The sequence below is a fragment of the Pungitius pungitius genome, chromosome 18, assembly GCF_949316345.1.
Source record: "Pungitius pungitius chromosome 18, fPunPun2.1, whole genome shotgun sequence".
NCBI classification, from domain to species: domain Eukaryota; kingdom Metazoa; phylum Chordata; class Actinopteri; order Perciformes; family Gasterosteidae; genus Pungitius; species Pungitius pungitius.
Genome location: NC_084917.1, coordinates 10,368,360 through 10,512,538, shown reverse-complemented (window position 1 = coordinate 10,512,538; position 144,179 = coordinate 10,368,360). Strand labels below are relative to the sequence as shown.

Sequence of the window (144,179 nt, the reverse complement as noted above, 5' to 3'; positions counted from 1 at the left end):
TTGACTTAAAATTCACAGTATGTTTTTTTCGAAAATAGGAACCAATGAGTGGAGGTCAAGGGAAAGTTAACAGTGACAGACAATTGAGGCCGCCTCTGTACTGGGACGAGAGATACACTCCTCCACTTATCCTTCCGTTCCTTCTCATCCATCCGTCACCGAGTCTTCCAGGGCGATTCCATCTCATCCAGGCAGAAATCAATACCTGGCCCCTGAGACAGGCCCTCAATAAACAGGGGAGGGAGAAACATGGGCCAGCCTCCAGAGGCAAAGCTGCCCCCTCACCTTCCGCTCTGCACAACACAAAGTAAATGAACTCACTACTTTTCCTCGAACTTGATCCAACCAACAGCAGAGACCTCGATCCAATGTTTCATCCCTCGAGGTCGCAGCGACGTTTCAATCCCGACTATGATTCACTCAGACGCACCTTCCCACTCGCGTGTGAGAGTTTGCAGCCTGACAGGTGAAGGTATGAATGTGTGCGCGTGCACGGATCCAAGCATGGGATCGATGCGCGCGTGTGTGGCAAAGCCTCCAAAAGCCATACATGTTCTGAGGCTTTTTTCATCTCTATTCTTGCTCCAAACAAGAAGAGAAAAACACACAAAAAAAGACCAGATTTATAGATGCTGGACAAATTGCTCAGTTTGAATGATTAGTTGATCAGCAGAACTGAAAAGTGCTGGTTCAACGCGGTTGAGCTTAAGTCAACAGAAGTAATCATGTTTAAAACATCTGAGGTAACCGACCACCTGCAAGCTCAGCTCTGTAACAAGGAATATGCCCTTTTACTGTGGTGCTGGACATGTTTCCCAATGTTATTTCTTTAAATCAAGAACCGATCACAACACACATCAGAAGGTAAGGGAAAATCATCATCATCATCATCATCATCGGGTGACAATCACAGCCATCATCAATCGACAACATTAAAGACGCTGTTTGTGAATTGTTGATGTGTTTCTGGGCAGAAGGGAGCTGCTCAAAGCCATTTACACCACATTGGCAATAGTGTTGTTCAGATAAAGTAAACCTTGAGGACTAATACATCTGCCTACTGTTCACAGCTGATTCACCCTACATGGACTCAAGTAGAAAGCTGCTCTCAAGATATGACACTCGTTTCCAATCACTCCACCACCGCTTCACCAATACTTTTTTATTATTGACCCCTTCGTCTTTGGGACCGCACAAGACTTAAATGCCTTTGTCTTGAATATGACTGCTGTACGTGTCCCAATCCACTAATACAATGTGATCAGGGTAAAGAAACTGCTTTGTTTTGCAGAATAAAAAAAGTTCCTGAGGCGCACGCCAAGGATTATTATTATTATATTATAACAGCTTGGCTGTATGTGTGTTTCCTCTCTTTCTTCCCCGATGGTCTGTTCACCTACAAATTACCGTATATTGTTTGTTTGATCACTGCCTTCCTCCTTACCCTTCCCCTGTAGGTGAGAGTGGGAGCGGAAAAGGAAAAGACAGCAGTGGGTGGGACGGACGGACGGACGGACGGATGGACAGAGAGACAGAGAGAGAGAGAGCTGAGGCTCGTGCACGCTGAGTCGCCGTGATGCAATTTCACTGACGCGTTGCCACTTTCAGCCCCATTCATCCCTCCCTGCTGAGCCCCATTAGGGGAGACGGGCAGGTGAACAAGTGCACATGGAAAACAAGTTCCTCTAGGCGTTACGGAAGCACCAGACAACCCCCCCCAAACCCTTCGCCTCCGCACACACACTCACACACACACACACACAGAGTCCTCCTTAGCCAGATGTAGATTGGAACAGACATCAATAAATAATTTAGAGGTCTTGAGACTTTTAAGTAGAAATCTATGCAGTGTGAAACGCTGTTTAATCGAGTAACTTCTGATGCCGTATCAATCAAAGCGGGTCAAAAGCTGCTAACGTCTGCAGAAGCAGGGGAAGAGGGATTCTTTTTGTTTTATCTCATCACTTCTCTCACTCTCCTGACCACTTTTTTGTCTACATGATGGTGACATTTGTATTCATCAATTGACCCAGATCCGCTGGGTCGACAGAGAGGGATAGGCGCGCTACAGAGACAGAGAGAGGTAGGCACTCTGGTGCAATGCAGCTCATGCTAATGCAGCAGAAAAAAAACACACTGATGGAGAGTCGCGGTATTTGGGGGGAAAGGCATTTGAAGATTGGTTTCAAATGAGCCACTCGATTTAACTTACCAGATGAAGGAAGAAAGACGATTTCACAACTAATTCTCCCAGGTGCAAGGATGTGCTGATATGATCAGATACAAAAGAGGCCTGTATGCAAAATGGGCAAAGACGGAGTGATTTGAGGCAATATGTCCACCACTTCATGTCGCACCTTACATATTGGCTGTTCATTTTGTCAATTCACATATTCAAATGTTTTACATTTTGATAGCAATAACTCCCATGATAGATCAATCCTGGCTCCTCAAAGATAAAAGAAAAAAAGAAACGCAAATAAAATTGTTTGCCGTATACGTTATGTTTATTTCTCTTTATTTCAGTTGTTTTACCACAGATGAGCAATTTGTCAGCAAAGGCATAGTTGTCAAGTTAAAATATGATTCTGTCTCAGCAGGACTAGATGGTATTGATGCATACGCAGGCATGAAAGAATGGAAAAAAAGAGTGTGTCTGGCATCAAACACACACACAGCTCAATTCTCTGGTGTCATCAGCAGATGTGTACATACCCTCATCTCAATACGATACAGATGAGCTAATAGCCTCAGAGGCTCCCAGCCTACCTCTGATCTCCATAATATCCTTACGCACACATACAGGGAGAGGGAGGGGGAGGAAGAGAGAGAGGTGAGTGCACCTGCACAAATCCCATAATATCTCAATACGTGTCAGTCAGATAGTCCTGATTTAGATTCAGCAACATTCAGGGGACAAATATGATCATTTAGAGAGATATTCAAAGTGTAATGGGCGAGTGCACATATATACACATTTAGGCGCATGCAGGAATCCTTATCCACATACACATGTACATGCACGCAGATGTGATATCAATGATATTCACCCATTATAGATTTGTTGCAGGTATAAAAGCTCATGTGCAGAAACACACATTCAATATATTAACACATACTGCGGTGAACTGTGTTATGCGACTGTGAGATATCGCTGCTCTGGATTTGAATGGGTTTCAAGGAGGAGATTTAATGCTCAGAGCAGGGATGTTCAACCAGATGTGCATACGTTTTATTATATAGGAAACTAATCCAACCAAATGCATACACACACATTAAAAAACATCTCAGTCTTCAGTACTGTCGAGGCGCACTGAGGTCTTTTACTCAACTACGTTCTACAATTACAGATAAATGACACAGGATAATAGGCTTCCCAACACACTGGTACGCTGAACTCGGCCTATTTACCACAATTCAGTTGGTATCTGCAGTTAATGCCATTCAAGCTACTAAATGTTGCTGCTTTAGCACGTGAAAAGCTACCTTCATGAAACCACTATACGGAGGCACACGACCTATAAAAAGTATGAGTCTATTTTTTATAATTTTGGCATTTAGCCCATTCTATGTAGCATATATTGAATTTCCCAACTGAAATAGTGTAGTTCGCGCTAGAAAACACTTGCTTTTGAAAAGTCAAATGATCTAATCATATTAATAAGCTTGTTTTGATTAAACTTTATTTGTAATACTACGGCAGGAAAAGGAATATCTTTTTTTTTTCTTGATGCATGTACATGTGTCCTGTAAGACCGTGTTTGTTAGGTCTCTTTATACGGCGGTTGTCAGATCTTCTATAGCCAGTAAATAAAAAGCAAAGTGAATTCCACTTCAGTCAGAGGCTTCCAGAGGATCTGGGGGGGATCTGATAATCACCACAGGGATTTGTGTGAGCGTCTGTGTGTATGCTGTTTGGTATCCAGAGGTGAGAAGGAGCACCACAGGGACACTTCAGTCAGAGGAGCTCAATAACACCTAATTTCACATACTACAGAAATTATTGGAGGCATGCAAGCATGCGTGCCAACACGCATAGACAGACCATCAATGACAACCAACCGCTAGGGTTCATTCGCCCAGTAATAACTGTGTAATATGCTGGTAACATGAAGATGCAAATTTTTAAAATCTAACAGGGAATGTGAAACTTACATTACCGCGTAGCACCAAGGACAATTTATCAAGGTAGAAATATAACTGGGACAAAGTAATGACACACACACACACATTAAATCAATGGTATCCAATCTAAACTGTGGACAAAAGCAAATAAGATGACACTTGATTAAGGATAAATCACAATTCATTTACATTTATTGAATCTGCAAAACTTTACTCAAAACTGTTCTCTGGCTCAATGAATATTGAGACGCCACAAATAACAAAACATATAACTAACTAATAACTAATTTAATTCACTGCAGAAGCCAAAAAATCTATTATATATGAAAGACAAATATGAAAGACAAAAAATAACTTCGGCAGTATATAAAGAACAATAAAAGAATAAATATAAGAGGAGACAGCTGACAATCATGACTGAAACAATCAATACATAGTTTCTTTACTTCCCTCTGGCTGCTGTGTAAGCGCCAACATCTGTCAATTAACTAACCCACACACACACACACTTATACACACAAATTCTGTACACAGACACACAGACACACACATCAGTCAAAGGGCAATAACCTCCTATGAAGCGTTGTGGTTTGGATCAGCAGTATTGACAGCTTTTCACATTAGACCTATTGAAATGCATTGTTGCCGTCGAGACGACACACACACACACACACACACACACACACACAGACAGATACTGCGGGTGTCTGGCATGCAACAACAATCAATCTAACACCACAATCACGTTCTTTCCACCTGCTTAAATGGATAAAAAGAGGCGGGCGGGTCTCCCGACTTCTCAGTGTGACCGAGGTGACCCGTAGCCTTGACCTCTGACCTTTAAAGGTTGTGGTCAAGGGTTCAACGGAGGGGAAGGGATGAGAGAAAGGGTGAGGACGAGAGACATGTGGGGAATCGATAGTTATGTTCCGATAGTCACGCCTGCACCATGAGAATAAAAGGCATTATAGATCAATTAGGTCCGCCATCCATTTAGTTACATATCTATTTGTTTCCTTTTAGGCAACACAAGGACTGCCAGCTACAAAAACAATATGCCTGGATCTAGTCTCTGGGAAAAGTAAAGAGCGTATGAATGTAAAGGAGAAGGGAGGGAGGCCGAGTAAGTGTGAGAGTGGAATTTAAATTTAAAGGCAGCCAACAAAAGCACACAGGGGTAAAAAATGTCTCACAAATTCATTTTGGTGTTTTGAGTGTCTTTTCCTAAAGCCCATTAGTGAACAGGTGTTTTTAAAACTACCATTTAAATCTAATGGGCTCTTAGATTTTATGGATTCATCTTGTATTGCATTTCCAATAAATACGCACATTAGCTATCAATTGTTTTAAAATCCAACTGATATCCGTAATCCCCTTTGCCTTCCTCATTCCTTCCTGTTGTTCTTCACAAACTGTTACCGTTTGCGTCAATAATTTTGAGAACAATCGGAAAACGTGGCCGGGATGAACTCCATTCATCGGACGCTGCAGCCCCTCCTCCCCCCTTGAGGCATTGTGTTAACCATCCTAAGACTCATTAGCATAACACCGCCCCTGTAACACACGCAAGTAACATTGTTGAGAAGGAAGAACAAGTTTCATCCGTGAGTTAGCCTCCGCGCCACATTAGTTCCCCACAAGTCACGCTAAAGATTTAAAGATTAAAGATTTTTTGGGCCTCCTTTTCCTAACCTTTTGTTTCCACAAACACAAACTGATGAATGAGCTCCACTTTGTCTGTGCTCCATCCTTTTAACAGCATTCACACATCACATCAGCCAGACACACACACACACACATACACACACACACACATCGATGCGAGGTATCTCACACCAGAATAAAACCACCTCTCCTTCTCTCCTCCGTCTCTTTTATTGTATTGTATTATATCCAATTCCCAGAGGACCGTGGGGTAGCATCCCTCTCCCTCACCATGTCGTTGTGTGCGCGTGGGGGTCTGTGTGTGTCCGCGTGTGTGTGTGCCGTTGTGCTGTCAGAGGGGTAAACGGGGAGTTAAACAGATATATCCAAGCGTAAAATCTAAAAAGGCTCCCCAGCGGGCGCCGGAGGGGGCTGTTGGAAATCAAGCACATATCAATTGAGAAGGAGAGAGAGACAGAGCTCTGCTGAGGAGAGGAGGGTGAAAGGAAGCGTCTCTGCTGTACGGTAAAATAGAAATGAAGCCCTTTGCCACTGTCCTCGGCTCCATAAAATACTAATAAACAATCAATGACGACTATAGTTTTTAAAAAGGTGCAAATTGTAAAATGAATTTGTTTCTCTCCCATCCATCAGTCAGACAGTTTATATTTGATTGTTGTATCTAAGAGTGTTAAAAAGAGACTGAATAAGTAACAGATGAAAAAAACAAGAATAAAAGCAGCACAATTAACACAAAAAGATATTCTATATAAAACTACATTTACATTACATATATATAGAAAACTATAAATGGCCTTTTCGTTATTTTTATTCTTCTGTACTGGAGCCTGAGTTTGTTTGTATCGCGTAAACTCTTATGCTTACACTCACACAAAAACACAACATACTGGAACACACATACACACACACCAAGCCCTGCAGTGTGGGGTGTAATGCTCAACTTGATTATCTCATTGTTGTCTGTAAGTACAAGACCAGATTGAATCAGCCTGTACTCCATTGTCTCTCTGCAGCTCCTGTGTGTGTGTGTGTGTGTGTGTGTGTGTGTGTGTGTGTAGGGCTGGTAATGAATGGCCAATCTAGTCTATCTAGAGAAAAGATTCTCATCGCAGCGCTCCCATAATTACTCGCTCTCTGTGAAAACTACGCACTGCTTTATTACTTTACAATGCGGTGGAGTCAGGGTTTGGGACTGAAGAGATGAGATAAACACACAAAGTGTTCATTTTATATTTGAGTCATTTACTGCAGCTGGTGTTTGCCACCAGTGTGAGCTGAGTGATTTACAGGCGGCAAACACACACGCACACACACGCACGCACACACACACTAAACTAGGCATATACACTCAATGGTTCCATAGGCAAGTGCATTATTGTTTTAAAACATTTCAAGAAATTTCTAATTCCTTCCTGTTATACTAAGGGTAAAAATGAAAGAGGTGAAGTATTTTCACATTTTCAGAATAAGCTTTAATCTCACGTATGATTATGTATACATGGATTTGACTCGTTACATGTGATCACAGTATATATAATAAGAAGGAATATACAAAATAAAATGTTATTTATAATTTCATGCACAAATCCTTTTCATGTTTAATGAGAAATAATTTGTATATTTTATTATCTGAGGATAAAAAACAAATGAACATTGAACATAAAGCACTTTATCCAAAGCAGTCCTGTGACTACAGCATCCTATTATGCTGCATTCTGTGTGTTCCCAGGACTCCTGCATCCTGAGTCCTCCCCTCCTGCTGGGAGCCATCAGACCAATGGATCAGCCCAAGGCGTCTAGGAAACAGAAAAGGAGAGGCTGAAAAAGGAGGAAGACGAGGAGACGGAGTGATGAGTGGAAGGTGGACGCAAAGAAAAAGAAGGTGAATAAGAGATGGAAAGATTGTGAAAGGGAGACTGAAAATAGAAAAAAAGGCAAAAGGAGAGGAAAAGACATCCTTGAGGTTTCTCAGTACAGATGTATTTTGAGTCGTCTCATTGAGATAAAAATGCCAGAGATTTTTCAGATCTTCAAACCAGAATCTCACTTTTTGTCTGCACTTATAACCTATAGGCTGAAAATAAGAAAGCTGCCAAAACTGAGTGGTGGGATTTAATAATGTGACTTACCACGAAATACTGCAATTTTAAGGCTGAAAGAGTAAAATAAATACAATTTTAAACTCATGGACACCTTATTCTCACAAGCTAAAATTGAAAGTAATGCTAGAAAACGAATCATCAAAATGTACTCAATGAATTTATCAATTAAAAAAGGTATGTATTATCCACTAAAGTTAAAACCTGATTTGAGACGAAACCCTTTTATTTCTATTCAACTATGTGGGGAAAGCCCTGGGTTCTTTTTAAATTGATGAGTCTTAGCAACATACTATCCAGGACGAGTCCATTAGGGGCTTCTTAGGCGTACTGATATGGTTGTAATAGTAGTGATTAGCACAAACCTAGCCGGCCATGGAGGATGACAAATGACAAATGAGACACAGCATGATTACAAGCGTTTCTATTGGGCACAGACAGTATCAGCAGCACAGAGTATGATGGATGACGCCCTGGCCGCAGTCAGATCTGCCTCATAATTAGACCTTGATGGTATTAGCTGCATTTCCTATGTATGTCAAAATAAATGTGCAAGACTTGGTGAAAGGGACACCTTGACATTTTGTGTCAGTGGTTTTCACTCCGCGGGCTGACTGAATATTTAGTGAAGTGACATAAAGGCTTGTTAGAGCTATGAATGATTAGTGCAAAAAGCAAAAAAAAAGGAAGAGAACAACTATTACTTTATAGGGAAATCACCTATTTTTTTGTACATCGATGTCGCTTGCTTCCCCTTGGAGAAATTTGACCAGGGGAGTCTTGAATATACAGCTGCACAGGTAATCGTCATTGGAGCTCTCAATGTGTCTGTGGAAGCTGAGGTAATTATTAAGAAAGGTTACACTGTGTGAAGGTAAGGTAACAGAGTGGAAAGTAATAGTGTGTACCTGAGGCGGATCAGGTGATGGGTCTTCTGGTGTGTGTTTCACCTGTCTGCCCATACAGTCGAGAAGCCAGTGAAAGTCAGACGTGTGTGTGAATGTGTGTGTGTGTGTAATTTGTTTTCATGTTGTAACACACACTAAGATGACATCTAATATAAGATGAATCCAATTAAAAGAAGAGCATTACAAAAAACTAATTGTTGAGTCACTGAGACCACTGAATACTGGTTAAAAATGTAGTTGACTGTTTTATTTATTTGTATCCCTGTTTTAACAATGTACTCCTCTACCTCTCGCTGCCATGGACAAATCAAGGCAATTAATGTTTTGCTCCGGTTCTTCGTCACACACAGTCTTATCTGAGCATGACAAACTGTAGGAAACTACCTCAATAATAATTGTTTAGTCTTCATTTGGTCCAATAATCTTAAAACAAGTGCGACAATACCTAAACACAAATCGACTTGTTTTATTACGGAGTGTCTGGCTTATTCTGTGTGGTTTGGTAGCTTGACTTCCACTCTTGTTTAAGTAAAATGAGACATTTATGAGTAAGAATATATGCAGTGATACTTAAAACATGGCCTTTGTACGTTTCTGTCTGGAGTTGTAACGGCAGTAGTGGGATTCAGTCAAAGAAATACCAGTAAACGTTTTAGTAGCACATGTAGCAGTGGTATTAGTATAAGTATAAGTAATGGTACTTGTAGTATTTCGAAGAGGTTGCGCAGCAGTCATTGTCAAAAAACACAAGTAATGCGGTAGAACGACAGCAGAAGATGTATTGTGCTTGTATTAGTGAGTTTTATTTGATTGTGTTGTGGTTTACACTTCGGTCTCATTAGCGTCCGTCAAACTCTCCCCTGTATCCACATTTACTCTGTTTCTCCCAATGATGTCGCACGAATCTCTCCCTCTGCCCACATTTTCCCACACTATGAGAGCACATCAAACAACCCACAATAGGGAAGTGAATTGCCATGTTCCCATCTAACTTTACATTGCTAACTAGAGACACACACACACACACACACACACACACACACACACACACACAGAGAGGAAGCAGCCCATCCAGCCGCGTGTGTCTGGCTCCTGAATAAGTCACAGAGCTCAGCCACGGTCACGCTGCGATCGTGTTGCCAGTGCAGCCGTAACACGGTCAGGTCAGACAGGTCAAATACCTGTTCAGATAACACACTGTGACCTGTTACCGTTATCGTACCTCAGCTTAGCGACAAAGGTAACACTCACCTCACACTGCCTGCTGGATAACTTATGGGTCTGCATTTTATTTCAGGATATCACACTCCAGAATGGCTGCAGTTGCATAGATCAATACATGTGAAAGTTGAAATGATCAGCCGCCTTGAAATCATCATATTGGTGTTTGTGTTGCTCAAATTACAGAAAAAAGGAGTGTGTCCGAAGCCCCTCTGTGATCTTTTCGCTGATACTGACGTGATCTGAATTTCCCTTGTGTACCTTCTTTTGTGTCTTAAAACTTCTTGATCTTGATTAACCAATTTGTGTTTCATGTTTTTCATACATTTTTACTCAATTATATGTTCAATATTGTTTTAATTAATCCAATTTCAGTTCACCAACAGAAATATAAAAAATAAAAAAAGTGCATTGCAATCCGATTTGTATCATCCTGCTACAAATACATGATTGCATTGCTGTCCGGCTTCAATCTGATCATCTAATAAGTAACATCTGGTGATGTCCCGACCGACAGTTCAGAGAGGCTTTTGCCTCAAGATTTATTTTGGCTCAGTGAGGTCAAACACACAACTCATTCAATCGCAGAATCATTTGCACACACACACACACACACACATGGATGTATATCACAAAAAAACAGGCACACGTTGCTTTGAGAAGATTTGATCGTTAACATGATTTTAGAATCTGATCTTTTGCATTAGAACCGGAGCTCAAATCGGAGTTTAACGCTTATAAAAACAACTTGTAAGATCAATGGGTTTGGATGAATGTTTGAGTAATTGTTTTCTTGGTAAAGAGGCTTTCTGTCTCATACTATACTATAATAAAATGACAAAGAGGATGCAGTATGTTTCTCTGATTATTTTTTACTTCAACCCAGTCACTCAGAGAAATGGTATGTTGTTATACAATTTTCACTGCTGATTAACTTAAGCCCTTTTCTATCATTTTCTGTCAACATTTACTGCTGTTAAAGAGAAATAATAGACAGACGCCTTAGGCCAGCTGCCCGGTACATTTTTGTTAATTTGTCAGTGTAAAATATTATAATGTTGAACAGAAAAAAACTGATTGGTCATCCTGGAAGTGAAGGACACGAAAACAAAAAAGACAAAGAGACCAAGTCAGTTGTCCCTTAGTGTACACCTGATGTGTGTGTGTGTGTGTGTGTGTGTGTGTGTGTGTGTGTGTGTGTGTGTAACCGCTCAAGCTCAATGACAAACACACACAGTCACACGCACGTGGTAATTAATTTGGTGTCTTGTGATTGCCAGAGTTGCTTACTGGTTGAAGAAGCCAGATCAGGGGTGTCACCTACCAGATTGACTCTGCGAGGTTCTCACACACACACACACACACACACACACACACAAACCCAGGAACCTTCAGTCCCAACCTCTGATGGAGAAAAGTGTGAGTAAAAAAATGTAGAGAGAGATGGGGGCACACAGACAGAAGGAGAGTTAAATGGACAGAAAAGGCCACACTGCCCACTCGGTTCCTCCCTCTCACACACTTACACACACACACACATAGAGATGCAGGGTGAGTGACAGGGCCTCATTGCAGGTGTAAATTGAGGCTGCGAGGTGTGTGTGTGTGTTGTTCATTAAAGCAGAGTGAATCTCTATTGGTTTTCATTAAGGGGCCTGACCGCACAGACTACATGGTTAATCTAGACAGCTCCGCTCTCCCCCGTCTCCCATTTCGCTATCCCTCGCAAACGCACACAAATGAACACACGCCTAAAACTTCTCCTCCCAGAACCAGATTCTTATTTATTAAGTAGAGGGGACAAGTACTGAATAAGTTGTTTTCTGGCACAGCTTGTCAAGGAATGTTTATGAGTTTGTTAGTGCAAGTCACAATGTGTGCTTCGGTTTACAGGATGTGTACATCCACGTTTGTTTGTGTTCCACTGTCGACCCATATCCATTTATGTAGTGAATTTTCTCCATATAAATGTGCCTGCGACACTGCAAATGTGTGTATGTGTTGGAGGACAATTGGCGTCTGTGGTTATGAGTTAGGCCTAATTTCCCGGAGGCCTGTCCTGGCTAAACAGAGCTGACACAGTGCTGCTCTGACCAGTTATCTGTCACTGGGAATTAGACACTAACACACAGCCTGAGAGATGAGCTGGGGCACGGGCACACACACACACACACACTTCTTTTTTTTCTCTCAGCCTCATTTGCCCAAACAAAGATGTTGACCACATGGGTGCCAAAACACTGCACCAATATTTAAGATATCAAACAGTCTCTTTACAAATCCATAGGACTGAATATGCTGCTATAAATCTCAAGTCCCTCTGGACAATATTGAGATTATTTTGAAGAATATTTATATTTATTTTGAGAACATGTGGGAATATGCACATCAGTGATGCCGGACGATCTGGCTGTGTACCAATTCATCATAAAAGTTGTTGGATGGGCTTGAGTTCAGGGATCTGTGCAGAACAGTTTGATCTGCAACACCAAACTGAGCAAAACATGTATTGATGCACTTCGCTGTAGGCACGGGAGCATTTCTTGTCTGAAAGGGATTTCCCAGAACTCTTAACGCTTCAGTTGAAATCACACCTTCAGTCTTAAATATAATTCTATGCTTTAGTAGAAGTGAAAACGATCTTGACTGGAACGATGGGACTGAACCAAAACCAGGAATAACAGCACAGAGGTGAGCAGTGTCCTGAGCTAAGCCTTTATGAATTAAAAAGAAGACTGTAAAATGACTAACTTGAGCTGTTGGACATCAACTTAAAGGGAACAGGGACTTAACCCAAGAGGGGTTATTTGCATAAAGATGGCAATGAAAATGTCGGACTGGAGACACCATGAGATTTGGGAAATGGCAGTCATTTTAGAAATTGACAGATGGGAACACACTCTTACCAAATTATGAACGGGGTAATGATGATGCATTATGGCGTTTACTCGCCTCGTTACAAGGATCATTTGCATTGAATGCGTTGTTGCTCCACTCTGTTATTCATTCTGTAACTTCTTGCACAGATGTTAGAATTATTAAATAAAATAATTATCCCTTGCTTATTAATAAAGTAGCTATCCATTTAATCCCAGGTTAGAGGATGTTGTACAGATTGTAAAGCTCTCTGACTGACTGGTTTTGAGCTGTACAAAGAATTTCAACACATACTGGAACACATCCCATCATATTTATCACAGACAGGGCCCAACAGTTGGAGTCAGTGTCTTAGTGCAGACAGTCTACGTCAGGGGTCAGGTCACCACGCATGCGCGTCGACTGCCGGAGCTGACGGGAAACTTGGTAATGCTAATTAGCGACCCTTGCTTTATTAACGTACTTATTTGATATCATTCAAAAACAACCCTGGCTGACTCCAATGAGTGCAAGACATCCAGGTAATGACCAAGGGCACGGAATGGTTATGACCTTCCCTCGCTTCTGACAGATGAGAGGGTTGTTTTTTATATTTATTTATTTATATTCAATTCATTTTGTGCTCACAGAATGTAGCGTTGTTACTTCTCGTTATTATTATTAATATGTATTTATTTTCCTGGCGAACGGAGCGCTTGGCGATTGAAAAGTAGCCTGTGAGCCGAAAAAGTACGGGCACCCCTGGTCCACATGTTACCCTACATGCACCTTGGTACAGAACACACAGTCGCATGGACACGCTGGATGCGTGAGGGAGAATTTGTTGGAACTGTGGAGTGTTTACAAGTGTCTAGTAACACAGTTGTGGACCAGGAAATACAGCTTGTCTCATCTTTTCATCTCATTATTCCCTCTCCTCCGTTCTCTCCCTCACACAGGGGACCTTTTTATAAAAAGTATGTAAGAAAGATGGTTTATGGAGTGTTCAGAAGTGTCTGGCAGATGGGATCGTGGTAATATATCGTCTGATCTTGCAGTCTCATTATTCCTGTTCATACACTTGGCCTCCTCAAGTGGTCTTGCCGCATTTTTAGCCAAGCCTCAATCCAATCATCTCAATCTATTGTGTGCCCTGAGGGGCCATCCTGTCACTCTCTCTCTCAGGCTTTGAACACGTGCAGCACTATTCACATGCAGCTCAACAATGGTGGTCAATATAAAATAACATCTACAGAAGTCTCTGCAGTGTGCCCTGGGCCCCCTCTGTCAGGTAAGAGAGGGAAATTGAAGAGTTTCTGAATTCAAATAAAAAATATCCAATGTTTTCCACCAAGCAAAGCAAAAACATGAGAGCGAGTAAAAGTGGCACAGCATGCCGAACAATATCCTCTTGTTGCCTACAGGATGTCCTTTAGAGAGACATCTTTTAATCAATGATCCTGTGTAACCTTGTACTTTAGTGGATATTTCTTGATGGAAAAAAAACAGTTAAACTGAAGGTGGAAGCTTTGATCTTTTTTCTCTTTTTTACAATACAATCAATTAAATGGAGTTTGAAAGGCAAACTCAAAACTTAGCTCTCATATTGTTTGACGAACACGTGAATGTAGCCTCCTTACCTTACAGAAATATAGTGTGGATCATCAAGTGTCTGTACTTCAATGGACCTCTATATTATTAGGATGTGACAATTTAAAGACACGGGATCGCTCAATTGTGTTTGTGTCTAGCTCACTCATTATGTAAAAGTAGAATTGACCAATATGATCAAGTATATGCACACAAACCACTCTTTGATCCCCCCCCCCCAAAAAAAATCAGTTTAAGTGCTCCAATAGAGCATGTGAATCAGCAGCTGAGTACATTACACTCTGCAGTGCACACGTGCAAAATAAACCGGTACACAGATGTAACAGTATACACACACAGCTCAAAATTGATCCTTTTAAAGTTTGAAAATAATGATGACGTGATATTTTGCATCTTTGTATCTTTGTTAATAAATAGGGCTTTAGGTTTCTTAGGGGGATTCTTATATGCTGTGGGACGTCATAAAAATTATAAAAGAGATGACAGGACAGGAGGGGGCAAAGAAACCGGGAAGGAGATGCAACAAGGATCTTGGTCTAAGTCAAATCACAAGGGTTGCCCATCGAGGTTGGCCCGTTAACCCACAGAGACACACCATTACAAAACAAGTCTACTTGAAGTTGATCATTTAATTACTGACCTGCCCAAAGGTCACAGTCGATAAACATTCAAGCCCAACATTGTTTTGTAATTTGCTGGCTTACTTCAAACTTCCAAGTTCTACCATAAAAATTGACAAGACTTTGCACCTTTAACCCTTCAAGGCACAGGGTACGCACACCTAAGAGTAGTAGAGACTGTCTGGTAATGATGGATTGATTATGTTATTAATACCTAACAGAAACACTTAATATCTCTCTTTCTCTCTCTCAAACACACTCTCTCACAAAGACAAACACAAAGGTCTAAAATGCAGAACGTCTACAAGACCTATCTATTGCAAAGATTATGCACTGATTATGCTGTAAAGCATTTTCACTCCAAAATACTGCCTTTGTTTTCCGAATCAAAGTAACACATTAGAGAGATTGTTTTGGGCTGTGGCTACTCTGCAAGAGGGATTTAGAAGTGTGTGTGTGTGTGTGTGTGTGTGTGTGTGTGTGTGTGTATTCCCAGGGCCTGGACAGGCTATCAAGCATCTATCCACCCTTTGTAACAATCAATATTTATAAAACCCGGAGGACGTGTGGTATGAAGCATATAAACAAGCAATGGAGCAGAGTAGGACAGACCACCAACCACAAGCACGCATTCACAAAATAAAAGCAGTAACATTATTATTACCATTTATTTCATTATATATTTTTTATTAAAGATGTATGGATATGGAACGGATTTGTGCTTGTTTTACTTATTAGGAGAAAATGCATGTGGGCTTGAAAGTGTGTTGTGACCACATGTGCAACCAGGAGAAGGAAGGATGAATGAAAATAAGTATTACAAAATCAGTAATACTACTAAAGAGGTATATTTAACAGAAAGATGAGGTCAAATAAATAAATTACAACAACAATCGTCAGGTTGGAATAAGTAAGTAAATTATCTTATTCAATCATTTCTGCAAATGCAAATCAAGCAGAGAAAAGGCTCAGCATATCGGTCAGAAGTCTTCATAATCACATAAAGAATATTTATTGTCACGTAACAAAGACCTGAACATGTGTGACTGCAAATATAAATAATGTTCTCTCGATTAACTAAATAAAAGTAGGGCTGCATCTTAAAAAATAAAATGTAAACTTTTCTGCATGTTGAAAGAAAGCGCTTCAATTCAGAAAAATTAAAACAATGGGAAGATAAGCTTGAATTTCTCCTTTTCTGCTTCACATTTGGACTCAACAGTCTCAGGCAATTATAAATAATAAATCTAAATACATTTTAACAATTGAACAGTTTAATAGAGTTTAATATAGCTTTTGGTCCGGGTCCTGATGGGGACCGCCAGCTGGTGACCTCTGATCTAAAGAGATGTTTGCGAATGATTTCCTGTGTTTTGTGTTTTCTTATTTTTATTTATTTATAGAAATGTTTACAGTTTAATCTTTGGTTAATAACAATTCATCTGACTGGCAGAAGGGCTGCTATTATTAACTTACACTTCTTTCCCCTTTTACTTCACAAAGGTTCATAATTTAAACAAAACAATTTAGACAACATCTACTGAATAATTCATTATAATGTAAGGACACTAAAGTAATTTGTGGCTTGTAAACATGCATTTTTGAATGAAAATGAAGGTCTGTGGCCTAAAATCTTTTTGGTTTTAGATCCAATAATGTAAAAAAGCAAAACCATATGTACATGATGTGTTAGTAACATCTAAGTCTACAGATGCAGTTAACAAAGCTTCAAAATGCTTTTCCTTCATACTGTAGATGTACGGATTGCTGGGAGAAAGCAGACAACTACAATTATTGTGTAAGTACAACATTTTCAATCGCACACTTCCTCTTAAACGTGAAAATGATCAATCATACAAAAGTGTATTAAAATGTTTCCTGTGGTGCATCCGTGTATCGTGGCTCATATGTCAGAGGTGTCAGTTGCCTGCAGGTAAACATGCAGTTACATTGATGCGGTTAACCCCGACTATCCACCGCAAATACTGCGAAATCTCTGACATCTGAGTGAGTGCTGGTTGTCTGCAGCTTTGCAAGCATTAAAAAAAAACACAAACACAAGGACACACACCAGATTCAAAACGTCCCGTACTCATGCCACGTGCACCCTTTCTGCTCATGTTGCATGAGTACGGGACGTTGTGCAATGCGCAGTAATGTCAACCACACACAGGCGTACAGTACACCTTCTAAAAAAGGTGCGTGTTGTGTCATCGGAGCAGAAGGAAACACGGCGTGTAATTAACATGACATAATCAATGTGGGGGAGTTTGACACCTTGTAATCACTGTGTGGAGATAAGCAGCCATAGCCCCAGGACACTCACACCCACACACACATAGACATAGACATTGGAAGAAAGAGATTTACAAACATCCCCACACACACACACACACACACACACACACACACACACACACACACACACACAAACACACACTCGCAGGCCTGCACCTGGCTGCTCAGCTGCCCGAGCTTGCATAAACACCAGAAACGCACACATAGCACACACAGAGGACCTGTTTAATATCATTTACATAATGAGACAGCAGACACAGTAATAGCTTTTTCCTTTCTCTTATTATCATAATTTCACCCTGGGCGTCAAAGGACAGAAAAGAGAGAGAGAAACACAGCAGCCGTGTCTCGTCCTTGTTACCCTGAACAACTCTTCCTCAAAGTCAAGGCCAACTACCCCTCAGTCTCTCTCTAAACCCCCCTCAGGTTGTCAAGTCAATCTATGATGTGTGCATTGGAAACATAACTAAAAAGATATCTTGGGGGTATTGTGGATTTAGGATGTATGTTGAAATCTGTATCACTGACGAGTTATTCTCATGAAGTAAAGAATTTAATGTTCCAATCGAGGAGTTGCATTTTCGCTTTCACGTGAAACAACGTCCACAATTCTTCATGTCATTCCAAGCAAATTTTAATTAATACCCAGATTTGGACATGAGTCTTTGATATCATTATTATCTTTAGCAAAAAAATAACATGATGAATTATATTGTTTAGGAAAAACCTTGTCATGTCTTGCCCTATACTACATGAAATGTCTTCTAAAATGTCTAACAAATGGACTTTTTCCACCTTAATTAATAGCAGTTCAGTGATTAATAATCCTTGATATAATATCCAACATGCATTACACTAGTATCTTATTATCTAGTATCTTCATTTGGAAACACTGTTCAGGCTCTGAATAAAAACTGTTATTAAATGGTTGCATTCCTGCGTCTTATCTTGAATAACTAATTGATTTTGATTGAAGGGTCCAAAATATTAATTTCCCGCCCCTTGGCTTCAGACTTTTTCCATCTTGGTGTCTTACGTAACTGTAAACCACAAAACCGCACGTAGCACAACCTCAACAGGCAGGTAAGTTTTTTTTTAAATCAATGTGTGAATGTCTGAACTCCTCCAAAGCCCCAGGAGGAGCGCGGGGTCATATTCTACTGAAATATAAAGAGTAAAAGACGTATCAGAGTCCCTTGCCTGTGTGTGTCTGCAGAATGTCATTGATTTAGGACAGGAATAAGATAAAAAAGACCACATTTCATCCATAAGAGGGATCAAGTGTTTGAACATTGAACAGAAAAGAAAACAGGGGTTGGAGGAAGAGGAGGTGAGCGAAGGATACATCGCCACTGCTCCTCTTCTCCTTTTTGTTGTCTTTCCACTCTCATTCCTGTCTTTGGTCTTGTTTTCTAACCTTTCAAGTCTCAGTTTGTTCATATTTGCAATCTATGCTATGCATCCATCCTTCCATCCATCCCCTCCAGGTTCTCCTTTCTTCCTCTTTCTCTCCCACCTAACATTTCCTCTTCTACTTTATTTTTCTATTAGTATTAGATTTTTACATATTACATTTATTTTTCTCTAGATCATATTTTTCCTTTTACGTCCCTTTCTTCCCTTCCTAACTATTGCTCAATCCTGACCTTCTTCTCTCCCACTTCCCACTCTTAATCTCCTCTCTTTCACTCCTTACTACACGCATTCCCATCCTTTCCTTTGCTCCCCTCCATCCACTCTCTTCGTTCCGCTGTCATGTCTCCTCGCTACGTTTGATCCTTCCTCCAATCCTTTCCCTCCTTGTGTCCTCCGTATCGACAGAGGAGTCATGCATTTTGCTAAAACATTGGCTGATGAATCATTGATGTTGCTGTTGAGGTTTCAGTGGCGCGGGGGCAGCCGGATGTAAATAAGTGAGGACTAGGTATGGGTATAGCTAGCTCATATTCGGCCCTCCCTCTAAAACATTGATGAGCTATACTTGTGTGTGTATGTGTGTATATGTGTGTGTGTGTGCATGCACACGCTGGCCAAACTGTGAATGCTATTTAAGAAGGAAAGATATGACAGTTGTTTACAACTCGGCCCGACACTGTAGAACTTAAAAGAAAGAAGGGAGGGCTGAGGAGGGAAGACAGGAGCAAAAGAAGGGGAGGGAAAAGGAGCAGAAAGAGAGTTTTAGATAGTGTTACTCGTCTAGGGGACAAACACAATGACATGAAGCAGACAGAGATGTCAGGATATAGCGGACACAGGTATATAAACACATAAACCTACTGTATATAGCACAGGCACACACAATACACGTGCTTTTGCTTTCGTTGGCGTGTTCCCAAAGCAACATTCACCTAAGATTCAGTCACATATCCATGTAAGATGGGAGAAATGGATTTGTTAAGCTGTACAAGAAATTGTTATAATCAGATGCATGTGAAAAGTAGACTTAGTCCCCATGACAAATTATTGCATACGCCATCTTGTTTTCAGGAATGAGGAAACGTTTATTGCCATTATATATCAGACATACATGGAATTTGACTTGGCGGTTTGTGCATGACGGAAGACGGTACAATAATGGACAACAGACAACGTAGTGCAGCAATAAGATCAAAATAAAATAAAAATATAATAAAATATATGCTATGGGTTAGTACGCTAAAGCTATTGGTTAGTAAGTTGAGAAATGAGGATAAAATTAAAAATAAAAATAAAGATAAAGTGCACCAGCTAAACAGAAAGTGACAAGTGACAAAGTGAATGTACATGGGAGTGAGAGTCACTCAGGGGGGGCCCGGCTCTGTTGATGAGCCCAATTGCCGAAGGGAAGAATCTGTTAGTGTGACGGGAGGTCTTAGTCCTGATGGACCTCAGCCTCCTGCCGGATGGAAGGGACACAAACAGTTCATGTCCAGGGTGAGAGGCCTGCTTCTGCAACGATCTACTTACTACAAGTTAAAAACACATTTTTTGTGCAACTAAAAGACGCCGTGAAGGGGTTAAACACATCACGGACTCCATCGCCTATTCATGATGTCAAAACCTGTCAATCACAATGTAGCCACGCCCTAAAGCTCTATGTGACTCCAAATGGACCATCATTTAATGAACGTGCGGTATTGAAGAACACTTGAAACCATAAACTCGTGTTTACTGAGGCCGTGAATCTAGTGAGAAGTGAAGTCATTTTCTCACTGACTTCTATACAATTGGACAAAGTTGACCTTTATTGTAAGACAAATGGTTGGCTGAGCGCTGACAGCTTCACATTCTAAAGTCTTATCACTCACAAAATCAAACTCACTATAGCTTTTATTTGAACTACATCTCCCTCCCCATTAGTGTTAGTGTCAATATTCACTTCTCGCTCTGGTTTCCGACTAACACCATGCCATGTGATGGATGCGGCTTTAAAACTGTCATACACCCATCCTCAACTGCATCACGATAAAAAAATATCATACAATTTAAGACTTAATTGGACTTTAGGTTCAGTTTTTTCTTAAAAGAGAATTTAGAAATCTGTGAAATGTCCTCACTTGCGATGGATTGCCTGATCCTTTCATACGTTTGGTTCTTACAAGCACAGACATTCGAATACTCTTTCAGATATACACAAACACACACACACACACACACACACACTTACACTCACTGCCACACTCACTGCCCCACACCTTCATTTAAAGCACTTTTCAAGCCTCTTAGTGCCTCCCTTCCTCCCAGCATTGAGCACCATTAATACAGTCATTTAGTCCACTAATACATCAGTGTGGTCAGGGCTGTTACATTATGTATCAGTTGGGGTCAGTGCAAAATGAACTGTACTGGTCTGGACTCTAACCACACATTGTAAAAGACATTATCCATTTCCCACAGAAAACAACACCAACGCAACGTTGAGTGATTTAAGAAGACATATTCATCGACGGGTCAGAATTCACCCCGTCTACACACACAGCTGTGTAAAGAGTACATATCTTATGCAGGATGTAGCATTCTCATTGATAAAATAACACATTTGATATACGGTGTACCTACTGTATATACCAACAAAGTTATATAAGTACAACATACACTTACAACACTATATATATATATATAACAACACTTGGAGAATTGGCATTATATGTCTTTAAAGGACATTTAAAACTGAATGCAATGCATTACATTAGCCAACATTAGTCTTTAACCCTGTACATTGAGTTGTACTTCTTGAGATTGGGAAAGGCAAATGGGAGCAGATCAAATTCAATGTCCAACCATAAATCACAAAAACACACTATATTCCCTGTTCAAGACAAAACAGGAGGCTTATGAACTCGTCTCAATCTTACTATTTGCAGGTATTTAGTGAAAAGCGTAAGAGATTGATTCAGTCTGCTTGCTTGGTAAATCCTAATTTCAGTAAAAAAAGCTTCATGGCATAACAACCAACCAACCGGATTTCATTTCATAGAATCTCACACAAATACATTGTCTGCATATATTTGTCTGCAACTCTACATGAGCAACTACAGAACCAGTCAAAAGGTTTGAATACATTTTTTCATTTAATTCTATGAAGTGTCCTAACTTTAGACTGGTACCGTATATTTCAAATTAAATTAATATTGGCAGTACGTGTAGACATGCACACCGACACAGACAGAGCTGTAAACCACACAGTGAAACTCCTTACATATTAACCACAGAAAACAACACCGCCTTAAAGTAAAATAAATAAATAAATAAACTCTCTGAAGCCCATTAGTTATTCAACGCAGAGCTGAGCACTTTAGACCAGTGTTTTACACTTAACCAGTGTTTCTAAAGCACATTACTGACCGCGGCTGTGTGTGTACTCAAATATGTGTGTCTCCTGTACAGTAGGAGTCTCTGGCTCAATTCTTGACAGTATGTGTGTGTGTGTGAGAGTGCATTTAAACATTGTGTGGGTTACAGAGTGTGATTGTGTGTTACCGTTTCCTGGCTGTGTGTGTACACATGTAACGTGACACTTTAATGAAAGGAAAAGAGAGACTAGGGTGAAACAGACGGATGCAAAAGAGAGAGAGAGAGAGACGACAGAGGAGAACAATATTGAGCGACGGAAGAGGGGAGAGACATTCAGAGCAGAAAGACACACGGACACACGTGGACATCAATACGTCAAACCAGAAAGTCACATCAGACACACGAGACAACCCCTGGACTCTGTGACAGTGATTGACTGAAAAAACAGCCAAGAATGAAAAATGCAGAGAAATAGAGAAAGATACGAGATAGAATCAAAGAAGTCACAGGCAAGGAAACCCAAGACAAAATGAAGACGCAACGAGAGGAGGGGTCCGTGTGATAAAAAATACAGACAAGAATAATGTTATTTTCTATTTAGCGTTCATACTTTTATCTCATATTTTCTCCTGCATTTCTCATGCTAGTAGTGTTTCATTAGAGCATTGCATTTTTCTATGCTCTCATTCAAATATTGACGCATTATTTACTTACAAAAGTCCATCGAAAGGTGAAAAGAAGGAGAGAAAAGAAGAAAACAAGAGTTAAATTTGGAGACAAGAGACACTTAAAGAGGGAGACAAAGACAGAGAAAGGGACGGAGCGAGAGAGAGAGAGAGAGACAGCGATAGAAGTGATGGAGGAACGAGTTAACAGTGAATTTCCAGGGCAAACTGTGACGAGGCGGCAGCAGTACATCTTGATCAACAGATGACGGATCATATCAGCGCCGGCCATCTTTCACCAGCAGCCGTTTGACGACACAACGTGACCTCCGTAGCCACACACAGACATACACAAGCGCACTCCCATACACACGCACACATCCATTTCCCCCGACAAACCCCCGAGGCGGGAGCATCAATAACGTATGGCCTGGCCAGGGGCCTCCGTTCACACAGACACACACACATTCATTCATTCACACAAATGCGCACAAACATGTGCACAAATACACCACCATATGGGAGTTTCTTTCACATATTCATGCATTCAGTCGAACAAACGCGCATCCACAAAAACGTGGTTGGGCTGGAGGAGAGTAACAGAGGAACAAGATGGACACACATATGCGCGCACACACACACACACACACACACACACACACAATGAGCCCGCGTTATGACTCCGTGCCCTCGGGCCTGAGATCTTACCCCCACCCCTGGACCCCATGTCTTCCTATTGCCCTGCCGAGTTCAGTGACAGCCACTACGAGTAGTTAAGATGTGAATTACTCAGAAATGTAGTTTCTTCTATAAAGTGCTGAAATGGAGAGAAGGTGAGAGGAAGAAACAGACCCACAACACAAAGTGTCCTTGAGAACGTTGAAGTTAAATTAAACAATATTTCTTAATCTCTTCAAGTGATTACTGTTAATTAGCTTTAACTTAATAACCATGTGTCATTCTTTCCTCAGTCGGCAGAGTGAAATTTAACGATTTGAGTTGCTACCAGCAGCTCTACAGCTTCTATATTTCTGTTCGTAACTATACGAATAAGAAATCAGTGAGATTTCAAAAAGTGAAATATTCTCCCCTTATAAATTGGTTAAAAAGTATAAATCTTGATAACTTATAGTGAACATTAAGAATAGAAGCGCTGTGCTGAAGAAGGGGGATACGGTCAGAAACTCAGTAGAAGCTTAAAGGGGATTAAAAAAAGAAAGAAAAAGACAAGGGGAGATAATGGAGGAGCATGAAATGAGACGGGCATAGGGGCGGTCAGGAGGTGGGAGCATGGTGGCTCTGTACCTCAAGCCTTGTGTCTGGAGTGTAATGGGAGTGTACTTCAACACCTGAGTCCACCACATGCAAGCAGGCACATGTTCACAGGAGCTCTTTTCACTGGTCATTCGCTCTCTTTTATCTTTTAGTTATATTGTTGTCTTTCCGTCTCTTTCCTTTGTATTCTCCTTCTTCCCTATTCCTTTGACATTATTAAACAAACACAGCTGGTGTATATGTTACTTGAAGTGTGCAGATGGATTACGTGCACTATATCACTTCTTCACTGCACACATTCGGCGTTCTTCTTACCTCGGTGAAGGTCTCTTTGTTCGCTCTGGTCTCCGTGTCGTCTTCGTTCACACTGTAGTTACTAATGTTGTCCATGGTGATGTGCAGTAAAAGGAATCTAGGATAAGAATCAAAAAGGATGAGGTCCAACTCTTCATTTCGCAAACACACAATGTAATATGCATTCTATGCAAATCAATTACAGTCAATTGAAGAGAACCCTTTTGCAAAGAAATCAGTTATGTTAATTTCCCATAAAGTGTGGGTATTGTTATCTAGTGAGTACAAGCTAAAACATCAAGTGTCAGTTCTGTGAAAAATGGAATATCAGTGAAAGATAAGCCTCGAGCTGACATCTACACTGCAGGCACACACTTTTTATTTGCAGAATAGGGTTCACACAAGTGGCTTGGTATGAATCCTGGTAGATCCCCGACCTCTCCTTTGAGAGCTGATTCCTAACAACAGGAGACTAAACAAACCCCCTGAAAAGAAACTTGCCAATAATAAAATGTTTGCAATGACCACTGTGCTGATTTTACTTTTAAACTGATGAACCATTATGGAGTCAAACATCTGAGATTTAATTTCTTATTTCTGAATCTCCTTAACTATTAACGGACAGATAGAATTATGTAGATACATTCGGACACTGAAAAACTGAAAGCCCTCAAAATATATAGTATTTCAACATTTTATTTTATTTAATTTCAATTATTATTTATGCCTGTTCTCTATCAAAAAGTCGAAAATATGACAGAAATAACAGAAAAAAAGAACATGAAAATGGGATTTGGCTAAACAGATATTGCAACAACAAAACTAAAGAAACGATCTGTGAAGGAACTCATACTCATCAGAACCTGTAAATCTGCCAGAATAAGTGGTCAGTCGTGAGTGGACGTCGACACTGAACGTCTCAGAAGAATGTGCATGTAACCATTTTTTATCACTAATAGTGAAACAAATTAAACTGATCCTCTGCTTAGCACGGCCTACCAGTGAATATTTAATCATAGAAACAAATGTGCAGCACGTAAATCACTCCCTGCTTCTTAATTGGACTCTTTAGTTATTCTTGTTAATGTTAAATACTGGCAGAGAGGGTTTAAAGACTCATTAACACACAACCACACACACAGAGACCCACACACCTTAAGGTTGGATGGCTGGGCAAACTATGCACACACAGACGCACACACACAACTCACGTAGGTGAGATGCCACACACACACAGGGGATAATTATTACCGTCGAATGCAAACGCCTGCAGTGCCCGCTTAGCAGCCTGACTTTTTTTTCAAAGTGTGTACTTTTCTTATATAATTAATTAAAACAATCGTCAATGAACTTTAAATTAGTCCAGCATAAAATAATAATTCCCACTCTCTCTGTGTGTGTTCTGGAGGCGAATGTGTGGTGTGTGTGTGCTTGTGAGTGTGTGTTAATAATTAGCAGGCAGTAAAGCGACTGTGTTAATTGCATTTAGGATCCTGCCTGGGGAGAGAGGGAGAGGGAGAGCGGAGCGAGGAACAGAGAATAAGAGCGAGAGAGAGAGAGAAAAGGAGAGAGTGAGAATCGCTCATCTCTTGTTCCTGAAATAGAGAATTCCCATGTATTCTCAGATATAAAATGGAGCTCGGAGCCCCCAGGAACAAGAGAACACACACAAACCCACTCTGATGCTCACAGACACCTTTTTTACACACATATGCACACAAACAGCCCCTGGGAGAATGGAGCTAACCTTAATTAGCCTAACACTGTGGTAAAATTGATTGAAATGCAGAACATCAATTATTAAGCCTAACTGTTTTCATAACCCCACACACACCCCGCCATGTAGCACATGTAGGGAGGAGGAGGGGCGGGATAATAGCGGGTGGAGGTGTTTGATGATAAGAAAGGAAAGGTGTTAATATGTCTGTGTGTGTGTGTGTGTCTGTGTGTGCGCCTCTATGTGTGTGTTTGTGCAGCGCTGCTAAGGACAGTAAGATAAGACGTAAAAACACACCTCAGTTTTTATAAAATGAAAAACAAAAGACAGCAGAAACACATGGAGACAATTATACAATATTTGCAAGTGACTTCATTCTCGCAATAAGTTGCAAACATGTTGTATTAGCTTTTGTAACTCAGGGAGAAGAATGTGTGTAAAAAGGTTTGAATGGAGACTGCTCCAAATGCAGGAGACACGTTGACAAGTATCAGGACTAAAGTCTAGGAAACAATGTGCAATGGCAGAATCCAATGAGAATATTTCAGTTATGCGAGTCATTTGTGAATTAAATACATTTCTGAACACCGAACAGGACCTCCATCCCTTGAGCAGCGCCACCAGCATGGCCAAAAGAAATATGAACAATGGCTTATGGCCAGTAATACATAGAAATAGCCTGACCATTACAATACAATAACTAGACTTACAGGTGAAACTCAAAAAAATTAGAATATTGTGCAAAAGCTCATTACTTTCAGTAATTCAACTTAAAAGGTGAAACTAATATATTAGTATATATATACAGTATATAGCCATAATCATCAAAATTATATCAATTAAAGGCTTGAAACATCTCACTTTGCATGTAATGAGTCTATATGATATATTAGTCTCACCTTTTAAGTTGAATTACTGAAAGTAATGAGCTTTTGATATTCAAATTTTTCGAGTTTCACCTGTAATTAGTAAGTGCTTAACACCCTTTTCACAATGGATTTCTTGACACTTCATAGTAAGGATAAGCACAGGTATCATTTATAACAATAAGTGCAATCCACGGGAGTGTCCCAGTTGCATGGTCCTGCTGCAATGTTTTCCAAGTTAAAATAAAGAAGAGCCGTCAATTATTTATCACAGCGGTGCTTTTCCTGCTGCCACAGAAGAATGTGTGTGTGTGTGTGTGTGTGTGTGTGTGTGTGTGTGTGATTATAGTGGAGGAACAATAATGGAAGTAATATACAGAGTAAATTAGAATTTTGTGAAGAAAAAATTTGATAGACGTCATAAATGACAAACTTACTATAAACTTAATAGAGTATAAGCTTACTCTATTGCTCATCTCAACAACAACCACCTACTGTTATTCAGTGACCTCATAAACCTGACCTGAGTGCAGGTCACCAATGGGTCGAGTTGAGGTCACTTTGACCACGACGCTTCTGCTGGCTGCTCATAATGGCTCGTGATTGGTTGATAATGCAGAGCTCACAGCTGACCGATGAGAAGAAAGAAACGTGTTTGAACTCAACATGCCGAATTGATTTGTGGCGAATTGATTGTTTAAAAAACAACAACAATAAAACCAGAACAGTTTGGCCATTAGTGACACTGGATAGTCGGTTAGTGAGGAGTCTGACTGGTTTTGGTTCCTCCATATGGGACCAAAGAAGCGCTAAAAGGTACTGAAGTGGACTTGTAGTGGTTTACTTAATGGCTTTAGCAGTAACACTTGCAGGCCAAAGGCATTCTGTGATGAGTCTCAAGAGCATAAAATGCAGCTACAGACAAAGACTGGATTTTTTTGTGACAGGCAGATCTATTTTAGAGTGTCCACTGCATTAAAAAGTCATAATTAAAAGAACGGCAAGCTATCAGCACCGTCCATTCTACAAAAAGGTATTTTTAGCCACCAAACAAATGTGCTGTTAATGAGGGGAAAAAAGCCCATTCCCGGCAACATTTTGCGATTCATAAATGTCAGTATAAGAATAAGCTGGTTCGTGATGAAATGATGGCAAATGTCACCTTGACATTTTTAACCTAATACCATTTATAACCGCTCTTTGTTATTAGCAAACACAGCAGTGATCAGCTAATGAGACACATTTTTACCACAGCGGGAACACACACACACACACACACACACACACACACACACACACAGATACCCAACTACCTACAACTGCAGGGGCTCCAGCCTCTGCTCCAGTGTTCATCCAACAAAGTCTACAAATATTCTGAAGAGCTACACACGTTATTCCACATGTTTGAAGGAAGTAAAAGACTCCACAAAGTACAAAAGCACATGATACTGGTAACACAAGTTTGGAGTGTCAGTCAGCCTGATCTGAAAATCTTATGGAAAGCCTTTAATGCATAATGTAGTCTTCTAGAAAGCACTGGGAGTCGAACAAAGACTGTGACATTTCAAAATGTATACAATGAAATAAGGCCTATTTTGAATTTTGGGAAGCTTCTATCTGATGGAGCTCCACAAAGTGAACCTGGCAAGAGATGTGTGTTACAGTCAAAAAGACTCTTGTGCTAAAAGCACCGACGGTAAGACCACAGAAGCTTCTCTGAAGACCCTCGAGACCAGAGAATAGCTACAGTCCCAACATTGCTTACTGCGCCCCCTCTCTTCATTTGACTACAGCACTCCCCGGCTCCCTGACTCCATGACTCCCTGACCTCCAGTCTATCTTTGTCCCAGTGCTGCATGGCTACGACCCATTGAGTCAGTGGAAAACTCATTTAGGCCTAATTACATGGGCTAGGCTCCTGATTCCCTTACTTTCTTTCACGGAAGAGTCACTCTCTTTCTTTCTGTCACCCCTTCTTTTTTCTCCTTCACTCCCCCACTGTCCTTTTCTCCTTGCTCTCTCGTTTCTTCTCTCCTTGTGCTCCAGTTACCAGATCACGGTAGCACTGCGTTACCAGCCAGAGCGCGCACACACACACACACACACACAAATACACAAGACATCCAACCCTCCGGTGTGGCTGAGAGGCCACAGGTACAAAGCCTTTTAGATGATGCATTGTTATTTCCTCAGGGTCAGCCATAGGTTAGGGCCCAGTCTTAATTAGCCAACATAACTTATACATGATTACCCTTCTACAGGTCCTATGGCCCCCAAAAACACAGCCAAGAACTAAAGAGAGTTTGTTCTCCAAAGCACACCAACAGAGTACACACACAAGCACACAGGTATCATGTCTAAAGTGAAGGTCAGCTAGGTGAAATGTGAGGAACCTTACCACAGGACAACAGACGGCAAGAAAACAAAGTTAGAAACAAAATTCCTATTAATGATGGATGACAGTCTGGGGTCAGCGCACAGGTTGTATGTCAGAAACTACAAGGTCATGTCACCAGGAATCAAAGAATCAAAGACACAGGTAGGATTTCTACCTTCGCTATATAGACATTAACATTAAGTTGGATCCAAGGAAACAAGTAAACGGTAATATTTAAGAAGCCAACACATTACAAATCAATTCGAAACCTGTCTTTGGTCAAATGTGTGATTTAACATGAGCATTTACACTTTTATGTGCAAAATTAGGTTAGAACGTTGTAATTTAACGGTTAAAAAATGGAAAATACAGGGTTATATCCTTGGCACAGCCCACACTTACACTCTTTATTATCTACTCTAATTAAAAAGTGATATTGACTGAATATTCTCTCTTCAGCAGCAGATGCTTACCAGCAAAGAAATTGGAAACGGCCATCACTCTCCCGGAGCAGCCGACCTCATGTTCGTATGAAATCCATAACACACTGTAGACTAACAGGCTGGTGGAAGCTCGCTGTTGCAATATGTACAGTATGCTGCTGGCTGTAATTTACCAACCTGAATTACTCTCATAGTTATTGGAAAGCATTTTGCATTTGCGGCCGCTGCACGAGACAGTAAGGTTACAGCCCGTCCGATCAATATCTGGCCCATAAAGCGGACGCCACACTCACAGGAATTAACCTCCTTGTGTCTATAAACCATTCAGAAACATAAACATAAACTGAAATCCGCTCTGCAACCGCTGCCACCATTACTAGGCTGCATTGCTCCCCCAGAATGTTTAGGTACGCTCAGGATACGGTATTAATTTGTTTGGGAAATGCTGCTTACTGCTCTGCGCTGCAATGGGGCTCGGGGGGAAAGGATGAGATCCAAAGCATAAGGAAGGAGGGTGAGCCTCAGCAATAACAGCTTAATGATGCTCTGGTAATGGAAGGAAGACGGGTCACTTAGAAGGAGTACGCACCCAGTACACGGGCAGACACGCATACTTTGCACACGTGGCACACTGTGGACCAAAGATGTACCGGGAAAGAAAGTGTACCTGGGTGCCAAGCAGTTGCGCGTGCATGTGCGAACAAAACCTTACAAAAGCGCCTAAGCGCGTGAGCACATGCAGGCGGGGACGAGTAGGTTGACACACATCGATCGATCAGGGGACCTGAGACAAAAACTATGCCATTTTGCTAAATTTGGTACAATTACGTGTTAATGAAGTCTACTAACAGGAAGTCAATAGACGCACCTACCGTGTGTGCACACACCCTCAAAGACTGTTCACTCCCAGTCCACCAAACCTCTCATCTGCAATGGGTTTTAAATGTGTTTTAATGTCTCCGAGATGTTTAACTGTGCCAAGTAGCCGCCTGCACTGTGCACAGAAGGGAGGGGTAAAGGGTTTTATCCGCTGACAGTAAACAAATCTAAATGATTTAAACAGGGAGAAATTAGCATATTATTGGTTTTTCATCAAATTTCCATTTAAGGGTTTTGATCAGATGTCTTTGCACGTGTCAAGGAAAATGGAAATATAATTTTAATATTATATTTCCATTTTCAAATTGAAATTTTCCCGACATTATAAGACGTGTATATGCTGAATTTACTTTGAAAGGTAATTTCTTATTCTTACCAAAAAAAGACAACTTTACAATACAGATTCCAGGTTGTAACTGACCAAACCTTCAAAACAAAAAAGACCAAAAGTCTCAAATATATCAGCATCAAATCGAAATGTTTTGATTCAAAAGCAAATCACATTCAATTAAAAGATGGAAATGACATATATTGATAGAACAGGATCACAGTTTTTGTAGAAATATTACAAAATGAACAACATTAGTGACTTGATGAGGACACAGATTCTCTTCTTTCATTAGTGTGCTTTGAGCGCCCTCTACTGGCTGTCAAGAGGAATCGCATATGACACCGTTACAAACCACAATCATATAACTTAGCAACAACTACATTTTAGGGTGATTTGTGACGTGGATATATAAATGACATTGCATTGTGTATCTTGGATATTATTTTTTGGTGTAGAGAAAAATGTCTTAATTGAGTGAGTGTCTTTATCCATTTAAGGAGAGCAAGGCACACACATGGTTAGTTTATACGAATGTTAATCACGTTGCCTTCCCTAATGCCGTTTAAAATATGACTTTAAATGAACCCTGACAAGTTTCTGCTGTGTGACATTACAATTAATGAAGAGTCAGGCTTTTATTTGTGCCTCTCATGCAACAATTTAGGAGCAAACCGAGGCAAATGAGCCTTTACGAAGAGGGATGAATTAATACGGGCAAGTGAATACAACATTCTATAATAACATAATACATTATCTCAGTAAAATAGAGCAACTTCCCAGTGTACTTGTCTGTTGTGTTCATGCCATCGACATTAAAGTATGTCTTAACCATTTAAATCAGAGTCACACATCAGAATGAAATCCAGCCTTGTGGGGGCCATCTTTGATTATCAACTTTGTTTCGCTTATCAGTCCTGGGATGATTGATTAAAGGCGTTTTGGGCGGTGCTGTAGACGCGGGGATGTTTCGGGCTTACCTCAAACGTTAAACTACGTCAGTGGGTTTCCAGGAGCAGAACAGGAGGTCGGGTCGCCCAAACCGTGCGCTCCTTCACGTTTGAGAGCGCGGCGGTCTCGCGGGGAGGCGGCTCCAGCCTCCTCCTCGCCGCACCTGGTTCCTGCAGACTCAATTAGTTGATGCGCCACGCGCCCTACATGCACGCGCGTAACAGATGCACGAGGAGAAAAGTAAACCCCAGTGTATGTGTTTACAGTTTTTCTCAATTGATAACACACAAATACTGGTACTTGACACACAATGACCACAACATGTAACTCATGCACCAACCCCCTGAACCAATTCAGCTAAACTACAAGCACAATTCCGGCTTTACACTTTAATTGCAGTTCTAAAACACACTTTTTTCCAAACACAACACAAAATTCTCTGCACTCTCTGCACAATTTTCATGAAGAAAATCTTGTTTTTTCTAAATTCTAAAGTCAATTTCCCTACTATGCACACTGACTCATCACATGGGCAAAAACATGTCACACAGTGTTACAATTAGGAATCAGAGCTTTTGCATAAAAGGGCAAAAGGTGAGCTCTTCTGTTTTGGAGCAATGGATGACAACATTAGAAACAGAGCCAGAGGAGTGAGAGTAAGAGGACGAGGAGGACGAGGACGAGGACGAGGACGGCCAAGGACCGTAAACTCTGATGAGATCTGAGCCACTTTGGTTGACCCAAGCTGGAGATGGAAAGTGTGTGACCGAAATCCACAGACGCATATCCCCCTTCTCTAAGCTATGGAAGACGCATGTGGAGATAAAGCAGGTGATGCTTTTCATGGCTGGATTGGACATGCTGAGCGATATTTCCCCCGCTGCTTGGCCAGGGAAAACATTGCTTGTGATGTGGATGAGGTGCTGTGGAACAGAAGAGAGGATGCAGCATAGATTTTTTTACTGTAACTGTATACAGTAAATTTCTGTTGTTTTGTATGTAGACCACTGCATGTGCAACTTTGTGTTGGTTGGGATGTACACTGTGTGCATTTTCGTGGGGAAAATAAAATATATTTGTTACCGTGTATTTGTGTGTTCTGAGTATGAAAACAATATTCTAAAATATTTTACAACACGTATGTATGTACTGTCTGTAGTAAGTGTAAAAAAAAGGTCAAAGTCATTGTGATGAATGGAGAAGTGTTTTCCATTCATCATAGTGTTTTACATTGAGCACATCAGTGTTCAACTGGTTCTTATAAAAGTCTATTCATATGATGGTTTGTGTGTGTCATTTGAAAACAAAATAAGATTTTGAGAAGAAATAACATTGTTTTGAATGTAGTTTCATTTTGCAGGAGTATTGAGGGGTTTTACCCATTATGTGTGTGTTTTTTTGATTTGTGTGTAGAGTTGAGAGTATGAGGCATGCTTTAGGAAAATGTGTGTAAACAATCGAGATTTTTATTTTTATTTTACCATTATATATATTACATTTTTCAACTCAAGGGAAATATTCAAGATCAAAATTGAGTAAACAAATATAATACTGAATATATGTGTGTGTGTATATATATATATATATATATATATATGTGTGTGTGTGTGTGTGGATTCATCTCATTAAAATCATGACTAGGTTACAATTCAATTAAAAGGCATAGTATAGTAAAAAGTCTATAAATGTATATATGGAGATGGGTTATATGATTCTATTTGTTAATAGCACCACTTCAGACAACACACAAGATAATGTTCAGTTGAATTGAAACAGCTTTATTAGTGTACACTGTACGAAGTCGTTTGTATATGAAGACTAGTCTGAAAGCCTGTAAGATTGTCATCAATGTTTGAAGAAGACAGAAACACTAACATCTTGTCTAATGGAATACACTCCGTTGATAGCAAGAAAAAAAAGTAACAGCATGTACTGTAAAATAAAAGTACAACTATACACATAACATCACCAGTGACATGTAGGAACTTCACGTTATCCAACAAGCAACCTTCTCTAAAGTTAATCAGAAAGAGGCTTGTTTGGGGATACACAATTGTCATCACAATAAGAAATAAATGGCATCTGTAAAAAAAGTGACGTGAACCCTCAAAATGTGTCGATGTGGCCTACATCAAACCTAACTTGGTCTCATCTTCTGTCCTCAAAACAGAATTCTAAGAAAGTTAAAAACATCTGGTTGATTAATATTGGGTGGCACTCGCATAAAAAAGGAACAGAAAATAAAAATACATTGATACAAAGGCTTTTGTTGGACCCTGGCAATATGCATAAAACAGCAAAGCTAACAATCAGAAAATGGGTTTGAACACATGGCCCGAACAATTGATGCCACTGCATAGAACAAACATGTGGGTGAGCAGTGATACAAAAAAACCTTAAAGGAAACGCTATATTTTAATTTCATATGCAATTCCTGGCAAGGTCAAGTCAACTTTTTCCCCTAATAAACCAAAAGACAATACGGTAAGAAGACAGGGCAGACAGGTACACATGATCAGCCTGCTTACAAGTGGTACACATTGGACCCAGGTGAATGTTCTATGAACGAAGAAAAACAGGCTTCCCAAAAAGCAGTTTACTTGATGATTTGCTGTGTTAAAACCCTCGCTGTCACGGAGCGTTTGTGTTGATCCTTCAGCTCGCTCCTGGTGCTACAAAGCCCATCCTGTGTTGGCGGAGGGGCCGGGGGGGGGGGGGGGGGGTGTCATCCATAAAGTGGCTATCTAAAGATGGATCTTGACGATCTTGTTACGTTTCTGCAGGACGCGTATAACACCTATGATCAAACACCTGGATTTATTTTCTCATCCGCTGTATGATGGAGTCAACCTTTGAGAAGGCCTGAAGACACCCCGCCCCCACACCCACGGTGCAGTGGTGAGTGATCAAACAGACAATGTTAATGTGTTAACAAGCACACCGGCATGACTGAGCACCGAGTTAAGAACAAGAGAGGGAGGCGAGGTTACTCTCACTGTGCATATTTAGAGCCAACGGAAGACGCTTAAAGAGGCCTTGAATGGAAAATCATGTGTGCATATGAACACGCTTGATGCAATTAAAACGTGCGGAAACCTACATAAGTAATCAAAATAATATAACAAAACACAGGGTTTCATTTGGCAGCAACTTTTACGCTGCATGTTGGAGCGTCCTCCTGCAAGGACACGATTCCACAAGTTCACCTTCTGAAGTCAGAGCTTTTTAAATAAATACCAACTGCTTTGATAATGGGAAATACTGCAGCCCAACTGCTGGATTACATCCGAATAGCTCTAAAAAGTCTGAATGGAAGTTTGTATGTGTTTTACACAGATCTTCATTGTAATCTAATAATTAGTAACCAATGAAACCCCACAATGAAAGTAGGGGAGTTTAAACTTCTTAAAAGGAAACTCAACTGGAAAAGTAACTGGTAGGTTTTCATCAGCAATCATGTTTGTGACGTGTGGATCTGCATGAATTCAGTCTTTGGGACAGCACTATAATAATAATGAGGATATATCCCATGAAGCTGAAAAAGAAAACCAACCAAGCAAGAAACAACCCTTTTTCACCAAATACAATAGATGCATTTCAAAATTCACTGGCTTTCATGTTTACAGCTGTAGGAGCCAAATCAGGTTTAGAAGAAAATGTTGAAAAATGATAGGATGGTTTCCGACATACATTTGGAAAGTGGGGAATTCACCAATCCTTGGTACAAACTTCATATCATCATCAAACTGTGTTCACTTCCAATGGAGGGCATATTCTAAAAAAATATTGAATTCTAATAAAAAGGGAAGAAATGTTTAAAGATCTTAAATACATTCATATATAAAAAATACATGAGAATAGAAAACTGTGGCTTAAACAATGTGTAAAGGAAATAGTCGCTGTGTGGTACAACTAGATTGTGAAAAACTTAAAGCTTAAATTCTAACAATTTTGATATAGCTACCATCTGGCTTTTAGATGGGAAAATCAAATGAATGCTCTTTAATAAGCCAATTCAGACAAGGTACGGGAGAAAAACTCTTTATAGTGAACATTTAAAATTATGGAAGATATCTTTTGTCTTGATTTCAATTGGGCTTTTAAACATTTCCATCTGTACATTTCAAAGCATATCTTGCTGTATTTTACATCAAAGGCAACATCAAGTGTGCATAATTTGGGGCAGTGCAAGTACAGCGCAGAAGCCATTTTGAGTCCCTGCTGGACTTTTCTTCCTATCAACAAAGTGTAAATAACGGCGGAACCGTGCTTCATATCAAGCATATAATCAATGCCGTGTCTGCGTCGGTCTGAATCGCAAGTGACGTGTATTTATATTTATATATATATATATATTTTCTGGACAGCAGGGGGCGACATAAAGATTAGTTAACTGCATTCATGCCAAGTCCTAAAAGTACAGCTCCAAGCCCAACATACAATTCACCTTCACCAGTAAGATATAATAGCAAAAAGTGAATGAAGAGAATCAAAGAGAGTATAAGAACAAGCAGGTGGGAGGGGGGGCAGACAGAATCAGGGCATCATTTCTGTGGCCCAAAAAGCAGGAGGGGCGATCTGTTGAAAGTGGCTAATGTTGAACGCCTTTATTACAGTCGGACAACAAGTGGAATGGTTGCTTGAAGATCCAACAGAGGGGCACGTCCTGTGGAAATGACTAATTCCACCTATCTGTGGTGGCCATCAAACCTTCTCCGCCCAAACCAACCGCTGAACGACACCAACCGACTCAACAGAGGAAAAAATGGCAACGTTTAGTGGCGCAAGAAGTGCACCGAGCTGTCTGTGTTTAACTGTGCATGTGGAGACGGGGTCTGTAGTAGTAGTGTGGTCACACCCCTTCCAGAGAGGAGAAGCGCCTGCTCTAGCCTAGTCACGTCTGCAACGCATCACGGTACAGATTAGGAGAAATGCAGAAGAAGTGGGTATTGGTCACCAAAAAACAAACAAAGAAAGCGGTCCGGGCACGGAGCGGCAGTCCTATCGTTGGTCAACCTTGTGTAAACAGAAATCTTGATGCTGAATCAACGTTGTGCTGTGGTAGATAGGTAGTGAAGCAGTAAAGGGAGGGGGTGTGGGTGACAAGTGGTCGGAGTGACTCGAAGGCCACGCGCTCAATCCCCGAAACCGCCGGAGTCACAAAACTGAGAGGGACACTTTGCGGCCCAGAGCCATGTGTATAATACCAAAAACATTAAATACGGTCCATGACGACGTCACTCTGGTCAGTTTGATATTGCAGGGTGGTTTCAATTATTAGGTGCATGATTACTAGAATGTCCTCCTAATTTTAATCCAACGGAGTCAACAGGTGATCGTGTGACTTTGCTGTCAACGTTCCACCATTGTCCATCTGCGATGCCATTCTCCAATCCTCCAGGTCCATCTATGGAAATCCTTTTTTTTCTACCCCTCATCATGATAATATCGCTGCTGCGTCAGATCGAGACCGAACAGAGGTCTTCCTTTGGCGAAATACTGCTTGAATGTCGTGAAGTGTCAGATTGGCCCTGCGCCGTTGGCAGCAGGAACCCGTTTAGGACATACTGGAGCAGCGCACTGATGGTGAACCCATCTGGGTCAGCACCTTATCCAGCCACTGGAGGGGGCCATTGAGGTGCAGCTCAATCCAACAGGGAGTGCTGGTTACTGTCTGACGCCTGAAGGTATTAAAAAGAAATAAAAATGGAGCATGAAAAAGTTAGTCAAAATGGGATGGTTTATGATGTTATGGGCATATAGGGATTAGAATGCTAATCACAACCCTAGTAGCACATGTAGATACTCATAATCCACCATATACCCTGTTAGTATATCACTGAACTGATAGAAATGGGACATGTGATTTTTAATAATGGGGGTCGGGTTTTAACGCATCATATTTCATCTGTGCACACGAACCTGTGATTTAAGACCTAGGGGTGAAAACTAAACTGCTTATTGGGACCATGTTGAGGTCTAAGGGTTTTTGCTGGATTTAGAGTCTTCCATCACTTCAAAACTCATTGCAATAAAATTGACTGCTTTTTGTATTATTTAAAAAAAATGCTGCTACAAAATTTGTAATGTTTCTTAAGTTCCATCCCCTAAGATAAGGACTCGCCGCCTACAAATGTATTATTTCAATAACAGTTTATTCCAATAAGAGCAAAGTCACACCGTACAAATCTAATTGTAGATCTAAGAGCCTTGGTACCCAAAAGTTAAGCGTTAATCCAACATGTCATTATTACAACATTGTAATTGTGAATGAGTGAGTGAGTTATGTGCGTAAAGTACCTGTACTCTGCTCCCCAGCCCTTGACGAAGCTCATTCTGATGGTGCACATCCTGGTTAGTTGGTAGACTGCCTCAAATCCCTGATTGACTGACTGGGCCAGCAGTGCAGCAAACTCCTGGTTGTTGAATATTTTAAGATTACAGCCTGAAAGAATAATAGAAGGGGTGAGAACAAAAACAAACAATGGAAATATTTCCTAGATATTTTGTTACATCCCTAATAATATTGAATGAATTCATTGGATGTTTGATACAAATTAGACAGCGTGCTTTTCAAAAGCAGGTGATTTTACTTTGCTAATTCAATGAAGATCATTTGAAAGCAGATCATTGTTGAGGTGTGGGTGTACTGCACGTTGGTGATTATTCTTCCCTGGTCCCACCCCTGAACGTGTTCAGGATCCTGCCTTACTAATGACACTGTTCACACTGCTCATTTGGCCAGGAATTAAATGTGCAAAGATGAGTCAGTGCGTGTGGGTGAGACTCTGAGAAGAACGGTCACATTGTGGAGGGCATTGGGTGGTATGACAAGTAGCTTCGACGGCTACGCACTCGGCGATGATATGTAAAAATTAATTCTGCTTCCTGCCCCGAAAGAGCAGAGGGTTATGGTCTGTAAAAAAAAAACTCATACCGGAAGGAAATCTGATACTTCTGAGCCCAACTTTCAGCCCTAAATTCTTAAACACTTTAATCAAGATCAATATCAGGTGGAGAAAAAAGGTACGTGATGAGTGCACATGAACCTGGCGGTATCTTGCAGACTGTAGCAGGGTGCCAGCCGTATCGCTGGTTGCAGTTGGGACTCTGGACAAAAATGGCACTGTCGCTGAGGCACTCTGCGAACACCTCCCCTCCAATGTAATACAACCGTACACCGCGACCTGCAGAGCGGGAGGCAGAAACAACAGCAAGATCAAAACCAAGAAGGAATTCTGAATCCAAAACTATTAGGCAGCCCATTTACCTGCCAGTGTTTCCCATACCATTACATTGGTAACCAAAGTAGGGCGCATGCTCACCTATGTGTCTCCTCGTCATTTCAACGGTGGCGTTCCTGTTTACGTTGCTGAGAAGGCCGAGGCAGAAGCGCTCAGAGTTGGAGGGGTCGGTGAAGCCGTCGACTGTGAGCGACGGCTGTGAGGCGTGGAACGTCTCCCCGACCCGCTGGTTCAGCTCGTAGTAGGCTATGGAGCACCAGAAAGCTGGTTCGCTGTAGGTCACTGGCTGCAGGTCTGGAAATAAATATATAAAGGGGGGGGTTTCTGGTTTGCATTTGATTAAGTTTAAGTTTGATTTGCTTTTCCAGTTATTCATTTGTGAACAAAATGTTATGTTGGACAACTGACAATACACCATGGCTCTATAATAAATCATACCCATTCTCATAGTTCCCATCGAAGAGCGTTATCAAACAGCAATAACATTGAAGAACAGACAATGAGCAGTCTTACCCAGGCTGTTATTGACAGGTGACAAAGCACCAGGTGACATTTCTGCAGGTGAGCCTGGAAGAAAAAAAGAAAATGAGTCCTTTGAGTACAATTTGAGGTTGTCAAAACTGGCTTTGTGACCCAATTAGTCCGACTTCCAACGGTTGAGCCAGACGGCAGCACAAAACTCTACCTGATTCCATACTCTGATTCATCTGCTGGTCGCTGTTTTCTCCATCTTCACTGATGTATCCAGGCGGCGGAGTCTCTGTACAAACACAGAATCACCGAAAACAAGCAATGAGAACATTTCATGTCTGATCAGAAATACTAGAATCGCTGTAAACTCTTGCAGGTCAACATCAAGGTTATGCGCGCAATAAGTCTTGTACATCAGAAACAAAAGTACTAGCTTTCTATTGAATAAAAATGAAGTAGGGCAGCGGAGGTAAGAAGTGAATGAATCAATGAAGGTTTCTGCTTTTCTCCCTGCATACAGACCTGGAATGTAGTTATTAGGAGGGTCGATGCCGACCGGGAAGTTGGTGTTTTCAGGGATGGAGTTAGTAAAGTCGTCTAGAGGAGGAAGCTCGGTGAGAATCTCTGTGTGGCGTGGCACCAACACTGGAGGCAGCACTGGCGAGAGAAAGGAAGAGTCACTGACGAAGGCAAATGGCTGTACAAGATCAAAAATAGCATATTTAAAAGTACAACATTTATCTCCTTATTTAAACACCAGTAACAGAAAGACACATATTCAGAGTGGGCTTCTCTGCAAACACTCCAAACCATCACAGTCGCATTTAAAGAGTTATTAGAGGGCACCTTGCAGATCTCCAGCAGTGCTAGGAAGATAAGAACCATGTCACAAAGGCACAAACACACAGGTCTCGAAGATCATTACCAGGCGTCTCCACTCTCTGGTAATGGTAGGGGTTGACGCACACTTCATCCTTTTTGAGGTTGAAGGCGAACTGGCACGAGTCGATGGCCCTCAGCTCGTGGTGGCTGTGGAGGTCGGGCCATCTCCACAGGCGGCAGTAGATGACGTGAGGCAGGCCCTTGCGGTGGGACACTTGAAGGCGGCCGTCCAGTGACCTAAGGAGGCCGGGACAGCGGATAGAACAAAGCTTCCTGATGTGTCGGCAGACTATAGACTGATGTACTAATAGTTCTTTGCTTTGCTAAAACAAGAAAGCCCACTAACTCTCCAACCAGTGGAAATAAGGTGTTATTTATTTGTATATGTAAACCATATTTTCTGAGACTCAGTAAGAGCCACTTAAAATTCAAGGCTTTAATTAACTTAATGTTTCATAGATTTTGTTGCAATTCAAATGAAGTTCATGCATCTATAAAGCATTATCACAGAGGAGGTTAAGGGAAGGTCGTCAAAAGGTTGAATCATGGGTGGCAATTACGTATCAGATCATCTCTGTGATCTTAATAAACAGAAACGACGACCCCCCCCCCCCCACACACACAAACACACAGCTTGCAGTGACAGACGGATAAACAGTCAATGAATGAATGATGTGAGGCGATTGTTGAGTCATTGTGTGTATGCATGCGTGTATTCACCTGCTGTGGTCATGGTATCCGAACATGCCTGTGGAGTTCCATTGCTCTATTGTGTGGCCTGAGCCTAGACCCCATAGATCTGAGCAATTACTGCAGACATACACACACAGACAAACACAAAGGATATGCACACACATGAACAAACACACACGTACAGACACACAAGTGAAAAAAAAGATGGTAAACATGAGACGTTTCATTCCAAACCAGTAGGATGAAATCACAAACATGTAGTCTGTCTCTCTTTCATCCACCAAGGAAGGACATGACAAAGATCCAACCCGGGGTTATACAAAAAGAGACACCAACTGGATGACAGGTGATCATGGGACTAATCCAAACGGGACAGACAGTGATGTGGTGCGATCAGGTGATGCGGAGTAGTAGGGATTATGACCGCGTGTTTGAAAACGAGAATTTCATCCTCGGTTTGCTTTTTTTCTGCTTCCTCCTGAAGTAGTAACTTTCCACATTGCCTGATTGCACAACATATCAGGTTTGCGCAGATTACTCTAATTATCCGTAAGACAACATGTGAATGAGGAAATAAAAAGATGTTGAACAGATTGTACAAGATGTGTAAAGACATGAAAACGGACAAAACCCTGCGTACACCAATATAGAGTGTGTGAAGGCCTGCAGAAAGCACAAATCCAGACCGATGCCCACTTGGGTCCAAAGGCTCTCAGCAGCTTCCTCAATGTGACGATACGGAGGAGATGAGGCCGTCGGGTTAGAGCAAGGTGATTGCCTGGCCTACAAACACCGTGAATCCTCATCCTAAATACCCGAGCTCATTAGTATTATTTAGTCGACCGCCACCCAGTGTACAAAAAGGGGAACACAGTTCCGACGTCACGCCCATATTTGGCTCTTACTATTGTTATAACTATGACTCCATCTCAATACATGCGAGACAAGTAGCTCCGACCACTGCCCCGTGTGAAAAATTCATACCGTAAGAAAAATTTCTTACTGGAATACCAGTTCAACCAGTATACCGCCCATCCCTACTGCAAAGCCTTCTTTACAAACACCTCCCAGCCCACTCGCAGAGTCCTGCAGCTACAAGTCCTGCGTGGACTGTCTCCGAAATGCAGATAAAACCCTGTCTTCCTGCTTTGTCACCAGCACGCTCCCCACATTGTCTGTCTGTGAAAAGGCCCGCTCCTGAGCCGGGTGCTCACCGATAAGTCACCATGAAACAAAGCCTTGACTTGAAGGAGTTTGGCGAAAAACACGACTAATCTGTGTGCGGTTTAAAATGAAAAAAAATAAAATTTGGCATCACTAATTCCAGGGGTTACGGTGATGTGACTCATAAGACTGGAAGGAACAGTATAAAACAATACCTAATTAACCCTCAGAAGAATATATTTATTTAAAGACTCCAATGGTCTTAAATGCCTAAGAGGAACCAGCATCACCTTATCAGCACCACTTCTTAAGCTGCTATCAGGCCTACATTCCTCAGAGTAAAGAGCCACAAGAGTTCCGGCGTCGCACACTTTAGCCTCACATGCTTCTACTTCTGCACCCCCCCCCTTTTTAATCCATACATCCACAAATTGAGACCACTATCCAGCAGCTCATTGCACATATTTTGCCATATATGCTGCAGTCATCTTGCTCAACTTTTTTTGTAACAACTATCACCTTATCGCAGCTCTCCCATGCGTAATGCTTCAGTTCAGACTTTCTACAACATTAATATTCAGACATATAAGGTAATACATCTATGCAATGTGTAAAAACATGCATTGTGCATTAATACTTAGGAGGGTGTAATTAGTTCAGTACATTGTTGAAAAACTATCCACCCACCAGGAACATCCCACTGTGATATCACTGTAGTCGAAGAGCATGAACCCCTTAACTGTAAAAACCAAAAGTAAACACACACTGCATTTGCTCTGATAACCCCTGCGGCTGCCATGTTTGTTCTCCTTGTCACCTCTGCAGCCTCTCAGCCGTGTCACAAAACGCGGGGGAGGGAGGGGGGGATACACGATCGGATTGCAGTCTGACCAAACACCAGATTTACCTGGTTTTCATCGTACTAGTTTCTATTACGGACTTTGTCTGCTGAGGAGGCGGCATTATACATAGTAAGAGGTTCAAGACACTCCATGAGCTCCAGGTGGGCTGATCTGTGACCAACATGCGTGTGCAAAGAGTCACGGGAAAACCGCCTCTGCAGAGATAAATACTATTATTGAGACAGAGGCTAGAAAAGAAATGAGCAGATTTGAGAGACAATGCGAAAGGGGACGATCATACAAATCTCCACAGAGCCCTGTGGTTTTTTCCTGTCTCTAGTAATGTTTGGAGGGATTCATTGACGTGAATCACAAGCTCCCGGCGGGGTGCCTATCGCCTCCGCCACCTTTGTCGCAATGAGGTTTCACCCGTTCTAGGGAATTGGCTCATGTCACTCGTCGTGGCATGGGATAAATCTACACCGACATATGCAAAAAGTCAGGGTAGGTATTTACAGTATCAGCAGGTTTTAGATATTTACGCAAACCTTCGAAAGTCAAAATTACTTCAAATCGGGAAAAGGACACAAGGCTTAAGTTCTATTTCCACAGTGTGTTGAGATGTACAGATATAAAAAGGGAGAAAAAACTCAAAATTACGGCCATGCAGGGAATTGAATAAAGTGTTCCATGATTCTTTGTCAGCTTTGTATTAGTTCTTAAACTTCAACATTTATAAAAGGAAATTTGTGGGTGTGTGTCCCGGTGTCCGTACATGAACAGTACGTCTACCTGATAAAATTGCCAACCTTTCAGTTCGTTGCCGTATATACTAGTTGTGCTGCGTTAGTTTTTTTTTTTTCAGAGCCGCTTCAAGCACCGCATACTTTTAAAACCTTAGCGAGAGCAATGTCGAGCACTGATCCAACCACGCTACTCAAATGCAGGTAAGACCCTCTGGAGTCCACCACAAGCTTATACATCAGTTTAGTCAACCAGGAAAAAATGTATAATCCTACACGTTGTCAGGCAATGAATCCCAACAATGTTCCATAAGCTGACTTGTCAACACGTGTCGGACATCTGCTTCCTCCAATCAGGTTTCACTTCCTCTGCCTCGCTAACCTATGGCATAACGGACTGAGGAAGTGGACCGGCTGTTGCACAATGAAACTTTTTCTTTCCGCAAGAATGCCTCCCGCTTTGATGTGTGTGTGGGCACACCTCACCTTACTGATCTGCATCGGCGGCATTATGGTTCACCAGTGCAACAGAACTGCGGATGTGTGTGTGTAAATGGGCGGCCAGCTTGCAGCGTGTTAGGGCAAAAACAAAATATTTGTGATCAGGAATTGATTATGGGAACGTAACAAACAAAAATAGGGCAAAAAAGTTTGCTGAAGCCACGTTCATGACAAATTAAAGCCGCCCTTCTCCTATATTTCCTGTGTGTGTGTGTGTGTACACCATCTCCATGTACAAGTGTGTCTTTTACCGAATATCTTGAAACACAAAGGTACATTCCTCTGCAAAAATGCCGCGTTGTGTGTCCTCGTCTCACCTGGGTATGGTCACACACTTGGTGTTGCTGTTCTGCGTGCTGATGGCCTTCTCCAGCTCGTCCAGCTGCCCAGTCTTCTTCAGCTTCTTCACCAAGCTCTTCACAGCTTTCTCACACCACTTGTCCTCTTGTCCTCCACCGTTCTGCTCCCCTACTCCTCCGACGCCTCCTCCGGCTCCTCCCGTCCCGGTCGAGGTCTTCTTCCATCCCAACAGGCGCTTGACAACCGGGGGAGTGAAGGGAAGGATGGACGACATGGTGGCTTGTGTAGGGATGTATGGACGTGTGTGTGTGTGTGTTAAGCAGGTTTTCTCTTTCTGCTTTAAAGAGATACGAGAAGCGGAGAAGCAGGGGGCTACAGTGTGAAGGGTTGTTGTTGTTGTTTCCAGCAGGGAATTTTCTGTATATATATAGTATTTTTGTATTTTATATCTATGCAGAACTAAAACATGGGACTTGAGATCTCTGGGGAAACGCCATATCATGAGCACAAAACGATGGGAGCCAAAGGAGCAAGTCCAAAGAAGCCTAGAAGAAACAGATGGGACACAAAGAGAGGAATGACACATCAACTCGTTGCATAACACTTTCTCTCAACAATAACATCAATTATTTCCAAACATGACTCATGAACTGGAGCCATTAGCCCCCTGCTGCTAGCTCTCCCAGTGTACATACTGTACGGACCGACTGGCATTCTTTGCACTACACAGGTCTGAAGCAGCTTTATTTCTAATGTTCAGCCAGTTTCCTCCCCCTTAACCGCTTAATCTACAGCCGATGCACACGTTGCTGTGCCCTTGTGCAATACTGCTTGACCATTAGAACAACAATGGTAAGCTCGTCACTTTGCAAAAACACCAACTCATTCACATTAGGCGTTAGTGACTAGGAAATAACTGCTTACATGCTGCGTGTGCTAACAGTACTATACATACATGCGCTATATTAGTATGACTTTGGTGGTGATATTGATAAACAATTTGGCAGTGTAATATGTCTAATTGTGACATTTATAGATAGTGTGGAAGAGAAACTTCCACTGTGGGACACTTTCAAAAACAACAACTCGTTTTTGGCAACAGGGTGACATCTATCACACTTCATCCAGCAGCATTTCACCACATATACCTGGGTCACAGCTCCAGTGACATATGTCTGTAGTAGCTGCACACAAGACTCAAAAACATTCAGTATTTCAATAATTAGAAATTTTGCTCCAAATGAAAGAGGTATGGAGGATCATGTGTCACGTGCTGAGGTTACATTTGATTTTTTTGATTGACAGATGACAATTTCTGATCTAATCCTTCTCTCATACTTGTGAACTCATCTTTGTATTGAAACCAACCAAAAGTGAGCAGCGTCACACGGTATAAAACCCTGGTGAGCAGTTGACTGATTTAGATCCTGATCATACAGCTCTTGTTTTATTACTTAAATCCAGTTTTCGGTGTATGGAGAAAACACACAGAGGAAAGCCACAGAGTACCTACAGAGAATATTCTAATTTAGTGGTTAAAACAAATGAGAATGAGTCTACTTTTGTCAGTTTTTACAGACACAATTCATTCCAAGCAGAAACCTGAGCGTTGTCCTTAGATGTGTGCAGATTCCTGATCAATTACATTAAAAATGGAGATTTCTCCACTGAGCTGTCGCTTGGGGAGGGAATAACCATCCTTACCATGAAATCCCAAGCTCCTTCTGAGAATGCATTTCACAGGCTTAACCCTTGAACCGCTTACAATTAGTGCAAGAGTATGAATGGCTTTTCAGAACGAGTCAGACCATTCCTGCGGATAACTCACTCCAACCTCAGGGGCTGCAGTGGCTCGACGTGGTCTAAACATTGAAGCATGCATTAGGGACCTCAAAGTTAAATAACTGCTTCGGGGAGAATGCTTTGATGCCAGAATTAAAGCAGTTTTGGGGGGGGGGGGGACACTGCGTTTGACTAAAATGCTGTAAGGAGTTGTCACCTTGATTGGGGTCAATGGACAAAAATAAATAAATATTGGATCACAAACAACAAGACTATTCGTGGATAACAAAGGGGTGAATGCTAAACTCCCTTATCTGACGGGGTATCCCGGGGACAGAACCTTGCCTTGTGTGGGAACCTTTTTTTCCTTTTCTTTTTTTTTAAAGCACAAAACGTGCCGTCGTGGCCACGATGTATACAGCGGTAACGTCAACTCGAAATGCTGACCACGGCTATAGGGGGGGGGGGTGCAAAATAAGCAACGTTATTTTGTCTGCATCGTCCCGTAACGTTTTGGTATGCGTGTGCGTGCGTCCGTGTGAAAGAAACGGAGTCTATCTTAACTAAACCTTATCAGAAACCAAACACATAACAAACAGGCACAATACACGCATGCGCGCGCACACACGCGCGCGCACACACACACACTCACACGGTTGGGAGAATAAGCTAACGCTACTAACGGCAATACACCGTAAACTGCCAGCGCGCGTGGACTTTGACAAGCTACAACGAACGAGTTCCCCTCCCGGGTGTCATTTAGCTGCGAGCTAGTTACGCGCACAGTGAAAATATTCGGGTTTCTTTGTCTCGACATGACTGGAAGCGCGCCCCCCCCCACCTCCAAAAGAAAAGAAGAAGAAAACAACCCGCTAGCAGGCGTGCTACTTTGAGACGAATAACACAGAACAGGTCTGCTCTGTGTTTTTTGTGTCGCAAATCAAATCCGCCACATTGTTAAAAACACACTTACCCAACGCGGAGATGAAAGGGCGGCGAACAGTTATTCGGGTTCCTGTCGGAAAAGCCTCATTCTTCATTTTAAATGCACCCAGAGATACTTTAAACTGTATTTTCCACCTCTAAGCCACCGGGATGATGGCCCCTCATTCAAAGCTCAACCGAACATGTATCGCCTCACACGGTACAACATGAGCGGAAGCGAGGGGACAACAAAGCCCGCCTCCTTTCCTTCCTATTGGCTGATTCCCTGGGTTCAGCCGATAACCTGTTGCCAGACGTATGTCCTATTGGTTGGGAGTTCCCTCCGTCAAATGTATTTTACGTACGAAGGTATGTCGGTGATGTTGTTCAGTCGATACCTTGATTGTCCTCTTTGCAGTTGCGTAATACTGTAGTTCGTCAATGGAATCTAATTAATGAAATAAACAGATAACTAATAGCGTATGTGCTTATCTTTGCAATGCTTCCCTTTTCATAACTACCATTTGGTCGAACACTCCTCCACCTCAACGCTCACACACATGCAAATGACACGTTGACAGTGAATGCATAACGCAATTAAAAAAGAACCATAACAATAATATTAGTGACAAAAAAGGTAATGTACAAGCACTAGTGACGCCGTTTATTTTGTATATGATATACGATTTGCAGGCAACAGCACAGTCAATGGTAACTAAACGGATTAGTATGAACCTCAACTTTATACCTCTTCAATTTCTTTACCCATCATTTTCTAAAGTTGTTTTTAAATGCTTTCCACCTTTAGCAATTTCACTTCTAAACTTCATGGACATATATAACACATGGTCCCGTGCTATAATGCATGGAGACCTGCTTGTTCGTGTTTGTATAAGTGGCACATACATAGTGAAATGTTTAACCACTAACAATGTGATTATGACTGATCGTTTCACGGGTCACACGACCAACTCATGCAAATACGCAGGCAAAGATCATCAAGCACCTGCATGCAAATCAAACCTCTGTGGAAAACATCATATCCAGATAAAGCCGGATCCCGCGTTTGAATCGACCCTCCGTCGCCGTAGGTTGCGAGCTCGTGATGATGCTGTGATTAGTTTCCACATCACACGCCGTGGTGACGAGGTGCCAACGAGGCGCATGCTCGGTGCGCGCACCTACCCGGGGACCTGTTGCTCAGCTGCGGCGACACTGCGGTGAGGGTCAGACCTGGAGGATGCCGTTCGTTATCGTTCATCGTTGCGGACGTAAATAATGCGCCACGGGCCTTGGTCGAGATTATAATCGAGCCGGATCAAAAAGACGGACCCCACGAGTCACCGTGTCTTCTTACAGCGATCCGAAGCAGTTCACACACCTGTGAGTATTATGATTACTTTGTCTTTCTCAGAAAGGGGTTGTGCAAATATACGGGACATTGTCAGTGGAATCCACGTTCACATTTACGTGGGAAAGGCTAAAGAGAAACATTGTGTTGGAGACTTTTTTTTATATAAGACAATGTTATACATGTAGGGGGATTAGATCGTTTAGTAAATGTACAGTGGCTAAATATTCCCCTGAAACAAAGTCTAATATTAGGACTTGGTACATTCTTAATGTTCCACACCGTGTCTTCAGGGGCTGTGTGTCCATCAGCAAGTAGGCAGGGGGTGATGCTCTGAGTGTGTAGACTGAGGATTTAATAACTCTCAGTGGAGCATCACCAAGGAGACAGCTCTAGTGGGTTAGCTGCCATGTTAGCTCTAAACACCTCTCAGGTGCACCCATGCCACTCAGGGGTTCAGTCAGTAAAGAGTTCCATTTAAAAATGTGTTTTCTGATTGTGATTTTATTACAATAATGCGTTCTTTTTGAAACATTTGTACAACTAAGGCGATGGGCAAATGCTGCAAATGCAAGGGGAGACTGCTCTGCATGTGCCTGCTTCCCTGCATGATGACCGGCCACCTTCTCATCTACATCACGGTGTCCATATTCGTCACCATCTCCTACGCGCCGCCGAAAGTAAACGTGCACTACGTCGCGTCTGGGTTTTCTGGTCACTCCTCTGCCACGGCCTCTCACCCACTTGGCCCTTTCTGGAACCTTCGTCTGGAGGACAGTGCACTGTGGAACCAGTTGCAGCATGCGTGGGACCGTCAGCACAACCCAATACTGCAGGGGAACACAACGGGGGAGGCGAAATTTAGGCTTTTCTCAGAAATCGAAGATGAATGCTATTCCTCCTGCATGTCACACAAGTGTTCGCTGCCGCGTATACAGGACTTTAACAGCCTCTCTGAGCAAATGAGGGCATTCATAATGGCAATGCACTGCAGGGAGTACCCCCTCCTTATCAATCAACCTGATACATGCAGAGGGAACAGTGGTAGCTTTGGTGTGGATTCTCCCATGCTCCTCATGGCCATCAAATCCCAACCGAGGAACTTCGAAAACAGGCAGGCCATCCGTGAAACGTGGGGACGCAGTGGTCTGGTGGAGGGGGAGTCAAACAAGAAGGGCAGATTGGTGCGCACAGTGTTTCTCCTCGGAAGGCAGGACTCAAGTTCAGGTCCTAACCCGGAACTCGAAAACCTCCTGGAGATCGAGAACCAGAAACACGGGGATATCCTGCAGTGGGATTTTAAAGACACGTTCTTCAACTTGACCCTGAAGGACCTGCTGTTCTGGGAGTGGCTGAGGCAGTACTGCCCCAGCGCCATCTTCGTGTTCAAAGGGGACGATGATGTCTTTGTTCGAACAGGTGCCCTCCTCGATTACCTGAACACGCAGTGGGAAGAGCACAACTTGTGGAAAGCGTATACAAATAAAACCGACCTGGATTTGTTTGTGGGGGATGTCATCTACAACGCAAGCCCAATCCGTGAGCCGTCCGCCAAATATTACATCCCAGAACGTTTCTACAAAGGCACGTACCCACCCTACGCTGGCGGGGGAGGGGTGGTGTATTCGGGCTCACTTGCACTGCGATTGAAAGACGTGTCCGACAAGGTGCGCCTTTTCCCGATAGACGACGTGTATCTCGGCATGTGCATGAACAGACTGGGTCTCTCCCCGAGCCATCACCCGGGCTTTTTAACATTCGATCTCCCAGCTTCGGACAGGCGCAATCCGTGCGCCTACAAATCTGTTCTTCTCGTGCACAGAAGGAGTCCCAAAGAGATGCTGACCCTCTGGAAGCAGCTGCAGAGTCCGCCGCCTCGATGCTGAGGGTCATTTGACTACCAAATATGATTCATTGAGTACAGAAAGACACATTCACTCAGAAACACACACACACCCAGACTGCACGTTCCTGTCAAGCGGGCAGAAACCTGTGAGCTTTAAAATGTAATTTTCGCTTCCCGCGTGGATTCGGACTGAGGAGGACACTCATCTACCTCTGAGTGAACTTTTATTATGAGGGCATTACGCAATCAGAGTCCGTAGATACTACTTTTTAAGATCCATACAGGTATATATTTGTATCCTTTCAACGTCAAACGTTTTATTATACGACACAATAAAGGTCATGTAATACCTTGCATGTTATTTCATAATGTCTGGAGAGAATAATGTGTAAGATATTAACTAGAGGAAGTGAATTAATGTCTGTTTTCTCTTGTTTGTTTGCTAATGTTTGGAGATCCAACTCGCCTCTGATTTTCAAAATGTCTAACACCCTTTTTATTTAAAACCCACTGATTCTTTACAATTATTTTGTTACAATGCTTGTCTTTAAGAGTTGTTACCTTTTGTCCAGGGAGTATACAATGTGTAGAACAATTGAGTTAGTACATTTATTTTACTAAAATACTTTACTCCACAACAGTTTTTAGGTTTTAAAAAGGTTGCATTATTTTGTTGCATGTCTTATTATGACCATGATTAATTATTTATTATTAACTTTTCAGTCACTAAACAGTAAAATTACTGGTTTTCCAATTGATTGGGAATAGTTTTATTTCCGTCCTTGAATCGGAAAGGAAGGAGTTGTCATTTAAAATGAACACAAACAACCACAATGCTAATTGTTTGCTCTCCACAAGGAGTCCAATAAAGCAATGTATGACATTCAAGGTCAAATAAATGTGTCTCTCTAAAGCTTCAACTTTATAGGAGAGGCTTGCTTATTGATTTTGTTTATGGTGTAATAATGGGATTACATTTAGGTGGCAATTGTCTTAATGCATGTCTTTAAGAAGGAAGACAGACTGAGAATGAAGACAAAGCATTAAGCATCATTGAAACAACACCTAAACACAGTGATAAAATGTAACTTTTTACTAATCGACCGTTGTGTAGCATTAATAAAACTATTGGAGTGTTTGATTGTTTGATGCTCAACTCTATTCTTGATTTCTTACTCTGCCTTGCTTGTTTGTTTGGTGGTTTTGGTTTCTACACGACACACAGGAGGCGGAACAATACTTGGTAAGGCTTTTGTGACCACGACTGAAGCTAACATGAACAGAAATATAAGGCTTAATTTTACCAGCTATGAATGGAAACTATATTAATCATAATTTAATAGTAAAATACAACTAACCGAACTACAAAACCATGTTCCTTTACTTCCCTTGCTAGATAGAGAGGAGATATGAAACAGAAAAGATGCTGAGTGTGATTGGGTCCTCGCTGAGTTGTACGGCAGCAAGTCTCTTCTCTTTTCTTTATTGTATTACAGCATAATCTTGTCTGGTGTCTATCATTGATTTTGTTACTAATAGGCAGACAGTGGCTTCAGTTTAATGTGTTTAAAGTGGAAGATTAGTCTGTCGAAAGTCAACCGGAGGTAGAAGAGTACTAAGCTGCTGAACCCTAATGAGGAAATGGAGGCAAAGTGAACTATATGTTAATGCATTTACAATTTAATTTATCTAAAACTACATCAAAAGCTGCTCAGCTCTGTTAAAATAAATACTGCTGCTACTACGATGATTATTGTTTGTACAATACAGATATAGCAAAGACTATTATCTGTGTGAAACAATTTGAGATAAGGACAGTAAATAACCTTTACAATTTGGGTAAATCAAACATGAGTTTGAGTGACATCTGGTGTTGAACATGAAGTTCCTGAAAGCACACGAATGATCCAGTGACTTCTGCACTCCTGAGAAACAGCTCCCCCAGCGGAGAGCTCCGGTAGTGACAGGAAAATTCCCGAAGCCTCTGGACCTCCTCCAGGTAGGGTATAAAAGCTGGGACAGTCTCACTGCAGAGACAGAAGACAACACAGAAGAGACGACATTTTAACTAGAAGACTGAACACTAAAGACTCACTGAAGATGCTTTGCTCTCATGGATTCCAGTCCGCCCTCAGTCCATTCACGGGCCTCCACTGGCCTGCACGCAGGCTGTGGCCAGATGTCAAACCTCTGCTCCACCAGCAGGATCTACTACAGAGAAACCTACAGGACCTCCGCAGCAGTCTGGAGCTGATGGACAAACTTCATCAGGAGTTCCTGGAGGAAACGGAGCCTTTCCAAAGCAGCGGGGCCCTGCAAGCGGTCTCCCACCACCTGGACACAGAGGGGGAGAACTTTGACCTGACCCTGGACACTCAAGGGTTTCTCCCAGAGGAGCTGTCTGTCAGGCAGGTGGGCCGCAAGCTGAGACTCAGCGGGAAGGCAGAGAGGAAGCAGGAGGACGGGGAAGGCTCCTACTCTTACAGCCGCCAGGAGTTCAGACAGGAGTTTGATCTGCCTGAAGGGCCGGACCCCGAGGCCCTCACCTGCTACCTGGCTCCAGACGGGAAGCTCCACATCCAGGCAGCCAGAGCTCCACAAGGGCACCACAAGGAGAGAGAGCTGACTATCCAGAGGAGCTTGGAGGAGAAGACACAGCCGAGTGTGTGTGCACAGACGCAAGGAGCAGCCTGAGAAGCTGGAGTCCTCTGCTGGGTGTTCAAGTCGTGACTTTTCAACGAGCCGTGTAGCTTTTGTCATTTGTGTGATCAATAAACATATTCGAATGTAAAGCTCTCTCAATTCATTTTGTTAGACAAAATAATATTTTATTTACACATTTCAGTCTTGTTGGGAAGAAAGAAATGAAGAACAAACATAAAGGTTAGAAAGGATAGTATTTCACTTCTATATTAGGAGAATTTCAATCACAATGTCTTCCTAAAAAACTAGCTCACAAGTTTTCTCATGACATGTATTTTGCGTCCCTGATTAATCACTAAAAATGTATTCATATTAATATTTCATTCACTGAAATATGTTACTTAATATTTCCTGTTTTGCTTGGTAACATACAAAGCAGGAATTCTAAGCAAAACACTCTGAATTAAAGGCATGACCCATGATTCCAAGCGCATTAATGTGGTTTTTATCTGATTAAAATGTAATTTCATTGATTACTTTCTCAGTCAGACAAAGGCCATAATTTTCTATCAACTGGCCAAAAATAATCTGGAATCTGTTATGGAATTAGTTATGTGTCATTGATAAAGAATTAACAAACCATAATTGCAATACATAGCATGATGAGTCCCAGGACATGGATCTGCTGTTAAACTGAAAAGTCACTTTTGTAAATGTTCTCTCCATTTTGTTCACCTGCATTCTCAGCACATTGTTTGCATCAAACCTCATGAGACATGAACTTTATGAACAGGATCAATCGGTGACTCATGAGTAGCCGCTTATTTTTCGCTCGAATACATCTTCGTGGTTGGATTGCCTTCCTTGTTGGTATTTGTGAGATTTGATTTATGTTACCTCTTCCACTGGGGTTAGCCAGCTAGTCGGGTTAATTGTTCAGGGGATGAAATTATAAATGTGACAGCAAATAACCTATATTATTATATATTATATATAATGTTTGGCGCCTAACGTAGCTTTTGGATTAAAGACGCAAACCTATGCTCAGTAGAAATTTAACCCAGACTGCTAATATTGATATTAGATGTCTGTATGAATTATACATATATCTTTAATGCCCATTTTTACAATATACATAGATAGATAATATATAAATGGGTAAAACTTGGAAATGCATATTTTAAAATGATCTCTTTTGATCTAGTATGCAAATAGAGTATACAAATAAAAACTATCCTATAATATATATACAGTGGACGTATCTGTAGTTTAATTATTTTTCCCCATCCAAAATATAAGCCAATATATGATAATAAAAGGGTGTCCAAAGGATTTAGATTTTAATGTATTTATTTGTGCAAAAATTCCAAAATATCAAGTAATGCTGTAAAAATGTCAACACGTTCATTGATCACACAAATGACAAAAGCTACACGGCTCGTTGAAAAGTCACGACTTGAACACCCAGCAGAGGACTCCAGCTTCTCAGGCTGCTCCTTGCGTCTGTGCACACACCCTCGGCTGTGTCTTCTCCTCCAAGCTCCTCTGGATAGTCAGCTCTCTCTCCTTGTGGTGCCCTTGTGGAGCTCTGGCTGCCTGGATGTGGAGCTTCCCGTCTGGAGCCAGGTAGCAGGTGAGGGCCTCGGGGTCCGGCCCTTCAGGCAGATCAAACTCCTGTCTGAACTCCTGGCGGCTGTAAGAGTAGGAGCCTTCCCCGTCCTCCTGCTTCCTCTCTGCCTTCCCGCTGAGTCTCAGCTTGCGGCCCACCTGCCTGACAGACAGCTCCTCTGGGAGAAACCCTTGAGTGTCCAGGGTCAGGTCAAAGTTCTCCCCCTCTGTGTCCAGGTGGTGGGAGACCGCTTGCAGGGCCCCGCTGCTTTGGAAAGGCTCCGTTTCCTCCAGGAACTCCTGATGAAGTTTGTCCATCAGCTCCAGACTGCTGCGGAGGTCCTGTAGGTTTCTCTGTAGTAGATCCTGCTGGTGGAGCAGAGGTTTGACATCTGGCCACAGCCTGCGTGCAGGCCAGTGGAGGCCCGTGAATGGACTGAGGGCGGACTGGAATCCATGAGAGCAAAGCATCTTCAGTGAGTCTTTAGTGTTCAGTCTTCTAGTTAAAATGTCGTCTCTTCTGTGTTGTCTTCTGTCTCTGCAGTGAGACTGTCCCAGCTTTTATACCCTACCTGGAGGAGGTCCAGAGGCTTCGGGAATTTTCCTGTCACTACCGGAGCTCTCCACTGGGGGAGCTGTTTCTCAGGAGTGCAGAAGTCACTGGATCATTCCAGATGGACCAGCAATGCTGCTGAAAAACTCCAGTGGAAATGTTATTAGTTCAAATGAAGATTTTACTCGCAACACAGAATGAAGTTTACAAAATGTCTCACCTCCAGTTAACACTTGTGATAGCGTTATGCTATTTGGTTCAAGAGTCTTTCCAGATAATATGAAGATTTAAAATATTTCCATTCTCTGACTTCCATAAATCACTACTGTAATTTAGAATTTGAGTGTGTGCTTATTTCTGTATGTCTTATTTTTGCATAAGTTATTCTGAGAAAAGAAATACATACATACATAAATTCAAAATGAGTTTAAAATATCAGGGATGGAAAAAAAGATTCCTTTGAGTAGAAAAAAACAAGGATTTGAGGAATGTAGGCAAAAAGATATCCACATATAGCCTTTTTAAAATCATACATCTAGTAATTTAAATAGGAATAGAGTGATGCCTGCATTGTCCTACCACATACTACTGAAGGAATACTCAGACCCTTCTTTCTCTTAAATGTTTTGTCTTTTCAGATGAAAAAGGAATCTTTGTTTCGTGTCTCAGTACGAAACTGTCCAAACGTATTGTTGTATCCTGAACATTATTTCATCATATCCTCCATTGTCGTTGTCACTTGTAACCACTAGATGACAGCCTTTCCTTACGTAAACCTGCTTTACAGGCAGCGCTACGCTCTAAAGAACAGCAAATATCCACCACTAGTTGTCAGCCTAGTGTCACAAAGTATCACAATCATTTACTAACTCCACTGCACATCTATTATATACTGTTTCTAATTAACACTGTAACTCTTAATTTGTACTTTTTGCTTATTATTTCTTCCACACATATTAGTTCTAGTTTTGATCAATTGTGAGCATATTTATTTTATTATACACAACACAAGTAAAATAACTGTTTTGATTTAAATGTAAAAGGTGTAGTAATACACTACCAATTAGTTATTCTATCCTGCCTGTCATTTTATTTTCATTTGCTAATAGTATTTGACACCTTTCACCTGCCAGTACTTTTTGTATGTGTACGGTCTACTTAGAAGGCTGATACAGAAGACTGCGCAGTAAAGTAGGGCACCAGCACCGCAGAAGGCAGGATTTCAACCCACAGTCTTCTTTTCAGCTAGTTTATTTCATCTACCCCAAAAAATAAATAAAAGAGGATCAAACCTCGACTGGCAAACACAGCGCTCTGCTGCTCCGGGATATCATGTCAGGCCTGGTGTCAGTGTTTCTGACACAAAAAGAGAATATATGAGCTTTCTGAGGTTGGTGGGGGAGAGGAACATTTTTTTCATGCCAGGCGTTCACCTTTGGATGAACTCCGGAATGTGAAGGCAGACTGAAATTGAGGAGGAGGAGGAGAAAGAGGAGGAGGAGAACCAAAGATAACAGTAGAGGAAGGATGAGGAGGAGTTGGATTAGCAGGAGAAAGCAACGCTTCATGTAAGTCATCCGCATTGTTCTCCTTGTGCACACAAACACACACACATGTGTGTCGCAGATGCCGGGACGGCATCAAAAACACACACACACACACACACAAACATTATTACACAAAAATAATCTCTGGGACAAACTGGCACTTACTGTCTCAGTGTGTCCCTCACAAAGATGTTTTTTTTAATGCGCCATAATCCCTCTCTCTCCTTCTCTCTCTCTCTCTCTCTCTCCCCCCAACACAAAAAAGATATCCTTCTATCTGTGTAAGTGGTTCTGACGGCCACCATCTCATCACAAACACACATGTATTCCCTAACACACCCACACACACACACACACACACACGCCGGCTCATCAACATGCAGTTATTCCTTTGGCACTGGATCGCAGGCTGTTAATTGGCCGCCAAGCCCAATGTGCGTGTGTGTGTGTGTGTGCGTGCGTGTTTGTGTCTGTACTGCAGAGCCGGGGCGTCTTAGAAATTCCCGGCACGTCTCCGAGCCTCGATTAAGACGTTGCTCCAGTTTTCCAGCAGACAGACATGTGGGGAGGAGGGGAAGAGAGGGAGAGCCGGGGTAGCTGGGGTGCATGTGAGCATGCAGCGGGGGGGGGGGGGGGGGGGGGGGGAGAAAGATGAGAGAACACCAGGAGAGTAGGAAGGGAGGTGATGAGGCGTCACTCGTCAACAGAAGGGAAAAGTGAAATGCTGCAGTGGTCCTGTGTGTGTGTGCGTGTGTGTGTGTGTAGGACCCGGAACAGATAACCCTCCTGTGCTGCCTTCCCTATCTCCATCATGGAGGTGCAGAAGAGGAGGAGTTCTTTTGTTAGGCGTCAAAAGGACAGTTCCTCTCCCTTTTCTGCAGTGCGTTAAGTGACCGTCACTGGTTCACTGCCAGAGTTTTGGTGGCAGGTATCACGCGGTCAGAAAATGTCGGCCCCATTGATAGGAGAAAACGACTCGGCGCCAGACCCAATGCTCTGCTCCCATTTTAAAACCTTACGCTGAAGTGAAGAGGCCCTTTAAAGGGCGTAGAGAGTGTGACTCGGAAGAGGAGCAACAGAGGAAGTGGTGTTGCGTTGTTTTGGAGCAACAAAGTGCACAAAGGGAGGAAGTCATCGTGAGTGGACATGTGAGGCCGCTGTCTGTGCCCAGCTTACCACCCACTGACAGGGTCGCCAACCGTCCCCGTATTACCCGGGACATCCCGAATTAGCTCCAGTCCCGATTCCCAATCGCAGCCTGCTAAGTCAATGACGGGCGAAAAACTCCCGGTTGTTGTGAAGTTGTGACGCATCAGACCAGTGTGCGCGCGGGTGCCAGGTGAGAGCTGTATGATCTGTGGAAATGAGCAGTGAGGCTGGCGCTGCAAAGAAAAAATGGATTGTGCCAGCCCGGCCGCCAACCGCTAGAAAAAATAATGTACTAGAAAAATGAGAAAAAGATGGCAAAACAACTACACAAAAAGACACACACACACAAACGGTGTGTCAGGGAGCTGGCAGCGGGATAATTTAAAGGTTATGGATTCCAATCTTTTGGTTTATGTCCTAATGAAGCCATGAGAGACTCCTCGATGTTTCTGGGTGACACGTATGCGCTGAGTCGCACGATACATAAACTCCCTTTCAAATGCATGCGCACATACTGTGCGCACACACACACACACATTTCACTGCAGCTCGCCTGTTATGTAACCATGCCGCTGAGAGCGAGACAGGGGAGAGACAGCCCTGCCTAATCAGACCCCAGCAGTAACACATGTCTCACACCTGTCACTCAGACACTGATTCCACGTTGCTCTTTCCCAGCTGCGGCGTCCAAATGGCTTGTCGCCGCTGAAAAAACAAAAAACAACCTTTTAAATATTTTGATGTGAAGCAGAGAGGCTTCTTCATGGGATGCCTAGTCAGACCACGGCATCGAGTGCTCAGCGGCTCCCAAGAAGGAAATAAACAAAAGGCTTTGTTGGCCCCTGAGCTGACGCCCGTATGGACATGGGGTCAATTGCAGCACAGGCTTGAGGTTCCTGAACCCATGACATTAAAAATGTCCGTTAGTATGGAATTAAATTAGACAAATCAAATGATACTGTCTCCCTTAATTGGCCTCATTTGTTACCTTCTTTTGACTTTTTCAGAGATATGGGTTAATTAAAGGACCTGCTGTCTTTGCTCTATTGTGTAAGCATTCGTTTTTGCCTTGGCTTTGGTGACCTTGATTGTCCTTCATTTTACACAAGAGTGAAAGCAAATGTGACCCACCTGCTAATGAGGACTCGCTGTGTGTGAGTGTGTGTGTGTGTGTGTGTGTGTGTTTTTGCCATAGGCTGTGGTCTAAGTGATCTCAAGGTGCTATCATGTTTGTTTGATGGAGGATAATTAAATAGGTAATAGATACCAGCCGCCTCTCATCACTATCGATTCATTTGCAGCACACACACACACACACACACACACACACACACACACACACACACACACACACACACACACACACACACACACACACACACACACACACACACACACACACACACACACACACACACTCAATACCCTGAAGCCCCTGGTCTCTAAGAGGAGATGTCTGATACTCCCACATCAGCCATCAACAAGCTTTCATGTTTTAATGGGTCTGTTTAACCTAATCCACATTAGCCCCCATCCTTGTTCGCCCCCGCCACCACAAATTCTACAGTGCAGTTTAAGTCCATCGCTAAAAAGTGTTTGTTTGATGAAAATTCAAACCAATAATCCCACAAAACACCCGTCCGCCACCACCATCGTTCTCTGGGCCTTAGATCTGTAAAGCCGAAGCAAAGCCAAACTACTGGCATGATCGCAACTGAAGGGGAGGAACTCATCTTGAAAAAATACCAAGACGTTCACTGCAACAACTCCATATGAGAGGAGCGCTGCTCTCAATACTAAACCAGACAGCTGGATTCTGCATTGCAAAGCCCTTGGGATGGACTCGTTAAGAGCAGTCCGAGCCCCTCGTTGCATGAAGGAAGCCAAAAACATACAACAGTGGGAGACCGGTCCACTCATCACTGTGGCAGAGGCTAAATGTTTTATTTGTGTGGCACCTGGCTATTTTGAGCACTTGCTTTAGTCATAAAGAAGAGATTTTTTGGAAAGAGACATCTTTATTCTTATTTCAGCCTGATTTCACAGAAATATGAAAAAAGACCAAAGCCTCCTCTTAGCACTTTACGTATATTGTGGAAGTTATGTACATGCAATTCAGCATAGGACTTACACCCAGGAGAAATTAAAAGTCACTGTTGATATATTTCAATTATATGTGGAATAACGAACCAAGATTATTTGCTTAAATTTGGAATCAAACCACAACCACGTTTTGTTCCTGAACCGATGTGTTTTCAAATAAGGTCAAAATTCAACAACATGTAGATTTATAATAAGATGCGAAGCATTGCATCATGGGATTAGTTAGCAGTAATGGCTTCTCCTGCTTAGGATCCGAGAGGTCTGACCCAACTCATAGTTTAGCCAACAAGATTCCCTGAATACACATTTATTGACATATGTATTACTCTAGGTTTTCCCTTTGACAGATCTGCTGCAGTGTGTGCCTTTTCATAGTGCGTCATTTAACTTCACACAAGCGCCATGAAGCGCGACTCGCTTCTCTGCCTCATGTGCGCCTTTGTTCTCTACGCGTGTGCACCTTTGTTCCCCGTAATGTGTTTTGTTTGTCCACGGATCTGTATGACAATGATCTGCCGTGATGGATGATAGTGACCCAATAATTGTGACAAGGACACAACATTAACATTGGAGCAGGGACAATGGCTCTGCAGCTGCGTGGCCACTGCATTATTTAGACAGGACGGATGGATGGAGAAAGGCGGAAGGGGAGAAAACGACGAGTGGGAACAACAGGGGACAGGAAGGAAGGACGAGATGAGGGGACGAAAAGTGGGGGGCGGGAGGAGGGACGCGTAAGGAGCGATAAATGGGAATAGAGCGGTGGACGGTGGGAGGGTGGGCGGATGTGATGCACGGTAGAGATGGATGGTTGTGATGGAGGGAGAAAAGGGGGGAGGGTTAGGGATGAACAAAAAGAAAGGTAAGGTACAAGTGTCGGAATGGGGGATGTAGTGTTTGGGTGGAATCTCTATGATACGGGAGTCCTTAGCCAAAGCATTAAGTAAAGCTAAATGTGTCCTATGCTCAATTTTATATGAATTACACAGACGAATACAAGACAAGAAGCTCAAACTATACTTTCTTTGATTTTAATGTTGGTCTTTTGCAAGATACTCAATGTTTAAAACAACTATGCACAATTGCTTTTCTTTTAAAAGCATACAAGAGAAAGGATTTTGTCTTTCTTGCAAGATTGATGTGAAATAATCTGATGTTAGCGGATGTTTTCAAAACACATTTGCTCTAATTTTGTGTCAGTGTTGGGTCCTCAGATTAACTTGAAATGAATTGAAGCTACTGTAGCAATTTACAATTACTACATTTATTTACACGCACATCTGGAGGAAATGTCTTAGGGCAATAAGACCACACACACACACACACACACACACACACACACACACACACACACACACACACACTATGAACACTCCACTCCCCCGCCCTTGCCGATCTATTAATGGATACACTATGGAGACACATAGATAAGGCCTCTCATTGCCACAGTACTGATCTGTAATCACCGCTGTCTTTCATCAAGGGATACGACAAACTGGGCCCCGAGGACCGGTATTCGATGCTAAAGCAGTATCTGTTCACTGAATCTCCGCGGTTTCAAGAACACAGTTATCTCCATGTGAAATATCCTGTTTACATTGCTGTCTAGACCTTAATTGCATGTGTTTATTCCCCTGTTAAATAGCCCAAAACAGACCCTGGTCTGAAACAATACATTTCACCATCTGAATAATTTGTCAAGATAAAGGAAACTTTCTTTTGGAATATACAGTATATATATATATATGGACACACATATTGTGAGATGTTCTTATTTGTGCCATTACAGGCATGTTTTTGTTGATCCTGGCTGAGGTCAGAAAGCTTTTTGCCAATGAGGTCAGGAGGTTTGGTACTGCAGTTCCTGTATTTGGTCCTATCGTGGTCTATTTTAAGTTTTGCTCAATGTTAAAATTTGTTCCGTCTTGCCTTTGGTGTCAGCAAGCTGCTAAAATATGCATGGTTTGGACTTTTCACCTTTCCGATTTTTATTCCTTGTATAAATCAAAGGAAAATGGAGCCTTTTATGGTTGGAGCTCATCCATGTTTGATGTGCAGCCAGGAGGGAGACCTAGATAATAGAAGCTATCAGAGACATACAGCACTCTGTGTGTGCGGGTGTGTGTGTGTGTGTGTGGGGGGGGGGGGTTTGGGAAGGCGCGTGTGTGTGTATGTCATCTTTTGGATTCTGTTTCATTCCCAGGCATTAATGGACTTGAAGGTATTACGACATACACTTTCGGGTCTGCCGCTAAATGGGTTCACACACACACACACACACACACACACACACACACACACACACACACACACACACACACACACACACACACACACACACACACACACACACACACACACACACACACACACACACACACACACACCCCTTTCCATGCTTGTATTTAATAATCATATTTACAATTTCACTGTGGTAAAATGCAACAGCATGAGTCAGAATGCGCCAAATGAGGTCAAGCAGTCCAGACTTCCCTTTCGCCCTACTTCAGACGGATGTGGAAAGCAGAACGATGTTTGAAATGTCTGCTCTGGAAAGTGCTCGTCTCAACCTTCTCCATCAATCATTCTGTCTTTATCCATTCAGACAAATTCATCCATTCAAAGGACTTCAAACGTTCATTGATTTTTCTGCCAGGGTGCGTACAAAAATAAGAAGAAAATACCTCTGGGGGAATATCACTCAGGGAAAAGCACAAAGTGACGGGAAAACGATTCATCGTCAACTGTGGAATGACAGCTGATGGTCTGCTGGGGTTTTTGTCACAGATACTTTACTCATATCTCCATTTTTGCATTTAGTTGTCTGCTGCGGGGCAAAATCAATAGTCATTATTGAAACATGACTTAATAATGACTCATTACGCACTGTATCAAGCACTACTTTTGAAGCAGAGGTCAGACCACTTATTTCTCAGTGATATATTTATGCAGGTGGTATCCATAAAGTACATATTGCCAACAGGTGTATTTTATTTAAACCAAGCTGGCAGCAACACCTTATTATGAACCTACCTGCAAACTGTAATGATTTTCCCCATATACTTTAAGGTAGTTAGTTAGTTACAGCCATTATTACAGGGGAGCTCCATGACTTTTGGACGTCTGTTTAAAGATTATACTGCATAAAAAAACCATTCATGCCACTTGAGTTGACGTTAATAAGAATGAACAAGAGAAACAATCAGTATTTAGGCAGAAGGATGTGTGGAGTAAAAAAGATGATCTATAGTTCTATAGCACCATTCATTTATTTTGTGTCCCCCTTATTTTGAACCACGGTTGGGGAATTTATGCATTTATCATTAGTAGAATAGTGGATACTTTAGTAGAATAGTGGATACTTTTACAGAATGATCCATCCTTCCTGCAAATAATATCTCAAAAGAACAAAGTGGAGCGATGTTTTGCAATTATAAACCCCACCAGAGATACGATAATCCCCCAACGTTACATGTCCACAGTTTTTAATGGGACTATGTCTTGTATAGACAGCAATTGCTAACATACGTGTTCCTGTCATAAGCAAATACCTCACCACTCATTGGCCAGGGAACGTACGCCAAAATTAAAATCTGTTACGTAGGATCCTATAGGGAGGGTTACTTCATTGATATGATGATATGATGAATAACAATAAATGGTGCTGGGTGAGATACTTGCAAATATGAAACAGACATAAAGAGAGACTGGTGGACACACTCAAATACATGCACACAAACACACACACACTTTTCACTGAAATGCAATCTGCAGGTGATGCATTGCAGTCATTAGTTTGTCTATGCAGAGCACAGTGGATATTAAGATGAATGGGCAACTTCTCACAGACATTCATAGCTATTAACACCAGTTTATACATATCTGGGGAAAACCACACAACTTCATACAATGTACTATAGATAAGGGGGTGGTAAGTATAGGTTTCACATTTCTGCGGTGTATTGTGAGTCAATTTGGTCTTCGACATGTTTTTAATGTGTGGCTACAATCCTCTTACTAGGATCAAAAGGATTTGTTATTTAAAGATTGGAACTGATTGAATTTTAATGAACAGAATACGACCTAATTACACATTTAACTGAGCGGATCAAAACCAACATCCATTAAATTAATTGAATATAATATGCAGATTTGAATCCCCGGAATGATAAAAATCAGTCAATTAGCTATTTAATATATGAAATAATAAATAGTTCATTAACAAAGATATCTTAAACTAAACAAATAAAAAAATGTTGTGACATGTTCAGATTGTGAGAAACATCTGGCTGTACCCTCCTCTGGGTGCTTCTGCTGGGGTTGATGCCTCTTTGCATTACTGCAAGCAACATGGCAAACCCAGTGAGAATCACGAGCAGGTGCATTGTGCAAGCCCCACTGTGAGGAATACCACAAGGTTAGTGTGGCAGTATTCTTGTAGTGGGTTTCATACGAACACAATTGCCAGGAATCTTGAGTGTAGCCTCCAGTCCAGTTATTAGAATGTCATCAATAAGTGACATTTCTCTAAACACAATGTTTGCATGCCATCATGTCATTTTAAAAACTAGCATTTAAAGCAGCAGTCAAAGAGTCAGACAAAGCTTTCCTTCACATTGTCATGAAAAGAGATCGGTTTCACCATTTCATCAGTAACTGCTGCCTGATTGAACCTGATTGAACCATGCACTCTCACAACTTTAAAAAAACGTAAAGCGGGTGCGGCCAATTCGTAGTGTGCTATCCTCAATACTGCTCCACATACACACATATTTACCCATGCATGGCGAGAATGATTATGGAGAATGAATGGCAAGCAGCCGCTGTGGAGGACAATTCCCTCTCAAACCTCGGTGGGTGATGTCAAAATAATTATCAGACGAGACAGCTCAGCGGGAAGGCAGCACCTCTTCATTATGGAGTAAGGAAGAGGGGGTTAGCATCCTCCAAATAAGGCAGTGCACACAATACGGCCACAAATCTGGTCTAACTATAGAAAGGCAATTGGTTTTTTTATTTTATTTTGTAGATCTGACATAATGTTATTAATATTTTGCAAATATTGCATCACAGGATAGGACATGTATTTTGAAAAAGTCCCTGCAGGTGATTTAACTTGAAAAGGAGTATTGTGAGCATCCAAGACAATCACAAAGGAAAGATACTTGGTTTTATGGAGGAAAGTGTGTGCGTGTGCAGTGCACGTGTGTGTGTGTGTGTGTACATCTGCCACAGCGACAGACCTCATTAGAGCAGAAAAAAAGCAACTGAATGCTTGTGTGAGAGTTATTGTAGTTGTTATAAATATATTACCACCCGTGTCTCAGGTCAAACTCACTCTCCTCTCACCTTGATGGACCTTCTACACACACACACGCATGGATGCACACACACAGACTTAGACACAAGAAGAGCCCGCGCTGCCAAAGGGACTTCACATTAGGGACACTTCTGCTCTTATGATTGACTGCTTCGAATAAAGGACCTTGAAAAAACATCTGGTGACAAATACGTCCCCTTGGCTGCAGTTGTGTGTAGGAGACAGATACCGTGGTTTGAGACGGAGACAGAGCGAGAGAATTTTTGTGTGAGTTATCTTCAGTGCAACACAAAGAAGTGCCAGAGTGCGACCGCTGTTGAGGTTTCTGTGTAAGCGTGTGTGTGTGTGTGTGTGTGTTTCCAGCCACTTGACATCACACAGACCTCTCATGGCAGACTCCTCGGATCAGTAGCAGAATGGATAAGGCTATTTACCAGCAGCTTATTTGCTCTGGGTCAGACCTCCTGTATCAGTTTAATGGGTGTTGAGGGTTGGCTGCTGCACAGAGGATAGAAAAGTAATAGTCTATATCTGGTCATATGAATGAATATAAGAAAAGTAGGATGCCAGGAGAAAACGAGGAAGACGCTTCATTGATGAATTGTATAATTTTAAATTAAAATGTCTTCATTGATGAAAATATTGCCTCCCAAAACCTGTCCAAACTAGAATTATTTCAGATGGCAAGTTGATCATTACACGTCATTAAATGCATTAATAAAATGATTTAAAAGAAGAAAAAAAGAAAGAAAAAAACTTAATGTTTCATAGACACATTTGTAATTAAGATGTAAATCCAAGGGAAGTGTGTGTGATTCAATCTACAGCAATCTACACCATGCTTGAAATAAATGCATCAAAACAAGCAATTAGTATTTCAACTCTGTCCTGGGAAAAAGATCAAAGAATATGTGGTCACGTCTGCTTAAACACAGCACCGCCAATTTGCATCCTACTAGTCCTGCAACCCTTTTTTTGCAGAACTCTTACAATAAACCCTTTCTTTAGTCAGTGAAATTTCATTAAATGCTCATTCTCTACCATCAACAACATACAGAAAATAGGCCAAAAACGTATATGAACGTGAGCACAAACACATAGCGATATGTATACTTACCCCCACAAATATGTCTTTTTTTCTGACACACAGCCACTAAAGAACAATAGATTCAAAGAGACTTCGACCGTTACGCCTAGTCTGACAGCTAAGGTTTTGCTGAAGGTCATTCATAATGATTAAGAGAGGCATCTCTGCAATGATTTTCAAATGACCCTGGGGACGCCTCGACCACCGACACCTCTTCAATAGAAAATTACTTTATCTTGCCCCGGTATAACGGAGTCTAGTCTGACAGTGACAGTTTAATATACATGGACAGCGTGAAGAGCAGCAGACTGAGGCAGGCGTGTAAAGGCCAGCAGGAAGCCAGACGGGAAGACCTAACAGTTCCCAAATGAACCTCATGCCGATAGGAACACGTACAGGCTGGGTCAGACGGGGCCAGTTGAAACACAAGGGGGCGGACGAGCGGGACTAGTGTGTGACGGTGTTCATACATACAAGGAAGGGGGGGGGGGGGCAGTTGGGCTTGCCCAAAGTCAGACACCCGTCCAAGAACAGTCCCAGTCAGCACCAGTGGGAATACGGCCCCATTGCAATCTCAGCGTCACATGTCCTCCAGCTCTCTTTCTCCAAGCCGCTGATACGGAGGTTTCGGTAATAGCCACACTGATGGTGTGGTGGCTAATTTCACCTTCATGTGTGTGCGATGTAATAATCACCTTGAGCCGTCCAGGCAATGGATTCCCCCAGAGATCAGCTGGCCTTGATTTTATATCAAGGCACACACACAACCATTTGGCAGTGATATTTACATATAAACTACTCTAGCAATGTAAGAACTGCATCACCTTCAAACTGGATTCAAGGTTAACAAAAATAAAATGATTAAAAGATGTTTGAACTAGACTTTCTTTAATGTATCACAAAGGATAGTTGATAAACCATTTTCTACTGTTAAGAAACATCATGATTCTGCAAATCATTAACTCATTAACTGCAAATTCTCCAATCACTCCATTCTGTGTACGATGTGATTTGCAATAGAGTAATGATCCTTGATGCAGAACCCTAATTGTCAGTAACTCTCATCAGCACCGAACACATCGGACAGACACACAGTTCCCTTGTCTTGCATCATCAGGTTTTCAAACACTGTTCGTTTCACAGAGCCTTACAGCTAGAACCACTGTAACTGTGTATATTTTCTGGATTCTGTTGTCAGCTATGATGAAGCATTGACAGTAACTTTACCCAAATACCTCAGGACATGGGCAAGGAGGGGCAGGGAGGTATTATTTAGGGTGAATTCCTTCACTTTAATTTTGATCCAAAGCAGCCCTTTGATCCATCTGACTCCTCTATACTTCATCCCTCTCAGTCAACTTGAAAAACTGCTAACTAGCTTCCTTGTTACCCTGACGATCAGTGTTTCAACCAAGAAATCGTGTCTAATTGCCTAGCCTGCAAACAGTCGTTCACAATTACATTGTTGGGCTGAAATAGCTCATTACATTCAAAGCATTGGGAGATATAAATACAGACAAAAATCCTAACAAAGGATAAAAATGATAGTCTAGTCATTTTCTCTATTAACTGCATTAGCTGCATCCATAAAACATGTCATTAATAATTTAAATATGTTCTAAATAACTAAATCCAGCATAACAATGTCAAGGTAAGCCTTTGGTTCCAACAACGGGCACTTTGTCCTGTTGTCACGGAGTCCCATCAGCTAATACCAACACAACACGCGCTCAATATGACGGCAGTAAAATACAGATCTTTAGTAGGCATAATGTTTACATCCTTTACATCCTAATTTGGTACGGTAGCATTTGCTAATCAACATCAAATTATGCACAGCTGCATTTGGCCATGAACCAAAGTATTGGATCCGGGATTTTTCCATTGTATTTTGTATTGTTGCTGAAAACACAAGTTGACAATGCATAATCTTCAAGATAATCTTCACAAACCAACACAGACACAATCGTCAGAAGGGAAGTGCCATAAATGAAGGACAGCCCAGTCATGTCAACAGTGCACACAAAGAGGCTGTGAAGGCAGATTAGTCACCGTGATAACATGTAGATTCATTAAAGCCACTTGCAAAGGCTTCAAAATTCTTGACAACGACACATTTTAGATATTTTCAAAGGATTTATTGCAAAAATATAGATTTTGATAACACACTACAAAAACATCAACACAAACATAATACATGACAGTCTCAAGGACAAACCAATGGCACATCAATTGTATTGTTACTGTGCATTTAAATATTCACAAAACAGTTATTCAGTTCTTTTAAACATTATGTGTGAGTAGCTGATAAAATGATCGTTTGGGGGAAAACCTAATAACCACATACCTGCTTTTGTATGTTGATACTTTAGTGAAAGCTGCACAAGAAAACATATCGACGTCCCAATAAAGTTACTCATATTCCACTTCCTGAGAAGTTAAACATACAGTCGTATAGTGGGTGGAGCCTCTGGCAAAAAAAAACATTTTTCTACAAATTAGCATTTGAAAGATTCATGACACATATGCCGAAAAAGCACGTAAAAAACAGTAATATACTGAAAAACCAGAAGACTGTTATTAGTAAAGCTGTGTCCCAGATAAAGCCCCACCCACGTCTCTGCTTTTTGTTTAGGTGGTTATTAAAAGACACCAACACTAGTTTTTTGCATTTAGAAAATGTCTTGAAATCAGTCAGATATCAGAGAAAGTTGCTTTTAAGTATTTATGGTTATTTCATCCCCTAATGGTGTATGCAAATATTATAATTATATCAGGTATTGCTTTTCTACAATTTCTAGAATTCAGTACAAATGCAAGATTATGTTCTGGAAATGTATATTAATTGAAATTAGTTCCCTTTTCTAAACAACAAGGTTGTTTGCACAAACCTTAAATCAAACGTATTACTTCATGTAATTTGACAGTTACACATGTGGCGTAACACTTCAAGTCATTATGAAGTAACAACACATCAATAAATCTTTACAAGTCTCTGATGGTTTTCTGTGCTTTGTTTCTGCCTGCCAGATAAAATGTGCAACAACAGACGGCGAGGATAAAATAATGCCGTTGCAAAACTGCTGAGAATAAATCATTTCAATGACTAAGATGTACATGTATTGTTGTTTGCAAAGACAACATACCAATGGCAGCTTTTACACTCAGCGGTGATAGTGCTAAAGTTGCTACTCTCGGAAGTTTGTCATCATCAGGGGTTATAGAGCCTTAAGTCATATCAACCGCTCACTAAGACTTCTCTCAAACCCCGTGCTTACGTTTGGAGGGTGTATCGTTGTGCCGTACACAAGGTGGTGCTCTACATCAATGACGCTTTAGTTTTCTATATATATATATAACTTTGATTTATTCTTAAAAATATTACCAATGCCTTGTGCTTAACTGTTAAATGTCACTATGGGAAGCATTGAAAATATGAAGTGATATACTCAGCATGAGGGAACTCAGTAATCATAGTAATTGTAAAATAGATCAATAAGAATAACTTAAAAGTCAGTCAACTATAGACATTTGTAGTCAAACCAAGAGGGCACAAGATTTGTTATAAAGTGCAAATTAAATTAGTTCCAAGATACACATGGTCAGACATTCTTCTTAATGCCTGAAGATATTGTTGGCAAAAAGCAAATAAATAGCATTTTGGCAGGGGAGGAAAAATGGTGCTCATAATATGAGAGGCACTTATAAGGGTGTACTTTTCACCAATTGTTCATGGCACAGGCATGGTTTTAAGTTGAAAATTATGTGAAGAGTGGTTATAAAAAGCCAATAACATGAAATTTGGGTGGGGTCAAAACACTTTTTATCTTCATCACATGTGGTATTCACATGACTCAAGGGGCCACCCAGCATTATTTCAACCGTACATGCCTTATATTCTCAAATATAAAAAGGGGCACCATATCAGTTATGCATTTCCCGCCGCAGCACTTGAAATCTGCATTGCCACAATAATCTACCCGCAGTGCGTTTGTGTTTAACTAACAGAAGTTGGTGGCAGACTCAGACTTGCTAAAAAGATTAAATGTTGCGAAAAAGCTCTTGTTCTTAGCGCATCGTATATCAGGAGCCACACCTCCGAAATGATGTATGGAGACTAAAGAATCAAGCAAACTTTCACTGTTAGAACATTTTGACTTTGAAAACACATTCCCATATAGAATACCAATTCAAATTACTCAGTCTTTTATGAAACCAGTCAAGGAGTATTATCTTTATGAGCAGGTGGAATAGTTTAAAAGCCCCAAGTGAGTTTGGCCATGAAGGCCTTTTTTTTGCCTTTTCCTGTGGAAGTCAACAGTAAGTTTGAGTTTAAAAGCAAAATGTATCCACTAAAAAATGAAATTCCCCTTTAAAACCTTACATTCTTCTTGTGTGCTTTTCATACAGTCAAATAATAACACTTCTTATAAAACTAGACTTACAATCTCATTTTGTTTCGACTCTTAAGCCATAGCATCTGCACGGTGTATAACCAAGAATATATTAGCACATCATCTGCAAAGAGGATATATATTGTTAGAACTCAGGCCCTGCTAAGGTGTACGTAGTTGTGAAAATGGTCAAGTCTAAGCAATAAAGCACTGATTAGTAATCTATAATATATTATACTAAAGAGAAGCAAAGCAAAGGGTGGATGACTGACATCATTGTATACATTTAAACCATACCAGAAGTTCATATTCAGTTCATAGCATGATCCCTGTGCACACCCCTCTGGCTTTTTTAAAAACAACAGAGCAATTATTGCGGTCTCATTTAGGGCCGCTGAAAATATTTCTAGGTCTTGTACCAAAACTTGAAAGGAAATACAATCACCAACAACATAACATGAATATCTGATAATTCTGCATACCCTTTAGGGCACCCTTACAGGGGGACAGATGTGCTGGTTGCCCCCACCTGACAGTGGCGCAGGTCTAGTAGCTCAAGTAGCAGAAACGCTGATTTAGAATATGTCACAATTTACTAGTGTATGCTTGATCAATACCAACTTGTCCACATAATGGTAGACAGAAGAACAATGCTCCCTGCTTTAAATATAATATACATTATATACATGAATGACATGTAGCTGCTCGGTAGTCCAACAGAGAGTATAATGATGAAACAAACTGTCATCATTATTACTCTTTTTTTAAAACAAGAATAAAAAAATGATTATCAAGTGTATCAATATTGCCTCCTTGTTTTCAGCAGTCCTGTGAGGTTCTTAGTGGTGTAGCTGACATGTGGTGGAGAGACCTGGCACGGTGAACTGAAGAGATTGTTGAGGGTTTTCTGCGGTACCTGAAGGTTATTGGTTAAGTGAAGGCTCTGTGAAAATCTGAGTGACCTCTTGAGTGAAGGCTGCCTTGGAATCCAAGTTGAGATTCCATTTGAATCTGAGTGAAGGTTTATTAAAATATCAGTAAACAGTCCCACTTGAATCTCACCGGCGGTTCAGTTATCACATGTTCCATCAGTGTCCATTTCTCATCCACTTCAAGGAAAAGAAAACCACTGTTGTATTGAATGTTTCAGCTGAATCCTACAGGAAGTCACATGTGATATTTCCATTAGAACATGTCCGACCTAAAGCCTGCGCGAAGGTTGATCAGAATATGGATGAAGGATAAGCAGAGGTTCCTGTAGAAAGTTAACGATTCTTCTAAACTCTGAAGGACGCGCTGAGTGTATCTGAGTGAACCTTCCACTAAAACATGCGTAAAGTATCCAGTTGTAAGCGGAAAGTTTGAAATAGCATCTTCATGGTCTAGGGGTTGATCTCCATCATCAAGATGTTTATGGAGATTCCCAAAGATGATTAGGGCAAAGATGCAGGATAGCCATCTTTGACAATGTGCATTCAGAAGCTTGGTTAAAGCACCATATAGATAACATCGTCTCTGCTCGGTGCCATTTCCATATCAAACAAAGTTGAATGATATGGCAACCAGGTGTTGTGAAGTGCTATACATTCAGACAGAAGAGCAGTAAAAGGGTACAGTAATGCTTCCAGCATTGCTTATTTTAACACTTTCCTTTTGTTGGTTCAATAAGACGTGTCCCATGTGGAAGCAGCCAGACCTCACCAACTTCCTTGTTATAGTGTTGTAAATTATAGCCCCTTCAAACAATAACGTTGCATTGTGTAGTCTTGTCTTGCATTGGGTTGGAAGACAAGGTAGTACACAATGCTGAATGAGTCTTAAAACTGCACTGGTGTTGTATGAAGACGTGCATGTGACAGGAAAACAAAATCCTAAGCCGCATGGCAAAGCAAAGCCTGGAAGCAACGAACGTGTTGTGCATGGTCCGGTAGTATTCTCCCCCGCCTGAGGATGGTTTTCAGTTCAATGTTTTGTGATGGAACAACACTTCCAGAGAAACAGTTCAGATCCACCTGGTTCGAATCGCCTAAGATGAGCTGAAAATGTTAAGTCTGAGCCCCCTACATGAATCTGTATCCGAGATACAGCCGAGAAGAGCTGGCTACTCTCGTTTGATCAAACACAGAGATTTCCCAATCCCAAATATACACACAAACTGAACAATTAGAATGAAAACTCTTCACTTCTGCTCAGCTCACCATCTTCTTTCCTTCATGTCGCACCACTGCAGTCAGTTGAGTTTGGTTTTAGTTAAAAATCTCAGGTGACACACAAGAACCACAATGAAGAACGTGGACCTTCCAGCTCAGCTCCGTATACGCTGGGCTTCTTTGTCCGTAGAAAGTGCTAAGCCGTTCTAGGTCCAACCGCAAGTCTATTTGTCAAATACTAGGTCCATATGTTGTGTGTGTGTGTGTGTGTGTGCATGCCTGTACATATCCATCAGATCTTTACAGCAGAGTTGGTGTTGTTCATGTGGACTCTCATCTCCTGAATACTAGTGATGATTTTTTTTTGATGTCCAGCAAGGTTCACTCCTACTCTTCGTAGATCCCTGAAAAACAGCACAGAAAACAACAGGCCCAAATCATGGAGTAGTCTGCTTACAAATAAACAGAAACATGATGCAAGTGATTAAAAAAAACACTGAACTTTGAACTTGCTTCCCTTTCCCTATTCTGTGGCTCTTTTTTTGGAGATGCTCTCAGTACTGTAATGGGTGTGTGCTTTTTAGAACTCAGTCAGTTCAACCAAAGTTTCTAAAAAGAACCCTTTAAACCACAAAAAATAATCGTCCCTATGTAAACTGACAAGCGTATTTTTTTAACCTGAGTGAATAAAACCGAAACCATCTGCACGGCTCGACATTCTGCTAATTCTTTGTGATTGCAAGTGCGTGGAAGAGGCCTTACTCTGATGTCATCTGAGCCACTGTCTCCAGTGAAGAATAACCTCCTTCCACGAAGAGCTCCGTGTAACGACCCATCTTGATGGAGTCGAGCCATTCCCCCACGGTCTGGCTCAGAGTGCGGCAGTTCCCTTCTACGCTGGCGTGCTCCACTAACAGGTTGGAAACCCTGGTGCATATGAAGATGAACATTCAGTAAGACTGTCACAACAATGAAAGAATAAGAGTACACTAAATATAAAGCAGAGGGATTCTCTGCACAATCAACTATATTTCGAAGTCCAGGGATGAGCACAATAGTCAAGGCAGTCAGCAGCGGGACTTCGTTATGCTATTTATGCATCATCACGCAAAGCGGAAAAGGCTGTCCGCTCAAATGTCTTTGTCATTCAGCTCACTCTCCACGCTTTCAAACGGACATGTTCATGCAAGCTAACAACATTCTCCACGCTGTAGCTAGAACAAGGGGGTCATGTGGAACAAGGAGACGCGTCCCTTTAGTCTGGGTGACTGCCATATGTTATTGCATGGGCTATTAGATATGCCATGGATTTATTGTCCCTTTGTAAGGTTTTATGTGTGTGAGAAAGGAGGAAACAAACAGATTACACATCATTTCATTATCGCTCCAAAGAAAATGAGGTAATGAAGGTGTCCGACTAAAAGTGGGATTCCCAGCCCTTTATAGCCGTTTCATGTCATTATACACTAATGCAATGTGCGTACACAGCGGTGAAATACTAATTGAATATTCAAATGTTACAATAATCGAAAGATACCCCACTAAATACAATACAAACTAATGTGTGGTTTAAGGGAAATCCATTCACTTTCATTTATTTATCTCGTCTACTTTGCAGGCACGCAGCAGCTAACTGCTTCGTCCACCCTGATTTAATTATGCAGCGACACAAGACTTCTACATTTCTATTTTATCTGAATGGTGACGAGTCTATTAGTGTGCAGATTTGGGTTTGAGTCACTTTGGAATGATTAGGCCAATTAAAACAAAAGGAATTTTTGAGACAAAAGGAATGTCTGTAAAAACCAACATGCAGCTATTCCTGAAAAAAGTAAACGAAAATACATCAAGTGGCCTTTTACCAGCAGTAGGTGTGAAAATCCAGTCCCTAAAGTTGACCAGCAACTACTTGGATTGAATATTTGTTTGCGTTGGCCTTCAGAATAAAAGGAAAAACTAAAATACTTTGTGAATTCATACCTGTGTGAGGAGTTGACCAGTTTCTTCAATGAGCTGGGATTGCGGATGAGTTTGTCGAGCAGGCAGACAATCTCATCAAACTTGGGCCGGTTGCTGCGTTCTCGCTGCCAACAGTCCATCATGAGGTGGTATAAAGCCTCAGGGCAGTCCATAGGACCCGGTAACCTATAGCTCTCCTCAACTGCCTTTATGACCTGCGGACCAAAACAAATAACGGTAAGGGTATGGTTTCGGGTTACGCTCTGCAAGCACAAATCAGGTACCTTGATTGAGAAAGTAGAGGAAAAGGAGTGAGAAGGCCACACAGAGTTTAGAATAAGGTTTTAGGAGTTGCAGTGGCAAACAGCCATAGCAGCGTGAGTCTCGCTCCTTCTTCACTTGGACTTAAATGCAATGTCCAGCGCGTTAACAGTGCAGCAACAACTATTGTCTCAGTAAAGAAATGTCCATCATATTCAAGAAAAATTGAATCTGAAAAATATTATCTAAGCTATCTAAGGTTTTAAATGTTGATTCATTCTAAAATATGCTGATCAGTTTTCAAATTGGTTCGAAGGACTCCGGACTCCGGAGAGAAGACTCCCAAATGTGTACACATACACAGTAACAATGATGACCAAAGGTTAAGGTGGCCGGGTCTACTGGACAAAGTCTGGATAATAAGACTTATTCCCATCGTACAGAGAAGACACAACGTGTTAAGACGAACATGGAATTACCTTCTCACAGCAGGCCCGCGACAAACAGCAGAAGCAATGTCACTCCCAATTTTAAATCTCCGGAGCAAATTGAACCCAGATGTTTGCTCCAGGGAAGCTCCTGCTCTCTATCTGACCCTGCACTCAAACCTCCATGAAGTTAGAAAGCAAAAACGACCCCCCCCCCCTCCTGCGAGGATCAACAAACAATATTTGTGTACTTGATACGCAGCACGGCTTGGTTAATCATTTCCGCAAGTGAGAAGCACTGAATCACAGATATTTTCCTTTTTTTTGAGGGGGGGATTGAATTAGAGGAATAAGAAATAAATCCTGGCTCTCTCCGTCAAGACCCAGCAGAGGAAAACTAGCTGGAGTTCTTAGTCTAATTCAACGAGTGCAAGAAACAAACGGGAAATGATTTGTAGAGTTCAGCCTCTGCTTGTGTCAAATTCACACAAAAAAACTGCCCACGATGGCACTCTCCGATAAACCCGAGCGCTCGCACCAAAGCATTCCTCTCTCACACTTTGGTGCAAGCACGTGTGGCGAGAGGCACGACGCAGGGGTGACTGGCCGGGAGGAAAGAGCGGGAAGGGAAAGAGCGGGAAGGGAAAGAGCGGGATGAACCAGAAGGAAAGGGAGAAAACAGACAAGAGAGACAAATGAGAAGAAGGCATGGAGGATGAACGGGGGAGTGATGGGGAAACAGAAGGAGGGAGCTTAGAGAAAGAGGAGTGCGAGGCCCTGCACTTTCTGGCGCAGATCAGAGAAAATCCAGCATAACGCTTTCAATTAAACATCAAACGTCTTCCCCTCTATCTCTCTCCTCCCCACTCTCTAGACTTCTCGGAGACAGACACAGCCTACTAACCAAGAGGGAGGAAAGGAGGGAGGGGTCTCGAGCAGGGGAGGAAGAGGTTACCGCAGGGCTGTGCGCGCGTATGTTGTCTGCATGTTGGTGGGTGGGAAATGAGCCGAGGCCGATGCTACTTTCTCACCCACCGGAATCCAACCACCGTAATGCAGGTGCTCCTCTTTCCCTCACCCTCTTCTTATCACACAGTGGAGATAAGGTAGGGAAAAGAGAAGTAGGGGAAAGAAGGAGGCAGGGAAGGTGGGACAATTTTCCCTAACATCCTCAAATAAACACACACACAAATCACACACAGGTCATTTGGGTTCTTGCAGAGTCGCGCTATAACGACACCACGACAACTCAATCTCATTTGATCAGATATGTCCCAAGTGGCTGTGTTTTGTTCTTAAAATCTTGAAGCCAAATGGGAGATGTAAAGCCTAAGTGAGTATGCAGTTTGGCTTTTTTCCATGCCAGGTTTTTATGCTTAGCTCTGCACCTTCCTGTATTCACCTGTTTCACTCTTTTGCTTACACAAGCTTTTTGCTGCATCCCAAAGTGTGTTTTCTTTGAAGCTATTCATTCTCATGGTCCATCCTTTGCACCAATAGATGAACAAAAACAGGTCCCTGCTAACATTGTTGTTTCATTTTTTTTTTTTTCTTCATTCACATCTTCATCGCAGTCTTTATTATGCACAAGTACTAAGTACACAATAAAAACATATTTTGTATGCAGTAGAATATGCCTAAATTTGGATAAATATAGAACTAATATCAATACACTTGTAATCAAAAATCCATCTTTATCATTAAGATATGAAACAACCCGAAGGTTAAGACGATCCCATCTTAGGTTAAAATGTATTTGTGACCTCGGATCTTGCAGTTGACCAGCTGAAACATCAGTTTTCCACATATGCTGCTTCCAATTTCCTTCAAGCTAAAGTTGGACATTTTGGAAAATACGCTTGTTAGCTTTCAGGACGTGAGATGGATTAAAACGATCGATACCACGCTCATGGCCTGTTAAATATAAGTTACATCCAGGAGAAACGGCTTGCTCGGCTCTGTCAAATGGAAACAAATCTGCTGACAAGCAATGCTTAATGTCACTAATTATCACGCTACATGTCATTTGTTCTCGGCTCCAGGTAGTTGCTAGGCAACCATACTTTAGGAAGCTATTGGTTAGGACCAAGAACTAGTCTGGCACATAACACCCCTAACACAACAAACTGTCCCTTAATTTCTACACATTAAACAACGAAGATATGAGTTATTATATAGAAAATGAATCAATAATTTCATCACTACTGGGAAAACTCCACCTGCTGATGAAAATCATGCGATAATATTGAAAGTCACAGAACAGCTAATTTACAGACCATGAGCTGAGACCTTTTTGGTCGGTGGTCCCTATTTATTTTCCTGCTTTCTTCGCATGTGCCGCAGGTTGAAAACCTACCTTCCACTTGGTGATGAAATTGCAGGGTTCAAAACAACACCAATTTAAAACTGACTAAATGCATAATGCATGTGGGCGCGTTCACGTCAAACTTACATCTTGATTGGACATCTCCCAGTATGGCCTCTCTCCGTACGACATCACTTCCCACATGACGATCCCGTAACTCCACACGTCGCTGGCCGAGGTGAACTTCCTGTAGGCGATGGCCTCCGGAGCCGTCCAGCGGATGGGAATCTTCCCGCCCTGTGACAACATGCCAGAACATTCACCTTGTTGGGTTTAAAGGAAACTAGGCTTCAACATGTGACTTCGATTCCTTCGCGGTGATTAACACGAATAACACTTGCATGTTTACATCCACAACAAATCAGCGCCACACTTCTACAAATGACCTTCCGGTGTGAAAATACAGCTGCAGGCATTCAAAATTCCAAAGGCGGAAACAAAGAGAAGACCTTAATTGAGACACTTGTGCCGCATGTGGTCCAACTTACAATTGCGCTAATGAACACATTCATGATACCGAGTTTCATTTTCTTTAACAAATCCCCCGTCCTAACTGTTGGGGGCTTCACATTCTTCTGAATCGTTCTCCACATCTTCATTATCGCGCTTTCATTGCAAAAGTTCACTAGACGACTGCTGAGTTCCAGAAGAAAGTGTTTTTGGTTGATGAGTAGTGAAATTAGCCTGATGCGGTATTGATGAACACAGCAGCAGGATGTCTCAGGGTCTGATCATTTCAAGTGTCAATTTTGTTACTCTCACTGCCGTCAAAGGAGGGAGAAAGCAAGACGGAGAGAGGAGAGAAAACGAGAGACATGTAGCCTGGCAGTGAGAGGTGGTGACATGCTATGTGGCGTAAAGGCAGCGAGACTAGGTGCTAATTGAGTGTTGTGGTAGACTGAGCCGAGCACTAATTGGTCGCCATCCCGCAGGAACCAGCCAATTTCTGGCTGACAGGACGCCACTCAGCCCGGTACGCTAAGCTCAATTTAGAACCGGCTGCCATCTGTGTGTTTGTGTGTGTGAGTGTGTATATTAGGTTGAAGAAAGACTCTCACGTTAGAGTTTTCAAGTTAATCCAAAGCTTGCTGTACCGCAGTACACACTGAATGGGATAACCTTTCCCCGTTCTCTCTCACACACTGAAACAGATACTAAGGAGCTAAATACAGTCAAAAAGTTTTACAAATATTTATATTGTGAGTCAAATTTGAGTTTTGGTCTCGAACCAATACAATATATTTGAAATAAAAAAATCAGTGAATGAAAAGTATTTTGATAAATTTATTTGTTAAAAAAATGTATTAGAATTTTTCACTTATATTTAATTTTATTTTTGTGGTCATATTTTTCAGTTGCAGATTTCAAATCGTATTTTTTCATATTTTCACGTTCATATTTTTGCCATGATCAGGCTTAAGGGGGCGTGGCATCAACTGAGAGGGGCGTGGCATCACAAGTGCCTGCTGAAGAAATAATGAACACCTTTGTCAACCACATTGCCTTTAGGAAGGGTAGGCACCACGAGACTTATGAATCAACACTTTCTATACACATAGTCACTCATAATTACACGCTCCTCTCGGGGCCAAAAGTAAAAAGTTAAAAAATGCAACCTGAAAGGAAACCTGAGCCAACCTTTTTTTATTTGAACACATTGTTGTTGTTTTTGTTCAAGACCAAATCTGGAACTTTCAGGTACAAATTTGTTTTTCCGATGACCAAAACCATTCTGGATCTGGATTTGGGGATCAGCACAAAACAACTAACAACTATTGATTATTTGTTGTTGCAAACCAGCCACATATTTGCTGCTTTTCAGCTTTTATTTTTTGAAGACGTCACCTCTGGGTCGGAGAAATTGTGACCCGGATACTTGAAACCATAAATGACAAAGGAATAAATTGAAATGAAGGAAAAGGTTTCCCCTATAATCTCCACATTCCAAAAATGATCAGTCTTACCCGTGTGGTGTACGCAGCCTCCGGGTCATCTTCCAGGACTCGGGACAGACCAAAATCAGATACTTTAGACACAAGGTTGCCGTTGACCAGGATGTTACGGGCTGCGAGGTCCCGGTGGACGTAGCCCATGTCGGACAGGTATCTGCATTTATCAACCAAAACGGGAGGATTAACCACTGGGACGTGCGGATGTGTACTTCAATAGATGTTTCTTTGCTTGTGTCTCTGCGTACCTCATCCCAGACGCGATGCCACGCAGCATACCAACCAGCTGGATTACAGTAAACTGACCATCGTTTTTCTAAAAAAAAAAAGAAGGGACAAACAACAAATACATACAATGATCTCTTTAGTTACACAACTGTATACAGTCTAATGAACAGGGAACAGATAACATTCTGAGGTGTTAAGATAATGGCAAATGGCATGTACAATGTTGCAAATATCATTAAAATCCAGTAGGATTGGATAAACTGCCTGCCAGTAAACTCCAAAACGGGATGCTATTTATGCACTTTCAGTAACGTAGCATGTAGTGAACGCAGTGCTTCTCCATAGTGTCTATACTGCATAAACTATCTATATTTTATTTGATCTATTTTTATTGTGCTCATCGAGTTCCCACGTGGTTTGATATGAAAAAGCGCTGAATCAATGTGCTTAAGTGCAGAGCGTTTTTTTTCTTCTTTCTGTGTGTCGCCTGCAAAACCAGGTCAGCTAACAAAATAATAAGAGGTGCAAGATAATGGACACGTATGACCTCTGCATTGTAAAACCTGAGCTCAGCGATCTGCTAACGGTCACTTAAAAGTGACCTTGCAGCATGGAAGCCTTTAATGCAACAATTACTGCAAGTTATATTATCGTGACAAATGCACACCGCTGCACATCCAATTTTAACACAGTTTCTATGTGACGGTTGAAGCCATTTCTCTCTCTGTTTGGCATCGCCTGTGCACCTTTGTACCCCAAACCTATGATTAAGGATTACTCTGATCCTATAAAGAGATGGTGGCTGCCCTGCAGTCAGAGTCACACCTCTTGTTATCACTGCCTCTGCTACAGACACCAGCCTAGTGGCGTCTCCCTCCAGCAACTCACGGCCACTTCTTTGTTCTTTACTTTAAGCCCTGGTTTAACCTTCTCTAGTGGGACCTTTAGAACTCCATATACAGGCTTGATAATTCTCTTTTTAATAACCAAGGAATAATGATGAAGAGGCAAAGACATTTTGCTACAGATGAATGGGGTTTTCTCTCTACCTCTGCATGCTGGTCAGGAGGAAGCTCCCTGAAAGAGCAGGCCGACTAGGTCACTGAATTTAATCATAACATTTTTTTTAAGGCTCAAAATTAATAAAGCTGATCCACTGACATCTTAAGTGATTATTATTCCAAGCATTCTTCCTTGTGAAAACCAGCATTACCTGCGAACATTGAGCCGGCATTGGGAGCTAACATGCATGACATGACAGTATGACATGTTTTCTGGTAATTGAATGTGTTGATTAAGGTTTTCATGAACTAATGGCATGACATAACATCAAATGTTCCTACACATGGTGACTATGGTTGCATGCATACACACGTGAAAGAATGATCTGATCAAAACAATATTGCAATATAATGTTGGATGTTGGATGTAAATGGGGAAATGTTATTCCCCTCAAAATATCAGGGTCCCTCATTGTTTTCTCCCAATCATATAGCTCTCACGCTGTTCAAGCCGATAGAGTGGAACAGATCCGACCTTGCCCTCATCCTTTCCCTAAATCTCAACATCAAACATGAAGCTCTCTAACTCCTTCTCCCGCCGTGCTTCCGAACACAGTTCCTAACACTTCTGCTGCAAATCTCTCCATTGATCCACAGCAGCAGGAACATCCCACTTCCTGTCAGAGGAGCCCTTCAGACAGATTTGCGAGTTACGGGCCTTATAGTGCATTGTCCATAGCTGGGACCCATAATCCTGGAACGAGTGCAGCCCTTGCTCCTCTCATGGCTGTGTCACTTCTACCCAGCCTCAGTACAGCATCCACCCGTGTAATTACTTCACAGGGTTGTCCGGCTGCTCCGCCTGCTGGTCTGCCAGCTCCTGTGCCTCCCTACGCCACCCAGGAGCATCGCTCCCTCTGACACCGGGCGCAGTGCTTTCTGTCTTCTGTCTCACAGCATCAGCTCATTCCACACCCTCTGGTTGAGAACCTGTTTTTCAGGTCTTTCCAATCTGCACGGGCTCTGCAGCACCCCACAGAATGATTCTCGCCTTTCACAGATTTACAGAGTTGCGTGCGTTGAAATGTGCCGTTCACATCATGCAATCGCTCTTCTTTTTCTCTCGACTGTCCATTAGCCATCTGCTGCAGGGGTTCACACCCTTTCTACCGCGTGGGATTAAGCCTTGTCCGCCAACTGAGCATCTTGCCAATGTAACGAGGGAACAGACTTATGTGCTCTGGAGAGGGATCACTCAATTCAAAGGTTTGCCAGCCTTCATTATCGGCCCACTTTCTCCGCTCGGTGAAGTCCAAATTGTCTAGACAATGCGGACATGATTCAAGCCCCAAGTGCTCCGCTGTCTCTCGTATATTTGGGCAATGTGATCTGTCTCGCACCCGGGGTTAGCAAACATTAAAAAACATTATTGAGTGACTTCGAAGTCTGCACCATGTAGGCTGGCCTCCTGTGATTATGAATTCTAATTCATTGATTTTCCCTCTGTTTTAGAGAAAGAATACTCACGGTGGGCTCAGTGTACAGGAAAATCACTTTGCTTTCCCCTTGACAATGTCTTTCACAGTCACACATTTTGCACACAAACACATGCTTATTCTTAACACAGACATGTCATGCCTATCACTTATTCTTCTATTCAGGTTCATTTTTGCTCCAACATGGAGAATGATGAGTTATCAAATTGGAATAACGATAGCCTTGATTGACATATTCCGGTACAGTGTCATGTCTATCTCCGCTCAAAACAGCTCTCATGAATGCATTTTCTTTTCAACTTTTTTTCTTTCCACCCCTTTAATAATTGTCCTCCCAATTTGGCATATGATCAAGTGGGGCCTCTCCAGCTTTGCCCGTTTGCCAATTACCTTAGTCTGAACGGTGGTTGTGAGAAAGCACCACTTCATTATCATGGACCACAAACACAATTTATTTTAAATGGATTCTTGAGGATCGGTGATGGTTTTCCATACCCTGCTCCTCTTCCCCACCCTCAGTACTCCATCAAGTTCCGCTCTATCCTCCGTCTCCTGTCCATGAATATCATACACTTCCCTCCCATGGTCTTATCAGCCTTCATTCCCTTCTCCCTGGATTCCCCGCTATTAACCATGCTTATCCCCCTCTGTCCTACCTTGAGGAAGGTGTCCAGCGATCCATTCTCCATGTATTCAGTTATGATCATCACCGGCTTGCCTGAGAAGCAAGACGTAAGGAAAATAAATCCACTCAGAAAAGCATATATTTGTAGGAATATTCAGCTATGGCAATGTTGGAGCTCTCTGAAACATTTCATTTTGTTTTTATGGTATTCATTACATATATACATGAATAGTGTGTCGGAGAAAAAGGTTATTTCAAAGTACAACTCAAAGCACAACTGAGCTCAGTAAATAGCAGCTGGAGCTGTCGTAGCACATCCAAACCTGACTGATGAAGAACAGCTGGGTCTAATGGATGAAAAACCCTGACTAAGTACAGCTTATAGACTGAATAAATCGTAGCAGAGTCTGACAAGCTTAGTCTCACATTCCCAAACATCTACATAGTACCACGGGCAGATGAGAAGTAGCAGTAATCTGCATTGTGACATACGTTCTAGCACGTTCTTGCAGGGCTATTCTCGGGCTCACAACCAAAAACCAAAGAGAGCAAAGTTAGACTAGTAGCAGACATGCTGATGACTCACTCTTGGTGACCACGCCCTCCAGACGGATGATATTTGGGTGGTTAAACTGGCCCATGATCGACGCCTCCCACAGGAAATCGCGTCTCTGCTGCTCGGTGTATCCCGCTTTCAAGGTCTTAATGGCAACCTGCATCTCTCTTTTCCCTGGCAGCCTCAGCGGTCCGCTGCACACCTCGCCGAATTCCCCTGAGGCCGAGAGACAGAGCTTGACTGAGGCCTTGATCCACCTCGACCTCCAAGACCTTTCATTGCTGTTGCAGTTTTTTACTTTTATTTTAGAACCTCCACCAATTGCGACCATTTTTTCATGTTGCTTGGGATCAACCACATTTTGACTTTTGAAATAAATCGGCAAGCATCACTTGACTCTGTAGACACATCCAAATGCAAAAGATGTGTTAAATTAAAGTTAAAAATGCTGCACAGCTAAAGAACATGTGAGGTTCACAAATGTTGCAAATATATTTGTAAGCGGGACTGAAACACCCTCCATAGCCTTGCAAGATATCATTTCCTAGCAGTGTCATTATTGAGTACGCGTGTGAGCATACTTCTACACAATGACAAGCAATGATGAATTTATTTTGCGGGTGGAGGAAAACATGTCGCCCGATTCTAGAAATTGTAACGAACAGCATTATGTTGTCCGAAAATAATCTGAAAAGTGAAGCCGGTGCAGGATGGTGACTTTCAGATGAATATGTTTGACTAAACAGGTTTACTTAGGAAAGAACCATAATGTAGTCTGTAAATCAAACCAAAATGCTGGTGAGAATAAGAATAACACACGCACACACACACACACCTGCACACACACTCGCGCAGAGTTGACTCACCAGCTCCAATGATCCTCTCTATGGAGATGAACGAGACATCAATCTCTTGGGCAAATTCATGCACGGCCTGGTTTGGATCCTCATAGGTGAGGGGGTCAATGTAGGTGCGCACCCCCGGGAACTTTACTGCAGACACAGATGCATAACATCATTACCATTTAGATGTCACTTACCATCACTAACATTTAATTATCCATAATCAATACAAGCATGAAGTAAAGACTATTCCACGCTTTATCGAAAGTGGAGCAGGATCACCGTAGAGCAAAATTGACAAGATTGCATTTGGAATGTTCAGTTTATGAATGTCTACAAAGTGGTATAATATTACAAGTGTGTATACTTAATATATAATTGAAGCCATGCTTCATTCTACTAATGAACACGGTTTATTCCGTTTAATATCGTTATACATGTAATTAACTCTCTGAACTACTTAGGCCCTTATTATTATTCTACCTTTCATGAAAAACGTTATTATATTATTCATTCCCAAAAAGAGAAACGCTTAGTTAACTTTTAAAAGTAATTCAAATGCATTTTAGGTAGGAACAAATTGAACGCTGATGCTACACTGGTATTTTTACCGATATACTCCATTGCTGATCAGCCTGTCACGGTCAGTTCTCATGCCGGCAGAAGGATGGCAGGATGGTACAGAAAAACGTGGCCAAATACATCAAGATGTCATGGCATATAAATCATCGGAACAACACGGCTGTCACAGAGCTGGACTGCAGCTGTGTCATTTAAAGAATAGCTACTGGTACAAAACATTGTTGACAACTACACACACACACACACACAAAGGCCAACGAGGATGAAGATACTCATACAGACATGACCGCTGTCTGAACCCTCTACTGCACACACACACACACACACACACACATACAGAAAGAGTTTGGGCTGTGTTAACTTACTGTGACCATTGTGGAAGTGCATCTTCTCCTCTTCAGGATCCTGCTTTGCTTTACTGTAGCCACACCGCCTGAGAAGGAGGAACGGCATTTAATATTGCTTTTGCAATGCAGGGAAATATATTGAGGGATTATAAAAAAGCAATGACAACTCCTCAGTTTCACTCAAACAATAAATGCATTTTATATTCATACTGTAGCATAAAAATGCTGTACGCCCCTATGCATTTTATTTCTAAACAAAGAATAAACCGTGGCATTTACATTCAGAGCGAAGAAAAGTGTGCCCAACAGAGATCCCTGTAAAGACAGCACGATGTGGCCAAGTCACACGGAAGCAAAGTCTTGCCGACACAAGGCACAATCACACATGAATACAACTGCAAGATACGATTTTTATTCCCTACTAGGTTCTGCTAACTTACATTTTAAAAAAGTATTGCTGAAAGTGATGGAAACTTTGAGATGCCTTCAGACAGTAGCAAAAGGACTGCAATTTTCTAATAACAGCATTTTCGAAGGTAAAGCCCCTGTCAACAGATGAGCTCTGACTACTGGCAGGGATTTGATAAAGACTAGGTACAAAATAAAGATGTTTTATCAAGTCCCCCGAAAAAAAGATTGGAATAGAACAGAAATTCCTTCAGTCACTGCCTTTTGTCTGCATCCACATCATATCCTTCTCTCTTGCGGCGGTGTATCCCCTGATATTAAGGCCAAAAACAGTATTCATTTTTTTAATTGTGTGTCCTGATGAGTGTCTCAGTTAATCAGAGATGACCCACATACAAAGAGGACACCAGGACTGATGAACGTGATGTCGCACGCAAACACACGCGCAAACACATGACAGTGGAGGAACGGACACAGAGACACAAATCTAAAACGGTTTAAAGAGGTACATGCATTCATTTAATGTGTTCGATTTGTAAAGCCAAGACTGAATGTTTTCCAAGCTGGAGTTTTCAACCAAAAAAAAAAAGCCTACAACCCACCAGGGTCATAGAACAGCCAGGCCTGGGGGTTTCTGTACTCGCAGCTCAATGTTCTGGGGGAGGGGAGTCTGTGTCTGTCGGTCTGATGGTTGATCGGTTTAAAAATGTGCGTCTGCCCGTGGCTGCTTTGTTTCCCCCGATCCGTTGAGTCAAGGGGTTTGAGCGCGCTCATGCCCGGCCGGCCCTCCTAACCTCCCACATGTGGGCGTCTGTGTGTTAACCCATGCATACAGTACACGCATCCGTGTGTGTGTGTGTGTGTGTGTCTACACATGCTTTCTGTGTCTATGCACGAGCCTGCAGTCTGGAGGTTCCCGTGGGCGGAGGGGGGTAGAGGGGATACAGTGGTTGAAGGGGGGGTTGTGGCGCATGTTTTCCAAATCCGTCGTTGGGAAATATGGCATTCCTCCGCCTCTACGCCCCCACGCGGAACCGAAGCTATCCTCACAGCAAGTGCCTTGAACCGAAATCTCGTCCGTCTCCTTACGATTCACGTTTTCATCCTTGAACATTACCAGAGCCCCCTGTGTCCATCCATCTGATCATTCTATCCAATATCTGCACAAATTCAGACCCTTAGCTTTGCAAAAATGCCCTCAGCTGTATTCATACCTGTTCAGTAAAGGAAAACATAGTTACTGCTTAATACTTAACTACATGTCATAGTAAAATGTGGTTTACAAAGATGGAATTTGGTAAAAGTTGAAGAGTTCAATGAACTTTTGCAGACAAATGATTCACTTTTATGGACTGTATTCTCAACCCTGCATAAATGGTCCGTAGTTTAAAAGCAACTATACAAAGTATTTGCATTCATGTGTCTTGCATGTGTGCCTTTGTGACATTGTAATCTGAAAATTCACCATCAAGTGAAGGTCATACGAGATCATAGGCTTGCTGATACGACATTAGTGCAGTGTGTAATGTGCAGAGTGTTAACTGCCAAAATGAAAAAAAGAGCAAAGTTAAGACACCGGACTTGAGAAGATTCCCCCGGTTTCTATGCATCCTTCCTGAAGTTCTAACCTAAAACCCATAATCCTTCTGACCCATTACAAATCTCCAACCTCAAGCCATGTATCTAATCCCATAATGCTGCTCTGCCACACAGGAAATATCTGGGTCACAAATTAGATTTGATATTGCACATTTTTGTTGTCAGCAATAGAGCAACAAGTTGATATCCTCTGACCAAGCATTTATCCACAGGTTCAGAAATCAGTTCAGTTCATGACCGATGCAAAATGATATCTGTGATCTGCTTCCCACGGAGCAGCCTCGTTCAACTAAATAAATTAATTATCTACGACACAATGTATTTGCCCTTTTTTCTTTGAAATACGTAAAGTGTATTCTCATTGCCTAATGATCTAACATGAGGGGAGGATGAGGGGAGCCACTAGAGCATTTAAATGTTCCATATTGTATAAACTAAAATCCAATATTTTTTTTTATTATTAACAGTGTTTAGGAAGTACATTAATATATTTATCAAGATTCCCTTTGCCTTCAAAATAAGCCGCCGGGACTTCCGCAGCCGCACCGCAGTCACCAGCAGAGCTCACACCTGAGCACACAAATGAATCCCTGGTTGTGTGTGAGTGTTCCTTCAGGTGTGTTTTCAGGACTTACCGTCCACTGAGCAGGAAGCCAGCGACTACCGCCAGTAGGACCAGAGCCAGCGTGATGGCCACAGCGACTATGGAAGCTTGAGCGCGCTCGCTGGTCGCGGTTACTGCCAAAGAGAGAAAGACGTGCGATTACACAAGGATAGTTCACACACAAAAGCCCACCTGCTGCCTGCTGTCGACGCAGCCTCGGGAAAAAGAAAAAAGGAACGTAGGCGGCAGTCACGTGCAGGTTTAACTTGTGTGCTCTGGTGCTCTCGCTCTTTCTCTTGTGGGTACTCACGGTAAGGGCTCGTCTGGAATTCAAAACGTCGGCTAAACGCGCCATAGCCCGCTGAGGTCCTAGCTCGCACCTGTAATGCAGCAAATGCAAGTATCTCATCGACCGTAAAAAACACACACTATTTTTTAAATATACTTTCTTTGTCAATGCCTTTTTTTTTCCTTTTTAACGTATGTTTGACCTGGAATATGTAGACTGAAGAGGGCTTCAGGCTGTCCACCATCATCTCTGTCTCCTTGGATTTTATAATAGTGTAGCTGGAGTCCTGTTCCTGTGGGAGAAACGTTGGAAATTGTAATGAATATGTTTTTGTAGCCTACTGATTATTTGTTGCTGCAGAGAAATTGCACAAAATTGCGTCTATTTTGAGAGCACCTTTTCACTGTTCTTTATCACATGGTTAAGCTACGAGGGATGCATGAATAATTAATTAAGAAATGAAACTGAATTAAATATCTCGATTGAATATAGGGGTTCATGGGGTCAATCTATTAAATTGCGATTTTCAGTTGCATTGTAGTTCATTCACATGATTTTTCTGTACAATTTCTTTGTTATATATTCCTTTGTCACAATTAGTTAGGAAAGACAGGAAATGTTTAAGACACACAATGTATTGTTCATAGTATCAGATCAGGCCAATCCAAGCCCTGCTATCGGTACCGGGACTGAAAAAGACCAATCGGCGTGTCGTTCTGGGCTACCTGAAGTACGTGTGTGTAAGTGCATGTGGGTAAGGATCAGTTTCCCAACTGTAACCACATCGGGTTCAAACACAGCTAAATGCCCCCTCCATTAGCCAGAAGCCATTAGCTAACCACTGACCACAAACCTGTATACCTTTATTCTGACCTTCCCAGAAAAGACGACTGAAGAGAGAAAAGAGGAAGGGCACAGGAGCAATGATCTGAATATAAGTATCAAATTCCTGCACACACTCAGATCTAACTCAAATACAGGAAATCAAACCTCCATAACGCAATAGCTCAGTCAAACGAAGGTGTTTTTACAAAGCAGAAGCTTTCACAAGCCATTTGAGAAAAATAATTGCTAAATAAAAACAACGTTCATCGGGTAATTCTGTGGGAAATTTAACAATCTTTGTTGACAGATTTCCACAAATGCAACACGTTGAGTATGTGGCGCACAGCACCGATATGACAGGGGTTATTTTGGCAATTATTACAAAGACTTGCTACAAAGACTTAATTTGAAATTAAGGGACAGCATGTATCTTTCCGTTAAAATTGTTTCAATTAAAATGTTGGCGGTACCCGTGGTCAAAGGCTGCTTGTAGCAGTGGGGCAAAGCTCTGCTATTCACTGAGCTATACGTGGTGAACATCAAACATTCAGCACACTCCATCTAACACTTACACATGGAAACATGCGCATGCAGTGTCTTTTTTCTAAAACTTCTCTATAACGTGATCTTTAGAGAAATATCCAGAAACCACAGGAGGCCATTGGACAGTGACATGCAGCAAAATACCTTTTCAAAATACTTGATCTCGTACTCCAGTATGATGCCGTTGGGGCGATCGGGCTCTGCCCAAGAAAGGGAGATGCTGCTCTTCCCCGTTACGCCTTTTCTCACCACACTCACTGGGGATGGTGCTGCAAACACGCAAAAATAAAAAAATAGGCATAATACAATTTCAGGAACAGTAGTACCAATCAGGCAGTTTTCATGTGAAGCATGGCAGTGCCTTTTTTTTAATTAACATCCTATTAAACACAGGAGAAACTGTGCCAACAGTGTAAAAGGGGTTTGGAACCATCAGCCTCTACGAGACGTTCCTCTTTGAGGACACCTCATGCTTTGATGTTTACATGCACAAGCTAGTTGAAATGCTTGCTGGGACTGTTGTGGGTTATGCAATATTAAACTGGAGATGAAACATCAAAGAACAAAATTATTTAAAAAAGCACCCCAAATGATTATAAATATGATGGTGAAAAAAGGGCGTTTACAATTTTAGAAATTACACGGTGATGTCGCCTTGTTATTTATGTCATGCAGGGTAATTCTTTCACCATGTTTTCCCCAGAGTTTCTGCTCATAAATTTAAGTTAGTTACCAAATTTGGCACAGTTCATTGACTACTGAGACTACTTCTAGTACCAAAGCAGCTTTGCCTCTGAAAAAAAATGTCCGCAATCTGGCAGCAAGGTCCACTTGTGCCCAATTAAGCTTTATACACTCACCGGCCACTTTATTAGGTACCCCATGCTAGTAACGGGTTGGACCCCCTTTTGCCTTCAGAACTGCCTCAATTCTTCGTGGCATAGATTCAACAAGGTGCTGGAAGCATTCCTCAGGGAGTTTGGTCCATATTGACATGATGGCATCACGGAGTTGCCGCAGAATTGTCGGCTGCACATCCATGATGCGAATCTCCCGTTCCACCACATCCCAAAGATGCTCTATTGGATTGAGATCTGGTGATTGTGGAGGCCATTTGAGTACAGCAAACTCATTGTCATGTTCAAGAAACCAGTCTGAGATGATTCCAGCTTTATGACATGGCGCATTATCCTGCTGAAAGTAGCCATCAGAAGTTGGGTACATTGTGGTCATAAAGGGATGGACATGGTCAGCAACAATACTCAGGTAGGCTGTGGCGTTGCAACGATGCTCAATTGGTACCAAGGGGCCCAAAGAGTGCCAAGAAAATATTCCCCACACCATGACACCACCACCACCAGCCTGAACCGTTGATACAAGGCAGGATGGATCCATGCTTTCATGTTGTAGACGCCAAATTCTGACCCTACCATCCGAATGTCGCAGCAGAAATCGAGACTCATCAGACCAGGCAACGTTTTTCCAATCTTCTATTGTCCAATTTCGATGAGCTTGTGCAAATTGTAGCCTCAGTTTCCTGTTCTTAGCTGAAAGGAGTGGCACCCGGTGTGGTCTTCTGCTGCTGTAGCCCATCTGCCTCAAAGTTCGACGTACTGTGCGTTCAGAGATGCTCTTATGCCCACCTTGGTTGTAACGGGTGGTTATTTGAGTCACTGTTGCCCTTCTATCAGCTCGAACCAGTCTGGCCATTCTCCTCTGACCTCTGGCATCAACAAGGCATTTCCGCCCACAGAACTGCCGCTCACTGGATGTTTTTTCTTTTTCGGACCATTCTCTGTAAACCCTAGAAATGGTTGTGCGTGAAAATCCCAGTAGATTAGCAGTTTCTGAAATACTCAGACCAGCCCTTCTGGCACCAACAATCATGCCACGTTCAAAGTCACTCAAATCACCTTTCTTCCCCATACTGATGCTCGGTTTGAACTGCAGGAGATTGTCTTGACAATGTCTACATGCCTAAATGCACTGAGTTGCCGCCATGTGATTGGCTGCTTAGAAATTAAGTGTTAACGAGCAGTTGGACAGGTGTACCTAATAAAGTGGCCGGTGAGTGTATGTTGCTATTCGGTAGCTGCTGGCAGAGGAGCCCTTGAGGCCAACTATGACACTACACATCTGCCACAGCGTGTGGTGCACCAAGTTTGGCCGTCTGCAGATCAGGGGAGAAACCTTCTTTTAGTTTGGGTTTGTTTTTGGCTCTTTGCTAAGCTTCAATTTACCTTATACGATGTTTGGTAACTTGTTCTTTAAGTTCTGATGTCAAGTGAGCTCAGTTGTGTGGGATCGCATCAATTGCCGAGCCATCCGGCTGTAACCTGAACCGTTGGCCCATCTCTCAGAGGGACAGTTGGAGAGTCTCTGACACATAAAGAGCTTTTCACAGGGTAAAATGCTCCCTGAGGCAACATCCTGCTAGTGTGTGTGTGTGTGTTCTTCCCCTGCAAATGCTAAACAGAGTTTTGGTTTCAATAGCCTCAGCACAACTCCACTGGGAATAAATCATTGCTACAACCACAGTAACTGTATCCTGAGTGGATGGTCGCACAAAAGTGTTATCTGCAACATCTTAAAAGCCTGAAACCAGAGACCCAATCACACACACCCAATGCTTAAATCGTATAAAAGCTGGGACGCGATGGTGAGAGAGAGGGCTTTTTCCCCCCAGCAGCTTAGCGGGTAACAATAGACCAAAATGTAAATTTAAATCGTACAAAAATAGATGCAGATTTCCTTGCTATATTTCATCAAATCTATAGAGGGTTGTGTGCAGATTGGCGAGGCCTCTGTTACACAAACTTGTAGTATGAAGTGTAAAAATAAATTTGATTTGCCATTCCACTCCAAAAATACTTTTGTACTTTAATCCGTCAATTCCAGCCAAACAAATGTGTTCAGTTTACAGCAATATCATCCAAAATAATAGTCAAATACTACGATAGTTGATTGAGTTTATTTATCCATGCTGGATTTTATATTTAAACATTGTATTCATATGAAAATTAGCCATTTATCAGAAAATTACTTCAAGCATGACCTGTCTATTCTTATCCAGCTTTAGGAAAGTTTTAATGCATGAGTAAGTCCATATTTGGAGCAACCGACAAACAGATCTAATTATCAAATTATTTTCAGCCCAAACTTTTCCTTTACAACAAATGCCAAACCACACAGACGCGCAACGTCCATATTTGACACCAGAGAGAGAATTCTAGTCAACACCATCTGCACAATGAGACACCTATTAGTGCCACAACTCGCCGGCTGAGACTAAACAAACAAGCGTTTAAAAACCTGACGCATTTCAGTAGCGCCACTGCAGAGAGGGAACGGGAGGTGCTGGAGACAGAGGGGGTGCAACAGAAGGAGGTGTGGATGGGAGAGAGGAGACATATAGGGAGAGACGTGCTTTGCAGACAAGGGCCCCAGCAACACTTTCCTTTTAGCAGCAAGGAAGAGGAATCCCACTACAGGGTTTGAGCACTTCCAGTGCCAGTCAGTGCCTACGACTGCTTGTGAGATGCTACCCTGTGCTACCGCAGACCACAAATTAACTCGAAAGGCCTGTGACGCTATTTTCTGTTTGTTTTATTTAAATCAAGCCCAAGCTTCCATTTCACGCAGGTCGAGAAAGCTTTTCAGTGGACGAGTGCGGCCCTTCAGTGTGACAACTGTGGCCTCAGATAAGCGCGACGTTACCATGGTGCAGAACATAAGCTTCTCAGACCGCTATCTGTCTGGAGCGGCACCGAAATCCATACAGACCTTCGGCTATCTGTCTTTTGTATCCTTTAAAAATCCTTTAGAGAAAGACAGAAAGAGAGACCCAAGGAAAAAATAAAGAGAGAGAGATGGCGTTAAGGTTGTAAAGCAGCAAGGCTATGCTCATCTTTTTTTATTCATTTTACAACTTAACCACCTGCCATCCTGCTCTCATGCCACGCGTGTTTGTCATACAATCGCAACAGTGACAGTCATTGAGCAGCCTAGAAACTGATCTATCACGTAACGCATTGCAATCCTATTGGTTTCGACTTGTGCATTTCAGTCAATCAGGAGTTCATAAGTCATAAGAGGAAGACTGATGGAAGCACAGGGCGCCGTCTTGGTCCGACCACAAACGCACCCAGACCGTTGCTGTATGTCATTCCCCGTCTCTCATTCAGTATTTTCGGTCATCTATCTTCTGCCGCCTAACTGATAAAGGAATCATTGGTGGGAAAATATCTTTGAAAGCCAACTTAATGTACAAAGTAAACTGGGTGGAAGGCAATTTTCTTATGGAGGGAATAGTTAGAGATATGAACCATGTGACCCCTGGTCGTTTCCCACCCCCTCTTATATCTCATCTGCCTTTGCAAACGTCTTACACTTCACTCCGTGTTTGGGAGAAAGAAATAATGCCTCAATTGACATACCTGAATTAAATTGGCTGCAGAACCTGAGCCACACTTTTTATACACACACATCAGGTGAACCAAAAATCAGAAAAAAACCTTTTCACAAAAATATCCTACTAGAATTAAAGTGCAACTCGATGAAGTTGCATATATATAACTCTCTGAGCACCCTACTTTTATATCCCTCATATCATATATGACTAAAAACATTGGCAGAACACCAGGCTGATATTTCCATCCACCCACAAGGCAATGCATTGCGATTAATTTGACTAATAGCGTTCTAACAGCACACACAATGTATGGGAGCATTTAGTGTGCAGTGCTCCCACACTGTGAATAAGAGAAACCGGTCAGAAGTAAAGCATGGTAGAGCTGTGCTCCCGCAGGAACTCATTACATGATCACACAGCGTATCGCCTGCAGACTGAATAGACTATGACTATTGCGTATTTATGGTCAATCTGATTATTTTAAATATTAGTTGCGTTCATGAATGCCATTTACTCCTTGTGTCGAGTGATTCCCTTTTTCAAAGTTAAGTTCTCCAGGTCAATGTGTGAAAGTGAGCTACGTTACAACTATGTATTGGTGTGAAAGAAAAGGACTTCCACCTTTATTTAATGAAGCTGCACAATACCTCAGTGTTAATGGTAATATCAAACATTCCTTCACCTTTCCTTTGCTCACCACAAACCTCCCCATCATCATTTCTGTCGTCCTATCCTTCTCCTCCTCACGAGCACCAACACTTTATTATTCAGCAGGTCTTCACAGGGACGCTGTGAACTCACCTATTTCACGGATCCCTCATCCAGTGTGACACTTCTCACACATCGAACGGCAGATCCTCCCTCCCGTCTACCTGAGACTACACGTCGCCCCCGCCTCAGTACTTTTGGTCGTGGGATCTTTCTTGTGCGTTTTTAGCTTTTTAAGAAGCAGCAGCTCAGTTTAAGACGAGTAAAGTCGTTAACAGCGCCGATCAAAGTCCTCATTGCCTAACTGCATCTGTGATTTTAATGCTGATTATTGTGATCATGATTGCTCCGATGACTTTGGGAAATCACTTGAGAGCAAGGGGGTGCTTTTAAGGGACAAAGCTATTATAGTGCCTTCTTTACCAAACTCTGATCTTTAAATCCTTGAATATGTCTAAACAAATACATTGAACCCTCAACACGTTTCCAAGAAAACATGACCCACTACCCCAGTTTCTACATAAAACTGCTCAGAAAAGGTGTGTGCTTGATATTGAGTAACAGGGTCATGATTAATTAACATTCAAAAGAGCATCCACGTCTCATGAAGTTGCATCCACACCTTGCTTTATGTAAACCAGGATGTTTTTTACTTTGGTTTGTTGCTTAACGCTAACTGCTTTCTCGCCAGTTCAACTGCATGCATCCATTTGCTGTCAGTCTGTTAATTAATATTATTCTATTGAATTCTGAACAAACTCAGCGCTGCTAGTGATTCTTCATTTTATTACAGCAAATTAAAGCAAATGTACAACTTGGCCTAGTTTACCCTGTACCACATCTATCAAAGCAGCACATTGAATCCAGCTGTTACTCAGACAAACATGTGTAATCTAATCTAATGCAATTCCTAATCTCTACATGGTCCAGGGACGGGTTAACTTTAATCCAGCCGCAATTCCAATAAACTGAGAGGCACAAAAGATCTAGTCTTGATTGTCAGACAGACAGCTGCCCTCTCATTCTGTCTCCTACCACTACTTCACACATTCACTCGTCTGCCGATGATCCTTTTAATCAACAGACAGAAACAAACTCACTTCTTCAAAACAGTTCTTTTCTCTGGCCTTCCCTAAAGAGGGAAACCATGGCAAAGAGAGTATTAGTCTCTGTTTTTCTCAAACCATTACTCCATGTGCTACCCATTTCATCACAAGCAAACTAAACATGGCCACATACCTCCAATAAACATAATAAATAGTCTCCCAAAGCACATATGAGTTTTAATCTCTATTTAAAAAGGAAAGCAGTGAAAGCCTCCACTATTTGCTGCTATGGGGAGTAGTTGGACTCTTTCATTGTCTGATATTAGAGTGGTCTTTTATGTTTAACCACTTTGCCGCTCACTTTAATGTTATTGGTTTAGTGCCTTGCAAAAGCATACTTTATAGTCACACAGAATTTTCTGAGCTGCTCTGGCATTGCTGATAATGGAATCATGGAGTATTCCCAGCAGCTACAAGTGCAAAACATTATACCAACTGAAGGTTTCTTTTTTTTTCTCACATTTGACAAGTATTTTCCAGCATAAAAAAAAACATCCATAACAACAAAACTAAAAAGAATTGCTTCCCAAATTGCAATGTTACCATTTAGACACAATTAAAACAGCAACAGATTTGTTGGAAAATACTGCAATAATTTGATCATCTGGTGTTTTTTTTGCCAAATCAAGAAATCGGCGCCAGGAATCCTGCTTGCTTGTGGAACTCTCAATAACGAGGTAAAAATACAAGATGAAATGGTGATGGTTTATGTTGGAAAAATCAAAATAAGGTTTATAAATGAGAAAACCAAAACACAAAAAGAGGACAGCAGCGGTGCTGATTGGAGAACTCATGGGGAGGCAACAGAAACAACATACCTGCCTGATTGGTTGTCACGTTCAGTGACACATACTGCTTGGCATGGTCTTTGGCCAGCTCTGACACCCCGTTGACAGCCTCCAGCAGGAAGCTGTAGTTAGTGTGAGACTGCAGGTCGCCCACCATGACCGAGGTGTTCGAAAGGCCGACGCGTCGCGGCAAGAAACGCACATTGGGGCCGCATTCTTCCAAGCCCCTTCCATCCGGCAGGACCCGTCTGCACAGGATGTTGTAGCGCACATCCTTCCTGCCGCCGGTTTCCATGGGAACGGACCACTCGAGGAAGACGCTGGTCTCGTTGACATTGGAGATGGCGTTGCGCGGAGCAGTGGGAGGGCCTAAGAGGGATGGAAAGAGAGGTTAGAGACTACTCAAACTGTTAATAGTGGTACAATCAGAAGGGTGTTTAAATGCAACTCCTCACGGTTGCAGGCCATGTTGGGAGGGTCCGAGTCAATCTTATAGTATCCTTCCTCACAACTGCAAGCAGTGGCTCCAGTCTGCCTGGCCAGACTGTGGGGGGGACACTTAATGCAGGCCAAGGACTCCAGCAGCGAGCGGTAAAACCCCACTTTGCAGACTGAAAGACAAAGAGGGGAGGGGGGCGGACGGCGTGTGATGTTTGGGGTTGGATAAAGATGAGATAAGATAAAACATATAAATGGTGAAGGAAAGGGGGTCATGGGAAAAGAAAAAACAAAAAATTGTGAGGGAGAAAAAGAAGGACAGCATGGTTAGTTCCAGTAGAAAAAATAAGGTCAGTATCTACAATTTGTTTATTGTTGTGTTGAGGTTTCTCATCAGAGATACAACTGAAATTAATGTTGAAATTAAAACAAGCATTCGACACGTCATTTTTAAAGTAGTAAGTCTACTTTCTTCTCATTTGGCTCAGGTGGTTATTTGTTTGATCCATCCTGTGCCGCCCTGCTCTCGTCATTCACTCTATTTTGGAGCTTCCTTTCATATTCATAGTCAATCTTCAATTCCACGACCGTCACCTGCTTAAGAATCATGGGCATCTGCTGCACAATATTGTACCCACCCAGCCGCACATGGTAAACATATACAAACAAGCACTGAAAATACATAATCTCTCTTCTTCCCACACAGAGGTACACTCTGTTGATCCAAGTGGGGCAGGTAGGCAGCGGGGCGACACACTCTGAATGTTAACACGCGCAAATACATCATCAACCTCTGTCGCTGTGGTCGCGCCACAAAGCCCAACCAATCACTGACTTCTCACAGCATAATTTGAAGTCTGATTTTTGCAGTTGCACCCAGACAGATACCGATAGACAACTGCAGTAGAGGGGGAAATAATAACACCACATTGGACTGTTGATAAGCAGAGTTCTATGCTGGCGTACATACAACGGAGTGACAGTCAAGAACAAAAGAGACGAGATGTTCCATGTTTGTCCTCAAAGGGCTTAAAGAAGAAGGTGCTGTTTTCACTCGCTTTACTTCCTTTTATTTAGAGGTTGTTGCTGTGAAACCCATTCAGGCTGCACCTGGGATTAAAAACTTCATAATTAAACTTCAGGTAAGAGGACAGGAGGATAATGAATAGGAAAGAAAAAAGCAGGTAAAAAGCAAATAAGACGAGGGAAGAGAATGGGGGCGGAAGAGAGGAGACGAGACAAAGGAGGAGTGTGCGTGTCGAGGGGGGTGGGTTGTGTGTGCGTTTCGGGGCATAAGGCGGCAAGGGCTCTGATTACCCTTGACGGAACCTTGGTCAACTGTCATGGAACATTAAGCCTGAAAAATTCTCCCTCTGCCCTGGATCGCTCCGTGTCTCACCTCTGCCACACATGCACATGCACACACACAGACACACACACACACACAGCCTTTGTGTGGCCTTCTGTAAATGCGTGGATAAGGTTTATGCCACACATACCCTAATTATGAGTTGATCGGCTCAAGACGTTGCTTTTGAGTCATTTGTGAAGCTGGCCTAGTTTCCAAGGAGCAGATGCTAATGCAGCGGACACAAGTCATGCTCAACAAAAGCACAGACAGAAATGTATGTCTTCAGGGGTTATTGTATACAGATGTGAAAAGATGGACTTAAAGCTGCATTTTTTGCCGCCATTTAATGTTTTGTTGATGTTATAGATTGTGAAAATACGGTTTTCAATGCATGTCCATTTACTTCATCTTACTCTGCTGCTGTTTAATGATGTAGAACCATATCCCCGTCCATGCATGTGTGTGTGTGTGTGTGTGTGTGTGTGCATGTGTGTAGGGCTGCGGCATTCAGGGCAGTAGGACACACCTGATCCTTTGTCTGCTCCAGCCCGTTGCCACGTACACATTTATGGTAGCGTACAGATTTATTGCAATAGTCTGGTGTCTAGCTCTCCTTGACTTCATCCTCCAACCCCCCCACGGCCAAATCAATAAAAAATGCGCTGGCAGCTCATTTCCCAAAGACAGGCACACATGTAGGCAGTGAAGTGGACTGAAGAGTACGTAATAAGCAGCATGATAAAACATACTGACAAAGGGGAAACCCTCTGAACACATTCATAATTTAAAAATAGTATGGTCACATATCATGCCAGTGTAACCATCATTATTATGACAGTAAGCTCAGGGCACAGTGTGATACTTTGAGGGCTTACTTGGATTTGCTGTTGATAAAGTTTTGAGTTTCTGTGGATTTTATTTTTGTCTGTAGGCCACAGACATCTTTACTGTGGAGTATAACTTTTTAAGTATTTTATTTTTCTGTTGTACTCTCCACACAAACAAACATTCAGTTTTCCATACCTGATTCCCAACTGATCTGGGTGAATATTCAAAAATATCAACGTAAAAATGTATTTTTTTTTGCAGAAGATTGCACTGCTGGAGAAATAAATAGAGACATCATGCATTAATTTCCCCTGGAAATTGCAAATCATCATGAGAATGATATAAACATTTGAAATTAAAATGTGCAAATTGGTGTGAAAAAAATTAATATATCACGTCACACTTTAATGAAAGTCACTTCCAGTGTGCTGAAACGAGCCACCAGTGTAGATGCTAAGGTATTTATTATCATTAATTCTAGCTCATTTCCATGTAGGATTCATGGATTATCCATGCTTCATGGGAAAAGTGAACGGAGAACATGTGTAGAAATGAGCTGGAAGCATGTATTGCGAGATTTGACATGAGCAATATGAAAAAGAATGACCACGTTCATTCTGTATATATCTCATGCTCCGTTTGAAGGTTTTTTTAATTATGTGCTGAAGGATTTACCACCCGCAGAAAAAACTGGGTATAAAGGTCAGGGCAGCCAGATGAGGGCTGGAAGTTGGATAAAGCGATTATAAAGCTACACAGAGAATGAATAGGAACATTTCTGGTCAGTGTACAGTCTTAGAGCTAAAGGCAAAGAGTGGCCAACATGAAAGGAACAAAAATAAATTTGAAAAGTTGAATGAATTCATGAAATGGCAATGGATTACTGTGCATGTGATGTAGTGATTATGGGTTTCATTTAAACTGTATAAACCATCTACCTTCATGGTGAAACAACGGTTGCTAGTCCAAATGACAGAGATACCTTTAATTTAGACTGAATTCCAATGTGTCTATATTGATTTAAAGATCTACGTATTTTTTAGCCCCGCAACTAGTGTCCCTCTAAGGATGGTACTCATTTCGGATTTTTCATCTTGCGCCGTGATCATGTCTAGCATTCCAAAGGTTAAATGCCTTGCAAGACATCAACATGTTGGTGATGTTTCTGTCTGTACCTTGCATTCTGATGTAAAAGCTTTGCTATGAAGGGGATTGCGATGGCGCATTGCTGTAGATTCTTGAATCTTATTTAAATATCAATGAAATGTGACCTGGCACCCGCAAATAAATTACAGACATAGAGCACATTAGGGAAAGGTTCCATGTTCATATATGTTTGTGTAAAATGGCAAATTAGGCAGAGATTCAGAGTCTCTCTCTAAATATATTTATATATATACATACATACATACATATGAGCGTGTGGAGAAAATTGAATTGAAGAAGAAAGAAAATCCATTTTTTCTGCACTTAATTTAAGTCATCTCTTCATTATTCATCATCTGGTTACATTTCTGAGAAGGAAAAATCTCCAGATGCAAGAAGCGGCTTAGATTTTCTTCATCTGGTTGAGGTGCTTTACTTAAATTGTCTCACTCGTGCATCTTTGAAGCCGAGCAAACACTCACACTTGCTGTGGTGAGATTAGTTATGGTCATGGGTGGCTGACTAAAATGGCTCATTCCTCATTGAGAATGCAATGTGAATAGACAGCGTATGTGGTATTAGTGTGCGTGAGAGTTTGTGCGTGTGCATGTGCGAGTGTGTGTTGCCCTTGGGCAAGCTGTCTTTCTGATGCCACGCAGCTCTTAATGCACAGCACAAAAGGGTAATAGGTAATTAATATGCAACACACACTATTGTGCCTGCATGCATTTGTGTGTGTGTGTTTGTGAGTGTACGAGGTTAATACGTAATTAATATGCATCACGCACTCATCCCAGGCAATTAAGGATCCAGCAGTGTCCGTTGATGCTTCCTAACGAGCGTCCTCTTTAATTGGAAACATTTCATCGTAAACATGTTGATTTATATGACTGGCTGTCTGGATTAGAGGGAGTAAGTGATTAAGGCAGAGGACAGAGAAAGAGAGAGACATCTTGTGCATTAACAGAATGTTGGATTTAAATTTAAACAGCAAGGATGCAAATATTAAAATCAATTCTTAACAGTAACATTGAATCGAGGGCCAATATTCACCAACCCCTCTAAAGACGATTAGCCGAAGCTGGGGAGTTAAACTAAATTATTGAAAAAAAGTAGAAAAACTTGTGGAACCAAGGTACAAATTGTGTATGCCTTGTTGAATGATAGTGAACTATTAGCTTGTGACCTAGTTGAAGTGGCTGTGATTACAACGCGGTTGTGCAGGTCAATGAATGATATGATTGTAAGCAGAGGATGTGCAACAATAGTTAGCCAACAAATGTGGAGTAAGAAGTGACAGTAAATGTGGAGTAAGAAGTGAACTATTTTGGTGACATCAGGTGGAATGGAGCATAGAGTAGCATAGCATTGACATGCACTAGGAAAATACACATATTGCAAAATTGCTCTTGATTGTACAGTTTTCTTTTTACTTGTCTAGCCGTAGTTCCACTGAATTAACCACTGAATTTACAGTAACAAAAAGGCAAATATGCTAGACTATTTATCGAACGTGACAAACTGATATTCCCATCTTTCCTGTCACTCCTCCAACAGCACACAAATTCAGCAGGATTTGACATGAGTGTAAACTTGGACAGGAGACACATGAGAATGGTGGAGCGCGACTTTATCACGAAGCCCATGTTGTTAACAGATACTATTGTGAACTAATAAATCAGGCAAGGAAACTCAGTAAATATCCTGTTCCTGCATTTGTCCCTCAGCGAGCTACTGGCCTCAAGGAACATAAACACAGAATGTGTGTGCATGTCTATGTGTGTGTGTGTGTGTGTGTTTGCAGGGATGACTGTGTCATTGGAGATGCATTATTGTTGCATTACTGCATTTGTGCGCCAGTGTTCGTGTTCATTTTGGTGATGCAACCTCACATTTGTGTATGCTTGTGTGTGAACACAAACAAAGCCAGATGATAATACAACAACAATATACAACCGAGTCAATGGGGTTTCCTGTCTTTTGGGTGGTGGAAGAGCGCATTGTTCTGCAGCCATTAATTCTCAGGCCGTAAGCCGACACCCAAAAGGTCCTGCAGGTCACACCGACTCTCCAACCGAAATTCATTTAGTGTCCAAGTAAGGAAGATTAAAGATTAGCAATACATCATAATGTTAAATCAAGTGTCAATGTATGCTGAACAACAATGACACCGGACTACATGTTGTATTGACTTTCCAGCATTTCTATTTCCTTGATAAATGTTTGGACTGACAACCCCAAAGACAAATTGCAAGCATCCACAGATTAGGTGTGCAAGGGTCAGGATCTTCATGCCATTACAATACTCAGGAGACATGTGCTGGAGGTGGAGGGCAGTCAGGTCAGATTCAAGTGCGCAAAGCTGTCAGTGTTTGGAATTTTTTGTGAATTGAAACAATCATTTCGTTTGACCCATTTAAACGCAAGAATGCAGACCATTTGTGTTTCTGTTTGCACATTAATATTTCATTGCTGTAATATGTGGTTTGATGTATTTTTAAAAAGGTCCACATGTTGCAACAATTGATCATTACAAATACAATGACAGGATCTTTTACAGTGACTGTAGTAAAGTAAAAGATGTATATGCACAGAAAAGAAAGAGAACTTAATAATGTTCAAGCTGCTATTGTTTCAATAATCAAGTGCATCATTTGGGAAACTCATCAACTGACCTAAATGCATCAGTGTGTCCACTGAGTACCAGTCTACCCAGTCGTACGAGCCAGCACTGACTGGGACTCTGGAGACGACAAGGCTTTCATGGAAAGAAGCTGGCTGTGCTGAATCAAGCAGTTTATTAATATTTCATCAACTGCAGGAATGTGTGCGCATACGTGCGCTTTTTATCTTTGTGAGGACATTGCGGCAGGACCCCGTTTTTAAGGCTTGGTTTCGGGGGTGAGGTTAGAATTAAGAGTAGGTTGAGGTTAGGGCGTATGGGGATAGCCACCTCGTTGTGCTGGTTTGGTCAATTAGGGTCCTCACCAGTATGACATCACATGAATGTGTGTGCATGTTAGCAGGGGGAGGGTGCAAGAGAGGAAGCACTTCTGGGGAAAGTCAGTTTACCCAACAAGCACTCAGGAAGCACTTTAGTTGTCATGACAGCATCGCCACGTTGAGATGATGGGGTGATGGAGAGGGGGCGGGGGAGGAAGATGGATGAAAGAGAAAAAGAAAGTGAGGGTGTAGTGCAAAGAAGTCCGGAAGATGTTTCAATTTAAACAGGATCTTCAAAAGATGAATGGCAGCTCTTTATCCAATAAAACCAGTCGATTCATATTTCAAATGATGACGGAATCAAAAAAGCCTTCCTGCCACTTTCCGATTCACCATGCTTCTGTCTCTAGAGGAACGCAGGCATGACTTCTGAATACTGATAGCTTAAATGATTCAAAAAGGCAGACTGCTAAGGGTACAGGGAAGCAAATATCTGACTAGCGATGCCATTCAGATCAAAAATTTGCATCTGCATATTTATGCTGCACTCTTGATTTTCAAATGCTGAAGCTGACCATCTGTCAACGATTGAGGATTGTTAAATGACCAAAGAATTTGAGAAATTAGAAAATAGTATTAATATGTGATTCTTTTTTACCTTTGAGTGTCTTGTGAATCCCACGTGAGATGGGCAAAAAGTTTTGAAATGACTCTAAAATGAAAATATTGACAACCCGTAGCGAGGTGTTTGAGTCCGTCCTTATCAACACACGTTGAAATGGGCACATGGCACCACTATCCTGCGCGTGTCTCTGTGTTACGCAAGCCACTGCAATACCCCCGTCACCGCCACCCGAAGGCGTGAGCCGCTCCTTCGCTATCCCTTAATATCCCTGCAGGGGGGGGGGGGGGGGCAGAAAGGCTTCCTGGCGATAGCACTCCAGTGAAACACACCTTCTGACGGCACAACCATGACCGGATCGAGTTTGACATAACGCTGCGGCGACGCCTGACAGGAAGGCAAACACGGAGCAGCATCGGGGGAGGCCCGACATCGGAAACGAAGGAGTGTCGAGGGGAAACCCAGCAGTAGACGCCGTGACACACTGAAGACCAAGCGAGCGCTCTGTGGTTTTGCTCTTCTGCTTGCGAGCGCCAGTTCATCATTTGGTAGATATTTTAATTGATGATCCCATCAGCTGTCCTTCGGATTCCTCTTCTGTCATCTTTTTTTCCCTCTTCTCCCCCCCCCCCCGGAGTCAGCTGCCCATCTTATACCCCCAAGGCGTCTCTTCTTCTTGCACTTGAATTGGGAGCAGCTGATAACTGAACATCACAAGGCTGTCAATCTCAGGATTCCATTCTGCCTTTATTTCATCATTCGACTCTGAAACTGAATTTCGAATTATGAAACTAAATTTCAGCCCTTATTCCTTTATTACAGGGTGTCACTTAACTAGTTTAGTGGTATAACAGCTTTTCACTCAGCTCATGGGACACTATTAGTAAACAACAGCCAACACTTAATTAAACCTTTCATCCATCTTTTAAATAGTCACTTATTTTATCACAGTTCCTGTAACATGTATTGTGTTTTGCAGATCCTGTACACAGAAAGCACAAAATCTCTAGTTCTCATCAACCTGACTATTATTATTTTCTAGGTCCCCAGTCTGCATGCTGCTACATTGTGTGCATATATGTGACAAAATGATGTACATAGATGTTTCATGTTCTATGCAAACATCGTACAGTTAATGATTCCATCCATTCAACTCCTTTTCCAAGGACCCCAAATTCAATTCAAATGTTACCCCGACGGTCCCCTAAGCCGTTATTTACACTTTCTTTCTAGTGTTCATTCAGACTAAATCACATCTGCGAGGCTGAACTCATTCTACACCCCCCCCTCATCCATCTGCCCACTTCTATCCTCAGTTATCCTTCTTCTACTGCAATCACTGCTGAAACAACACTCATCCATCTCTCTTTCTCTTTACCCTCACTCCCCGTGGAGAGAAACCTTCAATTTCTCTTGTGTCCCCTTGTTTTGCCGTCACTTTCCCATCTCGGTAATCCTCCCATCCTTCCGTCTATTAATCCATCCCACCGTGGACACAGTCCCCCTCTCCCCACCATCCCCTCTTCAGTCTCTCTGGGCTGACAGTGCTGAAGGCTTCCACCAATTATTCAAGCTAAAGTTGTGCCGACATCTATACGTCTCACACAACCACATCCATTTCTTTGGATGTCGTCTGACACAAAATCATACATCTCTTAAAGGAGATGTAAGAGGAGACGGCATCACCACACGCTTTTGTATGTAAATGTATGTGCTATCTTTCACTCTAGCAACTTGGACAATCAGATACGAACGGATACTGTGGAAACAGGTTTAATCCTCAGATGTCATATGCGTGAAGGAAAAACACAAAAATAATCAAACACTGAATCGGGAAAAAAATGAAAACACCACAAATCTAACCTTGCAAAGCTTCAGTATTTTGTCCGTCAGGAATGTATTCCCTACACACAGATGTGTGAGTAAATAGACTACATAACACGGAATGAGATTGTTGGAAAAATAAATGGACAAATATTTAATGAGGGGAAGATTGTTTTATTTTTATGAGTGTTATTGTCATGCTTTATTATTTGTGTAAAAAACAGAGTGCTGATAAAGTGGCAGCAGTAAAAAGGTCGAGAGAGGGAAAGGAATGATTGATAGGCAGTCGCAGAAAAATAAGGCGAGAAAGAAAGAGGAAGACGGATGAAAAAAAGTGAGGTAGGGAGTGGACAGAAAGACAAAGAACTCAATATGTGAGAAACAAAAGACAAAAGAGGGGGGGAGGACGAACTGTACGTAACGATTTCTGTCCTACATTCAGAGGCTGTGTTAAATCATGCTCCACTGGGCATCGCATGCAGCCAATCCAGCCCTCAGCCACACACGTTTTATCTCACTGTGTACTGTACTTCACCCTGCAACCCACTGATTCACGCACCACTGTAAGGCAACCGCGCTTAAAGCACCAACTGAAAGAATAGAAGGTGGTTATTATTAACGCTGCATGTCTTTGTCTTCCTTTTTTCTCTGCAAAAACCCACCAACATTCACCGAGAGGGCAAAATAGACATAATAGAGTGGGAATAAAACATCTAGACCCAGCGCGGATTCTCATATCCAGACAGACCGATGCTCAGAGCTCTCACAACTGAAAAGCAGAAACCGTCCCCCAAAACACATAAAGAGACTGAATACATAACCGCTCGCAGTGTGGGATCCAGCCAAGCTTTCAAAACAGAGTTCAACACTTAATACTGCGTTGTGAGGGGAGCGAAATGCACGCGAAAAAGCGTTTGACAAAGCAGAGAAAACATGTGGTTCCAAAGTGCAGAAAGAGGAAAGCCTGCCAGGTTTCTCTCTGAAGAGACTTTCAAAAGGCGTTGGTCTGCATACCGACATACTGAAAATCATCTTGTAGCTTGTAGTAGTTTGTTTACTTCCTTTTGCTGTAAGTATGGACCACAAGATAATGAAGAAGAAAAAGAATAATTCAATTCTACTGTTTTTATTCTGAAAATGTTTAACCAAAAGGAATACATTTGCATATCACAAAGCCTCATCATCATAGAATGCAAAACGCATTAAAATTAAGACTTCGGTTTGTTGCAACATGACACCAAAAACCGGTCACGAGGCGAGCTGTGAGCGTCTTGCAAAATGCGGCAGCCAGGTGGGGCTTTGATCACATCGTCGTCAAACTGACACCCTAACACCACTTCCACAGAGTCCGCACCAAGAAAGACTGCTGGTTTCTAACTGATGTGTCATGAAACATAAATAAAAGCGTCAGCTAAATAACATGTAATGTAATGTAAACAATCAACAATTCTGTAATCTTCGCTGCTGCAAACACCGGTTCCATGTAAATACATCTGAAACGTGAGGCTTTTGAACAGTGTGACTTGTATCATTTAGCATTTTCTGTTCACTAGAAAATAAAAATTTAATTAAATTGGTTCCATTTTTTGTTTCTGACACATGCACAATGTGCCAGTGATACTTTTGATAATATAACAACATTTCTAACATGCAAGATATATAGTTTTTATGAGCTATGCATTTCAATTTATCTTTTCCCTGTGCTTAATTTACTGTGTATAGCTTCTGAATCACATTTCCATAACTTCACCACAGTACATATGTTACGGTTTGGGTTTGTTTCCTGTTTTATTTTGTAGTTTCCTGCCTCTTGTGTCCCAGGGTTAGCTTCACTTCCTGCCTTGGCCTGTCATCCCCTGTGATTGTCTGCCGTGTCCCTGATTGTTTCAACCTGTGTCCAATCACGAGCACCTCCCCAGTGTGTTTAAGCCCTGTGTGTCTTTTGTCCCTTGTTGCGTCATTGAATGTCGTTCCTGAACGTTGGTTCCGAATGTCTTTGTGAGTAGTCTGGAGGTATTTAGTTTGTTTGTGTCCGGTAACTCGATTAAAGCCCTTATTCTTTGACACTCTGCATTTGAGTCCTGCTTCTGCCACCCAGTTGTGACAACAAACACAGAGGTTTTGCACATGTGGGCGACATGGCGGTGGATGTACAGTAAAGAATAATAGCTATTTTGTGAGCATCATCAAGGAACCCTTGAGAATAACCAGAGTCTTCAGCCATGCTCATGTGCTTAGGGACGTTACTGCTGTAGCTCCCAATGGGTGAATGGTTGGGTCAAACAAACACAGGACTTTCACCCAGGGGACTGGTGTTGGTGTCCCGTGTGAAAATGATGTTGCCTCACGTTACATTTCATACTTTACTTACAAACCCCCCAAAAAACAGTGCTTTTGTTTCCTAAACCTCACCATGTTTCTCCCTGAAAGTGGATCTTCATCCATAAAAGACCATGTTTGCCCGTAACAAAAAACAGGTCTAAAACTAAAGCGGGGGGGGGGGGGTTACTCTGAGCGCCGTAGTTTGAAGTGAGGGCCACTGTCAAGGCTCGAGTCGAGCAGTTGGGAGTGAGAGCGTGTTGGAGTATCTCCACGGGGATCCAGCAAACAGTTGTGGGTAGAAAGCTAATGCTTCTGTATTACAACCTGCCCCCCCCCGATACATTTACTTAGAGAATAAAAAGATAAGTATTGCATTCACTTGTTTTTGGCCTTGTCTTATGGAGTTACCGTACAGTCGGTGGCATTATGACTCCAAGGCAGGCCAGCGGCACACTGACAGCTAGTTCCTAATGACCCCCCCCCACAGGGACCCTGTGTCTGACAAAGTTAAAGCCGGAGATGGTGCACACTTTATTACACCGTGTTTTCTTCAGAAGGCCATGCTCTACTTAAGGAAGCATGGTGTGATGAATTCAATAGAAAATCAGATTTGTGTAGTGCTCCCTGCAAGCTCCTTGCACAACACCAATCTCTTATTACCAAAGCCAAGACATGATTTATCGTACTACTCATGCACACTGAATCATGTGCAAATAAAGCAAACCTCTGCATGCACTAGTCAAGAGTTGTTCACTTGCAGCTGAGAATTTCGAGGCCAATCTTTTAGCTCATGGCTTGAGGTCGACACTCGATCGGTAGAGATGAAACGCTCGAGAGCTACCAAATAATCACACATTCCGATGTTCCACATATTAGCTTCTCTGGGATTCCTTTCTGAAGATTTCGCAACGCCAGTCAGAGAGGCTCTCGGTTGCACAAGTAGAGTGTAGCTGTTTGAGTCTGAAGATTGACTAATTTAAAAGACAGCGCAGAGGAAGATTGGAGGGGAGGAAAATAGAGAGGCCCTGGGCGCCCGTGGAAACGGCAGTTAAAGGAATGTTTGGGCTCGAGTCGGAGCACAGCAGCGGCTGCATGAGAGCGGCAAAGTGCTGCCGGGCTCCGGGGAATACCCTCCACTGAGCGAGGGAGCAAAGCCGCGCACAGATGCACAGCAAGGAACACTCGGAGTGACGGTATAAAACCTGTCCGTGCCTACACTCAAGCACACAATACTAAAAACAAACATGTGCGTGGGGGTAAAAATAAACAAACACGGTGTGAACCGTGAACAAAGGCAAACTGTCACGCACGGACAGACCCCAAAAGAAAAGGAACGCGTGAACCCATTTTGAGTTAAAAATATTGCAAGTAGTGTGTTTGTCATTGAACAAAACTAATGCTGACGGTACCAGCACCACTCTGCACACAAACCCACCTTGACACGAGCCGTTGATTTCCTCAAATCCCGGCTGGCAGACGCACTTCCCGATCGGCACCAGCCACTCTCCCTCCGCGCCGCAGTGCATCCTGGGAGGCTCGTATAAAGGCAGGGAGTTGTTAACGCAGCGGCCCACCACCTCCACCAGCTGCGAGGCCTCTGAGCCCGGGATGGTGTCGGGGAACTCGGCCAAGCTCTTCACCAGGAACGGGCAGCGCTTGTAGAAGACGCGCACCGACACCAAGGCGATGCACGCCCCCAAATCCTGAAAAGCCAGGTAGACGCCCTTCTGAGTCAACGGACCCAAGTCGCGGACCTCGGTGTTGAGCTTCATCACGCGGTCCCCGAGGTCGAGCTCCGTGAAGCTCTCGTCCGCCGCTATGGTGTCGATTTTGATGTATCGGCTCTCCTTCATCGCCCGGTCTTCCTCCTCCGTCATGCCCGTTCCGTCGCTCATCTCTCCGTCCTCCGGCCCGTCCTCGCCCCCGTCCGTCTCGTAGTAGTACATGTTAAACGTCTCCTTGCAGGTGCCGACCCCGCCGGGCAGGCTGTTGCAGTCCCTCAGGGTGAACTTGAGCTCGATGAAGACCCGCTGGGCGCCCTCGGTCAGGATCCAGTTGGTGTGGAGCCAGTTGTTCTGGTTCTGCTCCATGACCCGGCACACTTGGTAAGTGTGGATCGGAGCGTAGTCCTCGTCCACTTCTCCAATCTCCTCCCACTGAGGGAGAGAACCGATGAGAGGTTATTAAAAAGGAAGAGCGAGAAATGTACAACCAAACAAGCGACTGTGGCAAAAGATTTAGTTCCTTTAATTGTGTAAAAGTACCAATACGGCAGTATGAAAATGCTCCACTACACGCACATAGTTCAGTCGGGTCTCCTTTAAAGGGTCGTAAGATTCAGTTCAGCTATGACGGGGTAACAATGAGGAGAGAAAAATATCTGGTGACACAAATTCATTATCGTATCGTATTTAGACTTTGTTCATTGTTTGGAAATATTAGTTCATTTGTCCGCTTAAAGCTTTAAAAGTTTAGTCAAACAGGAGAAAGTTTCTGAACCCTTCCATGGTGTCCGACCCAAATCTGGAAGTGAACTCTAAATTCATCCTTTTTTTATAAGCCTCTATGTTTTGGTGAAATCCAAACCTCATCAGTAATGATCAACTGTCGAATGAATGTATGGACAATGGGTGAATGAAATAGAAAAAACGAAATTACATCAAGGTACAGTACGACAACCTCAGAATTGTACGTAAGCGCAGAACTTTGCAGTAATGTATAAACAAAACTATTTTATCTGTGCCGATATCAGAATATTTTGAGCAATAGCCACATGTAATAAATTGACAACCATGGAAATGTAAGAAGGAGCTAAGCAAACCTGCCCGAGAGGCTTAAAAAACAGAGAGAGAGAGAGAGTGTGTGCAACCAGGTATAGATACAGAATAGATCAGAATAATCCTTATGACTTTCCTCTTGTTTCCTCATACTGCAACAGACAGAAAAGAACGAGATAAGATGTTATCGGGTGTAAATGAATTTACCGTGAATTGAGGTGTGGAGTTCTTGTCAGCAAAAAAAATGATTAACCTGCGCTTAAGGTGTGTTCATCGGTGTGTAGTCCACTGCCATACCCCCATAAAGCATGTGTGTTTGTTCCTGCCTGCCTGTGTGCATATATGTAAATGATTCCATTAGTGTTCAAGCTGTGTGTGTGTGTGTGTGTGTGTGTAACAGCGTGTGCATTTATGCGTACGTGTGTGTGTGTGTGTGTGTGCCAGAAAGCAGCATTAATTCCTCTCTGCAAGTCTCCTGGGAGGTGGCTATTATCTGCATCACTAGCACTCTCCCATGGCTAATAGAGGCGCTTCATCATGTCACTGTAATATGGCCACAGGGACCAGACTATGATCTGGTGTTATAACTTAATAGCCCATATTAATCAAGCCTTGCTTTAGCCGCTGTCTTTTCTCTCTCTTCTTTGTGTTCTACATCTGTCTTTTTTCCCCTTCTTATTCCTCCCTGCTTCAGTCCTCCTCTTTTTGTTTATGCGTAATATCGTTCAGTTTCTGAATCATTAGTGGGTGAAGCGCACGCCTCTTTGCTGATTAATCACATTGTCTGTCTGTTTGTGCTTTGTTACTTCCTTTTTTGAGAGGAAATATATTTGTTTTATAGGCAGAAGGAGTCAGGAGATCTCTGGAAAATGAGAACATTTCATTAAAAGGTTGAACAATGGCATATTTTTACAGGCTGATATAAAAACTAATTACTAGTCAACACTCCTCCCACGAGGAAAAAACACAACCAGGAATTAACAATCTGACCATTACAGAAACAGTATGAATACCTAAATTGTTCTGGATTATTTGGAAGAGGAAACACCATATTAGTGAGTACAAAATAACACTTTAAAGATGTATTTTCCACGCTGTCTGCCCTTCTTGCATTTTTGGACAAGGAGCTGACTGTAGTAAGTTATTCAAGAGAAGAAAAATAAACTGATCATGGGTCGGATTACAATATTTCAGTTATTTGACTTGACTGGTTTTACATAATCAGCTGTTAAGCCCAAACGCAAAAAGTTTGGCCCACGTTATCCGGCCCTATCACCAGAAAGAATATTAATTTCTCGCATTGTAAAGAAAAACAAATTTCTTCAAAGTGTTGAAGCTGTTTGAGGCTTGACGACTAGTTTATTAAGAGTAAAGCCTAGATATATCCTGAGTGAAGGTTAAACTAAACGAATACTTAATACTCAAGTATACCGTAGATGCACAGGTCTGATGTGTGGGTGCTGCAGTGTCACTGTCCTCCATCTCTGGCACACTGCAGCCCAGTCAGAGCCAGTGTGGACATTAAGCCTCTTACTGGTTAGATCACAGAGATCCACCAGCCTGCTCCGGGTTTGACACAGCTTAACACACACACACACACACACACACAAACACACACACCACACACATCAATCATCATCGGTAGCCCAGCAGGGACTTTAGCAGACGACCTTCTCCAGTTTGCCTGGAACCAAATGGGTTCAGTATGTGTGTGTAAAGGCTGGTTTGCCCCTGTTGCCACTGGAAGTCCTCCCACTTAACAGCTCTAATGTAATAACAGTGTTTGATCACTAATGTCATTTGACTCGACAGTTGAACAGGAGCCATTTGCAAGTTTGAAAAGAGCACACACACACAAACGAGTTAGCAGGTGTTGGACTTCTTTTTTTTTTTTTTTTTTTATTAAAAAAGGTTTCAAGAAATGAGGACTATAATCGTAGATGCGTCTTAAATAAATTAGGCTTTAGATGAGCCATCTTAGGCAACAAACAAAGGCATGTTATTTTTGGCGAAAGGCGGATTTAGTACAGTACTCTCGGGCAGGATGCAGGGATTGTGATGTCTTGAGTATGGCTTTCCAGGGATTAGTTTAGTTCAAATCATTATAACTTGGGACCTGTAAAGCTATTGGACATGGCCTTAGCTGGGGGGGGGGGACCTGTGAGCTCGGTGTGGGGAGCAGCATACCAACACAGCGGGGTCAGGACCACCAAAACTACTGTGAGGCTGTGTAAAACGATGGAGTGCTTTTATACATTTTACAGCGTGTCGACTTTTACTTTATTTTTGTTCCTCGGTGACTCTGTAGCGCATTTCACCCATTTACTTTAGAAATGTGATAATAAAATCTTCGGTCTGATCAGCGCGCTTGCATGCAGAGTCACACAACTTCTTCGTTAAAAGGGTTCGTTCCTAATTTCAAGAAGAAGAAAAATATTCAGCCACACAGACACGTAAGGAAGATTTCCACATATGATCCGTGCTGTTTCTTTCTTCTTTATAGCAAAGAACGTGAATTGATGGAGGACATTCTTTTTTTTCAGAGCAATATTTGACAATTACAACAGTTGACAATTGCTCACAATAATACATTGAAAATAAGTTACAGATCATGCTGAGGGAGTCTGACATTATGAGCTTTGGATGATCAGACATTTTTAATTTCAGCCATTTCAGACCTCTTCGCGCAGCGCTCGCCTCTATTTCAGTTTGCTCCCTACACCGAAATGTCCCGACAGGCATCCCTCGAGTTCCTCATTAGTGTGTGTGTGTGTGTGTGTGTGTGTTTGGTTGACTACGAGTTGTGTGCGAGTGGGCTCCTATGTGCGTTCTGCGTGCGACTCGCATCCGCCAGCAGACCTCCTGTGGCTGTGCTGAGTGCCCTCCTGGCTCTATAAAGTCTATAAAGCTGTCCCCAACGTATTATTACCGCCCATTACCGCTGACCGACATGACACTGTGAACTGTCCCTCCTTCTGCCTACAAGGAGCCCCCCCCCCCAAACACACAGCTTTTCCCTCTATTTCTGCTCCCATAATTCACTCCAACATCTCTCTTCTTGTGCCTCCTTCCTCTGGCTTTTCATGCCTCATCATTTTTCCTCTATTCTTTCATTAATTATCCAATCTTAAGTCTAACCTAGAAACATTGTCCGACCCCCCCCCCCATATGTCCACCTCAGCGGCTTCAACTTCTTCCTCTTCTTTGTCCCTGATGTCTGCTTTTCTCCTTCACTACATCTCTACTGTCCCGCAATTTTCCGCCATTTTCATGTCGCCCTGCTCCTCTCTCCCTTTTTCACGCCACCTCGTCTTCCCCTTCTTCACGGATCCCGGCATGTGCACTAAGGGGAAACCCGTTCCGGTAAACGGCGCGCGAGAAGCGGCAGAACGATCCAGAAGCAAACACGCCTTGAACTGTTCAAACAACCGCTGGGCTTCCTCATTAGGGCCGGACCGCTTGGGAGCCCGGCGCGCTCGGGCCCCGAGTTTCGCAGCGCTGTTCAGCACCTTTGATGCTAGCTTTTCCTTTATCTTCGGTCAACTCAACGGGCCGCATCGGCGGCGGGCGGTTGATGAACGAGAGCTCGCCGAGTAGCTCCTCAGCCCAGCCAGTTGCACCAATTTAGTGTGGCGTCGCCCTGTTCTTTGCTCTGCTGGGGCACACTGAAAGGAGTCAGTTTGAGCTCAACATCCAACATCCACGGAGGCAGATTTAAGTGCACTGCTGACAACCAATAGGGGTCGAATAATTGATGATGATCAGTTTATATAAATAAATCTATGAATATATTGGGATGGTGGACGGTTTTTACACAAGACGTCACATGATACACTGGGAAACTGAGATAAGCGTTCTTCTGACATTTTAAAGAAACAAAATAAGATATTCTCCTCAAAATCGTTTAGCCAGGCGGAAAAGATTTGCAATTTTAGGTAAAACAGTCAATAATAAAAATACAATACATTTGTACAGATCCACAGTGGTTTTTGTTTCTGTACAAAGTTTTCTACAGGTTATATCCTCTCTGCAGGCCCATAGTGTGGCGCCTGTCAGTTGTCTTTTTTTTCTAAAAAAAAAGACGGAATCACCGGAACCGGTTGCCTGGCGACGCATGTCATCAGCTTCTGTTTGAGGTCGTCTCGGTGTGTCAGCCTCTTTACAGGCCCAGGGCCTATTGACTACTAATACTCATATGAAGACGGAGCAAAACGGGAGGTAATTGAGACAGATAGACGGAATAAAAACAATCCATATTGTGGGATCCATCCACTTAATGGCACCACCCGACCTGACTTTTCTTACTTCATTTTTCGACGGAGCAGCAGATGAAAGCATCCACAATGATGCATATGATTGGCAACCCACCCAATCTACCAACAAGCGCTCCTCCAATGCGATGGGAACAGGGAGTACTACTAGCAGAGGTATTAGATGAAAAAGGGCTGACGACCAAACAGTCCCAAATAAGTCAGGAACCATATTTACCTCACACTCCGTGTTTGCTTTACCTGTCCTTCTGACTGGACAGGTGGGACTCGCATTCAAAGGAATTCTGTTTCGCAGGCGCCTGGTTCCTTTTCAATTGTCCCTCCAACAATCTGTCCATTTCCAGCTGTTGCTGTTCCCTCCACCTCTTTAGCATATCCACGTCTCACCATAGCTGGACTTTTTTGTTTTTTGTTTTTAATGGATGCTTTGTATGTATGGCCTACTTCATTTCAGTTTATGTTATTCTAGTGTATAAAGACGGCTGAGTATGAGGAAGGAAAGAATAATCGTCTCTTAACAGTTCAAGGCGCTCATCATAAATGAGACATGAAGGGTTTTTAGTGGAGAATTTTAAAACTACATCAATGTCACGCTGTTCATTGAAATGTGTCATAACATTTCAAGGTCGTCCTTCACATTTTAAACAGCTTAAATCCCTTATTTTACTCCCATCTCCTTCTGCTGAAATGCATGTTTCAAGACTTTTGAAAGTACACTGAAGCTATACAAGTACAGCGCAGCGTAGAGGAGGCGGCGATACAACAGAACAGACGAGTTGATCTCAAGAATAAGAATAAAACCGGGATAAGGAGTAAAAAGAAATGCTCGGGTGGACGGGACATGAATGAGAAGTGTGAAAAAAGGGACAATGTGCTGAGAAGGACAAAAGGAGGGATGAAACAAGCCATCTGGAACACGACAAAAAGAATAAACTTGTGTCTCCTCAACATTATTTTTCAGTCGCAGAAGAGTGCCGCTGCCAAGTGTGCGGTTGTGCGCGAGACTTTGCAGCAGATTGGGTTCTGCCGTGTATGTGCATGATGGGAATTATAATGGCCAACAACGATAACGTCTGTTACTTAATGCCAAACAGGGAGTCCATTTTTCATTTAGGCAGGCACGTTTGTGCTTTCATTGTCAGTCAACTTGAACTGAAAAATAATAGGAAATGTTTCAAATCGCTTCAAACTGCAACCGAAAAAATCTGAAGAAAAGAGATAATAAGACGGGATGTCATAATGAGATCCTTACATCGTCTTATCGCATCTTTCCTTTCCTCCCCCTCCACGCACCCTGAAAGCTGTTATTTATGCTGTTGCACTGTAGGGACCACATGCCGTTATCTCATCTTCATTAAAATGAAATGCGCATGCGGCTGCTTTTGTCAGCACTATCTCTCCAATCTACATACAGCCACCGAGACGGCCATGTTTTTGAATACCCAGAGATGACAAGACGCTGTGGTCAGCACTATTGGACTGGTGTGGATAGCTGCATATTTGCCAACAGCAGAGGGGCCTATGTGAGAGATTTTCCAAGTGGATCAAATGGGTGCACAAATTAATGAGTTACCACAGCACTATTAATCCCTTGGAGGTTGGGGAATTCATTTTTTCCAAGAAAGGTGTCAACTACTGCTCAAGAAAAGCTCAATAATATGTTAAAACATATTTTCAAAGTTAGTTCTTTTCTATTGAAACACAATATACAATACTGGAAAATAAGTAATCATCATCTAGTGAGTCCTTCCCTAATTAGCCTTAAGCATGGGAATACTTATAATGGAATCTCAAGTCCTTGTTGAGAATGACTTATTCCGTGGTGACTTTCAACGTCTTGTCCATGAATTCAATTGACCTTGATAATGAACTAAGAGTTCTTGGTAATGAAATGACCTGAAATAACAAACAAAGAAGCCTGCACTTTAGTGTGAAATAACCGAAACTACCGAAACCGAGCTCTCAAGCCGGAGCTGATGGTTTGTTATGGATGGACACAAGTCTATTGTTAGACATAGTAAAGTTATTACTGTTTTTAAAATCGTTTTAAAGATTGCTCTCCGTACATTTGTTTTGAAGTCATAAGGGGTTTCAATTGTGTTAAAAGAAATGAGATTTTTTTTAGGGCCTCACCCAACAGCATTTGTCAAATTCTCTAAGTATTTCTTCTTTTGTAATCAACCAACAATTGAAAGATCTTAGCAGTTGTACTCACCCCATTTTTAGGATAGGCCACCCATCCTAGGTCTCCCAGCACAGAGCGAGAATCCAGCAGGTTCACTGTTAAAGAGTATTAAAAAAAAGGCATTCTGAAGTATGGATAAACAACCAATATAAAATCATTTACAATCGTCATCTGTATTTGGATAATAAAAGGGGGAAATTGTTAGAGGTGCATCACCAAGACTGACTGCTATGTGGATTTGCATGCGAGTTGTACAATTGACATTCTTAAATAACAAAGTGAGGCCGGAACATCCACTCAACCAATAAAAAAATGTTAACAAAAATATAACAACAGGAGCAGAGAGAACTAGACATTTCAGTATATAAGTATTAGTATATGGTACATGCCAACTGTCCATATATATATATATATATATCCCATTCAAAACAACCAGAAAACATTATTCCACTTGTAAATTCACTGGTTTATTCCATTTTCGTTTGTGTTATATCCTTCACATCCCCATATATCTTCTTCAATTTTACAAGGATATAAATAAGGTGGAAACTTCAATGAAAAAGTTGTTCTTATAACCAAAAGGAGTGTTTGCATGATGCCTGTCTCTTAAAGGAATGTCCCGTTTAATGGAACATTTTTAGGGTTGTCTACGCTAACAAACCATCCACACTCAACACACTTGACATTGGTGATGTAGCGTAACTCAGCAAGCAGTTACAGCTCCTCTGGTGGTATGAACCGTTGGGGGTCAGGGGTCATGCTCACTTTTCTCCTGATGAAAGTCACATGAGTCACATTTGCCGCTGCTTATTTACTCTGTATTTTGGAAGCTCACTTCATAACTTGGCTGACTTATCTGACAAATCCTATAATAAAATGAGATCACACTGACAGGAAAGGCAACCAACAACCCAAAGTACTCAAATTTACAAATTCTAATTTGTTCCCACAAGTGTGATATTTTCAATATTCAAAATTGAAATAAAATGTAGCGAAGTTATTAATATTTAGACTCTTCAATACGGCCCTATCCATAACAGCTGGTGTGCATATCACACTATTTCCCATGGGCTCTGCCAGACTATAATTGTGAGTGAGTGCTTGATGCAGAGGACGCTGGGCTGCACCTCGATGTGTTTCCATCCGTCTCGCCTCGCTTATGATGAAACTTCACAAAGCAGCAAGATTAGTGGTGAAAAAAAAAAACGATAAGTATCTTGTCAAACGGTTTATTTCTTGGTTCTGGGTTGGAGCTTCACACTGAAACATAAATACAGAGCTAAAACCAATTCTGCGTGCAAGAGATCCAATCGATGGTCCAAAGTTTGACTCATAAATGCCACCCATGTCTTAAAAAGCAGCTGTCGGGCACAACATTGAAAGTCCTCCGATAAGCTTTATTACAACCCTGCCGATGCTCTTATCGACCCTGCCTTGAAGTCAACTAAAGAATTGACCTCCACAGTCATTCATGTGGAGTGAGCGGAACCGAATATGAGGCGAAAGCCAGACACACACGCTTCGCAGCCGCTCCCATACACAACGCTACACTAGTCTCACTGTGTCCCCTGCTCTGTGGAGAATAATAAAATGTGTCCTTAGGAGGCGATTAGACAACTAATTAGGCCATAAAGAGGAGATAAGTGATTGTGAACTAGATCATAAGGGAAACATTACCTAGTTCACTAGCTCTCTCATCAGGATCAAACCAGAGAACAAGTTGGAGCTCAGCCACAACAATGATCTACAGAGCTCCTCCTCAAAAGGCCCCGTCATTCAAGTGACCAGAGACTTACTTTTAATTTGGACAATTTTAGCTACCTAGAAAGGGGTGGGTTTGAGTGCCAACTTGACCTCAGTGTCCCCCTCAATGGAATCGTGTCTGAAACCAAAAGTAAGTAAATAAGTAGGTAACTCGCACAACAAATGTGCCTTTTCTTCCCTTTGTGTTGAATGCAACAGTTGCATGTTCACTTGGCTCGCTGTGGGCTTAAAGGCCATCATGCATTCACGGGAACCAACTCAAATCTAACGCCATTACCATTATAGGGGTTTTAAACTTGAAATATATATATTTTTTTAAAGAGACTCTACAACAGCCACAAGGCTCCTGCCTCTGCAGAGAGATGTTATATTAAATTGATCGATTTCAATAGGGATGGATTAGCTTCAGCAGCTTCGGAATGAATTGTTGTGATTGTTGTATTCTGTTCATGAAGCAGCTGCGATTCACATTGAAACATCGATGGCCAAAGTCCACCAATGTCTCCTCTAAGAGGACTGAAGCAGGGGAAAAAATGCTTTAATGTGACTGTTTCCTATTACAATAAATAAGCCAAATGCGAAGATGGCTATTTTAATTAAGGGCTTCCCCCTCTACCCCTTTTACATACAATGTGTGATTATCAATTGTGATACAAATTTGCTTAAACGTGTGTGGATTCTAGCCACCGGGTAACTGTGAGGAATGAAGACAGCAGGGAAAAGAAATGTCTGACTCGCTCTATCATGATGCGAGAGATCATGCGTTTCTTTGAGTACTTCTCTCTGTTTTCTCTCACTGCAGTGAAAACATAAACTTATGATCCAAGCTGCCATTGATTCACACATTCACCCCCAGTGATGACTCACAGCCTGAAGCTACATTTTAACAAGGCAGCAATTCAAGTAGCTTTAACAGAAGATGCAGACAACACATCTCGTGACTAACTGGCCTTGGATGGAGCGGCCCTTCAAACCCAGACCACGCTGTAATTCCATTCAGACGGCAAAGCCACAAAGAGGTTACCTTTACATCCCAGGTGCTCTTGAACTAGCCCACGTGAGCTCACAATACACCCAGCGGGACTCCTGACGCTTTTGTGAATCCAAACTTTGGACGAATAAATCTGCCACGTGAAGAATAAGCAGGTTGATGGATGTTACTTCTTTCCCGGATGATGCTGTCTAGACCCCCCCCCCCCCCAACAAAGGCATTCATCTGCAGCTAAAACAATGCTGCTCAGTCTACGGTCAATGCCGTGGGAACAGTATTTGACACAATGATTTCGACGTTGCACTTTTCTTATAATGAAGCCTCGTAGCAAAAGTCTTAACAGCATTTTGGGAAGAATTACGACCAACTACAGTGGTGGTGCCGAGGGAGGCTCACAACTAACGTTACTGAAATTACAGTATTAAGCAAGATTTAATCCGCATCTTTAAAAGACAATTGTCAGACGAGACTGAACCTAAAATAAACGTTATATAGGGGGGAATCAGGGAAATCTTTCAGCACGAATCCAAACGTCCCCATTATTATAAGAGATGTCAAAACTGGTGTAAAACTCACTCATTTCTACTTTCTTTTTGTTTTAAAACAGAATACAACACCATCGGAACGATGTTTGAGATTGGATTTAGCGGCGCACTGCGCGTCTGTTGGCACTTCCAGGTCCTCCAAGGACTGCTTATCTGGAGAGACGCGTGATCAAAGGTCCTTTCTCTCAATCTCACCTCTTTAACCCGTATCGTAACACATCTGCCATGAACAATTTCTGCTCACATTCCGGAAACAGACCTTTAATTAACCGGGTCAGACTTGTCAGTGCCAATTAAAGTCCAAGACCCAAACCAGCGGCGTCACCAAGTGTGCGCGCGAGTATTACCTTCATTCGCGGGGATGCACCACGCTCCGTGCCATGTCAGACTCCAAAGCCATGTCCAAGCCACCAGCCCAATGCCAAAACTCCACCGGCGAGATTGCATGGCGCTTCCAAAAAAAAAACCGGTAAGCGGGGGAAGAGGCTTGAGGGAAGGGGGGAGGGCGGGGGGGGGTTTCTCCTAAATAACAGCAATTTCCGTCAGCATGGAGCTGGATGCCGTGAGGAAACCAGCGGTGTCGTTGCGCGTCCACTCAAAGGGGAAAAAGCTCATGGCGTGCGGCGGGTAGAAGGAGCAAGTGCGGAGTGCGTTCGTTCTGGGGTCGGGGAGGCGGGCGGCGGACTGAGGGGGGGGGGGCGGAGTTAAGCGCGTCCCTCCAATCACAGAAACCTCCACAGGTGAACTCCGCTGCTGCTCCAGATGATGGCTTTATTACTCGTGCCTCGTTGCCACTTCCAGATGTGCCGTCGTTACTGCACGGTGCCTGTCACGCGTACACGTCTTAAAACTACATGACGAGCACAGCAGGGATTTTTTTCAGTCTAAATCGGGTTTCCCTTAAAAAAAAAAAAGATGAGAGTGTTATTGGCGCTCCCTGCTACACGACCCCACATCATCCGGAGGATGGGAAGTGTTCATATTAGGACGATTTAAGACAGACATTTTACGTTGGATGACCGTCATTAGGATAAAGTGGTTGGTAATCAAAAAAAAAAACATGCAATTCTCATTTCATCCCCATACAATCAATAAATAAGATAATAAAATGATTTGATCTTTCGTGTGTTGATCATTAACTGTCTACCGTAATGCACTCTTAAATTGTGGGTCACCAGTCGTCCACAGGTTCCTAACTTAACAGCCGTTTTTGATTTTGACATTGATAATTACAATGTTAGGGGAGTGTCTTTGGATGAAGGCCTAAAGGGAGTGTTGCTGGCTTGGTTACTTTCTCACAGGATTTGGCAAACTACTGCTGCTCAAAACATTTTGTAACACCTGGCTGAGTTTTCAAGTCATTACAGTTTTATTTTTAAGTTTTATCATTTTTTTTATCTTGCAGGTTTACCATCAGCATTCACTGGCTTCACTTTGGAGCCTAATATTTAGTCAGTAACTGGCATTATGTGTCAAAGCATAGATTTCTCAAAACCCTGATGAGTCTCATCTCCATCCCTGCAGCATTATTACTGTGATGTGAAAGCCAAACTAAATCCCCTGTAGGGAGCAATAACTGGTGGGAAGATGCTGCAAAGTAAGAGTGCAGACCTGAGTATGATTATTGACTTGAAACTGTAATTTGTTTTTGGGAAGCACTGTTTGGTGCCAGAAGAATCATTCAGACAGAAACAAAGTAAAGAAAAAATACATTTCTCATCCTACCGCAGCAAAGCAACATTATATTTATCCCTCATATGTTGTGTAAGTGTGTTTTTGCGGGTGTCTGCACATTCTTATAGACACTGATCAGGGCAGAAAATGTAAATGTAAACTGTACAACATTGCATGTAAATACTTAATAATTTATTCTTGAATGCGTCTTTAATGCTTCATGTCCTCTCCATTCATTGTTATTTGTTTGGAAAATACAATAACAAGTTATTGTAGATTACATATAAACACAATGTATTCAGGCAAGTCATTCAGTTGTCTTTTCATTACGACTAACGTCATTTTTCCGGATGTTTTTTCGCTGAATACCCCCCTAATTAAAGGCTTGAATGAGCAAAAGGACGAGTCAAGTTAAATTCAATAACACTCCTCACCGCGTCCATAAATGCCTTTTTAATAGCCCTTCAGAACACTGTAGGTGCACGCACCTTTGAAGTGTGAATGATGTAATAACCGTGCACCATCCCCGACACAAACACACCGCCAACTCCTCACACCATAACTGTGAATGACAATTCTTCTCTTTGTGTGCTTCGCTGGTAAAATATGTGTTGAATAGAAACATCCTCGCCACATATTAAGGCTCTAGGTATGTATAGTTCTATCATAATTATTCCTCATAATGTGTTCTGTTAATTTGTATACACGGGATCATAAAACTGTAAGATGATGATTATTGTTTAATTAGTCCGTAATGGCAGCTTGGTTTAAATCCCTGTGACTCCTCAATCTTCATTTTTTTCTCACGTCTCACCATCGCGCCGAGTCTCTTTCGTACCCTCAGTGTTACATGTACACGTTTAAGAAAACGCACAAAGTGCTCATGTTCTTTCATTCTCTCTGAACCTTTTGTCTTTTGTCTTTTTTTCACAGTTTATTAGCCTATTTCTATCCTGCCTATTTTTCGTGGTGCAATTTGGTTCTTTGATAACCGAGGGTGTCTCGGTGATATTCCTGTGGCGTACCCTGCTGGCACCTCCCACGCTCGTGAGCACACGCAGATGAACGTACACGCAGGCATCGGAGTCGTTTGGCACTCACCAAGGCTAGAAACACACGTGTAGAGCTAACATTGCTTGCCAAGCACAACCGTACCCGAAGGTGTAAAGCCAGGGAGGTAATGGCGGTGGTGTATTTCTGGCATGTAGGGGTCTGATCAGCACTGACAGCGGGTGTGGAGGTGGTTCTGAAATGCCAGAAACTGTTGTTGTCTCGTGGAAGTGTTGTCTGCTTTATTCTATAACATGTTTGCAGAGGAAAGTGGAAGAAAGAAACCCCTCCTCCCCCAAAATCTCAAACCACCCCTTATAATTATTCTATTCAGCCATCAGTGATGTATCTCCTTTTTTAGTTGTTTGCAAATGTGTTTTTCATTTGCTTTTTGATGTTGGGAAACTTTTTCCGTGGGTAGAAAATACATCAGGAAAACAAACAGCAACATACTGTATAATCCTTCTCAAGATACATTCAATTTGTTAAAACAAAGACTTTGAACCAGATGAGAGGAGCCAATGATGCCAACCCAGGAGGATGCTGTATGTTCCATATGAAAACAAGTCATTGTTGAATTACCTAAAATAGTCAATTTGATGCTTAAACTTATTAACGTTCTTTTGTTGCAAAAATAAACCTTGAGTAACTATAAACCTGTGCTGAGAGCTAAAAAAATATACACTACGTAACAAGCAGACACTGTATTTCTTCTGTCCACACTGATGTTTATCTTAAAATAAGACACCAACTGCACCAAAGGTTTATTGGATAATTCTTATGCCTTACTTATTAATACTCCTGTGTTTGTAATTTCTTTAATGAAAGTAGCAGTCAAGTAAAAGACATGAAATCATCAACATGTTTACACACACAATATGCTGTAAAAGGCTGACATGGGCATGGGTAAGACATCATCTGAACCATTTCCAAGCCTTTTATATAGTGGTAAAAAGTTGCACTACAGGACACCGCACCAGCACACAGCATTTCCCCAAACCTTTGGTGTGGTGCAATCCGATGTGATGGCACCTTGGGGCTCAACAGTCGGCTGTGATTTTGTGTGTGTCCACTCACTAAAGGAGGAAATGGGAAAGCAAGGTCAAACAGGGTCTGGGGAGCACACACGCAACTCTCTCCAGGTCTCACGCGCACAGACACGTGTAGCAGGTAGTACCTTGTTTTGGCAGTGAGGACACCGTCAAGTCCAAACTTCTTTCACACATGCAGACAGAGACACGTTCTGCTACGAAAATGATAATACGGCTTTTCCGTCATTTGCCAAAATAGCATTTTCATATTTAGACATTAGTTTTTTAGTTTTAGTTTAGTTTAGTTTTTTTGAAATGTCAGCTCATAAAGTGCCCTTCTATAACTTTTACACACTGATGTAATTATTCAGGGTTGTATTTCAGCTGGTCGTATTTTTTGTCACGGATTCAGTCAAAAATATATATATATTTCTTTAAATATTTCACAACGCAAATAAGAGGAATCACACCGTAATCAAAACAACACCTGTGATATACCGGATGTAGATTATAACCAATTTCCTAATTGATGTCCATAGATAATGAAATAATATGGGTTGGGCCATGATAATTGTTGAACATATGCATTTGTAAGGCATTTATTCTTGTACGAAGGTGATTTCACTCAACATAACGTTTCTTTAGTATTCCCTTAGCAATGGATTCTTCTGTGAAATGGTAAATGTTGGGGAAAAAGTGCGAATGTGAACAGAAATCTAAAATAACCTTTTGATCTTAACCCTTGGGAAGAAATGGGCCTTGAGGTAGAGTTGAGAAATCCCCACGCCCCTCAACACAAACACACACAGACACACACCCTTACGCCCCATTCCCAAAATAATCAGCTTTGGGGCTTGACCAGCTGGCCTCCTCCGCAAGGAACACCGGGATCTTCCAAAATGCCATAACAACACGTAGTGAATCACTCCGCCCCGAGCAACTTCTGCTTTGCTGCAGTAACTTTGAGATGAGCTTTCCTCTGGAACCATAAGCATAGCAGGGAAGTGTAATAAATAAATTCAATTCAATTCAATTCATTTTATTTTGTATAGCCCAAAATCGCAAATTACAAATTTGCCTCAGAGGGCTTTACAGTCTGTACACATGCAACATCCTCTGTCCCGAAACCCTCACATCGGCACAGGAAAAACTCCCCAAAATATGAAAAAAACCCTTCAATGGGGAAAAAAGGGAAGAAACCTTAGGGAGAACGTCAGAGGAGGGATCCCTCTCCCGGGATGGACAGACTGCAATGGATGTCATGTGTACAGAATCAACAATGTAAAAGATGTACAATACATTCAATTTCTCTAACTGAAATGATACAAGTAATTGCAAGTAGCAGAAGAGGTGTACGGCAGGACCACTGCAGGGACAACCTCCATCAGATCGAACCACCATCCACAGAGGCTTCTGTGGGGAGGGAGAGCAGAAAGATGTTGGTTTTTGATGACAGTAATATGAATCATATTTAAAGTAATGATGATGGCAGTAGCAGGTGTCAGCAGAGCCATGAGCCAGGAGTCAGAACCGGGGTCCGCACGAAACTATGATCCACGGAGACCTGCTAGGCGAGAAAGCACAAAAAACTCCCGGAAAGAAGCTTAATTAGTGATGTACATTAATAAAGCATGGATGATTGTGGGAGGAGAGAGTGAGAGTGAGAGAGGGGCTCGGTGTGTCCTAAGAAGTCCCCCGGCAGTCTAAGCCTAGAGCAGCTTAACTAAGGGCTGGTCCAGGCTAACCTGAGCCAGCCCTAACTATAAGCAATATCAAAGAGGAACGTTTTAAGCTTTATCTTAAATGAACTGACCGAGTCTGCCCCCCGGACTGAAAGTGGAAGCTGGTTCCACAAAAGAGGAGCTTGATAACTGAAGGCTCTGGCCCCCATCCTACTTTTTAAAACTCTAGGAACCACAAGTAGCCCAGCATCTATGGAGCGTAGATGCCTTGTAGGACAATACGGTGTAACAAGCTCTTTAAGATAAGACGGTGCCTCACCAGCAAGTGCCTTGTAGGTGAGGAGAAGTACCTTAAATTCTATTCTTGATTTAACAGGAAGCCAGTGCAGAGAAGTTAATACAGGAGTTATATGATCCCATTTCTTAGTTCTTGTTAATACACGTGCTGCAGCATTCTGAATCAGCTGGAGAGGTTTAAGCGATTTACAAGAGCAGCCTGATAACAAAGAATTACAGTAATCCAGTCTAGAAGTAACAAATGCATGAACTAGTTTTTCTGCATCACTTTGAGACAGGAAGTTCCTGATTTTTGATATATTCCGTAGATGAAAAAAGGCAGTCCTTGAAGTCTTCTTTATATGAGAGTTGAAGGACATATCCTGGTCGAAGAGAACTCCAAGATTTCTGACGGTGCTGTTGGATACCAGAGCAATTCCATCCATAGAGACTGTATCACGTGACAGCTGACTTCGAAGGCGCTCTGGGCCTATCATGATAACTTCCGTTTTTTCCGAGTTTAACATCAGGAAGTTGCAGGTCATCCAGGTTTTGATGTCTCCAAGACAGTCCTGAAGTCTAACAAGTTGGTTGGTGTCTTCTGGCTTGATCGATAGATACAGTTGAGTATCGTCTGCATAACAATGGAAGTTTATGCGGTGTTTTCTGATAACGTCGCCCAAAGGAAGCATGTACAGGGTAAATAGAATCGGTCCAAGCACAGAACCTTGTGGGACTCCGTGACCAACATTCGTGGTCCTCGATGATTCACCGTTCACAAACACAAACTGGGATCGATCCGATAAATAAGATTTAAACCAGCTGAGTGCAGTTCCTTTGATGCCAATCAAGTGTTCCAGTCTCTGCAGCAGGATACGGTGATCGATGGTGTCAAATGCAGCACTGAGGTCCAGCAATACAAGAAAAGATACAAGTCCTTGGTCCGATGCAAGTAGAAGATCATTTGTAATTTTCACCAGTGCCGTTTCTGTGCTGTGATGCATTCGAAATCCTGACTGGAAATCCTCGAACAAAGCATTGTTTTGTAGAAAGTCACATAATTGATTCGCGACAGATTTCTCCAGGATCTTAGCGAGGAAGGGAAGATTAGAGATGGGTCTGTAGTTAGCCAACACCTCTGGAGCTAGGGTAGGTTTCTTCAGAAGAGGTTTAATTACAGCTACCTTGAAGGACTGTGGTACATGTCCTGTCAACAAAGACAGATTCATAATATCCAGTAGGGATGTGCTAATTAACGGAAAAACTTCCTTAAGCAGCTTAGTTGGAATCGGATCCAGGAGACAAGTGGAAGAGTTGGATTTCAAAATTGCAGAAGCCAGTTGATCACGGTTGATGGAAGAGAAACCATCCAAGTAGGTATCAGGGCCCACGGCTGCGTCCAAGGATCCTACATCCGCGGACGGGTTGGCTCCGGTTGGGGGTAGTAGACCATCAATTTTCTCTTTGATAGTCAGAATCTTATTATTGAAGAAGTTCATAAAGTCGTTACTACTGAGGTCCACAGGAATACACGGCTCGACAGCGCTGTGACTCTCTGTCAGTCTGGCTACAGTGCTGAAGAGAAACCTGGAGTTGTTTTTATTTTTCTCGATTAATGATGAGTAATAAGATGCTCTTGCGTTACGGAGAGCCTTCTTATATGTTTTAACGCTGTCTTGCCAAGTTAGCCTAGATCCTTCTGATTTGGTGGAACGCCATAACCGCTCAAGTTTCCGCACAGTTTGCTTTAGGTTCCGGGTTTGAGAGTTATACCAAGGCGCGAACTTCCTTCTTGTTGCCATTCTTCTTTTGAGGGGAGCAATACCGTCCAGCGCCATTCTCAAAGAGCCTGTGGCAGTATCGACAAGATGGTCGATTTGTGACGGACTGAAGTTTTCACAGGAGTCTTCTGATATCTTGAGACAGGACACTGAACTTAGAGCAGAGGGAATGGTTTCTTTAAATGAGGCTACAGCGGTGTCCGATAAACATCGACTGTAGAAACCCTTGGCAGGAGGAGGAGATTCTGGCAGTAGAAATTCAAAGGTTATCAGACAATGGTCGGACAGGAGAGGGTTCTGTGGAAAGATTGTTAAGTGTTCTATCACAATACCATACACAAGAACCAAGTCGAGGGTGTGGTTAAAACAATGAGTTGGTTTGTTTACAGTCTGACAGAAACCAATTGATTCCAGCAAAGAGAGAAATGAAGTACCAAGGCTGTCGTTATCGACATCCACATGAATGTTAAAGTCACCCACTATAATTACCTTGTCCGTTTTAAGGACCAAACTCGTTAAGAACTGTGAAAATTCACATAAAAATTCAGAATAAGGACCTGGGGCCCTGTACACTATTACAAAGAGAACCGGCTGGATTATTTTCCAGGTTGGTTGTGAAAGACTGAAAGTCAGACTTTCAAATGAGTTATTGTCACGGCGCAGGGTCCGAGGGCAAGGAGGGAGGACTCAAACGCAGAGTTGAAAAATAAAAGACTTTAATTGTCAAAAACTCAAAATCAAAATCGCTCCAACCAAAAAAGGGAGGAAGGAGGAGAAAACAAAACAGACAAAAACAGGGACCTAGACTTGAAAACACGAAACAGACTTGACTTGACTTACTTGACACATGAACGCTGACATGTAATGACGCCACACCAGACAAGGGACTCACAGGGCTTAAATACACAAGGGAGGTGCAGGTGATTGAACACAGGTGGAAACGATCAAGCACGGCAGACAATCACAAGGGAAGACAGGACAAGGCAGGAAGTGAAGTTACCCAGGAACACCAGAGACATGAAAACTACAAAATAAGACAGAGCAGACCCAAACCGTGACAGAACCCCCCCCTCAAGGACCGAATTCCAGACGGTCCTAAAGGGGGGCAGAACCATGAAAATCAGACAAGGGGCGGGAGGGTGGGGACCCGACAGCTATGGTCCGGCAGCCTGCCGGGGCGGCGGCCGGGCGTGGGGTGCTCTGGGGGTCTGCCGGGTCGGCGGCCGGGCCTCAGGGTCTCGGGGGGTCTGCCGGGTCGGCGACCGGGCCTCAGGGTCTCGGGGGGTCTGCCGGGTCGGCGGCCGGGCCTCAGGGTCTCGGGGGGTCTGCCGGGTCGGCGACCGGGCCTCAGGGTGTCGGGGGGTCTGCCGGGTCGGCGGCCGGGCCTCAGGGTGTCGGGGGGTCTGCCGGGTCGGCGGCCGGGCCTCAGGGTCTCGGGGGGTCTGCCGGGTCGGCGGCCGGGCCTCAGGGTCTCGTGGGGCGCCGAGCTGTGCGGCTCCGGCGTCGTCGTGGCGTGGGGCGCCGAGCTGTGCGGCTCCGGCGTCGTCGTGGCGTGGGGCGCCGAGCTGTGCGGCTCCGGCGTCGTCGTGGCGTGGGGCGCCGAGCTGTGCGGCTCCGGCGTCGGCGTGGCCGGGGGCGCCGACCCAACCCCTGACCCCACCCCCCCTTCAAGGACCGACTTCCAGGCGGTCCCAAGAGGGTGGGAGGGAGGGGTCATGGTCGGGGGCCGTGGGGACGGGGCTGGAGGGGTCATGGTCGGGGGCCGTGGGGACGGACCTGGAGGGGTCATGGTCGGGGGCCGTGGGGACGGGGCTGGAGGGGTCATGGTCGGGGGCCGTGGGGACGGGGCTGGAGACTGGAGTCTTGGGGCCGGAACGGGCGGAGACTGGAGTCTTGGGGCCGGAACGGGCGGAGACTGGAGTCTGGGGGCCGGAACGGGCGGAGACTGGAGTCTGGGGGCCGGAACGGGCGGAGACTGGAGTCTGGGGGCCGGAACGGGCGGAGACTGGAGTCTGGGGGCCGGAACGGGCGGAGACTGGAGTCTGGGGGCCGGAACAGGCGGAGACTGGAGTCTGGGCGCCGGAACGGGCGGAGACTGGAGTCTGGGGGCCGGAACGGGAGGAGGCGAGGCTCTGGGGGCCGGAACGGGAGGGGGCGAGGCTCTGGGGGCCGGAACGGGAGGGGGCGAGGCTCTGGGGGCCGGAACGGGAGGGGGCGAGGCTCTGGGGGCCGGAACGGGCGGGGGTCTTGGGGCTGGGGGCGTGGGTCTTGGAGCTGGGGGCGTGGGTCTTGGAGCTGGGGGCGTGGGTCTTGGAGCTGGGGGCGTGGGTCTTGGAGCTGGGGGCGTGGGTCTTGGAGCTGGGGGCGTGGGTCTTGGAGCTGGGGGCGTGGGTCTTGGAGCTGGGGGCGTGGGTCTTGGAGCTGGGGGCGTGGGTCTTGGAGCTGGGGGCGTGGGTCTTGGGGCCGGTTCGGGCGGAGACGGGCGTGGTTGGCGCCGTCGCTGAATGCGGAGGTCCAGGGCGTGGGGGTCGTACCTGGCCTGGAGGCGGGCGGCCAGCTCCAGCACCTGTTTCCAGCGTGCGCTGAGGACTGGGGGCTGGACGCTGGCCTCCATCGGCGAGGCCCAACCTGGGTCTGGAGAGCGGCGAGGGCGGTGACCGGGGCGCTGCCTGGAGCCTGCTTTCGAGCCAGGGTTGGCGTTGCGCCGGGCAGCCAGCTGCGTGCCGTGTGGGTCCCCAAACGCCAGGCGAGTTCCCAAAAATGGGTTTCTTGGGTCAAACCCTGCTGAGTCCTTAGGAGGTGGCGTCATTCTGTCAGGGGGGGGACGTGGTCGAGGGCAAGGAGGGAGGACTCAAACGCAGAGTTGAAAAATAAAAGACTTTAATTGTCAAAAACTCAAAATCAAAATCGCTCCAACCAAAAAAGGGAGGAAGGAGGAGAAAACAAAACAGACAAAAACAGGGACCTAGACTTGAAAACACGAAACAGACTTGACTTGACTTACTTGACACATGAACGCTGACATGTAATGACGCCACACCAGACAAGGGACTCACAGGGCTTAAATACACAAGGGAGGTGCAGGTGATTGAACACAGGTGGAAACGATCAAGCACGGCAGACAATCACAAGGGAAGACAGGACAAGGCAGGAAGTGAAGTTACCCAGGAACACCAGAGACATGAAAACTACAAAATAAGACAGAGCAGACCCAAACCGTGACAGTTATAATCCAGTTTAGGTTTAAGGTTTATTAAAAGGCAGGAGTCATAAATAGCTGCCACTCCACCCCCTCGGCCTGTGCCTCGGGGGATATGAGTATTAACATGACTTGGAGGAGTCGCTTCATTTAAGCTAAAGTACTCCCCATCCGATAGCCATGTTTCAGTAAGACAGAAAATATCAACATGGTTGTCAGATATTAGTTCATTTACTAAAACAGCTTTAGAGCACAGAGATCTAATATTCAAAAGACCCCCTTTAATTCTCCTAGTTTGTTGCACAGTTGTATTGTTACATTTAACTTTGATTAAGTTATTAAATATAACTCCTCGGTTGTTTACCTTTAACTTAAATAACGGTGTCCGTGGGGCAGAAACAGTTTCTATAGAGTTAATTACGCTGAGTGACTGCTCGGAATGAAGCGCAGAGAAGTGTGTAAGACTGCGACTCTGCTTCCTGGTCTGAACTCTGGGTCATGGATTAAGTCCATTAAGAAACTGGGTCAGGTTCTTAGAAATGAGTTGAGCTCCATCCAAAGTTGGATGGATGCCGTCCCTCCTAATCAGACCAGGCACTCCCCAAAACGTTTTCCAGTGATCAACGAAGCCCACATTATTTACTGGGCACCACCTCGACAACCAGCGGCGGAATGACGACATGCGGCTATACATGTCGTCACTGATCAAGTTTGGGAGGGGGCCAGAGAAAACTACGGTGTCCGACATTGTTTTAGCGTATGTACACACCGATTCCACGTTAACTTTTGTGACTTCCGAGTGGCGTAACCGGGAGTCATTACCGCCGACATGTATTACAATCTTACTGTATTTACGTTTATCCTTAGCCAGCAGTTTAAGATAAGACTCAATGTCGCCCGCTCTGGCCCCGGGGATACAAGTGACTATGGCCCCTGGTTTCGCTAACTTCACGTTCCTCAGAATGGAGCTACCTATAACCAGAGTTGGCTTCTCAGCGGGTGTGTCGCTGAGTGGGGAGAATCGGTTTGAAACGTGAAGTGGTTGGTGGTTAACCGTGTGCTTCGACTTAGACTTATGCTTATTCCGGACAGTCACCCAGCCTCCCGGCCGCTCGGGGGTTGCCGGGGGACGGTTAGCAGGAGCAAACGATACGTCTATGTGGTCCGCACCGACTATAGGAGATGGCTGGTTAACAGCGGCTACCTCCATGGTGCGGAGCCGTGCTTCTAACTCACTAAGCCTCGCCTCCAAGCGATCAAATATACTGCACTTCTTACATGTACCATTATCCGTAAGGGAGGCAGAGGAATAGCTAAACATGTGACACACCGAGCAAGAGAGAGCAGGGGAGGTAGGGAGGGAAGACATCACAATGTTAGCTGCTAAGCTAATGCTAAAAGAGGTAGCGCTAACGCTAAACAACGTCTAAGCAACTATTCGTTTAAACGACAAAGTGCTGGACGGTGAGGCGTTTAACAACGTCTCACGTAGATAATTCGCCGCTTGTACTGACAATATCACGACAGAATCAACTTGGTATCGCTAGAGCTCTGAAAAAGTTCAAGACATCAAACACGCTGTCGACAGGAAGTGACGCAACAGACTCACCGCCTCCTGAATAAAATGTGGATCATTTTACTTCTTCATTACTTCCAAATTCAAACGATATACTAAATTGTTTTAGGAATCAGCGGGTTAACGGTAAGAGCTTCACATTTTGAATCAGACCTTGAGTTAAGTGAACTGTAAAAAACAGAATCCAGCAGTGGTTTACCCCCCTTTGGGCCTGGATGAATTATGTTTGGGTGCAGCACAGCGTTTAGACACCTGATTTCAGGAGGTCCAAACAGGATAGTGAACCTGTTTTGTTTAGTGGCAAGAAAAGCTTGTGTCTAATTACAGAAGTGAATGGTGGCTGCAGTCCATTTCCCTCAGACTCCAGTGCCTAGCGATGTCGACTCTCTGGCATGGCTTACTGGAGCGTTTCAATGAAAAAAAGAGAGCCATCGTTTGTGTGTTGTAGGTTACACCTGCGCCTTTTCAATAAGACTATAAAACCTGGCGTGAAACACGATGGAACAGAAGTGTTTAGACATCATGCTCACACTGGTGCGCACGCAACAGTTCATGGAGGAGGAAAGGAGTGATCTGGGAGAACGCAGCATCTGTCCAGATCTTCTGGTAAACTTCCTCCCTTTCAATCAGTCACTCGTTCTGCCGAGCGAGTTGGCCGCTTTTGAAGGACGTTACAGCAAGACCCTCATTGCGCTGTGCCATATGAGTCAGAGTTAAGTATGACTCCAGTTCACTGACCATGAGACCACCTCAAGTAGACTCCCAGTGCAGGTAGAGATGAAGGCATAAACAAGTCTGTAAACGTCCTACAATAAACCTGCATCTACTTAAAAGGGGTTTTTAACTACTTGACAAGTTAGAAACACTCCAACAAAGTTCTTCAAATCAAATGGTCTGGCCTCTGTCTGACCCCAAAACATGGAGCTCTTGTTCCGGGCTTATAAAGAAGGAAAGCGAACACAAAATACACACCAACATAAACGCACACACACACACACACACAACCCCCTGGGCATCGTTAAGCCCTGCTTAGCAGCTCAGTGAGGCTGGCAGGCAGTGCTGCTGATATTCTCTCTCTATTTTGGCTGCTCCCTTCTGCATGGTGCTCCACATCCCACAGCTCTCTTTGCACACATTTTATCTCTAAACTCAGGACCTGCAAAATGTATAAGCTATTTGAAACTGAGTGTGTAGGGGCTGAGGGATAACATATAACTAAGTGCAATCTGTGAATAGAAGGCCCTAAGAATAAGGCTCTAAGTTGAGCTACAGCATTTTTAACAGAAGTGCTTTGATTTTGATTCCTTCAACATGCGACAGAATAGAAAATGTTTTAGGTTTATGTGATATTCACCATTTTCTTTAAATAAGCAATTTCCCATTACAAACAAATACAGATGTGAGGAATGTGAGGTTTTAGTTCACTGCACTAAAATAGCTGTGTGAGGGTTTAGGTCCACAGAGTAGGTGTTCACTAACAATTACCATATGGACAATAAAAATGAATAAATACTAAAAGAAAACTTTGATCTTCTGAGATGAATTTAAATTTTACCAAATAACAAGGGAAAAAATACTTTATGCTCAATTGGTCTTCCTAATTGCAGAAAAAGTGAGATCAGACTGATGTGATCTTTTAATATTCAATAACCCCTCAGGGTTAAACTGCTAGCCGGGAAGCATAAAAAAGGCCTTGGCGTACTGTCAGGTTCAGGCAATTCACCGCAGTGGTTTGATTAGACAGCAGTCAACTTGGAGGAGAGATGACGGCCCACCAGAATACAGACTACTCTGCAATTCAAAGCTGCCATTTTGGAGTTATATAACCTAACCCCCCCCCACCCCAAACACTTTGGCATCATTTTCTATCGATCTTCTCCATTTCCCCAAGGCACACCCCGCTCTCGCATCCCTTTTATCTGTTTCATCCTTTTTGTCTTCTCCAATCTAACCCCGAAAAGCCCTCCAACCTTCTGTCACTTTGCTTTTCCCTACCTCAGTGTGTTTTTTCTCCCGTAGCACATACAACACGCGCTTGCCCTCTCTCCCTTGTCTATTAAGCTCCGATGTCGACCGTTCCCACATGCGGGCCGAGCCTGTGCTTCTCCTCTGCATTCTTAAACCGGCACACCCTCACAATCACTTGTAAGCACGGGGGATGATGTGCCAATTCAGTATCTGCATGTATCTACATTTTCTGATTTCAAAATCAGTGAGTTTCTCCAAGGATTTAATTGAGCAACTTTATAGCGTTTTGGCATAAATGATATGGAAAATTGATACATTTATACATTCAACTTGGACGGCATGCCTCATCATCTGAGCCCAGTGGAAGTGCACAGATAGGTACGATATCAGGCTGGCGACCGGCACAAACACACACAAACACACACACACCCTGGGGCTCCAGGCCAATCCAATAGATTGTTGGTCCAGTTTGTCCAATGGTGTTAGCAAAACATTTGCATCTTTTTCTTTCCCCATTCATGTCTATCTTGAATCTCAGACTTTGGGCAAAAAACAAACAAAAATAACCAGTTAACCTTTAATCAAACTATAAGCTACACCAATTTTAAAATATAACCAAAATATACATGCTTGCCAAGCTTTAGTAGGAGAAAAGCTGCTCATTCGTACATTGCATTACAGTTTAAAAAAAGCAACCATGATTAGTCCCAAGATATCGTCCACCACAGTTGGCAATGCTGCCAAACAGATAGAAATCCCCCAGTAATACTAAACAATGTGGAACGTTTTGTACCAGTGCTGAAGTACAAAGAGTTGGCAAAACAAAGGGTTGAGGAGACAAGTACGCCGAGAACTGTTATTCAAAACTATTTCAGTCTAAGCAAATTTGACTTTAGAAGCTTTATTTATGACTCATGTAGGAGTATTTGTACAAAGGGGACTTTTGAAAAATAAAGACCTAAATAAAGATTGGTGGAGTCCACAGAATATAGTTGTAACAAGAGCGATGTCTGTAGAGACCAATTCAAGGGCAGTACAGTACTGAAATCATCATCAAAAGAATCCATTTCATTCCATCACATTTCACCTTTGCTAATAACAGTAACAGTAACTACTTGGCCTATTCACCTGCAATTGACTAACCAGAAGTCACTACTGGTTTGCAATCAGTAAAATTAGTAAACTCACAAGGTATTGGTTCACATAACTTAAAGAGTTACAGCCATACAGATATATTAACATATAAACATGTATCTAGAATGATGTCCTCCTTCCACTTGCCACTGCATGTATACATGTGAGCAACCCCCTGCCAGCGCATGCTGCTTAATTTGAACGTTGCATGTGAAAATGAACCGGTCCCTATGGAGCAATAGCAGACTAGATGGTATGTATATGTGTGTCTGTGTGGGTGTGTGTGTGTGTGTGGGTGTGGTGGGGTGTCTGTGTTTGACTGGAGGCAGAAAGAAGATTATGGTTCACTAGGGAATAAACAATAGCCTTTCAGTCACACTTAAGGATATTCCATACATTCCTTCCAATGTATGTAAACTTTATTTTTTTAATTAACATATATTTTTGCTTCTGTGTGTTTAAATCTAATTATTGGGGGAGATAATCAGCTGCCAAGCAGCCAAGCTGTACACATGCTACATTCTATTTTTGACTCCTTTTATATTCATTTCACTGCACTAATTACATCTTAATTCCTGCTGCAGTGATTGACAAAAGCTGACAGGCTATTGCCTAGCAGACCAATTCCATCGAAACAGTCTATTGCTGTGGTTGTATTAGATATAAACGTTAAGGTAAAACATAGATAACAAAAGTATCTCAAATCTTAAAATGCCTTTTTAAAAGCAGACAATTTTATTAGCGGACTATTCGCAGAAATGTTATTTTACCACAACAGGAAAGAATATCAATCTAATGGAACACGATTTTGGCAGTTGCTGAATTAATTTGCATTTATCCAAACAATAGACCACATATTGAAAAAAATTATGTGCTTGTGCAGCCACTTGTGTGCATCCAGCTGCCATGAAGAAAATGAGTAGTAGAATGTTATCTAAAATTGAGCCATTTTGACAGAAAAAAACTGATCTTATCCGAAGGCAAAAACAATTTATTGTCAAAAGTGCAGTAACATCTGTTTTTTAATGTCAGTATGGGCACATGCTCTTTGAAAAGATGTCTGTGCATTATTATTATTTGCATATTAAACATTGAACTTTTAAAGACAAAACTCGATTAAATCTATTGTGAAGAAGGTTGAGGAACTGGTCATAGAAAGCAGGCAATGACAGAACATCTAGAATTTGCTAAAGGTCTGAACCAAGGGAAAGCATGCATAACGGGCTTGTTGGCCAGAGGGTCAACAAATCAAATCTGTAACGCTCTGGGACGGAATGAGACCGGCACTGGGTCCAAAAACGTTTTTTTGGGGGGGGGGGATTTTCTTTTAGAAGAACGTGGTTCTCATAATTCTACTTCATCGGATTTAGAAAAAACTCCCAGAAATAGTCAAAAGAAGCGAGACTTCCCACCAAATCGTGCTGAAAAATGGAAAATGAATTGAAGAAAGCCATACAATTTCTTTAAAAAGGTGAAAGCTGCTTGGATGTGTCACGCATGGAGCCTCCTGAAAATAACAGACTACAATTTGCCACAGTCTGGAATTTTGGTCTTTTCTTTTTTCCAGGACTGTCTGTCCTTTCCACACGGGACCCATATTTTCTGTACCTTGCTAAATTGATTCACCACGCCATTGTGAAGGAAAACTGTGCCAGTAATTAAGACCTCTACGGCCAGGTCATTGGCTACCTTTTTCTGCAGATTCACTTCTTCCATTTTTTTTTAAAGAAAAGTTTCACCTTGCAGATCTATTATTTGTATCCACCTTATATTGACAGACATAAAAAGTTCAAGGGCGTCCGGCTCAGCGCCCTGAGGTTCAGGTTTAATTGCATTTGATATGCTCACGTAATGTGTACAGGAAAAATTAAAAATGATAATACACATGTGTGCAAGCGAGTATGTCGTTTCCCGACATTTTGAGCGGCGTGAAAGAAGGCATCTGCTCTTATCTTTGCAGCTGTGGAGGAGGCAGTGGTACAATAGAGGAGGACGTATACAGAGCGCTGGTGTCCCTGCCTGATGCCCACAGACACAGATGGATTGTGACTGTATGCTGCGTGCCAGGAGAGAGCTTTTACAGCTGGTAAACACTGCCAAGGCTCTCTAATAACAGCTTGTACATGGGCTCAATGGATGTACACTGGAAAGCTATCTCTGATGTTCCAATAGGTCATTCATTAGTTCACATTGACGTCATGTGACATTGAGTCAAACAAGCTGTCACAGAAACAGGTCTTTTTGAATGGGAGAATTGGCATAGAACTCACTGAATGCCATCATGAACATGTCCCACTGAAGCTTTCGGTCCTGGAGTCTGGGTTATTGGCTACGCCAAGGATTCCTCAAGGTTGGCCCGTTTCAGATGTTTTCTATTTGCCATTTGTCATCAAGCATTACATTTCCCATACTTGACACAAATGCAGCTGCTTTGGATGCAAAACATTTTTTTACTTAAAAAGGCCGACTGTAACGAAGCTATCTCGTCTTATCAGGCCTCATTATTGACCTGCCAGGGGCGCAGCGGCACAGCTGGCGACACTGCAGCGGTACTGAGAGAACAGCTTGCATCCAGACCTACAGGACGGCAATTTAAAAGAGACATAAAAAGGCCGTATGGCTTTGTGTTTATGTGTGCTTGGAGACACCGTGGCCAACATACCGAACACCGATTTCAGACAAAACCTTAATTTACCCAGATGACGTGAATGGTGTTCCTCGAAGGGACCAACGGCAGTTATATGAAGCACAAAGCAACCTTATCGTTAGCAGTTACATGAGGAAAAATAATTAATTAACACGTGATTAAAAAGAAAAACGAAGGAAGAATAAATTACAGCACATTGACCTACACCTACTTTCAGAAGAGGAGTTTTCTTACCCTGGTGAAATGATGCGGTGCACTGCATTTTGCACAGAAAATGTCTTAGTATTATTATTAGCAGTATTAGACACGCCCAGGGACTGGAATGATGTATAAAAGAATACAGTTTCAAATCTGTAGGAGTCCACATTCCCCTCTCAGCTTATTCCAATCCCCTCATTGGGACATCTGCAGGGATCTGTGCCTGCATTGTGAGCACAAAAGAGGGGGCTGATGAGCTCGCCTTGCAATTTAGCATTCCAATAGGTTTTTAATAAAATAACCAAACAATAAAAACAGAAACAGGCTGATTGACATTGTGTGTGGTTCAGAAAATAGATGGATGTATTCAGCCCCTCATTATAATTCAGGGTTTGTGTTGAATTGGACTGGAACGTATCCCAGCATGCACTGGACAGATGACAAAAAAAATCCCCAAAACTATCAGACTATAATAGAGCCTTATATGTTAACCGATGGAACATATATTTCATACAAATTTCCCTCATTTTGACAAGGAGAAGATTAAATGCCTCATCAACAATTCCCAGCTTGGACCATCTGAGGTTGCCTTCCATGACAAATGTTGTCTGCACTGCAGAGCATGCAGTCATAACACTATAGATGATGCAAAAAACTATATTCCATGCTGTTCCTAGAACACATCCAGCCAAATATGGGGCCATTAATTCATTGTCTACGCCATGGAAACCAACGTTGTCATCGGCAATAAGTCATCATTAATGCCTGAATCCAAGTTGGCTTCGGTTATAGTAATATATTTGAAAGGTGATATGGTCGCATTTTGTCAATGTCTACTGTAACTTGCACAACTTCAAGTTAAGCCTCTGTAAAGCCTTGAAGGGATGGTTATTTGATTGACAAATGTTTTATAGAGTATGTGTCTAAAATGTGTCAATCTTGAGACAGTTGAGTTTAAATAAAAAATGCCCCTGACCAAAAAAGGTATATAGTTTCCTCTGTGGACTTTTTCCAAGCATGAGAAATAACTTTATTCTACCTTTTGGTTCTTTTTTTATTGCAGTTAACTCTTAAATCCTAGTTGGCATAGAGTCACCTTTTAATTAGGCCTTTCCATCACCCATAAATCATCCAAAAAGGCATATCAGGCATATTATGTGTCTTATAATCAGACGTATCAGATGTAGATGTTCTGTTTTTGTCTGTTCAAGAGGCATTTCTATTGAAAGCAGCACGACCTGTTACCTGATACCTGATACAAATGTCTCAAAATGTCGACACATAGTTTACATTCAGCAATGTTGCACCTCAACAAACTTTTAGCAGTTTTCTCCCGACGGGTTGTGCAGTTTGATATGAAGCTGATATACGGGAGTTATTTTTACCTGTGATCTGATATTCAAGCATTGGTGACTTGACAGTAGGAACTTGTGAGATGAAGTTAAATTCCCTCTGAAAGGTGCTAAACAATATTACATATTTTTCTATCATGGCCATATTATATAAACAGCTGTTTCTTTATTTCCAACACCTCGGATCAACTTTCTGACGTTCCTGACTTTGAAACCCTGTACTAGACTACTAACTGTTACACAGATTTCTTTTAACTCAGTTTAACCTCTCCTTCCTCCTTGTTGTCGAAGGGTTATTTTTGGTATGTTTGTTGACAACGAAATTGCACAATATACCAGGAATAAAAAGGCCGCATTAATTAATTTAATGCAGAAAATGAATAGCTTCACCTTGATTCACATTGTATTTTGTTTTTGACAATTTCATAATTTTTTGCCAGACATACTGACTTTTATAGTAGTAGTAGTATAGTGTTTACTGACAACTTATGGCTCTGAGCTTCGACCCGGGCCCAATTAAACAAGTGCCTGCATTCGTGTAGTGTGTATAACCATTAATTATCCAGACAGATATAATGCAAACAGAGGTAGATACATTTGTTATCGTTAGTAATCACGGTTATATAAATCATACTAAATTGAATTTCCCGGTCTGTTTGCTCTTCTCCTCCCACTTGCATCGAGTTCACCAGCAAACACGAGGAGAGGAAAACTAAACCTTCAAAGGAGGAACTGCAGGGAGAGACAGAAAAAGACAGAGAAACCCCCCTCCTGTGGTATAATTCCCTCTTGTGGGTTGCCGTCTGCAGTAATTAGTTGCACCACGATGACAGCTTTGTTAGATCTTTCTGCTTGTTTGTTTATGTGCCTTAATGTCTGTTTTAGTGTATGTATCCCTGTCCTAATCATGCAAATAAGCACTGAGCATGCTTTAGTTCTTGGTGAATATATCTATGCATGCTATATATTTGCTTGCATTGTGTTGTCTGTTGCCTTTTTCTGTAGAAGGATGCATTTCAAGCAGCATATTGCATTTGTGTGTCAGCATGTGTCTGACAGCCACGTGCTGTATCTCCTGGTGATGCAGCTCCCTCCACTTGGGGGCATTGAGACTTCTTTTTTTTTTTACAAGAGGATCACAGACAGGCCCTGTCCCGAACAATGCACATTTTCATCTCCATAATCCCTTCATTCCTAAAGGGATGGAGAGAGGCAGTGTCAGCCAGAGGTAGAGAGAGGGAGAGGGGAAGTGGCGAATGGAGAGATGGACACAGAGTGAGAAATGAAAGAGTGAATATGAGGGATGACAAGAAGAAGACGATGGCTAGATGAAGGACTGCAATGAATTGGGTGTTAAGAGAGGGATTGAAATTAAGACCTAAGAAGCAAATAGGCTGTAGGGGGATGAAGAAGGGATACATTAAACAACAAACAGGATACTGATGGAATGAAGTCGGGCCAAAAAGATGGTAGAGAATAAGGTTAATAATGAATTGCGCAGCAGGGAAGTACAAAAACAAATATCGTATCTCTTTGACTTATTTGCAGGGAATGAAAAGGAAATAAACTAAATTAAAAGTGGAGGGATATGGAGAGAGGAAGACTAAAAAAAGTACTGGGTTTGGCGATAGCTTTAATAACGCTGAGGGATCACACCCACGAAGACACACACACACACACACACACACACAGGCAATACTGATGCACAGGAAGTGTGATGTCAGTTGACCCCAATATAAACAAAGAGCCACCAGAGTGAGACACCCAGATACACACACACACAACCGACACTTGCACACAGACACACACACATGCCCTCGGGGCACATGGCACAGCATGTAAGTCAAATTGAAAACAGCCTGATTTAGGAAACAACTAATTACGATTAGTGTGCTTAAACACACACACACACGCCCACACACACGCACACACACACGCACACACACACATTGGCAAAGTGACACATGCTTCACTGAGTCACAGAGTAAGAAGGATTTTCTGAGGACTGAGTCATCATCTGAAAGCCTATGTGAAGTTTCCTCTGAGGGGATGTCAACCTACTTCTTACCGGGGCTCAAGGAGAAAAAGAAAAAAAAATGGAAAAGGGGACGACGATGCAACAGAGGGGGAGAAAGCGGGGCGGACAATGGATCCAGTGGAAGTTCCCACCTGTCAGATGAACACTAACCCAGCACCGAGTGGCTGGAGAGTTGAGGCGAGAGTGATGCGGTTATTCAGAACAACAGTGCATTGATAGGAGGAAGTCGTGGAAGGAGACTCGTTGTCGCATTCAGATGCTTTGTCTGCCAAATCCGTTTTCTGAAGCACCAGCTGATTCATTCAAAGACGTGGGTTATGTAGTTAGTGTGTGTTAAAGTCCCTGGATTGGCGGATGCTGAAAAGAACACTTTATAAATGATGCTTTGGTAAGGAATAAGTGGGATATTATGTCTATCCAGCACACTATAAAGGGATCACTAGTAAAATGAAATGAGAATTATAGTCTTTACACGGCTGCTTCAATGAAGAATGCAAAAAAAAAAAGAACTAAAATACCAATGTAAAGCCCTGCAAGAGCGAGCGCTGTGTTTTCTCCTTGAGTGAAGTTAGAGTTTAAATGAACGGCAACTCTATTTGAAACAGACTGCTTCCTTGACCTCACCCAAAATAATCCTCTCAAAGAATCATGAATTAAAAAAGTAAAATATAAAGTGAAATATAAAGTAAATTACATTACCCAATAAATCAGGAATAACTTTGAGAGTATAAGAGTGTAAAAAATAACAATATTATAATTGTATCATTTTCTCAAAACGATTTAATTTGCTTAAAAAAATATGTGTCTGATTTATTTTGGACAAAAAAACGAGGATATTAAATTCAGTACGCTGAGCAGAACAAAGGGCGTAGCCGTGAAGTAAACGGTTGCATTTTCCACACAAAGGGGAGACCTCTAGAGACATTTTATATAATAGTTCCTTGGCACAATATCCTTTGAGTATCATTTTATACTGTATTAAACAGTGTAAATTCAACCCGAACTCTCATCCCTCATCTTCATTAAAACACCAAATTATTTTCCTAACTAGTGTTTATAGTGGTTGTGCTCAGGCAGCTCAAGTCTTGTAAAGTTTATTTTTGATGATGTCCATGGCACGTTTTGGAATTGGAGTGCACGTACAAAATAAGGCAGACATTCTTCTCATTTAATCTCCAGCAAAGCGGCCCCTGCACACATGCTAAATACAACAAAAGAGTGGATGGCCCAGCTAAGTTAAAAGAAGACCTCACCGGAATCCTCCATTAAGTGCCAGTATTGATCTATGAAGCGGCAGTGTCGCACATTATTGATTTCAAATGGATGCTTTGCTGCCAGAGGATCCTCTAAAGTTTCAGCTGAGTGCAAATCCGAGAGT

General features: G+C 42.5%; 5 protein-coding genes across 6 annotated transcripts; 2 read left to right on the top strand and 3 right to left on the bottom strand.

Annotated features, from left to right (window-relative positions):
* Positions 1-33,728: 33,728 nt before the first annotated feature.
* Positions 33,729-47,769, bottom strand: smad2 (SMAD family member 2). Of its 2 annotated transcripts, XM_037484502.2 has the most exons (11): positions 47,567-47,769; positions 44,829-45,356; positions 41,289-41,378; positions 40,612-40,805; positions 40,209-40,343; positions 39,901-39,975; positions 39,729-39,782; positions 39,297-39,509; positions 39,021-39,158; positions 38,272-38,416; positions 33,729-37,652 (listed from the first exon to the last, which is right to left on the bottom strand). In XM_037484502.2, exons 2-11 carry the CDS (start codon positions 45,311-45,313, stop codon positions 37,529-37,531), a joined length of 1,653 nt encoding a protein of 550 aa, XP_037340399.1. In that variant the 5' UTR covers positions 45,314-45,356; positions 47,567-47,769; the 3' UTR covers positions 33,729-37,528. The 2 variants fall into 2 exon arrangements, with proteins under 2 accessions (XP_037340399.1, XP_037340400.1); XM_037484503.2 differs by lacking the exon at positions 41,289-41,378 and having other exon boundaries at positions 47,567-47,767.
* A 750-nt stretch (positions 47,770-48,519) lies between these two features.
* si:dkey-175m17.6 (N-acetyllactosaminide beta-1,3-N-acetylglucosaminyltransferase 2) lies at positions 48,520-51,842 on the top strand. Its single transcript, XM_037485544.2, has 2 exons — positions 48,520-48,900; positions 49,417-51,842. Exon 2 carries the CDS (start codon positions 49,420-49,422, stop codon positions 50,752-50,754), a length of 1,335 nt encoding a protein of 444 aa, XP_037341441.2. The 5' UTR covers positions 48,520-48,900; positions 49,417-49,419; the 3' UTR covers positions 50,755-51,842.
* Positions 51,843-52,679: 837 nt separating this feature from the next.
* On the top strand, positions 52,680-53,437 carry LOC119227076 (heat shock protein 30-like). Its single transcript, XM_037485545.2, has one exon. The coding sequence runs from the start codon at positions 52,815-52,817 to the stop codon at positions 53,406-53,408; it is 594 nt and encodes a 197-aa protein (XP_037341442.2). The 5' UTR covers positions 52,680-52,814; the 3' UTR covers positions 53,409-53,437.
* Positions 53,438-54,842: 1,405 nt separating this feature from the next.
* On the bottom strand, positions 54,843-55,782 carry LOC119227077 (heat shock protein 30-like). The gene has a single exon (XM_037485546.2). The coding sequence runs from the start codon at positions 55,434-55,436 to the stop codon at positions 54,843-54,845; it is 594 nt and encodes a 197-aa protein (XP_037341443.2). The 5' UTR covers positions 55,437-55,782.
* Positions 55,783-68,853: 13,071 nt separating this feature from the next.
* LOC119226437 (ephrin type-A receptor 5) lies at positions 68,854-121,823 on the bottom strand. The gene is made up of 19 exons (XM_037484417.2): positions 121,543-121,823; positions 117,926-117,990; positions 110,098-110,818; positions 97,644-97,799; positions 97,219-97,557; positions 90,320-90,444; positions 89,010-89,099; positions 88,829-88,898; positions 88,550-88,652; positions 85,926-85,993; positions 85,003-85,128; positions 84,167-84,352; positions 83,612-83,673; positions 80,479-80,546; positions 80,246-80,387; positions 78,369-78,518; positions 75,249-75,442; positions 74,031-74,195; positions 68,854-73,672 (listed from the first exon to the last, which is right to left on the bottom strand). Exons 1-19 carry the CDS (start codon positions 121,640-121,642, stop codon positions 73,561-73,563), a joined length of 3,042 nt encoding a protein of 1,013 aa, XP_037340314.2. The 5' UTR covers positions 121,643-121,823; the 3' UTR covers positions 68,854-73,560.
* Positions 121,824-144,179: the final 22,356 nt, after the last annotated feature.

Coding starts and splice junctions, on each gene's coding strand:
- smad2 (XM_037484502.2), bottom strand. CDS start 45,313: ATGATATGGCGTTTCCCCAGAGATCTCAAGTCCCATGTTTTAGTTCTG. Junction 39,976..40,208: donor TCCTAATAACTACATTCCAG/GTCTGTATGCAG, acceptor GTGTTTGTACAG/AGACTCCGCCGCCTGGATAC. Junction 39,510..39,728: donor ACCTGTCAATAACAGCCTGG/GTAAGACTGCTC, acceptor ATTTATTTCCAG/ACCTGCAGCCAGTGACCTAC.
- si:dkey-175m17.6 (XM_037485544.2), top strand. CDS start 49,420: ATGGGCAAATGCTGCAAATGCAAGGGGAGACTGCTCTGCATGTGCCTG.
- LOC119227076 (XM_037485545.2), top strand. CDS start 52,815: ATGCTTTGCTCTCATGGATTCCAGTCCGCCCTCAGTCCATTCACGGGC.
- LOC119227077 (XM_037485546.2), bottom strand. CDS start 55,436: ATGCTTTGCTCTCATGGATTCCAGTCCGCCCTCAGTCCATTCACGGGC.
- LOC119226437 (XM_037484417.2), bottom strand. CDS start 121,642: ATGCAATCTCGCCGGTGGAGTTTTGGCATTGGGCTGGTGGCTTGGACA. Junction 85,129..85,925: donor GCACTTCCACAATGGTCACA/GTAAGTTAACAC, acceptor CTGTGTCTGCAG/TAAAGTTCCCGGGGGTGCGC. Junction 74,196..75,248: donor CTGGTCAACTCCTCACACAG/GTATGAATTCAC, acceptor CATATGCACCAG/GGTTTCCAACCTGTTAGTGG.